The sequence below is a fragment of the Cervus elaphus genome, chromosome 5 (genome assembly GCF_910594005.1).
Source record: "Cervus elaphus chromosome 5, mCerEla1.1, whole genome shotgun sequence".
NCBI classification, from domain to species: domain Eukaryota; kingdom Metazoa; phylum Chordata; class Mammalia; order Artiodactyla; family Cervidae; genus Cervus; species Cervus elaphus.
Window position 1 is genome coordinate 120,697,758 of NC_057819.1, and position 121,896 is coordinate 120,819,653.

General features: G+C 41.7%; 4 protein-coding genes across 10 annotated transcripts; 2 read left to right on the plus strand and 2 right to left on the minus strand.

Moving 5' to 3' along the window:
• Positions 1-12,574: 12,574 nt before the first annotated feature.
• MILR1 (mast cell immunoglobulin like receptor 1) lies at positions 12,575-32,419 on the plus strand. Its single transcript, XM_043905052.1, has 9 exons — positions 12,575-12,829; positions 16,977-17,246; positions 23,205-23,489; positions 25,593-25,703; positions 30,608-30,697; positions 31,216-31,272; positions 31,399-31,467; positions 32,069-32,149; positions 32,284-32,419. Exons 1-8 carry the CDS (start codon positions 12,592-12,594, stop codon positions 32,119-32,121), a joined length of 1,173 nt encoding a protein of 390 aa, XP_043760987.1. The 5' UTR covers positions 12,575-12,591; the 3' UTR covers positions 32,122-32,149; positions 32,284-32,419.
• Positions 32,420-60,081: 27,662 nt separating this feature from the next.
• POLG2 (DNA polymerase gamma 2, accessory subunit) lies at positions 60,082-76,020 on the minus strand. 3 transcript variants are annotated; one of them, XM_043905053.1, is made up of 8 exons: positions 75,324-76,017; positions 70,771-70,897; positions 70,552-70,657; positions 69,576-69,749; positions 68,046-68,186; positions 65,717-65,797; positions 62,085-62,185; positions 60,082-60,285 (listed from the first exon to the last, which is right to left on the minus strand). In XM_043905053.1, the coding sequence occupies exons 1-8, from the start codon at positions 75,883-75,885 to the stop codon at positions 60,120-60,122; spliced, it is 1,458 nt and encodes a 485-aa protein (XP_043760988.1). In that variant the 5' UTR covers positions 75,886-76,017; the 3' UTR covers positions 60,082-60,119. The 3 variants fall into 3 exon arrangements, with proteins under 3 accessions (XP_043760988.1, XP_043760989.1, XP_043760990.1); XM_043905054.1 differs by lacking the exon at positions 68,046-68,186 and having other exon boundaries at positions 75,324-76,020; XM_043905055.1 differs by lacking the exons at positions 65,717-65,797; positions 68,046-68,186 and having other exon boundaries at positions 75,324-76,020.
• A 2,438-nt stretch (positions 76,021-78,458) lies between these two features.
• DDX5 (DEAD-box helicase 5) lies at positions 78,459-84,964 on the minus strand. 2 transcript variants are annotated; one of them, XM_043905060.1, is made up of 13 exons: positions 84,618-84,964; positions 83,268-83,433; positions 82,985-83,081; positions 82,767-82,900; positions 82,584-82,649; positions 82,212-82,353; positions 81,969-82,129; positions 81,694-81,866; positions 81,290-81,400; positions 80,989-81,050; positions 80,839-80,898; positions 79,363-79,587; positions 78,459-79,165 (listed from the first exon to the last, which is right to left on the minus strand). In XM_043905060.1, exons 1-13 carry the CDS (start codon positions 84,659-84,661, stop codon positions 78,762-78,764), a joined length of 1,845 nt encoding a protein of 614 aa, XP_043760995.1. In that variant the 5' UTR covers positions 84,662-84,964; the 3' UTR covers positions 78,459-78,761. The 2 variants fall into 2 exon arrangements, 1 of the variants encoding a protein (XP_043760995.1); XR_006341342.1 differs by lacking the exon at positions 78,459-79,165 and adding an exon at positions 80,085-80,198 and having other exon boundaries at positions 79,417-79,587.
• Positions 84,965-85,386: 422 nt separating this feature from the next.
• CEP95 (centrosomal protein 95) lies at positions 85,387-121,457 on the plus strand. 4 transcript variants are annotated; one of them, XM_043905056.1, is made up of 20 exons: positions 85,387-85,724; positions 87,446-87,574; positions 88,852-88,959; positions 91,423-91,533; positions 95,499-95,604; positions 96,971-97,086; positions 107,341-107,472; positions 108,170-108,363; positions 109,943-110,055; positions 110,242-110,371; positions 110,978-111,131; positions 113,750-113,889; positions 114,645-114,734; positions 115,547-115,676; positions 116,439-116,608; positions 116,722-116,796; positions 118,347-118,499; positions 120,397-120,543; positions 120,798-120,869; positions 121,126-121,457. In XM_043905056.1, the coding sequence occupies exons 1-20, from the start codon at positions 85,706-85,708 to the stop codon at positions 121,300-121,302; spliced, it is 2,466 nt and encodes an 821-aa protein (XP_043760991.1). In that variant the 5' UTR covers positions 85,387-85,705; the 3' UTR covers positions 121,303-121,457. The 4 variants fall into 4 exon arrangements, with proteins under 4 accessions (XP_043760991.1, XP_043760992.1, XP_043760994.1 ...); XM_043905057.1 differs by having other exon boundaries at positions 108,173-108,363; XM_043905059.1 differs by lacking the exons at positions 85,387-85,724; positions 87,446-87,574 and having other exon boundaries at positions 91,404-91,533; positions 95,499-95,620.
• Positions 121,458-121,896: the final 439 nt, after the last annotated feature.

Below are 121,896 nucleotides of genomic sequence, written 5' to 3' on the forward strand. Positions count from 1 at the left end.
AACTTTACACACACTGAAACACAATGAGTACCAGTAAAACTGGGAGATTAAATCCCATAGGTGGGTTGTATCAATGCCAGTCTCCTGTAACATTACACTGCAACATTAAGGTGTTACCACTTCAGAAACCTGGATAAAATATACACAGGCTCTCTGTATTATGTGTTACAAATGCACAAGAATCTAATATTATCTCAATAAAAACTGCTATTAAAGGACTTCCCTGGTGGTCCAGTGGTTAAGAACCCGCCTGCCAGGCTTCTCTGGCAGCTCAGTGGTAAAGAATCTGCCTGCCAGTGCAGGAGACACGGGTTCAATTCCCGGTCCGGGAAGATCCCACATGCAGCAGAGCAAATAAGCCCATGCATCACAACTATTGAGCATGTGCTCCAGAGCCCGCGAATGGCAACTACTGAGACCTCAAGCCACAATGACTGAAGCCCACGCGCTCTAGAGACCGCGCTCTGCAACAAGAGAAGCCACCGCGAGAGAAGCCCATGCACTGCAACTAGAGAGTAGCCCCTGCTCACTGCAACTAGAGAATAACCTGTGCAGCAACGAGGACCCAGCACCGCCAAAAACAAATAAATACATAAAAATTAAAAAAAAAAAAAAGTCTGCCTGCCAGTGCGGGGAACACACGTTCGGTCCCTGATTTGAGAAGATTCCACACGCTGCAGGGCAACTAAGCCCGCGCACCGCAATTACTCAGCCCACGTGCCTAGAGCCCAGTCTCCCCAGTAAGAGAAGCCACTGCAGTGAGAAGCCCGCACACCGCAACTAGAGAGGAGCCCCTGCTCGCTGCATCTAGAGAAAGCCCACATGCAGCAAGAAAGACCCAGAGCAGCCAAAAATAAATTAATTAATAAACATAGTTTTTAATTGCTATTTTTAAAAAATGGACTGGTTCCCTGTCCCAGAAGGATTCCAGTGCTGGTTGTATGTCCCCTGACGAAGGTGTTGTTGAGGGGTTTACTGCATGGGGCGGCCCCTCCAGTTCTCCTGCTGTCTTATGGGGAATGAGACCCTTCCAGGGCAGTGAGGAGGTAGCTGAGCATCGCCCAAGGGTCCTCCGTTTCTGCCAGTCCACAAATGTGCAGGGAGAATCAGAGAGAACTAGAATGTCCTCCTTACAGATTCTCGTTCTCTTATACCAAGAGGAAGAGGTGAGCTGAGCGGCTCTGAAGGTATTTGGCAGGGCTACCTCTGTCACCGTCTGCTTTTCCCTAAAGGCTGGGCTCCCCTGGGGTCTGGGGGTTCAGGCAGCTCCCCTGGCAAAAATAAAACATGAACTTTCACGTTGCTACTTAGAATCTGGAGGAAACTTGGAAATCCTCTCCCCAGTAAAAGAACCTTCTAGATGGAAAGAGAACAGGAATATTTTGAGACCTAGGAAAGACGTGGATGTTCAAGGAGGTAAAGGGGTTTTGAACATTGTCCTAGCTGAAATGCACCAGCTTCTCCTAAAGGAAGTGTTTCCTTCCTGGATAATTTCAAGGCCAGGTTCCTGTAGACGGTTATTCCTGATGGACCTCTTGAACAGTGAAATGGATAGATGTGGGGTGTCCTTAGACTTCTCTTCCCCCCTAGGTTGAGGCCAAGAGAGACATCCCTTAGGTAAACTGACAAACAAGGTCCCTGAGGCTGGCCACAACCTGCCCATGCAGCCCAGGTGGACCGGGCACTGTCTCAGGACTTCCTGGCCATCAAGCTTCCTTCATTGTCTCTGGGGTCCCCGTTCACCACATGCTCTGTGTCCTTATACCAGGACCTAGCCCAGTACATGTGATGTCAGACTCAGGGTACCAACCTTTTTATTTTTGCCACCGCACTATGTGGGATCTTATTTCCCCAACCAGGGGTCAAACCTTTGCTTCCTGCAGTGGAAGAGCAGAATCTTAACCACTGGACTGCCAGGGAAATCCCCCAGGCACCAGCCTTTAAGGAATGTCCCGAGTCCTATCCGACCCCAGCTAAGTCAGCTCTCACCAGGCCTCCAGCTGACGGCACCTGAAACTCATGGGAAAGTGGAAGTGATAGATGATAACACAGGTACGAAGTCTCCTCTGAATACCCTCTGCCTCGCATCTGCATCTCCCTGTATCCACATCCTCCTTCCGTGTGCCCTCACAGAAGGCCTGGCCCCGCAAAGGCGCTTTGCGTTTACTGCCACCTAACACAATGCGGACTACCTGCATCTGCCTGTAAATCCATTTTTAAAGTGCAGTGAGGAAAGCTGAAGGAAGGGGAAAAACAGGGCCCCAGTTCAGCCCCGGAGGCTGCATTGTTCTCACACCAGCATTGTTTCCCCCCACAACCCCTGGGGAATCAAATGGGATTGTTTTTCCCCAAGACTGAGCTCTTCAGGTGTGAGCTCGTTCCTGGACAACCGTGGTGACTGTGGCGTTACTGCAACAGGAAAGAGGAAGGAACTGTTGATCTGCGTAGCCAGGGCGCCAACAATGTGTGCCCCCCCAGACAGCCAGCAGCAAAGAGGAAAAGAGCTCAGTGTCCATAGTGATAAATCACTGGGAAGCCGGAGGGGGAGAGTCGGCAACAGGGTTTTTCCTTTCCTCTGGTTCCCCTGCAAACACCGTCCCAGCTCCAGAGTCTGGTAGCAGCCTGGCACCTCTCCAGGCTGAGACTCCAGAACCACAGGTAGAGGAAGAGGGAGGGGTCACAGCTAGATGGAAATTGACATGGAAAACCCTCCACTGCTGAGAGTAGAAGGGAAGGGGTTTGGGCTCCTCTTAGAGGTGAACATCGGGCCCAGCAGGACATTACACCTGAGTGGCCTCGTGCCAACTGTTAAGCTCCCCCATGTATGCCACTCACATTATTCCAGTTCACAGGTTTCCCAGGCGGCTTGAGTGGTAAAGGATCTGCCTGCCAAAGCAGGAGATGCAAGTTCGATCCCTGGGTCGGGAAGATCCCCTGGGGAAGGAAATGGCAACCCACTCTAGTATTCATGCTTGGGAAATCCCATAGACAGAGAAGGCTGGTGGGCTACAGTCCATGGGGTCACAAAGAGTCGGACACGCTTAGCACGAGCACCTATCTTACGTTAAGCCCTGCCCGATCCTGGATTCTATTATGGGAGCCACACACATGCGAGTAATACTGGCTTTTGCAACAGAACAGGCCTGTTGAGGGAGGGAGATGGGCCAGAGACAACTCACCAAGTTAAGACAGTTGCTGCAAGCTGCTCCTGAAAGTCTTCAGGGCTCGCGCCTGAGACTCTTTCCCGTGCTCAAGTTAGACTGTATTTCCCAAGGAAAATTCCAGTTTTTTGGAAACGCTCTGAAATGTTTGCTCCGAGCCTTGCTGGTTACTCTTCTTTGTGCCTTGTTTCTTCTCTTGCCTCTTACCTTGGCATATGCCATTCCCTCTGCTTGAAATGCTGTTCCCTCACTCTCTGGTCAGCTAACCTCTCATGCAAGATGCCTGGGAAGGTTTCCCCATGGTTCAGACACCTCGCTTTCTGGGCTCCCACAGAATTTATCCCGACACTATGTGAGTCAGCAGAGTAGTAGTAAGAAAATGCTCTTCCAGGGCCAGACGAGCTGGGTGATCTCGGGGGACTTGATCTCTCTGAGCCGCCACTTCCTCACAGGCAGGATGGAGAGAACAATATTACAGCAAGTCCCCTGCATACGAGCGAGTTCTGTTCTGAGATTGGATGCCTTTAGTCCGATTGTCCGTAAATCCAAAGAAGTTAGCCTAGGTACCTAAACAACACAATTGGCTATATAGTACTGTACTGTCTTCGGTGTATAATACTTTTCACACAAATAATACATACAAAAAACACAAAAAATAAAGGAAACATTTCTAATCTTACAGTACAGTACCTTGAAAAATACAGTAGTACCAGTTACATCACCACTGCTTTTACGCTTGCTTCCAGACATCCTGGGCTTAAAATGAAGATACTGTACTACTGTACGCTATACAGTACCGTAAAGTACCCAAATAGAGGATGAACACACGTGACAGTGTACGCCAGGCACGTGAGCTAAGTTACGTGATTGGACATGCGAACACGTGTTCGAGTGTCTGAAAGTTCGCAAGGTGAAGGGTTGCATGGCAGGGACTTCCTGTATCTGCCTTCCAGCGTTGGTGAGGATTAGATGTTAACACACACAGAGCACTTAGAAAATGCTGGCACACAGCGTTTTCGTGCTCAGTAAACAGGCTGCTAAAGGATCAGCTGTCTTAACGGGGAGGACTTCTCTGGTGCAAACCCTCAGACGGAACGGCTGTAGCCCTCGGGGGGATGTTCAGCAGTATATGTCAGGAGAACTCTGAATTCACGGAAGCCCGCTTTCAGCTACCATGTCCACACCAGGCACAGTGTGACTATATGAGCTTGACACACACTATCTCAATTAGTGGAGTCACTCCAAGACTGGGCCCAGGAGGCCAGGCATCAGCATTCACCCATTGAGGCGTGTGGGGTCCTTGATCCGCCCCTCAGATCGCCTGAGAACCCCTCCCATCCTCCTTGCCCACCCGCCCTGGTTGGGCCGGGAAAGGCTTTCCGCTCAGGGCCAGGCCAGGAGGCTCTTGGCCTTCACCAAAGCCGGGCTGCCCCGGCAGTCTGCAAACACTGAGAGAGACTGAAATAATCCACGTAACTGCATCCCAGAGGCCTGCTTTCTGGGTCCACAGAACTCACCCCACCGTGACTGTGAGGTGTGTGGTGGGACAATGTAATCCAAACTGCATATGGGGTGGCCGGTCCTCTCCGTGGTTTCAAATTCAGAAAAAAATGAAACCAAACTCTTCACGCACTTAAGTGGTTTAGTCGCTAAGTCGTGTCTGACCCTTGCAACCCCATGGACTGTAACCCGTCCATTGGATTTTCCAAGCAAGAATACTGGAGTGGGCTGCCATTTCCTTCTCCAAAATACTTAAGAGTTTAAACTAAGTCGTATAACAGCTGAACCCTTTCTGCAGCCAGCTTTTTAATTGCCCTGGAACTTTACAGAAAGCCCTGGACCAAATGGAAATAATAAACCTTTTTGGAGCAAAACAAAACCACGAAAACAACTCCCCACCCATACCCCAGCCTTGCTCAAGTCTATTCATCAGCCCAGAGGTGAACCCAGACCAACAGGGCTCAACCGGCATGATCAATGTCTGCCTGAAGATAAAGCCACACACGTTGAATGAGATGTTGATGATAGTAACTGGCGTTTATTGCAGGGGGACATGTGATTTACATGCATGTGGGACCTGGTCCCACCATAACTTGTCCACAGTGCCAGGCTGGTCGGGGCTGGCCCCAGCCAGGGTCCTTGCTCTTAACTGCCCAATTCAAGTTCCTCCAGCTTCTGGCAGGAATATCAACCCAGCAAGCTTGTCCCTTTGTCTATCAATAACTTCAACTGATCAAATACATACATACAGGAACAGAAAATAGAAAAACCTTTAGCTACTTAGTAAATGCTATTACCATATGGGTAAAATCATTCCAATAATGAGATTTAATTAAGAAATAATAGAGGAGTTGGTGGTGGAGAAAAGGTAGGAATCTCAGCCTGCTCAGAAGTCTGGAAATTTCAAAGTAACAGATAGCATTTTGCATTTCTGGTAATCAGGATATCAGTGGTGAACTTTTACAGGACTGAGAGAAAACAACTTGTCCCTAAGTGCCCGTTTTAAATGCGTTTGACAGTAGTTTTCATCTAATTTCTTGAAAAAGTATCTCATTTCATTTACTCCCATTAACTTGAAATGATAGGGTATTACTGAAGGGTGTTTTATTTATTTATTTTTTTTGAAGGGTGCTTTAAACTTTTTTTTTTCAAGTGACTTAAAAGCAAACAAAAATAATAATAAGTCTTCACAGACAAACAGTTAATGAGTGTGTCTGTTCCTTCCATGACTGATTTGAAGTTACAGAAAATTTTACAATGGTGCCATCTAATGGAATATCTAATGTAAAATTTTATCTAAAGGAATATCTAGTGTAAAATTTTTACAATGGCGCCATCTAATGGAAGGGGCTTCCCCGGTGGCTCAGATAAAGAATCTGCCTGCAATGCCAGAGACCTGGGTTTGATCCTGGGTTGGAAAGATCCCCTGGAGAAGGGAATGGCCAGAGAAAATAGCATTGAAACATGTATATTATCAATTGTGAAACAGATCGCCAGTCCAGGTTTGATGCATGAGACAAGTGCTCAGGGCTGGTGCATTATGATGACCCAGAGGGATGGGATGGGGAGGGAGGTGGGAGGGGGGGTTCAGGATGGGAAACACATGTAAATCCATGGCTGATTTATATCAATGTATGGCAAAAACCACTGCAATATTGTAAAGTAATTAGCCTCCAACTAATATAAATAAATGAAAAAAAAAAAAAAAAGAAGGGAATGGCAACCCACTCCAGTATTCTTGCCTGGAGAATTCTATGGACAGAGGAGCCTGGCAGGCTACAGTCCATGGGGTTGCAAAAAAGTAGGACATGACTGAGGTGACTTGGCACGCGTGCATGCATGACCATCTTAACGGATCAAATCTGCAAATGTCTGATTTTCAAATAAGCTCACATTCTAAGGTGCTGGGCGGGTATGAAGTCTAGGGGGCACCATTCAATCAAGGACAGAATCTATGGGAACAAATCAAAAACAGTGAGCTGCAGCCCAGAACATCTTCTGCTCAGATCAGAACAGCCCAGAATGTCTTTTTACACTGTACAAAAAGCAGTACAAAATAAAGCAAATGATCTCTATTTCTGGAATGAAAACCAATTTGATTATTCAAACAGAAAACATGAACAGGACTCAGAAGTTGTGCTGTGAATAAATGGGGCTCAGAAGTTATGATGCAAAAAATTGAAAATACTAAATATATTTCATCAGAATGGCAATCTTGTTCTGACAAAGCTCATTGCTCTAATAAATTCTACAATTCTAGTGAGCAAAATAATGAAAAAAAATCTTAAATCTGTATTTGAAATAATAAAAATTTCTGGAAGTTAAAACATCAAAATTATATCTATGAAACAAGTGACAATATTCAGAAACTGCTATCAGAATTTTAATGTGTAGTTTTAAATAATTAAGTATTTTTAGACAAGAAATGAATAGAATTTCAAAAAAGAATAAAAAAGCACCTGTGTATCATTGTGACCTAAATTAATGGCTCCATTTGTAATAAAATGTCACTATTGAAATAAGAAAACACATTTTGAAAATTTATAAATTAAGGCAATAAAATCTGCCTCATTTCCCCCCAGTTTCAACTACTTCCCTAACATGTATTTTTAAATTAAAATGTAATATTCAAGTCTTCAAAAATAGTTGCTTGTTTTTGCTCACCTCTTAAAGGGGAAGGAACATGTAAAATCCTATATCCAGATTTTTTTTTTTCCTATATCCAAATTTTACTGTCTGTGCTTGAGAAATATGGTTTCCATGATGTTTCATGAAAATCTTACTGGGTTTTGTGCATAGCAGGAGTACTAGAGCAGGGTAAAGAGGAAGTCTGGGAAATCTGGAGTGTCAGCCAAGATTTTAGAAACTGTTTCTGGACCCTTTAGTTTGGTGGTAGGCTAGTAGCCCAGTGCCCTTCCTCCATGACTGACTGGGCAGAGTGGTACATCCTTTCTGGAGGATAGCTCATCCAGAGATGCTTGGGTGGTTCCAGGCACATCCCCCCAAGCCCATGACCATGACTGAAAAATGGAGGGAAGGTGCAGGTGTCTTGCCACCAGATGGACCAAACTCTGTGGCACAACTCACACCCGACTCACCCCAAGGGAGCAGACAGTGGGTCAAGTTCAAAAGGACCCTATTTTTGCTTAGTCTCTTCCCACATCCTATTCTATGTGCCCACCCCCTTCCCTTCTCCTTCAAGCACGCCCTCAATAAACCACATACTCAAGAAGGCTGTCTCAGGCTGTATTGCTCAGGAATCTGTCCTCAGACAGATGGGGTCAAACCCTCCATAGTCACCAATGCGTGATGTAGTTAAAGATGTGAGGGACTTCCCTGGTGGTCCAGTAGTTAAGACTCTGTGCTCCAAGGCTGGAGGTCCAGTTTCAGTTACAAGTCAGGGAACTAGACCCCACATGCTGCAGCTAAAGATTCTACATGCCCCAATGAAGATGGAAGATCCTGAGTGCCATAACTGAGACCCAGCGCAGCCAAATAAATAAATTTAAAAAAAATAAATGTGAATCATGTCAATCTTAAAGTATTTTTCTGACAAACTTTTAACTTACCTTCTTTCATCAAACATCAGAGAGAATTACGTATTATATCTCAAGACTTGAGAATCAAGGTAATGAAAATTGGAAGGCTTCTGGACTTGATGGAGAATTTGTGGTGCAACAAACAGTTGCAGTTTGGAAATTTTGAACTCTTACGTGTTCATTTTAATGGAAGTGGTAAAATATTTGGAAAAGTAAATATTTGGGGGAGTTTTATGGTTGATTAGGGATGTGTTGTGCTGTGCTTAGTCACTCGGTCGGGTCCAACTCTTTGTGACCCCGTGGACTGTAGCCCGCCAGGCTCCTCTGTCCATGGGGATTCTCCAGGCAAGAATACTGGAGTGGGTTGCAACGCCCTCCTCCAGGGGATCTTCCCAACCCAGGGATCGAACCCAGGTCTCCCACATTGCAGGTGAATTCTTCACTGTCTGAGCCACCAGAGAAGCCCTAATTAGGGATATTCTAAGGTAAATTTTAATACTTCTATTTATTATATTTTATATTACATTATATTTATATTATATTACATAGATAGATACAATAAATGTTTATTAAATTTGAAGTACAATTGACTTATTATATTCCATAAGTTATTTCGCTTAGCATAACACCCTCAAGGTCCATCCAGGTTTTCGCAAACAGCAAGATTTCATTCTTTTGTGGGTGAGTAATATTTCATTGTGTGTGTATATATATATATGCTACATCTTCTTTATCCATTCATCTATTGACAGAGACAGGTTGTTTCCACAGCTTGGCTGTTGTAAATAATGCTTCAGTGAATATAAGAGTGCTTATATCTTTTCAAATTAGTGTTCTGTTTTCTTCAGAAAATGCCCCAGAAGTGGAGTTGCTGATCTCTATGATAGTTCTATTTTTAATTTTTTGAGGAACCACCATACTGTTTTCCATAGTGGCGGCAGCAATTTATATTCCCAGCAACAGTGCATGAGGGTTCCCTTTTCTTCACATCCTCACCAACGTCTGTTATTTATTGTCCTTTTGATGACAACCATTATGACAGGTGAGTTTCCCTGATGGCCCAAACAGTAAAGAATTTGCCTGCAATGCAGGAGACCCAGGTTCAATCCCTGGGTCCAATCCCACTCCAGTACTCTTGCCTGGAGAATCCCATGGACAGAGGAGCCTGGCAGGATACAGTCCATGGGGTCTCAAAGAGTCGTACACAACTGAGTGACTTTCACTTTCATTATGACAGGTGTGAGGTGATGTTTTACTGTGATTTTGATTTGCATTTCCCTGATGATTAGTGATGTTTAGCATCCTTTCATGTGGAGATTTTTTTTATTATAAATCTATAGTCTTATTATCAAGTAGAGATTTTAATACTGTTAGATTTATACTATTAATTCAATAAATGGAAGAGAAGTGAAAGATACTATACAAAAGAAGAACTATGGCATGATTTCTTCTAATAAAACAAAAATAAATATTAATTCCAAGAGAAAAATATAATATCTTAACATAAATTATTATATTAAAATGCATTTGTTATTTGAGGGCAAAATGAAAATAAATTAATTCTAAAGTCATTTAAATTTATAGAATCCTGACACTACTAAATGGTATTTGTAAAGATATATGGGAGCATATATACTTGGGCTTCCCTTGTGGCTCAGCTGGTAAAGAATCCGCCTGCAATACAGGAGACCTGGGTTCGATCCCTGGGTTGGGAAGATCCTCTGGAGAAGGGAAAGGCTACACACTCCCATATTCTGGCCTGGAGAATTCCATGCACTGCAGTCCATGGTGTTGCAAAGAGTTGAACACAACTGAGCAATTTTCGCTTTCACTTTCACTTTCATGGGAGCATAAATGAAATTAAACCAATGGACTAAATGATTTTTTTGTGATTTAGAAATGAAAAATAATAGAAATATTGGGTATAGGGCTTCCCAGGTGGTTCAGGGGTAAAGAATCTGCCTCTCAATGTAGGAGATGCAGGTTTGATTCCTGATTCAGGAAGATCCCACGTGCCTCAGGGCAACTAAGCCCACACACCACAACTATTGAGCCTGTGCTCTAGAGCTGGGGAGCCACGACTTCTGAGCCCACATGCCTCAGCTACTGAGGCCTGAGTGCCCTAGAGCCTGTGCACTGCCTCAAGAGAAGCCACTGAAAGGAGAAACCTCTGCACTGCAACTAGAAAGTAGCCCACACTCTCCACAACTTGAGAAAAGCTCTCGCAAAAATAATCAGCACAGCCACAGGCAAATGATTTTTTTTAAATATTGGATATAGAAAATATTGGATATAGAAAAACTCTAGCTGAGGCACTCGGGCTCAGAAGTTGCAATGCATCGGCTTAGCAGCCCCGTAGGATATGGAATCTCAGTTCCCCGATTAGAGATGGAAATCTCGTCCCCTGCATTGCAAGGCAAATTCTTAACCACAGGAGCACCAGGGAAGTCCCTGGGTTATATTTATTTTTATCAAGTTTATTGATACGATGAATTTCGGTGGACCCTGATAGTGCAGATTCGTCATGATTTGGGCCCTATGCAACATGTCAGGTCCATGAACTTTTTTCTTTTTCCACTTGAGACTTTATATCCAATTTGTTGTGTAATCTTTGACAAACTATGATCCTTTTTGGGGGGCCTTGATAAGGTACTCCTAGTAACGTTTACTAACAGCCCTAAGAAGAACTTCCTCCAGTTTTCTTTGCTATCTTTGCTGTCTTTGCTTTCCTTTGTTGCGGTCTGCAGGCTTCCTCCCTGAGCTGAAAGTTCCACATGCAGAAATGCCCCAGACACGTCAGCTTTTCTGAAAGAGCCCCCATCCTCCTGGGCATGACAGTTCTCAGGCCAGGATGCATAAGACACTGGTGGGAAACATCAAAACCGAAACCTCTGATTCCCTTTAGCAGAAATTCTGGCCTTGAGAGTTATGCCACCAGAGATTAAAGTGGTGGGGTGCTTTCCCCCCCTCTCCTTTAGTGAGAGAAATTGCCACCAATATCACCATATGATGTCACTGAGCGCTGTCTTTGTTGGAAGAGTGGGTGCCTGGGTAACTTTTACTGTTGGGAGGAAATAAAGGCCTTTTACAAACTGAGGGCTAAGATGATTTGCTTCCAGACAGTGGCAGCAGACAGAGAGGAAGTGGGGGTGATGGCAGCAAGCTCTGGGCTCTGTTCAGACCCCCAGTGGTGTGGGGTGGGGCATGACTGACCACAGCAGGCTGGGAACCTGGAGAGCCCAAGCAAGGAGCCCCTGGAGCAAGTTAAGACTGGAGATTGGATGATGTTTTGGAAGAACCTGCACGCAGGCAGGGATGTGTCTCCCCCACGGAGAGGGCGCCTGTCCACAAGAACACAAGAGACCTTCAGGGTCAACCCTGAGCGGCAACAAGAGCCAGTAACCTGGGAATTCCCTGGCCGTCCAGTGATTAGGACTCTGCACGTTCACTGCGGAGGATGCAGGTTAATTCTCTGGTCAGGGAACTAAGATCCCACAAGTTGTGCAGCTTAGCCAAAAAAATACAAATAAATTAAGAAAAGAAAAAAAGAACCAGTAACCCAAGTGGCCCAGCCCAATCACAACCCCCACCACTCAGGAACCCCTCACCCCCTTTCCACTCTCCACTTCATGCTGGTGACAGCAAAATATGCATCCACTTGGCAGAGTCAGGAGAATTCTCGATTGGGTAGAAGTGAATCACAAGCCACTTCAGGGTTGTAATCTAGACACACTGAGGCTGCTGGGGCCCTGGAGAAAATTCAGAGTCCCAGGTTTCATCCCCAGGAAGCCTGGAGCAGGGCCTAGAAGCCAGCGTTTAACACAGTCAGGCATTTCTACTGCCGTGTTTCTCTGTGACTCTCTCTAGACAGTCAATATTGCTCCCCAAGACTAAACCAAACCTTCCACTAACTTCCTTTTGACCCAGGGTGAATCCAAAAAGGGATGATCAGGTGGGTTTGCATAAAGACAGTGTTGCTGTTGTTTAGTTGCTAAGTAATGTCCGATCGTTTTGTGACCCCATGGACTATATAACCCACCAGGCTACTCTTTCCATGGATTTTCCAGGCAAAAATACTATAGTGGGTTGCCATTTCCTTCTCCAGGCAATCTTTCCCACCCAGGGATTGAACCCGGGTCTCCTGCATTGGCAGGCAGGTTCTTTACCACTGAGCCACCAGGGAAGCCCGTAGTGGCAACACTTTTTTTTCCCCACTGTCCGATTCCCTGCCAGCCTGAATTAGAAGCAACCTGCCACATCCCTCTCTGCCTACAGTGCTCACAGAGGCGCACAGGGTCACACCAACCAGTCATCTCACATCAGGCTAGTCCATACAACTCCGATTTCTTTAACTTGGTCGAAAAAGAGGAAGTTCTCTCTATGATTTACTGATGGGAGGCAGGGTGGCCATCAAGACTCCTTTGCCCTCCTCCCCGATTTCATTCAAGAGAATGTGGGGCTATTTAAACAAGCTCTTCTTTGGGGCATTTTTCTTTTTGTCACTTACCATTTCGAAGCTTGAATCTCCAAACCAAAACGCCATGTGGAAAAAGAGTTTTCTCGTGTTCCTTTTCTCTCTTTCAATTCAAAAGGTTGCACTGGATTGTGAAAGAATGAGAAAAACAAACGGTAAGTTTCATTTACTTCTCTGTTGTACTTAAGCCGCTTTCACTGAAACGATGAGACAGTCAGCTTTAATCGTGTGCCGTCATGAGCAGGTTTCTCTGTGCTTTTTGATGAACAACCAGAGGAGAGTTTTTCCACTTTGTATTGTTTGTTTAAAATGAAGTGATTTTAGGGAGGGAGTCAGAGAATCTTTCCTGAGACTAAGAAACAAAATGTTGAGATTGTTTTTTTTAAACAATTAAACGGTTTTTTCTTTCTCTGTTGTTTTTTCAATAGAAAATCAACACACAATCGTTGTAAAATAATTCAGGCATCACTAAAAACATATCCTGGGAGGCAGTTTATCATCATAGAGCCAGGCTGTTGTGGTCCTAACCTTGTTTCTACCCTTTTCCAGCTGGTAGTCTGGGCACATGATGAAAACGACTTTAAGCTTAATTTCTATCCTCTGTGAAGGGGGGAAAAATAAAGGCACCTCCCTGGGAGGGCTGTTGTGAAGACTGAGACAAGCCGTGTCCCTCAGCACAGAGCCGAGTGCATGGAGAGCCATCAGTAAATGCTAGCCCAGGTCGTGGTTGTTACTATACTGTAAAAGGTGAACGTTCTGCTATAAATAGATCCCCTCAGTCCCTCTCCCATCTCTGTGTCCAGGAGCAACCACTATTAACAGTCCTTTCTGCTCCAATATCAAAGCAAACAAACTCTTCTGTGACCTGTTCTTTTTAAAATTAACACGTCCCAGACATCTTCCTAAGAGGAAGTTGTAGATTTAACTCCCTTCTTTTCAACAGCTGCATGGCATTTCACCATAGGACTTAGTCATAATTCATTGAACCATCATTCCCTTATTGGCTGTTCCATTTTATTCCTTATCATAGAAACAGTACTGCAGTAAACATCCTTTGTGGACACATGAGCGTGTGAGAGTTCACGTAGGATAAAATCCTAGAAGTGAAACGGCTGGGTCGAAGGCCATGTCCATTTGAATTGTTACAGATAATGCTAAGTTGCCCTCCTAACACGCTGAACTGGTGCATGTTCACCAACGCTGACCACGGACATGGGTTAAGTGTGAGACTCTCACCCTCTCTCTCCCTCTCTCCGACAGTGGATACAATCAATTTTTTACATTTGTGTCAATCTGATGAGTACAAAAATAATATCTCAATGTTGTTTTAGTTCGTGGTTGCCTCATCACTCATAAAGCTGTGTTTCTTCTCATGTTTGTTGACTATGAAAGCTCCAGCATGCCCATATAAAGGACATTTAGGGATGGCAATCTGGCTGGAAAGAGAGGTGAGGTCTTATCTTGAATCTGAACTTACATAAGACTGAGAAAATACTAATTGTCCAGATCAAAGTGTAGATTGCTGGCGTTTTTGAGGGGTCTAAACCCCTCCTCCACCCAAGCCATTCCTCGAACACTATTTCTTCTTCTGGGAATTACCTATTCATATTATTTGACCATTTATTTGATTGCCTTTTCCTTATTAATTTGCTATTGGTTTATGTATATGAGGGCTTCCCTGGTAGTTCATATGGTAAAGAATCTGCCTGTAATGCAGGAGACCTGGGTTCCATCCCTGGGTTGCGAAGATCCTCTGGAGAAAGAAATGGCAACCCACTCCAGTATTCTTGCCTGGAGAATCCCATGGACAAGAGGAGCCTGGGCAGGCTACAGTCCATGGAGTCCCAAAGAGTCAGACATGGCTGAACGACTAACACGTTTATCTTATGTATATTAAAAGAATCCTATGCTTGTTTATGTTTTAAGTACTTTCTTCTAGGCTTTCACTTGTCTTAATTTTGCCATGGAGGAATTTAAAGTTTCAGAATAGTTATTTCTTTCAGTCTTTTCTTTATGGTTCCTATTTTGTGGGTCTTACTTGGAAGACCTTTTCCAACAGATGATATAAAAACATTTCTGTGTATTTCTCTTAATTCTTTTATAATCTTAAATTTTAACATTAGATTTTCTGATGAAGATTATTTCTTCCCTTGACATTTTAAATAATAAAATTCAAACATACAAGCTATCAGAGATGGACTAGGATTGTGGCAAAAAGATTCAGAAGGCCATTTAGAGAGGCTATAAGAATAAAATAAGTGTAATAGGTTGAGACACATCATATACGTTTACATCTATGAGTTCACAATGATTCTTAAACAAAAACAACGATAATAAAGGAAAAACATCTCACTGTTATAAGAGTTTCCTCACTCTTATATGAGGAAACCAACTCATTATTTTTTAAAATTGGTCAGTAACAGAAGAGAATCAAGCATTTATCCTCCCTTTTCTATACAAACCGAACTACAGTGTAACCAAAGAGTTGACAAGGGTATTTCTCTTCAGATAATTACGGGTTATAAATGAAAAAGAACTGGTATAACCCCATTTTGCAACCTCTAATGAAATTATCAGGGTGCACATGTGTTCTCAGGTGTGTGTCTGACTCCTTGGGACCCCACGGATTGTAGCCCTCTGTCCATGGAATTTCCCAAGCAAGAATGCTGGAGTGGGTTGCCATGCCCTCCTCTAGGGGCATCTTCTTCACCCAGAGATCGAATCTGCATCTCCTGCCTCAGCAGATGGATTCCTTTACCACTGTGCCACCTAAGAAGCTCAATGAAATAATGCTTCTGGGTAACCATTGTCAAAGCCTGCTAACAAACAAAAAAGAGAGATAATCAGACATTATGTGCCTCCTAATGGAAGTACATCTACCCCCTAAGTTGCATTCCTGCTAAATAAAAGCTAATCTGAACTTCATCGAGCCTCGGGACAGGAGATGAACATGGTAACGGAGCACCATGCGAATGTAATTAAAGAAATCCAGACCATGGAAAACACTTCAGAACAAACAACTTGCTATCTTCAACAGATAAAGTGCAGGGGGAATAAAAGAGACGGAAAGATCTATCGATGAAAAAAGACATAAGAAACATTTCAACTAATTACAACAGACCATAATGAATCCTAAAAGAAAAATCAGACAGTTGGGGGAATTTGAACAGTAACTAGATATCTGGTAATATTTTTTAAATATTGCTAATTTTCAGGTGGGATAATGGTATTGTTATTTTTACCAAAGAGTCCTTACTTTTTAGAGATAAAAACTATTAATACGAATGTCCTCCAACCAAAGATCACTGGAGACACATGTGTAGTTGAACAAAGGTGGTTTTGAGGGAAAATGTGTACCATGGGAACAAGCGAGAGGGCATCCTTGAGTAAGATTTGTTTTAGGTAACTTGGAGGAAGATTTAAGGCAGCAGGATTTACTCTGAATTGGATTCTCTCTCTCTTTTTTTCAATTTATCTAGTTTCCTGACCAGGTATCAAACCGGGGCCCCCTGCATTGGGAGCATGGAATCTTAGCCATTGAAATCCCTGAATTAGACTCTTTTAGGAAATGGAAACAGCGACACGGTTGGGCATCTTAGTAATTCTCATCTGATGACCAGTGTGAGACTGATGCATGAAGCAGAGCCCCCAAGGCCAAGGCTCTGGGACAACCTAGACGGATAGGGAGGGGAAGGGGGTGGTGGGGGGTTCAGGATAGGAGGATACATGTGTAAGCTTTGGCCAATTCTTGTTGATACAGGGCAAAAACCATAACAATATTGTAATTATCCTCCAAGTAAGATAAATTAATTAATTAAAAATAAAATAATCTTATCTGAAGGATAAGCAGTGCAGGCAAAAACCGTGACTGATAAAGAAGCAGCTGTCAACCATACTAGCCAGTTTAGAGGGGTATTTGGCCATTTTTGTGTCTTAGACAACGTCCATCTGTGTTCAGACAGGAGTCATCTGGTCTTTTTTGTCTCGATCTAATATGGTCATAGGGGGGCCTTGTCTGGTACACACATAGGGTGTACCAGTGGCCAGTAAGTTCCAAGCCAGAAGAAAAGAGCTTGGTGAGGTCACCCGTCTCTCACTGGAAGAGGCCTCTGGAGGTGCCGAGACTTCCTCACACACTGTCCAGCCTGGATGCGCGGGCAAGAAATGCCCCCCACCTCTGGGAAGTTCACCAGGAAAAGAGGGTCCCCACCACCTCGACCCACAAAATGTGGGTTGACAACCACGGGGTTATTATCATTGTATGGTAACAAGGACTTTCTCTTGTGTTATTTTGTTTTCCAGAATTCCCTTCTCCAAGTTTGCACTCACAAACGGACACAGTCATGCGGGGTCAGAATGTATCTCTATCGTGTTTCCAACAGAACAAATCACTAGAGATCACCTATTTTTTGTTTCGGGATGAGAAATGCCTGCAAACCCAGGATGGAAAAGGTGAACCCGTGACTTTTAACCTAACAATCTCAGAAGCCCAGGATCTGGGCCCCTACAAATGCAAAGTCCAAGTTGCTAACTGTGCAAAATACAGTCATCCATTCAACTTCACATTTGTCGGTAAGTGGAACGCTTGTTACTAGGGGCCCTGTGTTTCCTGTTCTAGGGTGGACTCTGTTCTGCTGGTTAACACTCTCTCAAGATCCTAGCATACATGTCATTGAGATCTTGTTTAAGAAACAAGATCACTTGTTTCTTCATAATTCCATTTCACTTTCTCTCCCAAAGACGTTTAGTCATTTCAGATGATAATAGGCTGATGGCCTAAGACTAAAAGTCTTACATCAACAGTTGAGAAAGTTGTTGAAATCCTTTCTAAATGCTTTACTCTGGATTCTTGTCATATAGGCACACACACAAAAAAGACTTTTTCTCTAAAGATTCAAGTAAGAAGTCTTAGAACCAGTGTTGAACCCCGTGGCAAGGGTCTTCAGAGCCCCAGACTTTCCCCAGCTCCTCTTTACGACGGCCATCGGCCAGCATTCTTCCTGCCCAGCCACCTCTTTCCCTCCCCTTCCCCCGCATTACCCACAGCTTGTGGGATCTCAGTTTCTTGACCAGGGCTTGAACCCAGGCCACAGCAGGAAAAGCCCATTAGGCCCCCAGGGAACTCCCCAAGCACATTTTCTCTCCCATCTTCCCACCCCAAGCCTCTCACAGCCTAGCATTAATGGCCTCATCCATGATAGTGACCTTGACATTGGACTGCTGGGCGAGGGAGAGAGGGTTTCCAGGTAATATGTGTACCTGGAGTCTTCCAAACAGAGGACCCCTGACTTACTGATCAAGTATTTGAATGATTCTCTGGTTCTGTGCTCTCCAGCATGGTAGCCACTAGCCACATGTTGTTATTTAAGTTTAAATTCGTTAGTTAAAATTAGGTGAAATTAAAAAACACAGTTCCTCCATCTCATTAGTCACACTTCAAGAGCCCAGAAGCCATAGGTGTGGTGTGGCTGTTGTATTAGACAACACAGACACAGAACACATCCGTCATCACAGAAAGCTCTATTGGATGCCTCTACTCTAGGTCAATGGTTCTTAGCTTTTTAGGTTATAACCATTTTAACAATGTAATGATAGTGATGGATACCTTCCCTGAGATGTTTTCATGAGACTACCGATGCAAACTTCTGCATAAGACTATAAGGGATGCCATGGACTCTGGGTTAGAGCCATCTCAGGGACTCCAGTGGCACTACAGTGGTTAAGACTACAGGCCTTCAGTACAGGGGGCACAGGTTCGTTCTCTGGTCCAGGAACTAAGAGCCCACAGCAGCCAAAATTTTTTTTTAATTAAATTAAAAAAAAAAAACAAGAACCAACCATCTTAGGATAAATTTGAACACAAACTCAATTGAAGCCGTAACTGTAAAAGAAATGTAAAAAGAAGACAACCATGTAAACAAGGTCTAGGATGTGGTACATAATGTGAGGGCAGTGCCGTAGCTGATAATATTCTCTGATGGTCAGATTCCTGCTGGACTGGGCAGTCTGGATTTGCAGAAAAAGCAATTCAAGGGGCATCAGGGTACCCATGTATACCTCTAGCTTCCTGTGCAAGGCTGAAGCCTTAAATCAATGGATTTGGAAAAAAAACAACCCAGTCTTCATTTCCTGAGCATCTGTCCCACAGATAGGTGTACAGTCTTCCCACATCCTGCCTTCAGAGTAAATGCACTCGTTTCCTGCAATGTGTTTCCAGCAGTAATTACACTGCCTGATAGAATTTTTTATAGATTATAAGCCTGTATCATCTTCATTTAAGTCAGACTAACATCTATTGAGTGCCTATCCCATGTGAATAACTGTCTTGCATGCTGCCAGAGTTTCGATGATACCTAAATCATGATCTTGTTCCCAACTCAGTAGGGATATGAGCCATGAATACAGATTCATTCATCTTTGATCCACTCATCGAATATTTAATGATATGCCCGATGTGCCAAGCCCTGGTTATACATTAGTTCCTGCCTTGGTGGAGCTTATAGTCTAATTGAGGTGGCATGAAACCCAAGTACCCAGTCAAATAAATTCATAATCACAAACTGTGTTGACGGTTATAAAGAAAAAGAAACTGGCACAGTGATGGAGAAAAGTTGGGGGGTGGATGGTGAATGGGGAGTGATTTCCTTAGAAAGGGTAGTTGTGTGCATTCTAAATCAATTCAGTCGTGTCCAATTTGACTATCGACTGTAGCCTGCCAGGCTCCTCTGTCCATGGGGATTCTTCAGGCAAGAATACTGGAGTGGGTTGCCATGACCTCCTCCAGGGGAATCTTCCCGACTCAGGGATCGAACCTACATCTCTTAACATTTCCTGCATTGGCAGACAGCTTCTATTTTTTGACTGCCCAGGAGTCTTAGCTGTGGCATATGGAGATCTAGCTCTCTGACCAGGGATTGGACCCGTAGAGTCTTAGCCACTGGACCACTAGGGAAGTCCCGCCAGATGGGTTCTTTACCCCTAGCACCACCTGGGAAGCCCAGATAAGATAGTTATGGAAGAAAAAAAAAGAAAAAAAGATAGTTATGGAAGGACTTTCTAAGGGGATGGCATTTCAGGGGACCCCTGAAGGATGAGAAATGATTTGCTACAGTGAGAGAAAGAAGGCTCTAGTCAAAGGACAATATCCTGTGCTGGGGGCTCCACCCTAAGGAAGAACTTGGCTGTTGGGAAGGGTGTCATATGCCACTGGTATGGCTGGAGGTCAGATGCGAGGACCGTGACCTCAAGTGAGACTGGAAAGGGGAGGGGAGAGCCAAGTCAGGCCTATGACCCCATTTATCCTCTTTGAAGTTAATTCTTCCTGGGTGGGGCAGGGCAAGGGTAGAGGCTGGGGATTGGCTGGGAGGCTTTTGCAGTCATCCAGGAGACAAACAGTGGGGAGATGGAGAAGAGTGGACAGGGTCAGAACAGACTTTGGAGGGAGAAACAACAGGGCTTGCTGAGTGATTAGGTTTGGAATCATAGGTAGTAAACATGAGGAAGGAGTCAAGAATGACTCTCAGGTGTCTACTGTGATCAGCTGATGAACAAGGAGTGGTGTCATTTACTGAGAGGGGCAAAAATAGAAGTTGTTCAGTGGGTATAAAATTTTGGTTATAGTTAACAATGCTGTACTATGCACTTAAAAATTTGTTAAGAAGGTAGATCTCTACAAATGACCCAGTTTCATTCATTTTTATGACTGAGCAATATCCCATTGTATATATGTGTACCACATCTTCTTTATCCATTCATCTGTCATTAGACCTATCAGTTGCTTCCATGTCCTGGCTATTGTAAACAGTGCTACAGTGAACATTGGGGTACATGTGTCTTTTTGAATTATGGTTTTCTCCAGAGAAGTCCAGTAGTGGGATTTTGGGGTCGTATGGCAATTCTATTCCTAGTTTTTTGAGCAAACTCCATACTGTTCTCCATAGTGGCTGTATTAATTTACATTCCTACCAACAGTGCAAGAGGGTTCCCTTTTCTCCACACCCTCTCCAGCATTTATCATTTGTAGACTTTTTAAAGAAAAATACTTATTTATTTATTTGGCGGCATCAGGTCTTAGTTGCAGCACATGGGATCCTTGTTGCATCGTGCAGGATCTTTCATTGTGGCGCACAGATTCCAGAGCCCTTGGGCTCAGTAGTTGGGCTCCTGGGCTTAGTAACCCGGTAGCACATGGAATCTTAGTTCTCCAACCAGGGATTGAATCTTAGTTCTCCAACCAGGGATTGAATCCACGTCCCCTGCATTGTAAGGTGGATTCCTAACCACTGGATCAGCAGGGAAGTCCCTATAGTTTGTAGAGTTGTTGATGATGGCCATTCTGACCAGTGTGATGGACCTAGAGTCTATCATACGGAGTAAAGTCAGAAAGAGGAAAAAAAAAATCATGTATTACTGCATATATGTGGAATCTAGAAAAACGGTACAAACGAACCTATTTTCAGGGCCGGAATAGAGACACAGAGGGAACAGATGTGTGAATGTGGCAGGGTGGGATGAATTGGGACATCGGGATCGATGGTGTGTGCTCTGCCACGTGTAAAACAGATAGTGGGAACCTGCTTCATGGCGCAGGGCGCTCCGCTCAGGGCTCACCCTAGAGGCGTGGGACCGGGGTGTGCTAGAAGGGAGGTCCAAGAGAGAGGGGCTGTGTGTATACATAGAGCTGATTCACTTCATTGTACAGCAGAAAATAACACGTGCTAAAGCAACTATACTCCAATTTATAGCACAGCGAACCCTACTCAATACTCTGTAGTGAGCTCTATGGCAACTGAGAGAGTGGATACATATATATATATAACTGATTCAGCTTGCTATAGAGCAGAAACTAACACACATTGTAAGTCAACTGTAATCCAATAAAAAATAATTAAAAAAAAATAAGGTAGATCTCATGTTCTTAGCACAAAAGAACGAAATGAATGACTGAATGAAAACATTTTTTAAAAGAATATAATTTTAATAATGTTTATCTACCTACCAATTGATTCATTAACTAGCAGATTAACTGGAGTTCAGTTTCAAGAGGTTATGCTTGAGGTGGCCAGGAGACATTCAAGTGGATCATGAAATAAGAGGCAGAAAAAGTAATATGAGGATGGGATCAAGTGCTGGAGGAGACAGAAGAGGGAGAACTTTCGACTGGAGGATTTATGAAAAGTTTTATGGGGAAGGTGGCATCTGAAAAAGCCCTAAAGGACTCCTTTAATTTAAAAAACAGAACTGATTTATGGAAGAGTTACAACTCCCTTCCCTTGATCACAGTGATGCTGTGATGCCCTTTACCAGTCCTTTTACAAACTCTGAGGGAAGTTTACATCTTTCCACTAAATTTAGATATCAACCCTTATTCTAGTTTGAGTCATCTTATCTCAGAGAGAAGTCCATGCTCTCTGCTTCATCATGAATACTTCAATTCCTGAAAATTGCAGGAAGTAGATTTCAGGAAGTAGTTTTTCTTAGGAAGAACAGTCTATTGATGCTATTCCCAAACAAAGTTGCTCTTTGAGGCTCCCATCCCTGGGTACCACTCTATCAAGGATGCTGCCACCGGGATTCCTGCTCAGGGGAGGGAGGGATGGAGCAAGAAGACTCTAATTTGTTAGTTTCTTTCCTTTGACTTAGACAATGAAACATGTTTCATTGTTTCTGCACCCAGTTGTCAAATTGGCACACTACTGTTAAAAACAAAAGTATCTGCTTGGGAGTTGGCCCTGGCTCTGCCATTTATTAGCTATGCGGTCTCTGAATTTCAATGGACTCATCTGTGGAATAAGCATAATGCTGTCCACCTTGTGTGCTGCTGTGAAGTGAACCAAGATAACGTGGGTAGTGACCCCAACACATGAAGGATACTCATTATCTTTCTTTCCCTATAATCCTGTTTCATTAAAGCACTATATAACAAATTACAGAGCTGGATTCTCCCATGAAGTATGGTATGATCTGACAGAGCCTACCAGACTCACTCGTTTCTGGTCAAGAATTTCCCTTAACCCTATTTATCAGGGTTACTTCCTGTTTCGGGGAGGAACTGGAAGATAACTGAACAGCTGAATTCTACAAATGACAGTACAGTGAGAAAAGATGGTATTTTTAGATTTCCTTGATTTAAAAAAAAAAAAACTGTTATCTTACAAGGATTAGGACTAAAAGCACCTCTCAACTACATACTTGAAGCTGGATCTTTGACAAAATTATACCATCAACCACAAACAAATGGTGAATTATGATAAAAGGCAAGCTTGCACTCCAGCTCCTCAAAGCAGAGAGGATGCTCTCCACTCTCTGGCTTTCTCAGAGCCTGGTTCATGCCAGGATACACGGGGTTAACCACATACCTATTGATCTTTCCCCATGGAGCTTCTTGTGAGCAGTTTGACTTCACAAGAAGGGTGTCTTTCATATTTGGGTGAACAGCCAGGAATAGAGTAGGGCTTCCATCCATGTTTGTGGACGGAGTGAGGAAACCCAATCCGCTTAGCCATTTAACGTGCACTTTCATTTTTCTAGACCCCGTGACTGCACCAGTGCTGAACATTAGCGTCATTCAAACAAAAACAGACCGATATATAGCGCTAAGCTGCATCTCATTCAACGGTTCTCTGCCCATCGATTATATTTTTTTTGAAAAAAACATCACCATATCACCAGTTATTTCCAAGAATGTAAGGAAGCCTGCTGAACTTAACATAACCGAGAGTAACACTGCAGAAGTGAAAGAGTACAGGTGTAAAGCTAAAAACAGATTGCCTGACCATGCAAAATACAGTCAACCTGTCAGCATACCCTCAACAGGTAAGGGCTACCTGAACTCGTTCAACAGGGTCTGGATTTACTTCCAGAAACTGCAGCCTCTCCTCTGCCCACCATTTCCCACTTTGCCTACCTGCTTCTAAGTGCTTTTCCTTCCGTAGGGTCCATATGCTCTGATGTGGCTGCTTTCTGCCATAAAGGAACCATAGAAAAGCCTAGAGAGTGGGGCAGGAAGCGACCTTGTAGTAAGACTTCCTGAACTGAGTCTGTTTCCTGCTCAGGTTCTAAGCAATCACATTCGAATTTGTAACTCTCTTTGTTTTCACTTTCTTTTTTTAGGCACTATTTTCATTTATTTATTTATTTGGACCATGCTGGGTCTTCATTGCTGCTCACGCGCTTTCTCTAGTGGCAGCAAGTGGGGGCTACTCTTCGTTGCAGTGCACGAGCTTCTCATTGCAGTGACTTCTCTTACTGCGGAGCACAGGCTCTACGCACGCGGGCTTCAGTGGCTGCAGCACGAAGGCTGAGGAGTTGCGCTGCTCTGGCCTTAGTTGCTCCTCGGCATGTGGAATCTTCCCGGACCAGGGATCGAACATGTGTCCCGTGCACTGGCAGGCGGATTCTTAGCCACTGCACCACCAGGGAAGTCCTGCATCTCTTGAAGCTGCTGGGGTCTCTTGATTTTCTTGTGCTTTTTAAAATCGTTAAAAAAAAAACAACTCACTTCTAACACCAGTACCTTCCTGCTTGGCTGTTGAATGCCCTGCTGCTAATGCTTGGTGAATCTAGATTTCTCTACTGGGGGCAAGAGCGGCTCCTGTCCCAGTCTTGTGTTTCAGAAGGCGCTGCCTGGATTCTTCTCAACCACACACTTTCCAATAAGCTTCCCATAAGCCATAGGGATGCCTGCCTGGACCTTGTATCTCTACTTTTCTGTACCTCACTCTAGGTTCCTAGACCTGAATTCCCTACCCCATCAGATCAGAACCCACCTCCCAGGGCCTATGCACATCTCTTTCCCAGCTCGTCCACCCAAGGGCAGGCCACCGTGAGGATGTGAGCACTCCTGGACTCAAGCCAAGCGAGCTGTTTGTGGGGGTCAGGGACGACATTTGGCCATGCAGGCAGGGGCTGTCTATATGTTTGTCAGGTTCCTTAGGGCGCGAATCAGAGCCTGGGTGGGATGGGACCAGGCCAGAGCTAGAGCCAGTTCTCTTTATAATGTCATGTTTCAGCACAGAACTCCGAGTCTGAGAATTCCAGATTTAAACCTACCCTTAGAGATGTCCCTGGCCGTCTAGTGGTTAAGAATCTGCATGGGTTTGATCCCTGGTCAGGGAACTGGGACCCCTCATGGTGCATGGCCACAAAATTTAAAAAACAAAAACCTGGCCTGATGAAGGGACACTGGTCAAGGCGGGAGGAGGAAAAGAAATTAGGTTAGCAAGGGTAATAGGCACACAAGGGCATTAAACACCTCATCCTCAGACGATCAGAGCCCACATCTGGGTGTTCAGTGAATTCTAACAAGTGAGGCAGCCTGTTGGAGTCAGGCCCCAGAGTCAGCCTTTTGCCTACAAATCACTGCCTTCCATTCACTAGCTGTGTGACCTTAGAAAAGTCACGTACTCTTATTTAATTGTAAAATGGGAACTTTACTTAATTGAATCTTATTCTACTTAATTGTAAAATGGGAATAATACCAATGAGATACATAAGGCAATGCACATAAAGTGCTTAACACAATGTCTGCATATAGTCAATAATAAGTGACAGTTGCTGGGTAACATAGATCGTGCCAACATGACTAAAGACTTTGCCTGACAAATGGCCAGGCTGTTCTCAGATTTATGACCCTAATTATGTAGACAACAATCTGTCTGTTAAATGCTGTGCTGATTTTTTTCCTTTGTAAATGACCCTTGGTGGAAGATGGACTTGGTATGACTTTTAGAACTTCATTGACAAGTTAATTCTCAGGTGCTGCAGGTGTCCACATAGGGCAGAGACCCAGGGTTCATGGTATCTTGACTAACTTGGCAGACAGTCATGATCGATCTTTCCAGAACATTCCACAATTCAGTATCATTGGAAAAGCAGGTTGTGCAGTGACCAGTGAATGCTGTCTTCTTCTTCTTTCAGGAGGAGACTGCGGTCCATTCTGCCTGCAGTTCCTGCTTCCGGGGTTATTACTGGTGCTAATAGTAATCATCCTAATTCTAGTATTTTGGATGCTACCAAAGTACAAAGCAAGTAAGTTCCTTAGGAGCTTTGCCATTGTTTTCCCTGGTGGCTCAGACAGTTAAGAATCTGCCTGCAATGCAGGAGACCCGGGGTTCAATCCCTGGGTGGGGAAGATCCCCTGAAGAGGGGAATGGCTACTCACTCCAGTATGCTAGCCTGGAGAATCCATGGACAGAGGAGCCTGGCAGGCTATAGTCCTTGGGGTCACAAAGAGTTGGACACAACTGAGCGACTAACACTTTCACTTTCCCTGGATTTTGGAGACAGACAGCAGGGGAGAGGGTAAGGAGGAAGGGAAAGGAGAATCAGAAATAGGACATGAAGAAAATGAAAAGAGAAGGAAAACATGCAAAATGAGAAGATAACGAAGAACTTCCTGAACTGTTCACATTTAGCACAGTTCTCTTTCCTCTGGTGAAGCCTTCCCTATTTAGATTGCTCGTGGGCGTGTTACCTGTGCGTCACATGGGGCCCCGTGCTAAGAAGACATTTTAATGCTCTGCTGTCATTGTCTTAAAATTTGTAATACCTTTTAACCTTTTTTTTTAATTTTTAAAAAATTCTTTTTCAAAATTGTAGTAAAATATGCGTAACAATAGAATTTACCACCTTGGCCATTGTTAAGTATACAGTTCGGTGGCATTAAGTACATTCACATTCCTGGGCTACCATCACCAGCCATCCACTTTTTCACTTTGCAAATATGACACTGTGTGCCTGTCAAACAGTGTAAGTCCCTATTAATTTCTCTCTCCTCCCAGCCCCTGGCAGACACCATTCCGATTCCTGTCTATGAATCTATTTTAGAAATCTCATGTAAGTGGAATCACACCATATTTGTCCTTTTGTAGGTGGCTTCTTTCATTTAGCACAATGTCCTCAAGGTTCATCCATGTTGTATACATGTCAGAATTTCCTTCCTTTGGGGGGACTTTCCTGGTGGCCCAGTGGTTAGGACTCTGTACTTCCACTGCAGGGGATGCGGCTTCAATCTGTGGTTGGGGAACTAAGATCCCACAAGCCTTGTGGTGCAAAAGATTTTTTTTCTCCTTCATTTCAAAAGCTGAATAATCAGTTATATATGTGTGTATATGTATTATACACACATAAGTATATATACATAACACAAACTTTGTTTATCCATTCATTCATCTGTCAATGGACTCTTTCTTCAGAAAAAATTCCCAGAAGTGGAATTGCTGGATTGTTTTTTTGTTGTTGTTTTTTTTGAGACTCTTCCATACAGTTTTCCATAGTGGCTGCAACAATTTACATTCCCACCAACAGTGCATGACAGTTTCCTTTAAGATGCATCCTTGTCAACACTTGTTACTTGTTACCTTTTTGATGGTAGCTATTCTGAGATGTGTGAGGTGGTATCTCTGTAGTTTCAATTTGCATTTCCCTGATGATTAGTGATTTCGAACATCTTTCCATGTGCCTGCTGGCCATCTGTATGTCCTCTTTAGAAAATGTCTATATAATTCCTCTGCCTGTTTTTAAATTGGGTTGTTTGGTTTTCTGATGCTGAGGTCTATGAGTTCTTTGTACATTTTGGATATTAACTCCTTATCAGACATGTCATTTGCAATATCTTCCTTCATTCAATAGGCTGCCTTTTTGCTTTGTTGATAATTTCCTTCACTGTTCAAGCTTAATGTAGTCCCGTTTGTTTATTTTTGCTTTTACTTCTCTTGCCTGAGGAGATAGGGCCAAAAAAAATATTGCTAAGACCAGTATCAAAGAGCATACTACCTATGTTTTCTTTTATGTGTTTTATGGTTTCTGATCTCACATTTAGGTTCTTAATCCACTTTATTTTTGTAGATGGTGTGAGACAGTAGTCCAGTTTTATTCTTTCACATATAGCTGTCCAGTTTTCCCAATACCATTTATTGAAAAGACTATCTTTTCCTGACTGTATATTCTTACCTCCCTTGTAAATTAATTGACCATATAAGTAGGGGTTCATTTCTGGGCTCTCCAGTCCGTTTCATTGATCTATGTGTCTGTTTCTGTGCCAGTCCCATACTGTTTGATTACTGTGCCTTCAAAGGACAGTTTGAAATTAGAGAATATGATACCTCCAGCTTTGTTCTTTCTCAGCATAGGTTGCTTTGTGTTTCCAAACAAATTTTAGAATTTTTTACCTAAGTCTGTGAAAAATCCCATTGTTAATTTGACAGGGATTTCATTAAACCTGTAGATTGCCTTGGGGAGTACAGCCATTTGCAATATTAATTCTTCCAATCCATAAGAATGGTATATCTTTTCATTTGTTTATGCTGTCTTCAGCACAAACAGCACTGATGAATTTCCTTCATCAGTGTCTTGTGGTTTCCCAAGTACAGGTCTTTTACCTTCTTGGTTATGTTATTCCTAGGTATTTTATTCTTTTTAGTACAGATAGGATTGTTTTCTTAATTTCTCTTTCAGATAGTTCATTGTTGGTGTATAGAAATGCAACTGATCTCTGTATATTATTAATAATTCCATATACTGCGGCTTTAGCTGAATTCATTTATTTGTCTCAATAATTCTAGTTCTTTGGTGGTGTCTTTAGGATTTTCTCTATATAGTGTCACGTCATCTGCAGTGACAGTTTTACTTTTATCTTTCCAATTTTGATTCCTTTTTTTCTTCTTGTCTGATTGCTGTGGCTGACTCCCAATACTATTGTGAATAAAGGTGGCAAGAGTGAGCATTCTTGTCTTCTTCCTTATCTTAGAGGAAATGCTTTTGGCTTTTCATCACTGAGTATAATGTTAGCCATGGGCTTGTTATATGTGGTCTTTATTATGTTGAGGTATGTGCCCTCTGTACTCACTTTGTTTAGTTTTTATCATAAATCGATACTGAATTTTGCCAAAAGCTATTTCTGCATCTATTTAAATAATCATATGGCTTTTATTCAATTTGTTAATGTGGTGTATCACACTGATTGATTTGTGGATATTGAAATACTGTGTGGTATATCACACTGATTGATTTGTGGATATTGAAATGTCCTTGTATCTCTGGGATAAATCTCAATTGATCATGGGGTCTAATTCTTTCAATGTATTGTTGAATTTGGTTTGCTAATATGTTGTTGAGGATTTTTGCATCTACATTCATCAGTGATATTGGCCTGTGGTTTTCTTTTTTTTCTGGTGTCTTTGTCTGTATTTGTTGTTTGGGGTTTTGTTGTTGTTGTTCATTTTGGCTACACCAGGTCTTAGGTGTGACACTTTGGATCATTTTTTTTTTTTTTTTTTCAGTTGCATCATGTGGGATCTTAGTTGCACCACGAACGATCTAGTTCCCTGACTAAGGACTAAACCCAGACCCCCTGCATTATGAGCTCAGAGTCTTAGCCACTGGACCACCAGAAAAGTCCCTGTCATTGTCTGGCTTTGAGATCAGGGTGATCCTGGCCTTGTAGAATGAGTTTGGAAGGGTTCCTTCCTCTTCAATGTTTTATACAGTTCACCTGTGAAACCATCTGGTCCAGGATTTTTATTTGTTGGGAGTCTTTTGATTATTGATTCCATTTCATATTGAGTGGTAATTGAGCTGTTCATATTATATATTTCTTTCCGAGTTAGCCTGAGGAGACTGTATATTTTAGGAATTTATCCATTTATTCTAGGTTATCTGTTTCATTGGTGTGCAATTGTTTATCATAATCTCTTACGACCCTTTGTATTTCTATGGTTATCAGCTGTAACTTCTTTCATTTTTTTTTTTAATTTCTTGGACAATATAATATGGAATTTACTTCCATGGAGAATTCTCAGTGAAGTTCTTTAAAAGCATTCCTTTTTTTTTTTTTAACTGAAGGATAATTGCTTTACAATGTTGTGTTGGTTTCTGTCACACAACAATGCAAATCAGTCATGACTATATGTACATCCCTCCTTCTGGAGCCTCCCGCCGATTCCCTACTTCTTCCATTTTTTATTTTATTTATTTGAGCCCTCTTTTTTCTTGATGAGTCTAGCTAAAGGTTTATCAATTTTGTTTGGCTTTTCATAGAACCAGGTCTTCATCAATCTTTTCTACCGTTTTCTTTTAGTTGTTATTTCACTTATTCCTGCTCTGATCTTTATTATTTCTTTCCTTCTAACTTTTCTTCTTTCCTTTGGGTGTAAAGTCAGGTTGTTTATGATTTCTCTTGTTTCCTGAGATAGACTTGTATTGCAATAAACTTCCCTCTTAGGGCTGCTTTTGCTCGGTCCCTTAGATTTTGGATGGTTGTGCTTCCATTTTCATTCATCTTTGGGTATGTTTTTTTATTTCCTCTTTAATTTCTTTAGTGACTCATTGTCTGTTTGGTAGTATATTATTTATCCTCCATGTGTTTGTGGGTTGTTGTTGTTGTTGTTTTGGGTAGTTTTTTTTTTCTTGTAGTTGATTTCTAGTCTCATATGTTGTGGTCAGAAAAGATGGCTGATATGACTTCAATCCTCTGAAATTTATTGCATCTCATGCATTTTTAAAACTGGTCTCCTCTTCCTACAAAAATCTGAGGATCTTATAAAAGTGGAATTAATATTCTTGAGTACTTGCCAGGGCTAAATGGAACTCAGTTGGGTAATTTAGTAGCTCTTGCAGATATTAAGACGCTTTTTACAGGTTATTCTTCTCAGTGAAGGAAAGAAAAGATATCTCTGACCATCTCAAGCACAATCTGATAGGCAAAGGGTGTTATTTGCAGATCTGAGAAAATAAATCAGAAGGACTCCTGGCTTGAAGAAGCAGATGCTATGGTCTCCTAGCTGAGCCCACGATTTCCCTTTAATAGACAACACTTTAGGCCATCTGAGGTTATTCTTCCAGAACTTTGGGGAATTCTGCTCCATAGAGGAGCAGGGGGAAAAAAATTGTGGCTGAATTGGTTTATTTTAATGATTCTGCACCAACTTACGTAGGAAAAGCGATGAAAGATAGTGCACCCAGAGTCTATGGAAATACACCCATGGAAGCTGGAATATATGCAAATATCTGTGAAAATCAAGCAGGTAAGAGAATTTTGTTTGAGAGTTTGGTTGGTTTGGGGTTTTTGTCTTTTAAATTTTTTTAAGGTCATACAGACACATGGGTAAAATACTGAAGAAGCTGAGTATAGTGTCTCCCTCCTGCCCCAACACTCAATCCCACTTTAAAAATCCTTCTACAGATATTTTATGTGTGTTTTAGCATCTAAGTAAATGGTAGCAATGGTAGCATGCCATAGATATACCATTCTACACCTGATTTTTTTAGTTAACAACGTATCTTGGAGTTTGGTTTTTTTAAATATCAGTTCAGAATGATCCACACTGCGTTCCAATCACTTTTACGATCACTTCTTAAAGCTGGCATCATTTACTGCTTTATGGTAAACAGACCCAGCGCCTTGGCCAACAGTGAGAACAACCCAGCCAATGCTGATGCTGACTGAGGGCCAGCCTGTTCCAGGCACAGTGCTAAGCGACTTATCTGCTCTGTCTGGTACAAACACCACTAACTCCCAAATGATATCATCCCCATTTTACAGATGAGAAGCCTGTTCCAGGCTTAGAACCAAAGCAATGTGTTTCCAGTGCCCAAGATGGTAAGTTTCTGTGCAAAGTCCAGAAGCAACATGCCATTGTAAGGGTAGCTGACTAAGCCGCTGCCCTCAGGAGATCAGATATTCGGACCATAGACCCAATAATTCTGTTTCTTGTCTTTTACCCAGGGGCTGAATACTCCCAGGAGATACATTATGCTGCCCCCATGTTCCAGCAGGTGGCACCAAGAGATCAGGGTGAGCCACAGTTTGGGATAGGAGACACTGTTGAAAGGGGTCAGTGGTTTCTGTGACGCCGTCATTAGCTTTAGGAACCCAAGGATGGGATGAACGGGGGCAACAGACACACCCTAGGAAACCAATAGCAACCAGCACCACAGCGCCTAATAAATTTCATCAGGACGTGGGTGGATGGGGAGGAGGAAAGGATATGGTAGGGAGTGTATCACATAAAAAGAAATCCAGAGAGAACAATGCAAGTGCACCTCTAAAATGCTTTCAAGAATAAATCACATAATGTAGTCCAGGAAAGAAAGACAGTTAATACTTGGTTTTATCAGGCCCCCCAGCTACCAAAATAGAATTTTAAAAGAGCTTCTATAGATATATATCCAAGATTGAAGGCAAAAGGAGAAGAGGGCTGCAGAGGATGAGATGGTTAGATAGCATCACCGACCTAATGGACACAAGCTTGAGGAAACTCTGGGAGATGGTGAAGGACATGGAAGCCTAGCATGCTGCAGTCCACTGGGTTGCAAAGAATCAGACATGACTTAGCAACTGAACATCAACAACAACATCCTAAGTTTACTGAATTATTTTCTCTTTTATGTTACAGAAGACAGTAATAATTCTAAAGGTGGATATGTCTATTCTGAACTTGTCTTCTGAGATTTAAAGATGTAGGCTACATCTCAGGGTAAGATGCTTTTTACAAAGCTGATTTCCATAAAGAAAAAGCAAACTTGATTGATACTTTAAAAAGTTTCACCTGGTTACCCAAAGTGACTCACTGTTTTTCATGCTTAAACACTATTCCTTTGGCTTTTGCAGGTACATACAATCCTGTCATCAGACAAGAGTTTTGTTAGGTGGGATCCTGACTGACAGTGTTTACATGCTTTTGCCATTTTTTGGCAAGGACTATTTCCCCCATTTTCACACCATTTAATAAAGAATAATTTTTTGACTACTGTGTTCTTCTTCTTTTTTGTTTTTATTAGTTGGAGGCTAATTACTTCACAACATTTCAGTGGGTTTTGTCATACATTGATATGAATCAGCCATAGATTTACACGAATTCCCCATCCCGATCCCCCCTCCCACCTCCCTCTCCACCCGATTCCTCTGGGTCTTCCCAGTGCACCAGGCCCGAGCACTTGTCTCATGCATCCCACCTGGGCTGGTGATCTGTTTCACCATAGATAATATACATACTGTTCTTTCGAACATCCCACCCTCACCTTCTCCCACAGAGTTCAAAAGTCTGCTCTGTACTTCTGTGTCTCTTTTTCTGTTTTGCATATAGGGTTATCATTACCATCTTTCTAAATTCCATGTATATGTGTTAGTATGCTATAATGTTCTTTATCTTTCTGGCTTACTTCACTCTGTATAATGGGCTCCGGTTTCATCCATCTCATTAGAACTGATTCAAATGAATTGTTTTTAACAGCTGAGAAATATTCCATGGTGTATATGTACCACAGCTTCCTTATCCATTCATCTGCTAATGGGCATCTAGGTTGCTTCCATGTCCTGGCTATTATAAACAGTGCTGCGAGGAACATTGGGGTGCACATGTCTCTTTCAGATCTGGTTTCCTCAGTGTGTATGCCCAGAAGTGGGATTGCTGGGTCATATGGCAGTTCTATTTCCAATTTTTTAAGAAATCTCCACACTGTTTTCCATAGTGGCTGTACTAGTTTGCATTCCCACCAACAGTGTAAGAGGGTTCCCTTTTCTCCACACCCTCTCCAGCGTTTATTGCTTGTAGACTTTTGGATAGCAGCCATCCTGACTGGCGTGTAATGGTACCTCATTGTGGTTTTGATTTGCATTTCTCTAATAATGAGTGATGTTGAGCATCTTTTCATGTGTTTGTTAGCCATCTGTATGTCTTCTTTGGAGAAATGTCTGTTTAGTTCTTTGGCCCATTTTTTGATGGAGTCATTTATTTTTCTGGAATTGAGCTTCAGGAGTTGCTTGTATATTTTTGAGATTAATCCTTTGTCTGTTTCTTCATTTTGCTATTATTTTGCCATTTTTTGGCAAGGACTATTTCCCCCATTTCCACACCATTTAATAAAGAATAATTTTTTGACTACTGTGTTCTTCTTAAGTGCATCCTGGAAGCTTACGACAATCATCTCCCCATCCCCATGTCCACTGAAGCTTCAGAAGCAAACACACAAACCAAAGACCATGCCTGAATTCCAAAACAAAACTCGGTGACCTTGAAAAGGTGTCTGAAGAAAACAGCCCCTGCAGTCACCTCTGGAGAAAGGCAAGATCACTCAACGAGTACACATTTATTATCCACGACCACTAACATCTGCTCTTCGCTTCCGGAAGCCTGCAAGTTCATTTCTATTGATTCCCATGGACTTTCTCAGTCCTCAAGATTTAGCTCATGTCAGAGGCGTGCCTTTGTGTGCTGCATTTCCGGTCAGCTCTCTGCCAAGAGGACAGCCCAGAGTTGAGTTGGGGGAGAAGAAAGAAATGGATTAGTTTCCCAGGATTGCTGTAACAGATTACCACAAACTGCTGACTTAAACCAACAGACATGTATTTTCTCACAGGGCTTCCCTGATAGCTCAGTTGGTAAAGAATCCACCTGCAATGCAGGAGACCCGGTTTGATTCCTGGATCAGGAAGATCCGCTGGAGAAGGGATAGGCTACCCACTCCAGTATTGGTGGGAGTGACTTAGCACACACACACAGTAGATTCAGGAACTACCGAGATGATCCAGGTTGGTCTTATCTTGAGATTCTTAACTTATTAATTATACCTTCAGAGACCTTTTTCTCAAGTAAGGTGATATTCACGGGTTCCAAGTGTTAGGACTTATGGGGGAGCCTCCGTTCAGTCCACTTGAGGGGCAAAAATATTTCTGGTTCGAATCTCTCATCCCAGGAGTTATAAGTGAAGTCCAATAAAGCCAAGAGGCATTTCTGGGGTTCTGGGCACAAAATAACTTGGCCAAAATTGCTCCACTCTGTTCTTCTTCTGGGGGAGTTGCCTGAACCTCAGTCTTAACTATTCTCAACAATGGACTTCTGACTAGAAAAATCATAGTTATCAGCTAATTAGACGCTAACTCTGTAACACCCTTGGGGCCGGTATTATTAACCTGATTTTACAGGTAAGGAAACTGAGGCTTAGTAGTTAGGGGTAAGTAATTTCACAGGGTCATCCCCAGCTTGGTAAGTGCTTGAACTGGGACTTAAATCCACTTAAATCCCGCACTGGCTGCGGGAATGCATATTCAAGGTGGGAAGGGCTATGCTGTGAACACAGGTCCAGACGAATCTGAGGGTTTTGTTGCCATAAAGCAGCATTCATGAGCTTAATTTCCCCTTCTTTCTGTGGATATTTTTATTGAGTTGGCCAGTAAGTTCATCTGGGTTCTTTCCATAAGATGTTATAGAAAACACCAAACGAACTTTTGACCAACCCTAAAGAAGGCTGAGCACCAAAGAAACTATGCTTTCGAATTGTGGTGCTGGAGAAGACTCTTGAGAATCTCTTGGACAGCAAGGAAATCAAAACAGTCAATCCTAAAGGAAATCAACTCAATATTCATTGGAAGGACTGATGCTGAAGCTAAAGCTCCAATCCTTTGGTCACTTGATGCAAAGAATTGACTCACTGGAAAAAAGCCTCCTGCTGGAAAGATTGAAGGCAGGAGAAGGCGGAGACAGAGGATAAGATGGTTGGATGGATTACTGACTCAATGGACATGAGTTTGAGCAATCTCTGGGAGATACTGAAGGACAGAGAAGCCTGGTGCGCTGCAGTCCATGGAATCACAAAGAGGAGGACACAGCTTCGTGACTGAACAATATTTGGGGGAACTCAGTGTATCACAGAGGCTGAGGGTGAGGATATCCAGACTCAGGGCTAATTGTGTGACTCTGGGTAAGTTACATAAAATCCTGGGGTTCAGTTCCCTCACTTGAGGGGGTGGGGGAAAGAAGAGAGGGACAGGGAGAAATATTACCTATATCATGGAGCTGCTGTGAGAATTAACTCAGGTAATGAATGTAAAAGGTTTGGAACAGGGCCGGGCACAGAGTAAGAACTGAAAAAAAAAAAAAAAAAAGGCTAGCTGTTCATAGTATGCTCATCCTTAGCACGTGTCATACTAATTGGCTGCTCCCCTTAGAAATCTTCAGTCTTTGAGGTCATAAACTTAGTTACTTGGCCACCATTAACCTCTTGATGTAGTAACCTGAGCTCCTTCCTGAAGCAGAGCCTGAGGCAAGGACTTGGTGCTCGTTGTTTATATGAGGGCCCAGGGAGAATGAAATAGAGAAGCCAACACAAGAGGTGGGGAGGGGCTGGCGAATCAGTGAGCACCCCAGTAACTGGATTTGATCCTATTTAAGACCACCTGAGGTCTCAAATTGCCTTGATTCATGGACCTAACATTCCAGGTTCCTATGCAATACTGCTCTTTACAGCATCGGACCTTGCTTCTATCACCAGTCACATCCATAACTGGGTATTGCTTTTGCCTTGGCTCCATCCCTTCATTCTTTCTGGAGTTATTTCTCCATTGATCTCCATTAGCATATTCGGCACCTACCGACCTGGGGAGTTCCTCTTTCAGTATCCTATCATTTTGCCTTTTCATACTGTTCATGGGGTTCTCAAGGCAAGAATACTGAAGTGGTTTGCCATTCCCTTCTCCAGTGGACCACATTCTGTCAGACCTCTCCACCATGACCCAACCATCTTGGGTGGCCCCACACGGCATGGCTTAGTTTCATTGAGTTAGACAGGACTGTGGTCCATGTGATCAGATTGGCTAGTTTTCTGTGATTATGGTTTCAGTGTGTCTGCCCTCTAATGCCCTCTGACAACACCTACCGTCTCACTTGGGTTTCTCTTACCTTGGACGTGGGGTATCTCTTCACGGCTGCTCCAGCAAAGTGCAGCCGCTGCTCCTTACCTTGGCAGAGGGGTATCTTCTCAGGGCCGCCCCTCCTGACCTTGAACGTGGAGTAGTTCCTCTCAGCCCTCCTGCGCCCGCAGCAGCCGCTCCTTGGAACTGGGGTTGCTCCTCTCGGCCGCAGCCCCTGAGCCGTCACAACCTGACACTCTCGGTCGCTACCCGACCCTGGGCGAGGGGTAGCTCCTCATGGCCAGGCTTCTGCGCGGTCCGTCACAGCCGGACCTGGAATGAAACCTGGGATGTTAGGTCCATGAATCAAGGCAAATTGGAAGTGGTCAAACAGGAGATGGCAAGAGTGAGTGTCAACATTCTAGGAATCAGCAAACTAAAATGGACTGGAATGGGTGAATTTAACTCAGACGACCATTATATCTACTACTGTGGGCAGGAATCCCTTAGAAGAAATGGAGTAGCCATCATGGTCAACAAAAGAGTCCGAAATGCAGTACTTGGGCGCAATCTCAAAAACGACAGCATGATCTCTGTTCGTTTCCAAGGCAAACCATTCAATATCACAGGAATCCAAGTCTATGCCCCAACCAGTAATGCTGAAGAAGCTGAAGTTGAACGGTTCTATAAAGACCTACAAGACTTTTTAGAACTAACACCCAAAAAAGATGTCCTTTTCATTATAGGGGACTGGAATGCAAAAGTAGGAAGTCAAGAAACACCTGGAGTAACAGGCAAATTTGGCCTGGAGTACAGAATGAAGCAGGGCAAAGGCTAATAGAGTTTTGCCAAGAGAATGCACTGGTCATAGCAAACACCCTCTTCCAACAACACAAGAGAAGACTCTACACATGGACATCACCAGATGGTCAACACCGAAATCAGATTGATTATATTCTTTGCAGCCAAAGATGGAGAAGCTCTATACAGTCAGCAAAAACAAAAACATCTGACTGTGGCTCAGATCATGAACTCCTTATTGCCAAATTCAGACTTAAATTGAAGAAAGTAGGGAAAACCACTAGACCATTCAGGTATGACCTAAATCAAATCCCTTATGACTACACAGTGGAAGTGAGAAATAGATTTAAGGGACTAGATCTGATAGACAGAGAGCCTGATGAACTATGGATGGAGGTTCCTGACATTGTACAGGAGACAGGGATCAAGACCATCCCCATGGAAAAGAAATGCAAAAAGGCAAAATGGTTGTCTGAGGCGGCCTTACAAATAGCTGTGAGAAGAGAAGAGAAAAGCAAAGGAGAAAAGGAAAGATATTCCCATTTGAATGCAGACTTCCAAAAAATAGCAAGGAGAGATAAGAAAGCGTTCCTCAGCAATCAATGCAAAGAAATAGAGGAAAACAACAGAATGGGAAAGAGTAGAGATCTCTTCAAGAAAATTAGAGATATCAAGGGAATATTTCAGGCAAAGATGGGTTCGATAAAGGACAGAAATGGTATTGTAGTTAGAATAGGGAAAAGGAATCCAGAATGGCGGTGGCCAAAAGACCTGGAAGGGAAAAGCCTACGAAAATAGAACAAAGGAAGGTCTCAGGACCTGAGTGAGAACCTCAGGTAAAACAAACAACACTCCTGCCTAAGCCCAATTTGCATAGGACAGGCCCAGGGGGAAGAAAAAAAACATAAAAAGAGGAGCCAAAGCCCTCTTCCCTCTCTTTCTCCGGCAGGATGGCGCACTCTTCTCTTCCTGTCTTTGGATCGATGTGCCCTCACACCTCGAAAATGGATTTTCCTGCTATCATCTAAATAAAATAGAGCTGTAAGACTGAGCTGTAACACTGATTAATTTAAGAGCTATAACACTGGTCTGTCCAAGGCCCAAGAGCTGTGACCCGCCGAGAGGGCTTCAATGTCCGTCACTCCAAATTTTTGTTGTGACGAGACGAAGAACCGAGGAGCATACACTTGCCTGACATCTATGGTGCCATGACTCAGATTTAACCTGGCTGAAACAACCTCCACGCGGAAGAGGCCAAGCGCAGCAGGAGCCCAACTCAGCGAAGCTCCCGGTATAGAGGCGGAACGCGAAGAAAACCCAGCGCAGGGGAAGGCCCATTGTGCTGGAAACCGCGACAGCAAAAAACGAACTCAGCGAAAGCCCACGTGGCTCAGCCTCAGATTCCAGAAGACCTCCGGTTAAGGTAGGAGGTCCTCGCTCCTATGGCTGGAGGGACATGCCTAACAATTACAATCTCTCGTTTCTTGTTTTCTCAAACCCCCCCGGGACCAGGCGGGCAGCAGTGGGTGCAACTGAGGGACTCTGGAGAGGCTACTCTTCAGTATGTCCCAAAGGCACTATCTGGGCCCCAGTAGCGGTTACCCAAGCCGGTGGGTTCTTCTGCCCTACTCTTCTCTGTGCTAAGAATCAAGCCAATGGAGACTGAGCACCAGTCAGATATCTAGCAAATTTTCCAGTAGGCTATGAAGGGGATTCCTTGGCACACATCTTTCCCACTGCTTTTTCCTCCTGTCCTTCAGCTCTCTATCCCGGGACTCTAGCCCGGCCAAATGGATTTGTTAGGATTCAGAGAGAAGCACGTGCTTCAGGGTGTGGGCCATTGCTGAGGGCAAGGGCTCAGGTCATGAAATGTGGCCTAAATTTTGTGAGAGCGTGGGGTTAATTCATATGCTAATGAGTGGGAGGATCATCCCAGCCACTGGGAACCACCCACTCCTCCCTCTGTTGACAGTGCCTTAGAGCTGTTCTGCCACCTCTGGGTGTGTCTTTTGGCTTACAGATTGGTGATTAAGGTTTACTTGAATTTGACTTGTCCTGTTGGATCCAGTTGACTTTAATCGTTATGCATTATGCCCATGTGCTATGTCATTCTTCCAAAGGTTGTGCTCTGCCCCCCCCCCCCTTCCTTCCTGTTTCACGCTCCTTTCCTCAGCCCCATCCCAGCCCACAATGTTGCCTCTACAATCTTCTAGAGGGACAACGAGAAAATAGCTGGCCTTGGGAGGGAAGTACTGTATAATATCCAACCCCTTAGTCCTACCTAGCACTGGTCACGCTGGAGACCTTGGGGACGCCCAAACTCCAGCCCGGGGGTCCCAAGAGGTCATCACGCCTTGACCTGCCTAGGGATCTGGTCCTCGAAATGTTCTCACACCTCAGCCTTTCGGGGATCTGCTAGTCCCAAGGGTCCCAGGAGGCTGTCACGCCTTGACCTGCCCGGGGATTCGAGCTCTAGGAGGCTGTCAGGCCTCAGCCTGCCTGGGGATCTGCATCCTAACCTGGGGACACCTGGCTCTCAGGTTGTGACAGTACTGGGTAGGATAAGCTTCAGAAAGCCTATTAGTTTTTTTTTTTTTCCTCTTCCTTTTCCTCCCTAACATGACTGTCTTTCAGATGGGAAATAACCAATCCACTTGCCAGCAGATGCCCTCGAGATGCATCCTTGATAACTGGAATTATAATGACCCTGAGCACATCTGGAAAAGGGATCATTTTCTAATCTGTAAAGGCAGGACTGAAAGAAGCCCAGCAAAAAGTAATCAGCTATGCCCGGGTCTCAGCAATAACTCAGGAGCCCAATGAGAACCCCGTTGCTTTTCTAGAAAGGCTAAAAGAGGCCCTCCAAAAGTTTACCGATTTGGACTTAGACTCTTACGAGGGGCAGGTGATTTTAAAGGACAAATTCCTGTCCCAACGTGCATCAGATATCAGAATTAAGTTACAACAGCTATAGCAGCAGGACCCTGCTGCCTCTGTAGATGAGATGATGCAGACAGCCACCAATACCTTTTGTAACAGAGAACAGGAGAAGGAGGCCAAGGCCCAGGAGAGGGAGAGAAGAAAAGAGACAAGGCATGCCCAGGTGCTGGCCGCCCTCCAGGGAAGCCCGATGGCACACCCCGAGCCCTTGAATGACAAGGCATCAGGCAAATGCCTAATCTGTAGACAGGCGGGGCATTGGGCCAAAGAGGGTCCTAACCTGACAAGTCTCCTAGAACAGCTTGCCACAAATGCCATCAACTGGGACATTGGGTGTCACTCTGCCCTCGGGACCCAAGAGCCTCAAGGTCAAGCCTTCCCTCATGATGGTTGAAGAGGGCTGAAGCGGGCCCGCTCCAGCCAGCCCGCCTGTCACAGATAACCATCACGGGGCTGGAGCCAAGGGTGCAACTGGTTGTTGCAGGTAGGTCCGAGAATTTCTTGGTCGACACAGGGGCTACCTACTCTGTCTTGATCTCCTACTCCGGAGCCTTCTCCTCCCAAACCTGTACCATTTTGGGTGCTACAGGAAAAGCAACTACTAGAAGATTCACCCAAGCACTTCTTTGTTGCTGGGATGGACAGATATTCTCCCACCAGTTTCTGGTGGTCCCTGAGTGTCCTGCTCCCTTAATGGGAAGAGACATACTCACTAAACTGGGGACCGCCCTTGTGATGGGAAGCTTTTCAGCCCCTAGGGCCCTACAGCTTCTGGTTACTACTGAGGAACCCATTACACCTCCAATAGAGAACAAAGACTGGGAGGACAAAATTAACCCCCAGGTGTGGGACCAGGGGATTCCTGGACGAGCCCACCAAGCTGAACCGGTCATCATTGTCCTCTGAGATCCCACTCGGTTTCCTAACCAGAAACAATATCCTCTCAAAAGAGAGGCTCAGGAGGGACTACAGCCTTTAATAAATAAATTCCTTGCTTGTGGGCTATTGGTCCCCACCAGTTCACCATGTAACACCCCAATCCTCTCAGTAAAGAAAAAGGATGGAACCTGGCGAATGGTTCAAGATCTCCGGATCATAAATGAAGCTGTAGTCCCACTCCATCCCACAGTACCCAATCCCTATGTAATCTTGGGGGAAATCCCACCCAGTGCCAAGTGGTTTACAGTCTTGGATCTCAAAGATGCATTTTTTTGCCTACCACTGGCTAAAGAATCCCAATATCTTTTTGCCTTTGAGTGGGAGGCCCCAGGAGAAAAACACCAACAGATGACTTGGACAGTATTACCTCAGGGGTTCAGAGATAGCCCCCACTTGTTTGGACAGGCCCTTAGCCGGGATCTCCTAGATCTGGACCTGGGACCTAATGGGAAAATATTACAATATGTAGATGACCTACTAATCTGCTCTCCAGATGAGAAAAGTGCCTAACAACATGCAAATCAGGTTCTAAATTTTTTGGCAGAAAGGGGATATAAAGTCTCCTGTGCTAAGGCACAGATGGTCGAGACAAAGGTCACTTACCTGGGAGTTCAGAGTACACATGGGTCCAGGAGGCTGTCCTCTGATCGGGTACAAGGAATCCTCCAGTTGCCCTCCCCCCCAACTCGAAAACAATTGTGAGCTTTCCTGGGGCTAACCGGGTACTGTAGAATCTGGATACCCAACTATGGTCTAATTGCCCAGCCCTTATATGAAAGCTTAAAGGGACGAGATGATTCAATCCCACTAATGTGGGGAACTCCTCAAAAGGAGGCAGAGGCTACACTAAAACAGGCCTTAACTCAGGCACCTGCCTTGAGGTTGCCAGATCCAAAAAAAGCATTCCAACTTTATGTCCATGAAAGAGAGGGAATAGCCTTGGGAGTGTTAACTCAAAGGTTGGGATCTGAGCCCCAGCCTGTAGCTTACTTATCCAAGAGACTTGATCCAACCGCCCAAGGCTGGCCCCTCTGCCTTCAAAATCTTGCAGCTATTGCAATCATGATAGAAGATGCTTTAAAACTCTCCTTTGGGGGCAAACTAACTATTTTTACCAGCCACCAAGTAAAACAACTCCTAAATGGGAGAGGCCATTTATGGATGTCTGATCAGAGAATCCTCAGATACCAAGTAATACTGATGGAAAATCCAGGCCTCACTATATTCCCTTGTGAGGTTCTTAACCCAGCCACCCTCCTGCCTATCCCCGAGGGCTCTCTCCCCTTTCACTCCTGTCTAGAAACCTTGGACCACTGGACAAAACCCCGAGAGGGATTGTCAGAAGATCCTCTGACCAATCCTGAGGAAATCTGGTACACTGACGGAAGCAGCTTTGTCTTGGATGGAAAAAGAAGAGCTGGATATGCAGTAGTCTCCAATTTTGAGATCATAGAGGCTAAGCCTCTGCCACCAGGTCAAGCTACGACATGCAGCGCCAGTTCAACAAAGATATAAAACTACAGCCAACCACGGAAAACATCAGTCACCCTTAGATGGACACCGCTATAAGGACTCTGAGGCCTGAGACTAGCAAGAGGGGAAGGCCCAATACCCTTTGCCATCCCAGTTCAGCAGGAAGTAGCCAGAGAGACCTCGACACCCCTATTCCCGAAGAATTGGGCCTCCCATCCCTTGAGGGGGGAATGTTTGGTAGTTAGAATAGGGAAAAGGAGTCCAGAATTGCAGTGGCCAAAAGACCTGGAAGGGAAAAGCCCACGAAAATAGAACAAAGGAAGGTCCGAGGACCTGAGTGAGAACCTCAGGTAAAACAAACAACACTCCTGCCTAAGCCCAATTTGCATAGCACAGGCCCAGGGAAGAAAAAAACATAAAAAGAGGAGCCAAAGCCCTCTTCGCTCGCTCTCTCCGGCACGATGGCACGCTCTTCTCTTCCTGTCTTTGGATCGACATGCCCTCACACCTCGAAAATGGATTTTCCTGCTATCATCTAAATAAAATAGGGCGGTAACACTGAGCTGTAATACTGATTTATTTAAGAGCTATAACACTGGTCTGTCCAAGGCCCAAGAGCTGTGACCCGCCGAGGGGGCTTCAATGTCCGTCACTCCAAATTTTTGTTGTGACGAGATGAACCAAGGAGCATACACTCACCTGACAGTATGGACCTAACAGAAGCAGAAGATATTAAGAAGATGTGGCAAGAATACACAGAAGAACTGTACAAAAAAGATCTTCATGACCCAGATAATCACGATGGTGTGATCACTCACCTAGAGCCAGACATCCTGGAATGTGAAGTCAAGTGGGCCTTAGAAAGCATCACTGCAAACAAAGCTAGTGGAGGTGATGGAATTCCAGTTGAGCTATTTCAAATCCTGAAAGATGATGCTGTGAAAGTGCTGCACTCAATATGCCAGCAAATTTGGAGAACTCAGCAGTGGCCACAGGACTGGAAAAGGTCAGTTTTCATTCCAATCCCTAAGAAAGGCAATGCCAAAGAATGCTCAAACTACCACACAACTGCACTCATCTCACATGCTAGTAAAGTAATGCTCAAAATTCTCCAAGCCAGGCTTCAGCAATACGTGAACCGAGAACTTCCAGATGTTCAAGCTGGTTTTAGAAAAGGCAGAGGAACCAGAGATCAAATTGCCAACGTCCATTGGATCATTGAAAAAGCAAGAGAGTTCCAGAGAAACATCTATTTCTGCTTTATTGACTACGCCAAAGCCTTCGATTGTGTGGATCACAATAAACTGTGGAAAATTCTTCAAGAGTGGGAATACCAGACCACCTGACCTGCCTCTTGAGAAACCTGTATGCAGGTCAGGAAACAACAATTAGAACTGGACATGGAACAACAGACTGGTTTCAAATAGGAAAAGGAGTACGTCAAGGTTGTATATTGTCACCCTGCTTATTTAACATATATGCAGAGTACATCACGAGAAATGCTGGACTGGAAGAAGCACAAGCTGGAATCAAGATTGCCGGGAGAAATATCAATAACCTCAGATATGCAGATGACACCCCCCTTATGGCAGAGAGTGAAGAGGAACTAAAAAGCCTCTTGATGAAAGTGAAAGAGGAGAGTGAAAAAATTGGCTTAAAGCTTAACATTCAGAAAACTAAGATCATGGTATCTGGTCCCATCACTTTATAGGAAATAGATGGGGAAACAGTGTCTGACTGGATTTTTGGGGGCTCCAAAATCACTGCAGATGGTGACTGCAGCCATAAAATTGAAAGACGCTTACTCCTTGGAAGGAAAGTTATGACCAACCTGGACAGCATATTAAAAAGCAGAGACATTACTTTGCCAACAAAGGTCCATCTAGTCAAGGCTATGGTTTTTCCGTGGTCATGTATGGATGTGAGTGTTGGACTGTGAAGAAAGCTGAGCACCGAAAAATTGATGCTTTTGAACTGTGGTGTTGGAGAAGACTCTTGAGAGTCCCTTGGACTGCAAGGAGATCCAACCAGTCCATCATAAAGGAGATCAGTCCTGGGTGTTCATTGGAAGGACTGATGCTGAAGCTGAAACTCCAGTACTTTGGCCACCTGATGCGAAGAGTTGACTCATTGGAAAAGACCCTGATGCTGGGAGGGACTGGGGGCAGGAGGAGGAGGGGACGACAGAAGATGAGATGGCTGGATGGCATCACCGACTCGCTGGGCATGGGCATGAGTTTGAGTCAACTCCGGGAGTTGGTGATGGACAGGGAGGCCTGGCGTGCTGCAATTCATGGGGTCACAAAGAGTTGGACACGACTGAGCGACTGAACTGAACTGACTGAGGTCTCAAAGTCCAGTTTGTCCCTGGGTTTCACAGCATGCCCTGAATCAGCAGCCTTTCATTTCCTCTTCGCAAGCTTCTAAAGCAGCTTGCAGAAGCCAACCAACCCACAATCCATATAATTACCACTGCTTCGTGCCTTTCAAGTGCTAGAACTATTGCATAAGCTCGAGCTTCATTATCTACCTCTGCCCTCTTCCCCATTGCAGGGGAAAGTCTTAGTAACTGTGAAGCCATAACATGTAAGGATTATCTCCACTCCCCTTACCACCAGCAACAAAGTCCTTGTTGCTATTCATCCTGGGAGCAAACCTGTTTATCAGGGCTGCTTTCTCCAGCCTTCTGATAGTCTGATAGCCCTGAAAACAGAGCCTGAGAAAAGGCCTTCAGTGGAACAGAAGGGACACCAGCTAACAGGCAAGAGGGACTGGAGGAAAAGCCAGAATGAGGTGTAAGGTTGAGCTGGGCATTGCTGCGGGGAACTGGGGCTTGATTCCACTGGAACTGTGGAGTGAAAAAATGCCTCTCAGAATTATCCCCTTGAGGACAGAGAGTGAGAAGCTCCTATCCATCGGCTCCTTTCCCCCGCTGGCTGAGGGCTGTCCCCAGGAGGTGATGCATGTGGGCGTTCCAGATGGGCTTCCATTGGCCTTTCACCCGAGGCACTGGAAAGTCCCGGGGTAGAAAAGGAGTAATATGTCTTGAACACTTAAAGCAAGAAAGCTGTCAACACAAAGTGCGTGAGGCTGCAGATGCAGCGGGAATCAGAGGATGTGACTGCGGGCTGCTCTGCCATCTCTCAACATCTCCTTTGTAATGACTATGTTGTTTAGTTGCTTGTGTCTGACTCTTTGCGACCCCATGGACTGCAGCACGCCAGGCTTTCCTGTTCTTCACCATTTCCCAGTGTAACGACTATAATAACGACAATAATAATAACTGCCATGGGCTGAGCATATAGCAGGTTCCGGGCACCGTTTAGTGTTTTGTGTACTTCTCACAACACCCTCCTCACACAACCCCAACTTTCTGTGGCCTCCACCTGCACCTATCTGCTGCACAGTCATTGATCCTCAGCCCATGGCTTTTGGACTGAATTGTTTAGGAGGGGAAGGGGAAGAAAAGGAAGAGGAAGAGGATCTATTGAGTTTTCATTCAATAGTTACATTTTTTTCATGTCTAGAAGTTTCCTTTTGGTCTTTTTGTTTGTTTGTTTGTTTGTTTGCTGAGCCGGGTCTTGGTTGCAGCACGTGGGCTGTTTAGTTGGGGCATGCGGGATCTAGTCCCCTGACCAGGGATGGAACCTAAGTCCCTTGCATTGGGAGTGCAGAGTCTTAGCCACTGAATCACCAGGGACATCCCTGGTTCTTTTTCAAACCCACATATTCTTTTTTGTTGTTGTTGTGAAATAGAGTATGCATTATATAAAAATGCGTAAAAATATATATCCACAGTTTAATAAGTTCTATTAAGTGGACACTAGCAACAGAATGTTGTCAGCAAACCAGAAGCCCTCTGCATAACTCTTTTCAATCACAATCCCAATTCCCCAACTTAACTACCCTGTTATGGGAATCACATTTTTGCTTTTCTTTGTAGTTTTACCACCTAAATATGCATTTCTAAGCACCATCTTTAGTTTTGCCTGCTTTTTCGAAATTGAATGTAAATGAAATCACATAGCATTTATTCTCATGTCTCATGTCTTTTGCTCAACATTGTGTTTGAGAGGTTTACCCAAGATGCTGCATGTAATTGTAATTCATTTATTCCTCTGGCTAAGTTCAGTTCAGTTCAGTCAATCAGTTGTGTCCAACTCTTTGTGATCCCATGGACTGCAGCACACCAGGCTTCCCTCTCCATCACCAACTCCTGGAGCTTGTTCACACTCATGTCCATCAAGTCAGTGATGCCATCCAACCATTTTATCCTCTGTCATCCCCTTCTCCTCCTGCTTTCAATCTTCCTCAGCATCAGAGTCTTTTCCAGTGAGTCAGTTCTTCACATCAGGTGGCCAAAGTATTGGAGCTTCAGCTTCAAAATCAGTCCTTCCAATGAATATTCAGAGTTGATTTCCTTTAGGATTGACTGGTTTGATTTCCTTGCTGTCCAAGGGACTCTCAAGAGTCTCTTCTGCAACACCACAGTTCAAAAGCATCAATTCTTCCATGCTCAGCTTTCTTTATGGTCCAACTCTCACATCCATACATGACTACTGGAAAAACCATAGCTTTGACTATACAGACCTTTGTAAGTAATGTTTCCACTTTTTAATATACTGTCTAGATTATTATTATCTTGCTAAGTAGTGTTCCCTTGTTTGAATACACTATAATTTATCTATTCTGGGCTTCCCTGGTGGTTCAGTGGTAAAGAATTTGCCTGCAATGCAGGAGCTACAGGAGATGCAGGTTCCATCCCTGGGTCAGGAAGATCCCCTAGAGGAGGGCATCCCTACCCCCTCCAGTATTCTTGCCTGGAGAATCCCATGGACAGAGGAGCCTGGTGGGCTACAGTCTATAGGGTCATGAAGAGTAGGATACAACTGAAGCGACTTAGCATGCACACACACAGCTTGGGACTGTTACAAACAATGCAGTTATGACCATTCTTACATGTCTTGCACATGTCTCCTAGTTCCCACGTGCATGCAATTATGTTGAACATACATAGGAATGGAATTACTGGCACACGGGGTATGTTTAGTTCGCTGATTCCTAAAATGTTGACGTTCACTCTTGCCATCTCCTGCTGGACAACTTCCAATTTGCCTTGATTCATGGACCTAACATTCCAGATTCCTATGCAATATTGCTCTTTACAACATCAGACTTTACTTCCATCACCAATCACATCCAAAACTGGGTGTTGTTTTTGCTTTGGCTCTCCATTCTTTCTGGAGTTATTTCTCCACTGATCTCCAGTAGCATATTAGGCACCACCGACCTGGGGAGTTCATCTTTCAGTGTCCTATCTTTTTGCCTTTTCATATTGTTCATGGGGTTCTCAAGGCAAGAATACTGAAGTGGTTTGCCATTCCCTTCTCTAGTGGACCACGTTTTGTCAGAACTCTCCACCATGACCCATCCATCTTGGGTGGCCCTACAGAGCATGGCTCATAGTTTCATTGAGTTAGATAAGGCTGTGGTCCATGTGATCAGATTGGTTAGTTTTCTGTGATTGTGGTTTTCAGTCTGTCTGCCCTCTGATGGAGAAGGATAAGAGACTTATGGAAGCTCCTTGATGGGAAAGACTGAGGGGGAAACTGGGCCTTGTTCTGATGGGCGGGGCAATGCTCAGTAAATCTTTAATCCAATTTTCATTTGATGGGTGGGGCTGTGTTCCCTTCCTCTTATTTAAGTAGGAAGTGAAGTCACTCAGTGTCCAACTCTTTGTGACCCAATGGACTGTAGCCTACCAGGCTCCTCCCTCCATGGGATTTTCCAGGCAAGAATACTGAGTGGGTTGCCATTTCCTTCTCCAGGAGATCTTCCCGACCCAGGGACTGAACCCAGGTCTCCCGCATTGTAGGCAGACACTTTATTGTCTGAGCCACCAGGGAATTTATTTACCTGGAGCCACACTATGGTGGAGGTAATGAAAATAATGGTGACCTCCTTCAAAAGGTCCCATGCACACACTGCTACACTCATTACCCCTAACCCTGCAGCAGGCCACTGCCGACCCATGCCTCCACCAGAGACTCCTAGACACTCACGGGCAATTCGGGGTCAGTCTCTTGTGGGGTCACTGCTCCATTTTCCTGGGTCCTGGTGCACACAAGTTTCTCTTTGTGCCCTCCAAGAGTCTATTTCCCCAGTCCTGTGTAACTTCTGACAGCTCCACGGTGGGGTTAATAGTGACCTCCTTCAAGAGGGTTTATGCCATACCCAGGTCTGCTGCACCCAGAGCCCACTACAGCAGTCCACTGCTGACCCACACCTCCTCAGGAGACCCTGGAATGGGTGAATTTAACTCAGACGACCATTATATCTACTACTGTGGCAGGAATCCCTTAGAAGAAATGGAGTAGCCATTGGGGTCAACAAAAGAGTCCAAAATGCAGTACTTGGGTGCAATCTCAAAAACAACAGAATGATCTCTGCTCGTTTCCAAGGCAAACCATTCAATATCACAGGAATCCAAGTCTATGCCCTGACCAGTAATGCTGAAGAAACTGAAGTTGAACGGTTCTATGAAGATCTACAAGACCTTCTAGAACCAACACCCCCAAAAGATGTCCTTTTCATTATAGGGGACTGGAATGCAAAAGTAGGAAGTCAAGAGATACCTGGAGTAACAGGCAAATTTGGCCTTGGAGTACAGAATGAAGCAGGGCAAAGGCTAATAGAGTTTTGTCAGGCAAATACACTGGTCATAGCAAACACCCTCTTCCAACAACACAAGAGACGGCTCTACACATGGACATCACCAGATGGTCAACACCGAAATCAGATTGATTATATTCTTTGCAGCCAAAGATGGAGAAGCTCTATACAGTCAGCAAAAACAAGACCAGGAGCTGACTGTGGCTCAGATCATGAACTCCTTATTGCCAAATTCAGACTTAAATTGAAGAAAGTAGGGAAAACCACTAGACCATTCAGGTATGACCTAAATCAAATCCCTTATAATTATACAGCGGAAGTGAGAAATAGATTCAGGGGACTAGATCTGATAGACAGAGTGCCTGAAGAACTATGGACAGAGGTTCGTGACATTGTACAGAGGGCAGGGATCAAGACCATCCCCAAGAAAAAGAAATGCAAAAAAGCAAAATGGCTGTCTGAGGAGGCCTTACAGATAGCTGTGAATAGAAGAGAAGCGAAAGGCAAAGGAAAAAAGGAAAGATATTCCCATTCGAATGCTGAGTTCCAAAGAATAGCCAGGAGAGATAAGAAAGCATTCCTCAGTGATCAGTGCAAAGAAATAGAGGAAAACAATAGAATGGGAAAGACTAGAGATCTCTTCAAGAAAATTAGAGATACCAAGAGAACATTTCATACAAAGATGGGCACAATAAAGGACAGAAATGGTATGGACCTAATAGAAGCAGAAGATATTTAAGAAGAGCTGGCAAGAATACACAGAAGAACTATTCAAAAAAGATCTTCATGACCCAGATAACCATCATGGTATGATCACTCACCTAGAGCCAGACATCCTGGAATGCGAAGTCAAGTGGGCCTTAGGAAACATCACTACAAACAAAGCTAGTGGAGGTGATGGAATTCCAGTTGAGCTATTTCAAATCCTGAAAGATGATGCTGTGAAAGTGCTGCACTCAATATGCCAGCAAATTTGGAAAACTCAGCAGTGGCCACAGGACTGGAAAAGGTCAGTTTTCATTCCAATCCCTAAGAAAGGCAATGCCAAAGAATGCTCAAACTATCACACAATTGCACTCATCTCACATGCTTGCAAAGTAATCCTCAAAATTCTCCAAGCCAGTCTTCAACAGTATGTGAACCGTGACCTTCCAGATGCTCAAGCTGGATTTAGAAAAGGCAGAGGAACCAGAGATCAAATTGCCAACGTCCGTTGGATCATCAAAAAAGCAAGAGTTCCAGAAAAACATCTATTTCTGTTTTATTGGTGATGCCAAAGCCTTTGACCGTGTGGATCATCATAAACTGTGGAAAATTCTTCAAGAGATGGGAATACCAGACCACCTGACCTGCCTCTTGAGAAACCTGTATGCAGGTCAGGAAGCAACAGTTAGAACTGGGCATGGAACAACAGACTGGTTCCAAATTGGAAAGGAGTACGTCAAGGCTGTATATTGTCACCCTGCTTATTTAACATATATTCAGAGTACATCATGAGAAACACTGGGCTGGATGAAGCACAAGCTAGAATCAAGATTGCTGGGAGAAATATCAATAACCTCAGATATGCAGATGATACCACTCTTATGGCAGAAAGTGAAGAAGAACTAAAGAGCCTCTTGATGAAAGTGAAAGAGGAGAGTGAAAAAAAAATGGCTTAAAACTCAACATTCAGAAAACTAAGATCAGGGCATCTGGTCCCATCACTTCAAGGCAAATAGATGGGGAAACAGTGTAAACAGTGGGTGACTTTATCTTTTTGGGCTCCAAAATCACCGCAGATGGTGACTGCAGCCATGAAATTAAAAGACGCTTGCTCCTTGGAAGAAAGTTATGACCAACCTAGACAGCATATTAAAAAGCAGAGACATTACTTTGCCAACAAAGGTCCATCTAGTCAAAGCTATGGTTTTTCCAGTAGTCATGTATGGATGTGAGAATTGAAAGCTGAGCACCAAAGAATTGATGCTTTTGAACTGTGGTGTTGGAGAATACTCTTGACAGTTCCTTGGACTGCAAGGAGATCCAACCAGTCCATCTTAAAGGAAATCAGTACTGAATATTCATTGGAAGGACTGATGCCGAAGCTGAAATTCCAGTACTTCGGCCACCTGATGGGAAGAACGGACTCATCTGAAAAGACTCTGATGCTGGGAAAGATTGAAGGCAGGAGGAGAAAGGGACGAGAGAGGATGAGATGGTTGGATGGCATCACCGACTCAATAGACATGAGTTTGAGTAAACTCTGGGAGTTGGTGATGTCCAGGGAGGCCTGGAGTGCTACAGTCCATGGGGTCACAAAGAGTCGGGCATGACTGAGTGACTGAACTGAACTGAACTGGGGTATGTTTATCTCCAGTCCAAGCAGATAATGCCATACTTTCTACCAAAGTAGTTCTACCACCTTTGCATTCCCATGAGTAGTATGATCTTCCCCATTTCCCTATATCTTCACCAACACTGGTGATATCTTTGTTTTGGTTTAACCACTCTTGTGGATATATACTGGCATTTCGTTGTGATTTTAATTTACATTTTCCCTGATGACTAATAAGGTCAAGCACTTTTACATATATTCACAGGCCATTTGGATTTCATTTATAAGGTGCTTGTTTGTGGTACTTGGCCTACTTTTCTACTGAAGTGTTTTGACTTTTTCTTATTTTTTAGTAGTTGTTCTCCTACTCTGTAGCTTGATTTTTCACCATCTTAATGGTACTTTTTGATGAAGTTTTTTTCCTCTGTTTTAGCTTACAGTTTTTATTATAACCAAGTAGATTTACCAAACACAGAATTCAGTAGACTTAAAATTCTATTGCATTATATCATGCAAAACTGATTTCTGGCTTGTAATGATTGGTGACTGCAGATCCACTTTTATTATTTCTACTGAATATTATTTCCCATATAGGCTTTCATACATTTACATATTCTTTTAACTTTTTCAGGACATATCATCTTTTTTAAAAAATCTATTTATTCATTTATTTTTGGTTGTGATGGGTCTTCACTGCTGTGTGAGGGCTTTCTCTAGTTGTGTCGAGCAGGAGCTACTCTTCCTTGGGGTGCACAGGCTTCTCATTCAGCACATATCATCTTATTTAATTCTTGCATTGTTGGTTGGTTGGTTGGTGTAGTTGCTAAGTCATGTCCAACTCTTTTGTGACCCCATGGACTATATAGCCTGCCAGGCTCCTGTGTCGATGGCATTTCCCAGGCAAGAATCCCGGAGTGGGTTGCCATTTCCTTTTCCAGGTTGATGAAGTTTTAAGAACTTGTTGTGCCTGCTGTGTCTTTATGGTGGGTTTTTTTTTTTGTGAATGTTTGTCCAGATGAATAGTTTTTCATCTTGAGGTCATACAAGCATTATCCTATACTACTATCTACTAAAGGCTTTTCTTTTAACTAAAGGCTTTTTTAGTTACTTTCATACTTCAGTTTGTATCAGCCTGCAATTGTTTCTGTGATGTGAAATTGGCATCACATTTTTTTTAATGTTATTATTTATTTCCGGCTGTGCCAGGTCTTCGTTGCTTTGCACGGGCTTTCCTCTAGTTGTGGTGAGCAGGGGCTACTCTTCGTTGTGGGGCACAGGTCTCTCAGTGCAGAGACTTCTCTTGTTGCAGAGCGCAGGCTCTCGGTGTGGAGGCTTTAGTAGCTGCAGCATGCAGGCTGTACAGTGCAGGCTCAGTGGCCGTGGCACATGGGGTTAGTCGCTCCAAGGCACGTGGAGTCTTCCCAGACCAAGGATCAAGCCTGGGTCCCCTGCTTTGGCAGGCAGATTCTTATCCACTGCACTACCAGGGACATCCTGGCGTCTCATTTCCCCTGCATGGACATGCCCCGTTGCTGCAGCACTGTCTACTGAAAAGGTCGTCCTTTTCCCCACTAAACTGCAATGTCATCTTTGTCACTAATCAAATGTTCATATACCTGTGGGTTTCCTTCTGGGCTGTGGGTTCTGTTTCACTCTTCTATACTTATCTCTCCTGTGTCAATGCCATACTCAGCTTTTAAATAGATCACAATAGCTGGAAGAGCAGTTTCCCCACCTTGTTCTTTTTAGTCATGTCTTAGCTTTTCTTGACCTTTTACATTTCTGTACTTGGCGAGGCTTGTGGGATCTTAGTTTCCCAACCAGGGATGGAATCCATGCCCCCTGTAGTGGAAACACAGAGCCTTAACCACAAGACCGCCAGGGAAGTCCCTGCACTTCCATACAGATTTTAGTCAGCTTACTAGTTCCTTACAGAAAAAACTAAACATAGTACGGATTTCTATTGATGTTGCATTGAACTTTTAGATCAGCTTGGGGAGAATTAACATTTTTATAACACTGAGTTTTCTGAACTGCAAGTATTTCGTCATTTGTTTGTCTTCCTCACCTCTCTCAGTAGTGGTTTATCATTTTCTATGTAAACAATCTTGCATACTTTTTGTTAGATTTAGTCCTAGGTTGTCAATATTTTGAGGCTATGTTAAGTTGTATTTTTATTTCGTGTGGTGGCTATATAGAAACATAATCACTTTTCTTGGTCAACTCTGTATCCAGCAACCTTGCTAAACTCCTTCTTCAATTTTTTTTTTTTTTTGGAGTTCCAGTGGGCTTTTATTGAGATAAATTAACAAATCAAGATTTTATCCACCATCTTTTCTTTCAAATTCAGCAGAGACTCTGGTCAACATATGTGCCCTCTTCAATTTTAATAATTTGCCTAAAGGTCTTCTAATTTATCTGTAGGTTTTCTTACAATCTGGAGACCAGACAACTACTGATGTTACTGTTAGGGTTGTTGCCTTCAGGACAACTGCCTCACCCAGAAACTGGAGACCAGTGGAGTGTGGAGTTCTGCCATTAGAGACACTTGCTTTTCAGCTGAAATCATTATCTCCCTTCTCCTTTCCAGGTCCCATGGACATGCGTCTAATTGGTGGAAGATATTCACAGTCATACCCTGGCAGCAAGGGAATTGCAATTTTTCAGGTTTCAGACCCCACCAAATAGAAGGAAGGTTATGATGTGGCTTAAGAGAACCAACCAAAATAACTACCACTTTAGCCAAAATACCAATCAAGACTGAGGGGAAAATAAACACATTTTAAGACAAAGGAGGTTTCTCAATTGCATTCACACTGAAAGAAGCACACAAGGCACTACATGAAAAAGGAAACTGAATACAGATTCAAGAAGCGTGTGGGGGTGGGGGGTGAGGAGTGAGAGAGAGAGAGAGGTATATAAGGTTTGAAAGCATTATAAAATCAGCAGGGTTTTGAAGGTGTGTTATGGGTATATGGCTAAACAAGTAGAAAATGTAAATATAACATGAAAGAAAGTCCAAACATAAATCTAAATACAGATGAGAGTTTAGTATGTGAAAAATATGGCATTTTAAATCAATGGGGGAAAGAAGGAACATTCAATACAGTGTACAAATTGAAAACCGCATTTAAAAAGTTAGAACTCAACTTCATTTTCTTTTCCACTTCATTCTTTACAACAAAATCCATTCAGCTAGCTCAAATATTAGAATACCTAAAAATCAAGCCACAGAAGTGGAGGAATTTTATAATAATCTTTAAGAGGGAAAGGCTTTTCTAGGTATGACTCGTGATCCAGAACACATAAATGAGTATTAAATTTAGTTAGATGAAACATTTTTAAATTTTCAACTAAATCAAAAGAATGGGGAGGGGAAATAATTTTAATCCATGTCTCTGATAAAGTATGATGTTCTACAATATATGATGAACTCTCAGAAATCATTAAGAAAAAGGCCAGCAGCCCAATGGAAAACTGGGAGAAGGCAGTATATGTATGGTGACACCAGGGCAGCATGAAAACCCTGCTGGGATGAGGAGCTGCAAATAGGTGTGCTCTGACCAGTTCCCTTCAAGCATCTGTCCCTTCTGCTCCTGCCGGTCCCAGAGCTGGGGATTTCAACCTAAGGAGACAGCCTTCTAAGTGCTGCTTCTCCTAAAGGAGATAAAGGGGAGAGCTAACCACAGGAATGATCAGCAGTGAGTGCTTCAGTGATGTCTGAAGATCCTGCATTCTTATTTCTCCTTTATTGCCCTGGAGAGACATGCACTAGTCATTGCCTTTGACCTTCCCCATTACACGCTATCAGAAACAGTAACTAAGATCTCGGATAGTGTATCAACTCATAGGTTAGGACAATTAGACACCTAAGGATTACAATGATCTCCAAGCACATCTCCCTGGCCCCTCACACATACTGTGGAGGAAGGCACAGAGGGGAAGGGCCAGAGCAGGACCCTCTAAACGACAGGACTAAGGAGGCATTGCTACCTCTTGCCAGGTCTAAGGAGAGTATTGTTACCTCTCTTGTCCTGGCCACCATCACCTGGGTACTGTCAGAGCTCCTAATTGGCCTTTCCACTGCCCTTTTACTCCTTTAACATTCCACTCTCCACAGTGAGCTTTTCAAAATAACAGAATGTCCCTCTTCTGCTTAAACTGTGCCCCCTCCTGTCCCAGTGGCTTCCAGGCTCCTTACTGTGAAGTAAGCACCCTGCCCACCTCTCTGACCTCAGCTTCTCCCCTCGGCTCTGCCCCGCTTTATGCTCCTTGCTAGTCCATGCTGCTTCCCTCCTAAGGGCCTTGCCACTTGCTACTCCCTTTTGCTCAATGCACTGTCCCAGATCTTCACACAGCTGGCTGCTTCGCATCATTCAGTTTCAGTTGAAGGTCACGTCCTCAGAAACTTCCCTGATCACCCATGTAAAGCACATCACCCTAGGCGTGATCAAACACACCATCCTGTCCTATTTTACAAGACCATCGCTACCCAGAGTTACCTGAAATTGCCCATGCACCTCCTGGCTTACTGTCTGACCCCACCTGCCCATCCCCAGAAGGGCTCTGTCTGTTTTGCTCACCATTGCATCCCAGCACCTCAAGTTCCTGATACTTGGGTGCTCAAAAAGCTTTTGCGAATAAACAAAATGAACAGATACATAACACATGTAACAGGCTAGTCTTCAGGAAAAGCACAACTGTCCCTGGCATTTAAATCTGAAATTTCTCCCATGCTTTCTCACAGGAAGATATGATGTAACACAGCAACCATCAAGAACTTTTTTATGGTGGCATGAAAGATGAATTTCATAAAGCTCTTTATTTTTTTTTAACCTGTCCCGTGGCATGTGGGGTCTTAGTTCCCCACCCAGGGATCAAACCTGTGCCCCCTGTAGTGGAAGCACAGAGTCTTATTAATCACTGGATTGCCAAGGAAATCCCATAGAGCTGTTTCTAATAACATCTTTTAATATATATTGGTGTGGTATAATACCTAAGAAGGGTATTTGGTAAAAAAAATTTTATTAAATGCAATTGGGTTGGAGGGAAGTTCTGTCAAAACCATACCATCCAGATATGGAGCTCTCTGATAATTATTTTAAGATCTTTTTTTTTCTAATGTGCACCATTTTTAAAGTCTGCTGAACTCGTAACAATATTATTTGTTGTTTTTTTTGTCCAGAAGGCATATGGAATCTTAGCACTTCCTGCACATGGGCTTCACTATTAAGAGAAATAGTATGTCTGTCTGGGACAGGGCTTGAATATATTTATTTTTAAAAAGTTCCATAGGAGATTCTGATGCATAACCTCAGTCGGACACCTCTGATCTGGATAATCCTCCATAAATATTACTTACCCCGACTGCTGTTTAGATATTCCACGTTGCCAGTTAGTGCAGTCAGCTGACCTGAGACCAGGAATGCAATCCTCCGGTGAAGGCTGAGGCCCCAAGAAGACAATGTACCTAAATAAAGGTACCTGTGGGTTGGACTGAGATTTCTTTAGAAAAATAATTCTTAAAGCTTTTTAGATTTTTACAGTTATACCAAAATCAAAAATTGGACCCCAAACTACAAAAATGAAATTAAAACTTTTCAGGCAGACCTATGGTGGGAAGATTGGTGTTGCAGTTTCTGAGAGTGCTGTGGTTAGGATAAGGCAGGTGAGCAGTTGTATGGCATGACATTCTAATTTTATCTCTCAGTATTCTTGAGAATTGGAGTTCTTGGGGGTGAGATACAGATGTGTGATAGAAGAAGTTCAAGTCAAAACCCTAAAGTCCTAAAGGGGCATGAGGGGACTTTTGGGGGGTAATGGAATGTTCTATATTGTCACATGGTGGTGGTTATTATACACATGTCAGAACTCATAACGTGTACATTTAAAACAAATAAATTTACTGCATGTAAATCATATCTCAGTAAAGCTAAGTCACACACACACACACACACACACACACACACACACACACTTGCCAGCTCTGAACACTGAAAAGGTCTAGAAAGAAAGACCACCTTCTACTAATGAGCACCCCTGGCACCTAGGGTATAATCTCCAGTTTTCCAACAAAAGGAACCAGGGCTCCTCGGAGAAACTCTAAACTATACGATCTCTCTATTAGATATTAGATACTAAGGAAGCTCTCGAGCACTACTGCAATTGTGTCAAAAGGACTTGAGACAAAAGATAGGACAACTGTGTGTGAAAAAGAATTAAAGAGGGTGAACCCAGCATTTCTCCCACCTTTCCCATACCCCTAAGCAAACAGTAGATGAGATATTTTCCTTCATACAAGTATTCTAGCTAATAAATAAAGAAGGATGATAGAATCAGAGTACCAGCATTTTGATACCTCTTAAAAACTGGCTGATCTGGGCATTGGTCAATGATTGCTGGTATTCCCCCAAGAGAAAAAAACAGACATTTACTGCCTATAATCTTGCCCACCTGCCGCCCCACACCAAAGTGATCAAGCCTCTGGAGTCAATTTCCAATCTATAGGAGATATAGAGGAATAGGCTAAACTAAACCAAGGTGATACAACTTGCAAAATCCAAACAGTAGAAAACACTGTAATAAACGTTTCATAAAAAAGTACAAATGAGCAGGAGAGTGCTCAAATCTATAAGGATAACAACCAACTTGAATAAAGTAGACCTTATTTGGATTCTGATCCAATTATGAGACAGTTTTTAATAGAAACTAAGTGGATATGTGTTTAGTAGTTCAGTCGTGTCTCTTTGCAATTCCACGGGTGATCCTACCAGGCTCCTCTGGTCCATGGGACTCTCCAGGCAAGAATACTGGAGTGGATTGCCATTTCCTTCTCCAGGGGATGCTCCTAACTCAGGGATCAAACCCGGGTCTCCTGCATTGCAGGCAGATTCTTTACCATTTGAGCCACCAGGGAAGCCCATAACTGGATATCTGATATTACAGATATGATTTTTTAAAACTTTTTATTACTACAACCCTCAAACATACACAAAAAGCAGTACAATGAACCCATGTACCCATAACTCAACAACTCAGGACTATCCCTATTTTTCACCTATATTCTACTACGTTTTTAAAACTAAATTTTAAAACAAGTCTCAGATATCATAATTTTTACTCAAAAATATTTAAGTACATGTCTTTCAGATAAGGATTTTTTTTTCTTTTTTTTTTCCATTTATTTTTATTAGTTGGAGGCTAATTACTTTATGATATTGTAGTGGTTTTTGTCATACATTGACATGAATCAGCCATGGATTTACATGTATTCCCCATCCCTACCCCCCTCCCACCTCCCTCTCTACCTGATCCCTCTGGGTCTTTCCATTGCACCAGGCCCAAGCACTTGTCTCATGCATCCAACCTGGGCTGGTGATCTGTTTCATAGACAATATACATGTTTTGATGCTGTTCTCTCGAACAGATAAGGATTTTTAAAAAGAAAAATAAAGCCATAATATCATGATCACACCCAAGAAAATTCTCAATAATTCCTTAGTATCATCTAGTGCTAATTTTTTCAGGCATGAAAATGGTTAACAAAAGATCCTGAACTAAAATGTTTACAAACGAAATGATAGCTGTGACCTGCTTTGTATAATATGGAAGGGTGGTGTTGGGTGGATGAGGTAAGACTGGTCATAGGTTAATGGCTGTTGGTACTGGGTGATATGTACATGGAGTTAATTATACTACCTTGGAGATGTCTTTGTGTTTGAAATTCTTCCCAAGAGCAAAAAATAAAAACCTGCTAGGTAAGGTCAACTCAGACAAGTTAGTCCACCTTTCAAGACATTGTACACAAATTATCAGTTGGGATATCTGCCAAGTTGGCAACGACAACACAGTCAACACAAACATAACCAGCACACAAAAGTTTATAGAATCAGATACTAATATTAGATTATGCCATTTAACATTTATTTTAGCTTGCTTTTCAAAAATCAATAAATGTTCTAATTTCGTTTTAGGTTAATCTTTGATATCTGAGAGTGTGCATAAAGACCTTTTCTTTCCTGATAACAAAACCCATTTCAGAGACTAAAAGACAGTACTATAGCACCAAAGGATAAAGTATCTTTGATCCAAATTAATCATGATATCCTCATGCCCTTGGACAGTGACTGGCCTAGTAATGATCGTGTGATTCAGTTCTGACGAATACAAGTAAACAAGCCTTCTGATTAGGATGTTTGGGAAAGCGTTTACTTTCCTAATTAAAAAGGGAGAGTCGTGGCTCGATAGCTCTTATCTCTTTGACTTTCTCTCTAACTAGAATGTAGCTGAGGTTAGAAACAGAGCAGCCACTTTGTGAGCAAGAAGCAACAAGTAGAAAGATAAAAACCATATACTAAAGATGATGGAAAGACAGCAAGAGCCTTGGTCCCTAACTACTATAGAGGAAAAAATTACACCAGCTCTGGATAGTTGAACCCCTCGATTGCTTGTTATCAGAAAAACAAACCCCAATTTGCTTAATCTAGTATAGTAGTATTTTTCTTACAGTTGAAAATATTCCTGATACCATGAAATACATCAAGAAGTAGTAAAAACAATGAAAAAACAAAGCACCAAAGACATCCACTTCTTAAGTGCAAAAGGGTTCAACAACAACAAAGTTAAATGAGACAACCAACTTAGGAAAGGTGAATATTTATTATACAAATATTGAAATCTATACATTCTTAGCTGATGATATATATTTAGTTAGAAAGTCTTTTACTTTGGATATATGCATCATTTCCTTCATTGTGGTGTCTCTACTTCTCAAATGTATTAATCCATTCTCCAAAGTAGCTTCAGTAATCAACACTGTGAAGAGGATACTCATTTCATCATATCTAAGAAAAAAAAGTAGTTAACCAAAACATATGAGCACAAATATAAATTGGAAATTCACTACATTACCAGCATTAATTACTCTGGAATCAATGTCACTTTCCAGAGCCACAAAACTCAAAGGCAGTGCTTGAGAACTAAACCCAAAAACAGTTTTCTCAAGTTTCTGAATCATTTTCAAAGTAAAATCTTCAGAAAATTTCTGACTTATTGTAATAGCTTGGAAGCCATAAAAGAAAATAAAACATAAGAAATAAACAGTCATTAAAAGAAAAAGAAGAAAGAAATATTGGCATCTCAACACATCATTTGGTATGATATTATGTATGAACCTCAGAATAACCTCGGCTTTTGGTATGTGGCTACAATCCAAGAAAATTATTTTAGACCCAACTCTCTTACACGACTACTATAATATTAAGATCCAGTGCACAACAAATGATACCAAAACCCGTGTTTAATATACAACTTAGTATGCTAACTTACAGTTTCTAGTTTAGCAATAACTGAATATATTCCACACTGGCCTTCTTTTTGCTTACCCAGTCACACACTAGGTCATTAATATTTCTCTTCTTTGTAGGACTCCACCAGAAATTATTTATTTATCTACTTACTTGCCTATTGTCTACTCTAGCCCACTACAATGTAAGCATCACAAGAACAGGAAACTTTGCTCTCTTCTTTGCTGCTGTATCAAAGTACATAAAATATAGTAGGTGCTTAATATATATCTGGATGGACATATTCTGGGACAAAGAAATAAATATCCTGAGACATAAAGCCTTTGCTATGTAAAGAACAAATGTAACTTGATAGTGTCCTTAAGACTCAAAGGGTAAGATTTTAGATCTGAGAACACTGCAAGGTTTAAGTACTACTACTTCATTTTATGTATGATAAAACCATCAGTTGTTCTATCTATAGAAACCTGTTTTACTTCTGACAACACCTGAAAGGTATATTTAACAAGTTACTAGAGAACTGAGGAATAAGACACTAAGCTTCACAACTTATCACCTAAAAGATATGTATTTGTCACAAAAAGCTAAAAAAATAACAAAATAAACCCAAAGTAAGGGGAATGAACTGTTTTATTGAAAAATAGAAGTCACTGGAAATAGCAAAGCTAAGACTAGAGACAGGGAGATCGATTAGGAGATTAGTTCAATAATTCAGCCAAGAGATACTAGTAACCTTAACTTGAGTAGGGGCAGTGAAGATGGGGAGATGTGGATGTGAGACACATTTAGGAGGAAGACAAGAGTCAGGGATGGACTGGGCGCGGACAGTAAGAAGAGGGATGCGTGAAGGACAATATCCAGGTTTCAGTCTTAAGTAATCAGGTAAACAGAGGCACCGATCAACTGAGAAAACCAGTTCTCTGTTCTCTGGAATGAAATTACCTTCCACTCAGCCTGAGAATGAACCGTAAGAACCAGCAAGAAAAAGGCACTCCACTCAGGTTCCCACAGTCCTCATTCAACAACTGCCATCTATTAGGAGTAATTCCATTCCTGATAAACTGAAAACCTCAGGGACACATAGTCCTCCTTCATGGTAGGAGTCTTAAGGTTTCATGTAGCACATGGTTAAATATACCTGATGAGTATTGTTTCCTGCTGTAGCAATTAACTAAGGGTATGTGGTTCTGTAAACGGAACAGTTAGGAATAATTTTAAATTACATTATATATACATATTCAGAAGAGGTTTGTTACTCATAAAGTAAAGAAACATCAGATAATCAAAAACTCTGAATAAATACAATTTTTTTTAGCAACCAAAAAGATAATTCTCACTTTGAATAAAGTTGTTCCAGTGAAGACTGCACGGTTTCCAAATAACCAGGCCACACAGAAATTCCATTCTCTAGTAATTCATTAAATAGCCCTTGACAAACCTGAGGAAAAATACAAAAACTTTGAATATGAAACAGAGAAAAGTAGCTAGAAGTATTACTCTAATTTTATGAAACCACCAACCATCTTTTTCAATCTTTAAAATGGGCATAAATCCCTTTAATTACACAATATTGTTGTACTTATAAACTGTATATTTCTTAAGAACTTATACACTGCAAAGCGTGTTAGTTGTTTAGTCGTGTCTGACTCTTTGAGACGGCACAGACCATAGCCGGCCAGGCTTCTCTGTCTATGGAGTTCTCTAGGCAAGAATACTGGAGGGAGTGGCCATTCCCTTCCCCAGGGATCTTCCCAACCCAGGGATCGAACCCAGGTCTCCTGCATTGCAGGTAGACTCTTTACAGTCTGAGCCATGAATACTAAATGCAAATCTCCAACATTTTTATATTAAATAAAAGAATTTTTATTATTATCATCACTCAAAACACAAAAGCAATACAGATTCTATCAGAAAAAAAGCAGTTAAGTCCATAGGGTTATGTTAACTCATCTGAGACTTGAAGACTGAAGAGAAGAGACATCAAAGAAAAGTAAGAAGAAGCCAGAAAAGTATGAAGAAAACTAGGAAAGTGGTATTCCTGAAACCAACTAAAGAAAATGTTTCAGGAACAGAGAATGATTGATTAGCATCAGTGGAATGCTGGAGACAAAAGTCTGATGGAAAATACAGAAATAATAATGAGTAAATGATAGTTTACTGTTTTCTTAAAAATAGTGATGCAAAAAAAAAAAAAAGAAAGAAAGAAAGAAAAATTTTAAATGCTCGTAACAATCCAGAACTAAAAACCCTAAATCGAGATTTTCCTCACTGGTGCTGCTGACACAGGATGTTTACCAGTATCCCTGGCTTTCATCAGATGCCTGGAGCACTCTTCCTCACCTTGTGACAACCGAAACTGTCCCCAAACTTTACCAAATGTCCCTGGTGGGGAGGGGAGGGTAATGGTGAGTGGAAGGGTCACGTGAGAGCATGTGCTTGCGCTAGCATCAGTAACACCTGGAGGGCTTGCAAAACACAGATGGCTCAGCCTCACCCCAGAGTTTCTGATTCAGCAGGTTTGGCAAGAATTTGCATTTCTAGCAAGCTCCCAGGGAAAAGACCAGAGCAAAATGGGTGTTAAGGTACACAGTATTTTGGGGACAAATGAAAATATAGATATTAATAAATCTTGGAAAGTAACAGGAAAAAGGCTAATATGAATTTTAGTAAGTTAGTGGTTGCCAGCAGAAAATGACCTCTTCATAACAGAAGGTGGAAAAGGAAAGAAAAAGCTCTCAGCATGATTAAGCCCAGGTGCAGACATGAGGAAATGAGAGTCCTCACGCCACAGACGAGTCCACAAACAGGCGCAGCCAGTTTGGAAAGCAATCTAACTGATATAGTGAAATCAAGGCTACATGTTCATTTTATCCCAGAATCTGATCCCTGTAAAAATAACCCACAAAACCTCTTCCATAGTCCAGAAAGTTACAGGCATGAGGATTATCTCTGTCATAAAGCTGAGGAAAAAAATTAAAAACAGAACATGATACTATTCCTTTGGTAAAACACCTGAGGCACAAAGTAATACTATTATTCTTAAAAACAAAACAGAAAAGGGCCTGCAATGGTCCTTCAAGCAAAAAAAAAAAAAAACTCCCTAAGAACTCAGTACCTTCTGGGGTGTTTGGGAAGTCTTCCTCAATCCTGGGGACAAATGTGGAAATCAAGCCATTCTCTTTCCCTTTCCCTGAGGTCATTATCACCACCTTTCCAGACCCTCCCCAAGAGCTCGAGAAAGCCCGTTAATCTTTCAAGAGTCCTCACTCCGTCCTGGATGGTCTGAGTCACCCAGACAGAAATGACTGCTGAAGGGGCCCTGGCTTTTTTAAAGAGTATTTAATTTGACCAGATATATTAGAAAAATAAAATAAGATTGCAAATCTAGAGCTTGTGCTGATACCAACAAGTATCAAAATGTTAAGTTGGCCAATAAACACATGAGAAGATGCTTAACATCATTCAGTATTAGGGAAATGCAAATCAAAACTACAATGAGATATCACCTCACTCCCGTCAGAATGGCCATATTCAAAAAGATCTACAAACAATAAAGGCTGGAGAGGACAGGGAGAAAAGGCAACCCTCTAGTACTGTTGCTGAGACTGTAAACTGATACAGCCACTTTGGAGAAGAGTACGGAGATTCCTTATAAAACTACCACAAGACCCAGCAGTCCCACTACGGGGGGTATACCCTGAGAAAACCACAATTCAAAGACACATGTAACTCAGTGTTCACTGCAGCACTATTTACAAAAGCTAGGGCATGGAAGCAACCTAGATGTCCACTGACAGATGAATGGATGGAGAAGATGTGGTACATATACACAACGGAATATTATTCAGCCGTAAAAAGGAATGGATTTGAGTCAGTTCTAGTGAGGTGGATGAACCTAGAGCCTGTTACACAGAGTGAAGTCAGAAAAACAAATATTGTGTATTAATGCATATATATGGAATCTAGGAAAACTGCACTGATGAACCTATTTGCAGGGAAGGAACGGAGATGCAGATACAGAGAACAGACTTGTGGACACAGTGAGGGAAGGCAAGAGTAGGACCAACTGAGAAAGTAGCATTGACATATAGGACACTGTGCTGTGCTGAGTCGCTCAGTCGTGTCTGACTCTTTGGGACCCCATGGACTGTAGCCCGCCAGGCTCCTCTGTCCACAGGAGTTCTCCAGGCAAGAATACTGGAGTGGGTTGCCATGCCCTCCTCCAGGCATCTCCCCAACCCAGGGATCGAACCCAGGTCTCCCACATTGCAGGTAAATTCTTTACCATCTGAGTCACCAGGGAAGCCTAAGAATACTGGAGTGGGTAGCCTATCCCTTCTCCAGGGGATCTTCCCAACCCAGAAATCGAACCAGGGTCTCTTGTATTACAGGTGGAGTCTTTACCAGCTGAGCTACCAGGGAAGCCCATATACAACACTATCCTGTGTAAAATAGCTAGCTAGTGGGAAGCTGCTATATACCACAAGAGCCCAACCCGGGGCTCTGTGATGGGCTAGAGGGGGGATGGGAAAGTGGAGCGAGGTTCAAGAGCAGGGGGCTATGCATATAATTATGGCTGATTCGAGCTGTTGTATGGCAGAATCCAACACAACACTGTAAAGCAATTATCCTCCAATTTTAAAAAAAAGTGTTAGAAAGAGAAGAGGTAAGAAATTATTCACTAGACTTCTGTACAAATATTTTGATCACCAAAATTATGCATACTCATTAAAAAAAATGCAATTATGACTAAGCATGACATTAACAGCAAAATCCACACAAGTGTATTCAGTTTCTTTAGTATGCTATATTTCAAATTGCATTAATTAATCACAGTATTTACCCACAGTTCATTATTTAGTTTAAAAAAAATTTTAATGAATAAAATAAAACTTAGATGGCAAACGACTCACTTACTTGGAATAAAGGTTATAGTTGAAATCAAGACATTAAAGCTTATTTAACCCACCTGTCTTAGTTCCACTGTTGGGCCTCGTCCCACATCCAAAGCAACTTTAATAGGGGCCAAACAAGGGTGAAGTTTAAGCACCTAAAACAATTTAAAGAGCAGGGATAAAAAGGACAAGCACTAATAAACATGAAGCTTCTTAAACAGTTGAAATTTTCTGTGTGAAAATGGAAGCCTGCTGAGGTCATAACAAGTCATGTAAAGATGCATCAGTTATCTGCATTCAGATGCCATAGATTTCTCCACTTAGGCATTAAGCAGAAACACATTCACTTGATACTCTCCCTTCTCCTGACAACTCCATCTTCCCTCAGTCAAAACGCCCTTTCCTGGAATCACTGCCTTCACTACCCAGCCTGTGCCATGTACCTTATCACTTGCACTTTCTCCTGCCAAAACCCATCACTCTACACATTCATTCAGCCATTCAACACTTGGCTCGAGAAACAGTCCTAGGTGGTGGGGACAAAAATCCCTGTCCCTCACAATGGGAGAAGATAACAAAATAAGAAAGTAAGATATTTGAAGGTAGGAAAGGAAAAGAAAGTGAAGTCGCTCAGTCGTGTCTGACTCTTTGTGACCCCATGGACTGCATGCAGCCTACCAGGCTCCCCTGTCCATGGGATTTTCCAGGCAAGTGTACTGGAGTGGGCTGCCATTTCCTTCTCCAGGGGACCTTCCCGACCCAGGTATCGAACCCGGGTCTCTCGCATGCAGGCAGACACTTTACCGTTTGAGCTACCAGGGAAACTCTATATTTGAAGGTAGTAAGTGCTTGAAAAAAAAAAAAGAAAGAAAGAAGACATGTGTTGGCAAGGGGTGGGCTAGGGGAGGGCTGTTTGCAATTTTAAATAAGGTGATAAGACAAAGTTTCCTCTCTGAGGTGACAATTGAGCAAAGGTTTGAAAGTGGATTGAGGGGCAAGACTTGTGTGTTTGGAGGAAGAGCACTCAGACAAAGGGAAGAACTAATGACATGGCTCTGGGGGACACCTAGCATGTTCTAGAAACAACAATGATGTCTGCGTTGCTCGAGCAGACTGAGTAACGTAGAGATGAGTTCGAGGGCAAAAAGAAAAACGTTTTGTAAAACATTTTAAGGGGCTTGAGCTTTTCCCCTGAGTAAGAGGAGCTTACTGGAGGGTTTAAAGCAGAAGAACTGAGTAACATGTACTGTTCAAAAGGGCCACTTGGTGCAGAGAGGTGGGGATGAGGGTGGCTTAGATCAGAATTCAAGCAGGGGAGGTGGTAAGAAAAGGTCAGATTCAGGATATATGTTGGAGACAGAGTCAGAGAGGTTTTGCTGATGGTTTGGAAGTGGGGTATAAGAGAAAGAAGGGATCGCCCTTGTTTGTTTGCCACACATGCCCCATAAATCCCAACTCCCAGAAGGGCCACATCAGACTAAATGAACACTGCATAATAAATCACTAACTGTGCAGAGTGGAGCTACAAGCTCGTGGTGTCTGATGCCAGGTGAGCACTCAACATGTTAAAACTTTTGATTTGGAGCAGCTCCCTGTCACAGTTGAGGGGAACAGGACTATTCTAAACTCTTGCCACTTAAACCCCTACTCCTCCACATTTTAAGCTAACAATCTTGCTTCTGAATTCCCCAAGAAAACAAAGGATGTGAGTAAAGCTTCCTTCAAGGGCCAAACAGTCCCGGCTGCCTATTTATACTATTGTTTTTCCTCCCTGCTGTTTAAAGTAACCCTTTCAAGACAACCCCCTCCCCAACATGTATTCTTGATTCTGTCTTAATCCTTCTTGTTTCTTCCAAAATTTTGCTCCATTAGGCATTTCATTCTCTCCTACAACTGCAACCCCTCCTGTCTCTCTTGACTTTGAGCCCGTAAGAATGCTAAAACTGCACATCCTAAAATAAGCCGTTCCCTTGACCCAAACCCATGGCTTGCTCCTGTGATCCAGTGACCAGCCACTTGGGGTCAGACCAGAAGCTGAGAGGTCAACACCACAAGTTTGGCTGGTCTGTCTTACTCCTATTTAACATTCTGCTTCTGATGTAAGTGGAAGCCATCAGTGAAAAGGCTCAGGGGCTGAGAGTCAGAGAGCTGTCTAGCTGCCCAAGATCAAACAGAAACACCTTTGGGGTTACCCAGTAGGGATTCCTGGCTCTAATTCTGCAAGAACCTGCTTATTATTCCTGTGGCCACATTCTCAAAGAAACCTGAAAAATATTTCAAATACTTGCACTAAAAAAATAATTATTCAGAGTTTATGTTAGAAACCAAGTGCGCTAACATAAAAAAGAGGGGAGAAACCTGTATTTTTAACTTCCCAAGGCTGTCTCTGAAATATCAAAGTACCTTTCTATGAAGATCTTTCTTTCTTGTAAAGGAGTTCTCTGTTAGCTGGAAAGAATCATAGAGGTAGGCCAGCATGCCTCGGTCTAGATCTCCATTTATAGATAAAACAGAAGGAACCACGTTTTTCCGCCCGTCTCGGCCCTCAATAGAAAAGTACAACAAAAATAAAGCATTATTCAGCAGAATAACACCTCCTAAAATCATATTTTAGACTTACAGAATCATAATACAAACTGATCAATCAACCTAGACAGACTGATGAAAAAAATTTAAAAGTTATCATTTTGGCAACCCTCACAGTAATCACTGATTTGGGCAAGAATGATGCTGTAACACCAGCAGGTCAAAATTTGGTGAGAAACAGGTTATTTTCACATAAATTATCTGCCCACAAAAGACTTAATTACTTGTCAATGAATAACCTCAAAATACTTATCAGCTTTACAATGGAGAAACCTGGTAGGATCATCTTAGTCAAGTGATAAAAGTTACTATCACCAGTAACAAACTGCTATCACATGCCTCCTGACATGATGCGCTGAGGAGAGGGTAGCACCATTGCTGTGGCATGCCTAGCAAAAAAACACATGAAGGAAACTTCAACCAGGGGACGTTCTACAGAGCAACTGGCCTGTACTCTTCAAAAATGTCAAGGTCATGAAAGACAAGGAAAGACAAAAGAAACTGTTCATCTGAAGGGGACTAAGAACACATGACCGGAGAAGGCAATGGCACCCCACTCCAGTGCTCTTGCCTGGAAAATCCCATGGACGGAGGAGCCTGGTAGGCTGCAGTCCATGGCGTCTCGAAGAGTCGGACACGACTGAGCGACTTCACTTTCACTTTTCACTTTCATGCACTGGAGAAGGAAATGGCAACCCACTCCAGTGTTCTTGCCTAGAGAATCCCAGGGACGGCGGAGCCTGGTGGGCTGCCGTCTATGGGGTCACACAGAGTCAGACACGACTGAAGCGACTTAGCAGCAGTAGCAGCAGCAAGAACACATGACAACTACTTGAAATACAAGATCCTAGATTGGATCCTGGACCTATAAAGGGCAGATTGGAATAACTGGTCACATTTGAAGGGTTCTGTGGATTTGGCAGTAATAGCAGATTACTGTTACTTTCCTGATCATAATGACTGCACGGCAGTTACATAGGTGAGTCCTTGTAATACTTGAGAAATGTATACTAACATATTAAGAAGTCTTGGGCCAGCCACCATGCCTACAGTTAATTCTCAAATGGTTCAGAAATGATCACAGGGTAGTCCAGTGGTTAAGAATCTGCCTTCTAATGCAGGGGACCAGGGTTCGACCCCCGTCTGGGGACTAAGATGCCACACACCGTGGGGCAACTAAGTCTGTGCACCACAACTAAGACCTGTCACAGCCGAAAATTAATAAATAAGATTAAAAAAAATAATAAAATGTACAAGTCAGCGGTTTTTTTACAAAGTACATCTTCAAAATGTTCATGGTGAGAGAATCTGGGTAAAGGAGACACAGGAGCACAAGGGAAAACATACGTGCAATTGAGCCACACTTCCAGGATACGTGTGTAAAAGTTCATGATCTCCTAGATTCCACAGGGTTTCTATTGGCTCCTTTCCCCAGGGAAAATTGTAGTAAAGTTTGTTTCCTTTTCGGCCTGCTTCATCCTGACAATCTCCACTGCTGAAGTTAGATGGACTCACAGCAAACTGGAAAGCAAAGTTTGTCTTATTAACTTATTAAAATAAACATTAAAAGTAAAGTTGCCTACAGAAACTGAATGAAATGGGTCAAGTTCCATATAAGAACTGTTAAGTTTAATTAAATATGAGTGTATATACTGCTAAAAATACTGTTTTTTAATCTGAAAGAATTACAGAGAATAACTGTGGATGCTATCTAGCCTTTCTGTGGTCAATTAAAAAGAAGGGAAGGAACCATGAACTTAGATACAGAAAAAAGTATCACATACCATTCTCATCCTTCCACAAACAGCCTGAGTATTTGTGATCATTTCATTTAGTTTAGGTGAGTATTTGGAGATTCTGAGAGTTAGAGTAATAAGACAACGGCAAGACAAAAATGCTTACTTCAGCTTTTCTCTCTTAGGCTTACATTGAAACCTGACTGTAAATTATAGGACCATTTGACTAATATGGAGAGTTCTTGGAGGTTGGGAGGAAAAGCTAAAGCTATAAGAGTGGGCAAGGGTCAAACTCTCTACCAGTCAGGAATGCCAGGTAAGAGAAGTTGAGCTTTGTTTTGTTAAAGTCTTACGAACAAAAGTTTCTGACCAAAACATCAACAAATACTTTACCAAAGTAACTTTGTCTTACAGAATAATGAAAATCACTACAAAGAGTTTTTTTATATGTACTTGTTAATTTTTATAGCTGTCTCATAAATATAACATAGCTACATCAAATAAAATTTCATTTATTATAGAGTATTACTTCTTACTTAGACAATTTGTCTATTCATTATTAAATTAAAGGTTAATTATTGTAGTACCTTTCTCCACCATAGGAGTCGATGACGTAACCAGAAATCAAGCCACTGGCTTGCAGTTCTTGCTGAAGTAAACCATACCAGAGAAGCTTCAGTCTTTTCACCGATTCTTTGGATATCAGAAATATAAGATAATCATTTATTTGAAAATCATATAATCTATCCCAAAGTGAAAGTGACTGTTTAAACACAAGGCCAAGTTATTTGCCATTTTCTGTGTACCTTTTAACACCATCAGGTGTCTGCTTAGTATCAGAAACAGGGTGAAAACACACTCCAATCTGAGCAAGGCCAAAAGGCAGCCTCTTGTTTATCAGATCCAGGTAACTAACATAGTGCTCCAAGGCACCTGTTAAAAAATAAATCAATCATTGTATAAACCCAATCATTTCAGTCAATTTATAGACAAATTAATAATATAATGCTAACACAGCAGTAAGTATAGTAACATGGAGCTAAAGTAGATCTTAGTTGATTACCACTTAATTTCAAGTAGTGCTCTCCAACTTTTTAGTTTGAAGATTTTCTTTCTTTTTTTTTAGCCCCACCCCTCCACCCCCTTTTTTTTTTTTTTTTTTTTAGCCCCACCCCTAGTTTGAAGATTTTCAAATCTACAAGAAAGTTGAAAGAATAGTACAATAAACATCTGTAAATCCTTCACCTAGATTCACCAACTGCAAACATTTTGCCACATTTCTTTTTTTTGTTCACCACAAAACATTTCAGCAGGCACCTCCTAAAATTAAAAATATTCACTGTACACCTTTATCACACCATTAATCATGTCATGATTTCATCTAACATATGATCAATATTTTATTTTCTGTCACCCCAAATGCCATTTATTACTGTCTTTTTCTCCCTAATTAAGGTTAATGCTCTGCATTTTGATTAGATTTCTTAAATCACTCTAAATCTAGACTATTTCTCTGACTTCTCCAACTTTGCTTTTAATAACAATGACTTTTGATTTGAGTACAGGCCAGTCACAGATTAATCTCAAATTAGACTTGTCTGAATATTCCCTTATGATTTAATTTGGTTAATCATTTTTAGCAATAATTCTACATAGTTGATATGTTATGTCTTATGGAATTCTAATAGGAGGAACCTAGTATCAAATGACCCCATTTCTAATGAAACCAGATTTAGATTAACTAGTTAAGACAGTGAATATCCATTACCCACTATCTTCCCCAAAAATCTTCCACCCAATCTTTTAGAATTCACTGATGACCCCTGCTTGAATTATTACATCAAGGATTACAAAGGTAGTTTTTCTATTCTAGCATTCCTTCTATACTTATTGCACAGCTCCTATTAAAACAAACTCTCTTCAACTCCTCTTTCTACCAAGAGCCTTATTTTTTCATTAACTGTGGATTAGATTTTTATTTAATGTGTTCTCATCCATTACCATCAATATTTATTTTAATATTCAATTTGTCCCAAACTTAGCCAGTGGGAATCTCCTTCAAGCCAGCATCTATGTCCTTTTAACATAAACCCACTCCTGCTCCTTGGAAGGAAAGCTATGACATACCTAGACAGTGAATTAAAAAGCAGAGACATCACTTTGCCAACAAAGTTCTGTATAGTATAGTCAAAGCTATGGTTTTTCCAGTAGTCATGTATGCATGTCAGAGTTGGACCATAAAGAAGGCTGAGTGCCAAAGAATTGATGCTTTTGGATTGTGGTGCTGGAGAAGACTCTTGAGAGCCCCTTCGACTGCAAGGAGATCAAAGCAGTCAATCCTAAAGGAAATCAACCCTAAATATTCATTGGAAGGACTGATGCTGAAGCTCCAATACTTTGGCCACCTGATGGGAAGAGCCAACTCAATAAAAAAGACCCTGATGCTGGAAAAGAAGAAGGGGATGGTGAGAGAGTGGGATGGCATCACTGACTCAATGGACATGAATCTGAGCAAATTCTGGGAGACAGAGAAGGACAGGGAAGCCTGGTGCACTGCAATCCATGAGGTTGCAAAGAGTCAGACACAACTTAGCGACTGAACAACAACACTTAGTCTTCTAGTAATTTTTTGCTTTCTAGCACCATAAACTGTCCCAAAGTCACCTTATATTGTCCCTGCCCCAGACCTGGAATGAGCCATTTCTCCAAGTACTGGTTCCATTTAGAAACTTGATTCTAGGTGTGCTCATTGCTATTGTCATTGTTTCTAGGCCTTTTCAATGAAGAAAGCTAGGAAATATGTATTTTTAAAATAAGTTCATACTGATAGTCAATTCAAATTACAAAGTTTATCCTTATCTGCTTTGTATCTTTTTTCTTACAGTGAAAATCTTGGTTCCTAATATATCTATCCATGGGTCTATTTGCTCAGAGTTGGACACAACTGAGCAGGCATGCACAAAATACATGTAAAATAGTTGCAGAACTATAATTCCAACATTTCTAATTAGAATAAATCAAAGTTCAAGATTTCTTACACTTAGATTATATCCCACTAAACGGTAACACTGTACTCAACAGTTACTTGAGATTTCCACTTCCTGTAATAACTGGCAAGCTTGTTGACAAGAAAAGCTTGGCAAAGAAACTTTAAAAAATGACACAAGAGAGCTATCAAGGCAGTAAGGACTGAGGGTCCAAGATCTGGAAAAAAAGGAACAGCAGAGAGGTGAATGCAACATTTAGTGTTGCTTTTCCAATCTGAAGTAGCAGAGCTGAGAAGCTGAAACACTGACATCGTATGGGGCTGGTAAGTATAAAAATTGTAGTCCAAAGGTCATAAGAAAGAGAGGCCCTGGCAACACCCCAGCCTTTCACTAGGGGCACCTAAAGGGTTGCCTTCCAGGGGTAAAGTGAAAACGAAGCTGTCAATGAACTTTCTGGATAAATATGCCCTAACTGCCTGCCCAAAGCAAAAGTAATCCCCACCTGCTAGCCCACAGATAGAAGAAAACATCACCCAGAGCCTCAATTTATCTCTATAATTAACACACAAATTACTTAGAAAATCAAGAGAAAAGTCCAAATGAACAAAAGTCCAGAGTAACACAGATACTAGAAACAGACATAACTGAGTTATCAGACCAGACTTTAAAATGTGATCAGTGTGTTCAAGAAAGTTGTTAACAAGATGGGGGAAGTCTAACATATGTGTAATTAATCACAGGACAGAAGAGAATAGGGCAGTAGCGCTCTTTGGAGATATAATGGCTGAGAATTTTTAAAAACCATTCATACTTAGATCAATTCAGTTCAGTCCCTCAGTCGCGTCCGACTCTTTGCGACCTCATGGACTGCAGCACGCCAGGCCTCCCTGTCCATCACCAACTCCCGCAGTTTACTCAAACTCATGTCCATTGAGTCGGTGATGCCATCCAACCATCTTATCCTCTGTCGTCCCATTCTCCTCTCTCCTTCAATCTTTCCCAGCATCAGGGTCTTTTCAAATGAGTCAGCTCTTCGCATCAGGTGGCCAAAGTATTCATACGCAGAGGCTACCACAATAGTTCAGACATGAAATAAAGAAGGCAAGGGCATGGGGCATAGAAAGAAATGGCAAACTGGTACTTGAAAGCTAGAAGCACTAAACAACCAAAAGATTAGGCAAGTGCATGGATTTAAGTTTCTTAAAGAGAATGTCTGGCTCATCAATAAACACTTTGATGAATCTAAGACAGCTACGTTTCATTTTCTCAGGGGAAAGAAAAAATTGATTTGTTTTGGGACATGGTAATGAAAAGTGATTTAACTTCCCCAAAGTAAAACCATCATGAATAATTAAAGTAGTTCAAATCAAAATTGTCAGATTTACTCAACAGTTTAAGTTTGCCTTATTTTATTAAGGAAATCTTTAAAAGGTTATAATATAGGTACTAATTTTCAAAGACCATGGACATTGGTTATTTCAAATTACTTCCTAGTACCGCTTAATAAAAAAAAATGGCAAGGATAACATGTTGCAAAGATGAGATGCTGTGGCAGCCAAGTCTGTCCTATTAAAAAAAAAAAAAATCTGATTTCCCCCCCCCCCCCTCCTCCCGCCCCCGCCCCGGATCTCTACTATCAGGTACTATTTAACTTTAAAGGTATACCATGCCCTACTAAGTTCTGTGTATTCACTAAAGAATCACTTAAAAACTTGATCAGTCCTATTATTCTGCCAATTCAAAAACTACCTTAACGGCTCTTCAAACAACATATTATGCACATAAGTTTTCGTAAGAAAAACTGAGGGCATTTTCTTGTTACTCTGGAAAAACGAGCTCTTTTTTTTAAAAATTTGGCTATGAGGCATATGGGATCTTAGTTCCCTGACCCGGGATCAAAGCCACACCCTTGCACTAGAAGCTTGGAGTCTTAACCACTGGACCACCAGGGGAAATCCCAAAACGAGCTCTTAGTAAGTCTTTTGTGTGTTTAAAAGAAAGAAAGAAAGAAGAGTAACTGTGGAAATACTTGTTAGTATTTTAGTAACAATGAACCAATGATTCAAACACGCGATTTAACTTAGGTCCTAATTCTAGGACTACTCAATTGAACCCCAAAATACTAGGGTTGCCTTGGGAAACTGACAGCTTTACTAGATCCTTGAACCAGATTCTTTAAGAACCAATAACGATCCCATGAACCAGTTGTCTCCAAGGTAGCAAGACTATCAATAAACCCAACTACGTCAAGAAGACAGATTCAGGTAATTTCCTTTCCACGTGACTAAAGGGCCAGTTGCAATTCGTGAAATCGAGCGAGATTGCCTTTCCACCCCGACACCTATTTTGAAGCATGAAATCGTGAAGCATACCGTGAAGAAGGTTCTCCCGTAGTTTCCCAGAAGTGTTTAGTAAGTTCTCAAGAAATGCTACTAGCTGTTCCTTACTCAGCTCTTTGTCTTGCAAGATTTCGCGCAGCGTTTCTGCAGAAACTAACCTGAAGCCATTGTCCACGGGCAGCGAAGGACCTGGTTCACGATGGAGGGCGTCTACCGGGAAGACCTGCTCCCTGAACACCACCACCGAGGACCACCATTCGGCCGCCAGGTTCTTCCGCAACTCTATGCCCAAGGGGCCAAGGCCGGGGTGGCATCCGTTCAGAAGAGAATCTCGGCTAAGCTGCTGCTTGGTGCCACTGAGGAAACGTCTCTTCTGACAGATCGCTACCAGCTCCTCACTCCCCTCACCACCAGACTCGGGGGCTTCTCTCGGCTCGTTTCGGGGTAGCTCCGCTTGCGACCTCACGGGCCCTACGAAGGAGCCGGTCCCTTCCGACAACTGCTCCGGCTGCCTCCCATCTACTTGACCCCGAAACCCAGACAAGAGGCACCGGCAGACTCTCTGGCAGGCTCTGATGGCTGGAGCAGAGCGCATCGCCCTCGGGTGTTAAAGAGCAGAGTTTCCTAGTAACTAGCAGATCCCAAAAAACCGCCACAACAGTGCGAGCCCGGGGGTCCAACTGGGCAGGTGCGACGGAAGTGAGCGTGAGCTGGGACCCGTCCCTCCCACGGAAGTACGTCACTACGTTCCGGCCGCCGCCGCCCCGTCCCTTTCGTCCAGGCGAATACAGGATTCCTTTTTCCTCAAGGTCTAGATCCTACAGACTGCTGTTCTTTTTTCATTCTTTTTTTTTTTTTTAATTAGTTGGAGGCTAATTACTTCACATTTCAGTGGGTTTTGTCATACTTTGACATGAATCAGCCATGGAGTTACATGTATTCCCCATCCCGATCCCCCCTCCCACCTCCCTCTCCACCCGATTCCTCTGGGTTATCCCAATGCACCAGGCCCGAGCACTTGTCTCATGCATCCCACCTGGCAGACTGCTGTTTTTAATCCGTCCTCAGCACCGAAAGATCAGTTATCTTTTTACTATCCCGCTGTTGCCAGTAGAATCAGCTTTATTTGCTTTTGCCAAAATACCTAGGTGTTCTGCAAATTTCCGTTTAAACACCTTCTCACTTAAATGGTAATTTGTATTCTCAACGTAGTGTTACCAAAAACATTTTTAAGGTTGTAGTCGTAAATGTTGAGAGACCCAGGCCTCTCGTGCATCTCTACTAAAAATGCTGTCGCCATCCTCCCTGCCCTCTCCCGGATAGAAGCCCTTGGCCACTTGTACCCATCACCCGGAAACATTTAAAAACCGACAGTGGCCCAGTAATATTAAAAACTCTCCAGATTAATGCGCAGGTGCTAGACAACCAAGCACTGGTGTACACTTAGGTTGTTCTACAGCGGGCCCTTCTTAAGGCCCTTCCAAAACATACTTGTGACTTAACATTCCCCTTTAAAAAATACGACCCCTTAAAAAACTGCCAAAATAGTGGGAAAGTGGTACAGCCCAGATGAAAGAAAACGGTCGATTTCAAAAAGCATGATAGTCCTACTTCCGACTTTGCTATAAGTGGCTAAGACGACTAACCCAAGTGGAAGAACAAACTACTGTATTCTACTAGAATACCAGGAAAAGGCAGTTTGAGTACAGTCTAGCAAATGAATTGAGAACACAGAACAGTGAAAATTCATCACATTAAGTTAACCTGTAACAGGTTCAGAAAACTGTTCCATACAAGAACATGTCTGTTAAGAGGTCAGTGAAACAGTATATATGAAAAGCAATTATATTAACAGCAAAGTTGGGCAATATTAACATGTGTTTTCCACTCCCAGAAAACACACACGAGGCCTACAACGCGAATAAATAAAAGAGAGAATGGGGAGAAAAATCACATTTATTAAGACAACCACAGGCTGGACACAACACACATGCTAAAAAGTGGACTGTCTTTTAAAACTTACTTCAAAGGTAAATAGTTTGTTTTCCACAGCCCCACAATCATTCCCGTGTTTACAAATTAAAAGGCCCACGTTAGACATTAAACAGTAATAAGTACTCCAACCTACCCCCAAAAGCTCCTTTTAAGAGTCATTATGAATGACTTATCATGCTATTGAAAACTATTACTAGAGGGTCAATCAGTTTTCAATGTCAGTCCTAAAAATACCATTCCTTCTCTTGTCCCTGGAAAATTCGTGTTTTACATTTTAGAGGTAAGGCATTAACACCAATTAAAGCCTCAATAACTAATTTAAATGAAGTCTCATAAAAACCTATCCTTTCCTTGATGAGAAGACATTCAAGTGAAGTATTAAAGTTGGTCAGTTAAACCTAAAGCTACCCACCAGATCTTTTTAGCAATGAACCCATGTTGACCCTAACAAAAGGACCTGTATCATAGTCACTGTGCTTTGGGTAATGTGGCTTCCTCTAGCTTAACCATTATATTCGAGGATTTCTTTCATGCTATTTAACATTTTGCAGTCCTCCAGAACTCCCTGAATTATTGGACATTCATGACTCCTAGTTTGACTAGTTAAAAGCCCCAGGAGGGCTATGAAGACTAGCCTTTCTGTACTACACCTCGTAAGAGAACACAGAAAATAATTCAATCTTAGCTTGTGGCCAACCATCTTTTAAGGGTGTAGTCTCTCAGCCTCAGTAATTAATAATATAGCCAGGAGCACAAATATCATCTATCAAAAAGTTATTTGAAGACTTTTTCCAAATTAAAAATTTGCAAAAGGAACAGTCCTCCATGTTCTCACTAAGCAGTCTAAGTTAAGCATGGGGCTATACACGTGTTTCCTGTTTTAGTATCTCCTTTCACCATTCTAAGACTATTTAAATGACTCACCTGATTTGGGGAGGCACCAAAAGCCTTTATGCAATTTAGCCTATAACTGCTAATCAATCTAAATCAATTGCATTTTAATCCTTGCAATAGGAATAGATCACTAAGAAGGGCCTTCTGATCTCCCCACTTCCCAAAACGAAATTATAGAAAGGAGCAATTTTAGTTTTATGATTAAAAAAAAAAAACGACCATCTAAGCAAAGTTTTACATGACATTATATATGTAAAATAAAGTACCATTTCCACTTAATTCAGTCTTCAAATATTTTTTATTGGAAGGCCATGCATTGCCTTCATTTATTGTATTTCAAATCACTGTACATTTACTTTTGTGAAAACACTGCCTGCATTTTCTAGTACAAAAAAAACCTAAAAATTGTTTCAGGAATGTAGAGAAATATCCAACTTAAATAGCGAAAAAGTGCACCATAATTACTGCTGCACTGCAGTCATTTCTGCATTTCCCATGTTTCTTAAATAACTATCTTGTCTGATAACACACAATATAAAGAGCAATTATGAAAAACAGACATTTACATATACTTCTAAAGTCTTACTGAGAATATCCTGTTGGCATTGGATAACCAATCATAGGCGCAGCTGCAGTAGCAGGATATGCATATGCCTGTTGGTTCATACCATTGTGCATATTTGGAACGTTACTTCCATATTGCTGAGTGCTATCATAACCGTTCTGGTAAGTCCCTGTTGGATTACCAGTCCTAAAACTGGTCTGTATACCAGCAGACACAAAATTACTTCCAAAGCTCCCATTGGTGTAATTCGCAGCACTGTAAACACCATTCTGAGTTTTTGCCCCAAAATCTCTCTTAAGCAGACTAGAGTAACCGCGGTCATAATTTTCCCTGTCTCTAAATGTATTAAATCCACCCCTTTTGCCCGCAGAGTATCTGTCCCGCCGGTCATCCTTCATGCCTCCTCTACCCCTGGAACGACCTGTCAAGAAAAAAATTGCCAAACTGTTATTTCCATGGAATCAATCGTTAGTAACAGAAAAGAATGTGGTAGCTGTATTTGAGAAGTATTTTCTCAACTTCTTTTTGCACTCACCCACCAATCCCATCTAAATGGATTTGTCGACTATCATGTGACCCCCACACCCACCAACACTTCTTACCAAAGGTTGGTCTTACCTGAACCTCTGTCTTCGACCAACTGAAGCAACTTAGGATTAATTGCTTGATTAGCTTCACGAAGCACAGAGATAAGGTCGCTCACTTGCTTTATGTTATTAGGTGTAAAGAAAGTGTATGCTGTGCCTGTTTTGGTACTGCGAGCAGTTCTTCCAATTCGATGAATATAATCCTCTGAGGAGTTAGGGTAGTCATAATTGATGACAAATTTCACATCTTCCACATCTGTAAGGTGTTGCAGTGTGGCAAAATAGCAATGTACAGGGTTTTGCACACCACAACAGCCAGACCAAAAATAAAAAGTTAGACAATTGTATTCCCAAGAAGGTATGGGCTGCAAAAAATAGTTAAAATGGTTATCCATTCCCTGTAGGAATACCATTGAGGTTGAAAGGGGGGAAGAAAAAAAAAACAAAAAGCACACGTCATCTGTATACCTTATCACCCACCCAATGATGGAGCGTGTCAAAAGGACGTGTGTATTTCCTAACAGTCCCAAATTAGCAAGTCCCCTTACAGATCATCAAGTGACATCTGAATGCTTCTGCGCAGTAGGGCCACTTAAAAGTTCACAGCAACCTCCTCGTGTGCTTTCATTTTGAGGACCTTTCAACAAAAATGTACATGGTCCTTTGTGTTACACACTTATCAGAAGTTCAAAATTCTGGCCACACTGCTTGTCTTGCCAAGACCTTACAACCGCAGCTGCAAGAAAAACATACCTGTCCCCCAAAAGTTGTTTTTATGCACTGTGTCTCGTCTAGGCAAGCGCTTCCAAGAAGCCAGGATTCACTTGAGAATGTGTCTCTCTCTGGCAGGTCTCGACATGACGACTACTGTGTAGGTGAGGGAGGAACTTTCAAAGCACTGCTTTTTTTCCCACTGACTATGTGTGAGAAGTTGCGCCTGCTCTAGATCTTATGTGCCAGTACTCACCAATTTGTAAAAGGCTTTTAGTACCTTTTAAAGCTGCTCTCTCCATTTCAAACTTGAACAAAAATTTCATTGAACATTGAAGTTTGGAAATATTTCTTCGACATTTCAGCAAACTCACTGAAACTCAAAGACCCACAGATCACAGTCAACAGTTTGAAACAATGCTGTACCATGGCAGTCATGCAAAGCATGGGACAGAAGAAATACCACGGCAGTGAACTGTGAGGATAACTTCCATTTTTTTCCCCCGGAGAGAACAGTTTACGGGGCAGAGGTGGTATGTTCTGCCTTTTGAAGATTACTGGCACACTTTCAGCTTTTCACCTCTCTAATCGACTGGAAGCAGCCAGCCGATCACTAGTCCTCCATCCCCCTCGAGTCCTCCGATTGTCATGCCTAGGCCTTGCCACAAAGACTGCACCTTTATATGAAAAAAACTTAGAAAAAATGCAGAGGTTAAAGAAAGCAATAAACTTTCTTTAAAAAAATTATATGGGTATCTTCTGGGAAACCAAGCCATGAATGCGAGTTTGTACTAACCTAGCCCTCTGGAGGCCACATCTGTAGCAATCAGAATAGGAGCCTTTCCATGTTTGAATTCTGCAAAAGAAGGCACATATACCGCCCATCAGTATGAACGGTATTCCAAGTGTATGGGGTGGGCATGGGACCCCGCACTTAAATACTTACCATTTAGAACCCAGTCACGTTCCTGTTGACTCTTGTCACCATGGATACCCATGGCAGGCCACCTAAAGTAAAGAAAAGTTACATTAAGAGACTGGCATTTAAAACCTTGTAGATTTTAACCATCTGCTTTAACTGTTTTGGTCACCTGAAACAAGGTATACACAGTCTTTCCCATACATGTATACTACCAGATCATTTCCATCTTTGAAACTCAGATCTATCAACCCTGATTAAACTTTGCCCCTTCTCCTGAACTCAGCTCTAATAAATACCTGCTTTAGTGGAGAACAACCACACATACCCATCTCTCCTCATTTTTCTAGTGAGTTCATCACATCTTCTTTTGGTTTCAACAAAAACAATGGTTTTATTCTCCTTTTCACTCATGATCTCTTCCATTAGACGAATAAGCCTTGAAAGAAAAAATATTCTGAATCTTAAAAAAAGTTCATGGTTAAGAGCGAAACACCAACTTTTACTCACAGGGCTACAAGTTAAAAAGAAAACATCTGCTTAACCTTTTTAACTGTTTACCCTTTATCCTTAAACCATAAAACAATACTCTTTCTGTTAAGGAAGCAAAACAATTTTCAGCATGACAGATTTCAAATTAGCATTTAGATTCCACCCAACTGAAAGTCACTTTTAAGATGACTTGTGAAAGTGACTCAACTTGTAAAATTGTTTTCAGAGTCAGTCACTTACTTTTCATCCTTTTCTACGTCATGACACACATCCACAATCTGAAGAATGTTGTGATTTGCACTGAGTTCTAGTGCACCAATGTTTATATGAATATAATCTTTCAGGAAATCTTCAGCAAGCTGTCTTACTTCTTTTGGCCAAGTAGCACTCCACATTAGGGTTTGCCTATCAGGCTACAGATTTTTAGATTTAAAAAAAAAAAGAAAAGGCGTTGTATTGTAAGCACAAATTTACAGCTTAGCTTGAAGACATGACAACATTTAAAGGGCACTCACTCTGATCTGGTCCACAATCTTCCTTATTTGGGGTTCAAATCCCATATCAAGCATTCTATCTGCTTCATCAAGGACAAGGTAGGTGGTTCTTCTTAGATTGGTTTTCCCACATTCTAAAAAGTCTATCAGTCTTCCAGGTGTTGCAATACAGATTTCCACACCTTCAATTAAACACAAATGTTACCATGACATCCAGAACTTTCTGCATAATCAGTGACAAATAAAACCTTTTTTCTTACATACCTCTCTCCAAATCACGTATTTGTGGTCCCTTGGGAGCACCGCCATAAATGCAAGTAGACTTCAAGCGACATGCTCTACAGTATTCAGCAGCTACTTGCTGTACCTGTTGGGCCAGTTCCCGAGTAGGTGCCAGCACCAAGCACTAAAAAAAGAGAAAGTGGAACACCTTTAGCAGAATCCTGAATTCTACTTTTAAAGTGCTAATTTACTATTGCTACACTGGCAGATGATTTACATTGTCAATACCCAAAGCAGCTTTGTCCCTTCCTACACTGAAAACTATATATATAAAACCACAAATTTTCTTTTGCTGTATAGTCTACAAATCTTTATACTTTTAACCAAGTTAAGAGAATACATATGTACACTTACAATAGGCCCATCACCTCTCTCTAGGAATGGCTGATGATTGATGTGGACAATGGCAGGCAGCAAATACTAAACAAGGGAAAAGAAAACGAAGTCATATTAAATATTAAAAACACTTCTGGTTTAATTCCCAACCCATTTTCTTCAGGACCTGTCACATAACTCAAAAAGGTCCCCCAAACTTACAGACAAAGTCTTTCCAGATCCAGTTTGTGCTACCCCAACCATATCCAATCCACTTAGAGCAACTGGCCATCCCTGAGCTTGAATAGCTGTGGGTTCAGTGAAGTTCTGCCTTGCAATCACGTCCATGACATTTGCTGTAATATTAAGAATTAAATAAACATCAATAATGCCAAGAGAAAAGAATTTTTTTTAAAAAGGTGGGGAAAACTAGTACTTACCAGGAAAGTTTGCCTCATAAAAATTCAGGACTGGCTTTGGGCAGTTATGACCTCTAACTGTAATTTCCTTGCTTCTTCTGTACGTCTCTACCTCTTGCTACAAAACAAATTATAAAAACTCAGTTATATCTCATGAGGACTCCCCCTAACTAAACACACGACCAGTACACCCCTAAAATAATCATTATCTACATTAACATTCCTTTTAAGTTTGTAAGACATTTCTAGTCAAACTTAAAAGTCACTGAGTTACAGGCTGAAGAAACCACATCAAATTACTCACTGCTGTACGCCTAGCCAAATCGGGGTGTTCTTGATAAAAATTCTTCTCAAATTTGGGCAGCTCATCAAGATTCCACTTCTTTTTAACCAGTTTCTCTCCAGGGTTTCCAAACTTCTTTCCAGATAAGGGCCCTGCCCTACTTCCTCCAAATCGAGGAGCACCAAACCTAAAATTAAAGGAAAAAAAAAATTACATTTTCAAACATGTACAGACTTATTTTTTACCATTCCTGCGCACATGCTAAAAATCAATGAAAGACTCTGGAGGTGGAAGTGCTGTCCTCAGTGATGGTCATTCTTTCAAAAGCCACAGTTAATACCATATCTCCCTCATTTCCCGTTATACGAAGTACACATCATTGAAAACAAATCAACAGCCCGGGATTTACTGGGTCGGAAACTGGTCGGCCAAGCTCTATAAGTTCAGATACAAGGACAGACAACAGCTGGTGGCTACTACTCTTTCCCACGAGCAAAAAATTAAACGCCTAAAAAAGCCAATAAAGTAGAAGCTTAACACCGATGTTATTAGTAGCTGTCCTGAACCAAAGAGCTCTGGTTTTAATAGGTAGCGGAACAACACAGGCAGTGAGAGCAGAACACGGAGGGTGGTCTCGGGGACAGTTAGGCAAGCCAATCGAACTGGGGGATCCCTCAAAACGGCTTCCTACCAAGGTAGCAAAATTATATAACGAAAGGAAAACGAGGAGGAGGAGCCGGAGACTACCGGGGGAGGAGTCCCGGCCCGGGCGGAGTCCTCCGGGCGGCGTTCCCGCTGGGGCGGCGCTTCCCCCTTTGTCTCGCATTTCTCTCTGCGCCACATTTTCTCGACGCTGCCATTTTGAGCTCCTCCGCCGGGCGGGGTAACAAAGGCGCCGCCGCCATGTCCGCCGCCGGCATTTTGTACCCACGGCTCGGCCACATGGCCGACTCCCGCGGCGCCGGCCACCCTCCAACCCTCGCCGCATTAACGGCTTCGGAGGCGGCCCCCTCGTCACCCACAGAATCCCCAGATTCCGTAAAACTCCTGTAAGCGTACACCTAATAGCAGCGACTTCGCCTCGAAGCGCTGCGCTTTCCTTTCCTCGAGAAATGTGCTCGAAATTCTCCCAACAGTTGCCAAATCATCAAGGCCCCGATACCTCTTCCCAAACAAAAAAGAATCTTGAAGGCCGTTAACAAGAAAATTCCAGTTTTGGACAAATATCAAAATGGCGCAAGCCCCTTTCGGTGGCGGAGGCCCAAAAATAGTCTTTAGAAGCCGAGTTCCCCCCGCCACCCCACCCCCGCAACCTTCATCGGTCTCCCATCCCCCACCCACCGGGCCTGACAGGTCGGTTCCCACACTCACCCTCGATCCCGGCCACGGTCTCGGTCACTCGAATAACCCGACATGGCGTCAATGGTTGCGGTTGGCGGGAAGCGAAGCGGAGAGAATCGGGTGCGACGAGTCGCTGGAGGTGGCTCCGGCGACGGCAAAGCCTTGCGGGGGCGGCAGCGGCGGAGGAACGACGATGACAGAACCCAAGGCTGCCCAACAAGAGACCGGTGGAAATGAATGAGGTGCCGGCCGCGTCCCGGCAGCCGGTTTTATAGCCTGGCCCGCCTCCTCCGCCGCAGAGAATGCTGGGAGCCGCTCTATGACCTAATCACTCCGCCCCTGCGCAGAGGTATTAACGCCTGCCGGCGTTCCGGGATTCGCCATTTTCTCGCCCCTCCCCCCCGGGCCCTTAGCCGATTTTTCGCCCCTTTCAAGGATGGGACCTGCCCTACCCCCACCTCGCCGTCCCACTGGGATGCCTCAGCCTGCACTCTCTTGACTTCACCGTTTTCTGGTCTTTCACACTTCAGGGAAACCACTGCGTCCTTTTCCAGGTCTAGCCCAGACAATAAAACGCCCAGCCCTGGTCAACCCACTCGGTCCCCTTGGAGATGTTTACGTCTCCAAAGAGCTTTTACGCCCATTACTAGGGGCAACAGGAAGGCGGAGCCTGCCATTGTCACGTGGCTGCCCCCGCCCACCGAGTGAGCGGGACGCACTACTTCCCCATTTGGCGTCGGCGGAGGAGTACAAGACGAAATAGCTCACCGGAAGTGCCGTGCTAATGCCCCCGGGAAATCTGCCGGGGCTGCTGGGTGACACGGGTTGTCAAGCCCACCCACCCCAGGACCCCTGAGCGCGGTCTGGCTGGTGAAAAATGGTATCTAGAGCTCGCAAACCGCCACCTCGGCACGTGCTGCCAGAGGAAGTGCTCCCGCCGTGACCAATCAGCAGCGAGAAGCCGTTTTAACGTCCCTCCCTCTTTCACCGCACCCCTTCCCGGCACTTTTGTTTGCTTCCCTTCCTGTCAGCGCTGGGTCTGCGCCTTGCGGCCCATTCAGGACGCCGTCCCGCGCGCGCGCCCGGCTAGGAGTCCGGCGGCGACTTGCCTCCGCGACATGGCCGGCTCAGAGGCTGGTGAGTCTCTGCCTGGAGCCCCGTTTGTGTGTGCGCTCAAGTCCCTTTTCAGTCCAAGTCCTGAACGCTCCTCCCCAGCTTATCTGAGGCTTCGGGTGGGTCTGGGTTGCCGGCGGGGCTCGTGAGACAACCCGGTCGTAGTTGGCGGGTTCTCTGGCTGGGGCTTCTCAGCCCCGCTCCCTGGCGCATTCGAAGTTGTCGAGCTTGATTTGGGGCGGGGAGACAAGGGCCCTGTGGTGAGGCCTGCAGCACGCGGGCATGTTGGCTGTAAATGATCAGAAAATGTCTTTCCCTAGACTGTTATTTTCTAGGGAATGTGCCCTCTGCTCCTGCATTGCGGGGCCTGAGACTGAGTATTAGCGCTCTAAAAATCTTGTTGTCATCCCAAAGCAGAATAGTGGTGGATTTTCCCGCTTCAGTGCTTTCTACGGTTACTGGCTTTGTGTAGAGCCGTTTTTGGAAAAGCGAGCTGATTGGGTTGTCTAGGACGCTTTCATCTTTTTTTCCAAGACAGCGTTCAAACCAGTTGTCATGGTTTGGTCTGCTGTAGGTAATGGGCACTGGGAGAGGGGGATAACGTGCCTTGACACTCCCACACATACACGTTTATTTCTAGAACATGCTGAAGATAACGTGCACAGTAAAAGAACTTGCCCCTTAATCGCCAGTTATTTCAGGGAACAAGTGTTTCAGGTTTGCTAAATTACCTTTGGTTGAGAAGCCCTTGAAATAATTTGGCTAATCCCAACGGAGGGGTGATACACAGGAAACTTCGATAGGGTTAGTAATGTGCTAGCTCTGAATTTAAAGGCGTTTTTATGAATTTCCCATATCTCTTTTCATATACGTCAAGTATAATTAAAAATAGAACTAACAAATGCAATAGTGTTGGTGCCATTACTCTAGTTTTTCACAGCCTAGGCTAATCACCTATTTGGGCAGCAGAGAAATTCCAACTTGCACAAGATAATTGGGTTAAAAACATGACTAATGCTATGGGGAATTTGAAGCAACATCCATTAATTAGTTTCTAGTAGCCTGAGATTATCATTAACAAACTGTCTTGTTTGTAACGTCCTGTTTACTTGTAAATGTGTTGAAAAAACATCTACCTATGGTTAGTAAAATGAGATCTGTGGTAAGTAACTTAAGATTTTAGGTTGCAGCAGTGAAAATTGAATTTGCATCATCAGTTCAGTTCAGTCGCTCAGTCGTGTCCGACTCTTGGCGACCCCATGAATTACAGCACGCCAGGCCTCCCTGTCCATCACCAACTCCCGGAGTCCCCTCAAACCCTTGTCCATTGGATCGGTGATGACATCCAGCCATCTCATCCTCTGTCGTCCCCTTCTCCTCCTGCCCCCAGTCCCTAGTTTTGACTAAATTGAAATTACAGCTTTTTGGAAGTCATCCCAAGAAATTAAATACAGCTTTTCAAAAATCACGCCTAGACCAGTGGTTAGGGCTCCACCTTCCAGCGTAGAGGATGCAGGTTTGATCCTTGTTCAGGGATTTAAGATCCCTTATACTGTAGGGTGTAGCCAACAAAACTTTTTTTTAATTGGAAAAAAATCACTTTGGAGGGTCTTCGAAATTCTTTAACAATCAAATTCCTTATCTTCTGTTGAATTTGGTGTCTGTGTTTGTGGAGGTTATTTTTTAAAGAAATGTGTTTGACTTTTTCTAGTATTGGACTAATCTTTTCCTTCCTTTCCCAAAAGAGTGGATAACTGTTGCCAATGATCTTCTTTTGAAATGTCACATACACCTGAGGATTCGAGAACTAGAAGACTGTGATGCTAATGTTTTTATTGCTCTTTATCAATCCATTTTGGGAGAAAAGGTACCAGGTAAGGATACTTAAAAGCAGAAGTAATAGTGTCTATATCTTAGGCCAGACATTTCTAGTGCCTTTTTTTTTTTCCTAGTTTTTTTTAGTTAGATCTTACATGTAAAATCTTGAGATTTCTCTTTGTATCTTCTTTTTATCTAAATAATAGCATTCATTGTCTTAATGAATGTCTTAGGAGACCCACCTATAGTAACTGCCTTGGTCATCAACTGTTTAATCATTCATAATGTCGTGTGAAAGTCACACCTTCTCTGTAAATGTACCTTCATGGGTTCTAAAATTGAGTGGAATTTGAAGACTTGTTGAGTCTTGGTATTTAACCAGTGTTATGGATAAGAATTGTTTGTACTGTGTTCCTGGTTAAGTCTCTCAGAGTCCTTATCCACAGATTGCTCTGCTACCTCTGTATCTTTATATTGTTTACAACCATTAAGCACTAAAGCTCTGTACAGTCCCTCTTCCCTCCATTGTTATGAGTCAGTGCCCTCATCACTTCCTGGAATAATGGGATAGCCTCCAGCTGGTATCTTTGATGCTAGTCTCTTTAGAGTACAGAGGCATGTAGTTATTGAATCAGTCTTTTAAAATACTCATTTCATCCTTCCCCAAGACACTTATCTTCCTCAATACAAGAGGAGAAACTCCAAATTTAAGTTGTTGTTAAAATCTTTCTGCTCTGATCTATACTGATCTTAAAAGCCTTTATGCCAGTAATTCCCAATAGCTTGCTTCAACAGCACATATATGAATCCTCCTTTCACACCTGTTACGGGTTTTTTCCCTCTCACGGAAAACAGCCTAGGGTTATGGGTTAAAGTCCCACCTCACAGGTTCTCTCTCTCGTTAGAGTATTAGCAGCTCCTGGAGTTTATGGATCTCTTTAGCTTTCTTCAGCGTGGCCCTTATTACGGAGCATGTTCATACGGAGCATGTGCTGTGTACGTGTGTGTGTCAGTCACCCAGTCGTGTCCGACTCTCTGCGACCCCATGGACTAGCCCACCAGGCTCCTCTGCCCATGGATACTTCAGGCAAGAATACTGGAGTTGGTTGCCATTTCCTTCTCCATATATATGTTGATTGACTATATATTCAACCAATAAAGATTCTACTTTGAAAAAAAAAAAAAAAGATTCTACTTTGTGGAATTCAGACTATGTTTATCCGTATGTTATGGCCCACTCTGTTTGGGCATAGCTCAGAGGCCTGGTCAGAGACAGCTAGATGAAAACTTGGACTTGCACAGGATGCAGAGTTACATAGTTTTTTCCCCACAGATCTCGTAGCTATTCCCAGGAATCAAGAGGATGAAGCTCACAATGTGCAAGCAGTGATTGATTCGCTAGCTTTGGATTACCTACAGGTCAGCCTGTCTCACATAACAGGTTGGTATGTACTTAATCATCAGATAATTTTGCATTTTACTAAAATATTTTTTTGGCTAGAACTCAGCCTTGTTTTACCAAATGAGTAAGGTTGTGAAATAGACCAAACAGCAAGACTGAACCAAGACAATTCACTGGTATAGTTAAGACAGCATCCATAAAAGCTTTTCCAGGAGAGTCATACATTGAGTTTGGGATAGGTCTCAGAATCCTAGCTGGTAATTTGAATTGTGTTTTGTTGTTACTATATAGCTACCATTGTTTGTTTATAGTAGCTAAAAATTAGAAACACCTGAGTGTCCATTAATAGGGACAGGTTAAATAAATTACTATAGTTTCTTATAGGGAACTACTCTGCAGCTATAAAAGATAATTGATGATGCTCTTTATATGTCAATACAGTGTTCCATATTCATGAAATGATCTGTAATATATATTGAACGAGAAAAATATGATGTAGTTATAATGCTGATTTGCAGAATATGCTATTTGTAAAAAATTCAGAAGTTATATTCAGAAGTTGATTGAATGAAGAAGGACTCTGTAGAAGTACATGTAAGAAATTTAACTCCAATGAGATGAACTGGACAAGGGTGGGATGAGATTTTTCATCTTATACCTTTTGCACTTCTAAAATTTTGAACCATATGAATGTATTACCTGTTCAGAATAAATAAAACTGTAAATTGTTTTTCAGCCTTTTTCCAAAACAGTATCCATGCTTACATTCAAAAGCCAAACATAACAATTTCATTTGTAAATCTCTGTTTTGGTAGATAGAAAATGAGGGTTATTTCAGGCTAGTGAACAGAGGAAATTCTGGAGACTTGAAACTATACCTGAATCACTAAGAGAAAGTGTATACTGTTTCATTCTTTGACAGTCGTTAAAAGAGATACATCTTAGTCAGGATAGGACATTTATATCTTATTTTGGTAGTAATAGCAACATTTTACAGAAATACTGTCTTTAAGTTTTTTAGTGTAGTTCAAGGTGAGTAAATGTGGTAAATTAGTTTGGAGAAAATTCATTTTGAGAGAGAGTGCTGGGACTTCCCTGTTCTTTGGAAATGGCTTTCTCTCCCAATTGGGCAATTTTTGGTATTTATGTTTACTATATAAACATACTACATACCAAGACTGTGTCTGCGTATAGAACTTCTGGTGTGTGGTGTTGCCTCTGACAACTCATACCCACCCCACAGAAAGTTGCAAAACTGCTTACCTCCTCCAGTAGACTGCAAAGCAGCTTTTTAGTCCTCGTGTGCTGTTTAAAGCAGTGTCTCCTACACTCTGAAGCACTGCATTCTCGCGGGCAGTCTTGTTGCTGGGTTGGCAGAGTATGCTCCCCGTCCTGGAAACCAGAAGTCTTGGATATGTCCTTGGGGTATGCTTGTGTATCTTGTTAAGCCAGAAATCATAGGGCTTAAAAAAAAAAAACAACAGGGCTTAAGATTTCTGTTCAGTTGTTTTAAACAAAAAAAACTATCAAACATTGTCTTTACTGGAGTGTTGTAAAACATCATATTTCTGGTTTAGTTTTTTTGGGTTTTTTTTTTTTTGCATCATGACTGAGGTTATGAATGACTGATCTCAAATAGCAAATTTCCACTCCACCTCTCCCATACTTGTTAGAATTCATGCCAAATCTAATCTCCCAAAGGACAGCCCAAGTGTCTCAGGAGTTTTAAGTTCCATCCATACCTCAGGTTGCTCAGAGTCCATTTTAGGTGATATTAAACATGTCAAATTTTCATGATTTTGCAGCCCATTTCTTGTCAACATTTCAGCTTAACATTTATTAAAAATCTATTTGAGCCAGGTACTGTGCTGGAGACTGTTTAAAGGTTAGTTTCTAGGTATTAAGTTGGTATAATGGAAGGTAAGGCTGGAGAGTTGGGGGTAAGGTGAGATTAAAAGGAGCTTTATGTGCAGGGAACTGGCTCAGTTTTTAATTAAAAAATGGTATAACCTGTAGTAAGTGAATAGGAGTTAACAAATTTTAAAAATTAGGAATTCCTGATGAAGGTATCTGAAGTTTGTTTTTGTTTTATATTCTCTACTGCTGTTGTCTTCAGACAAGTCACACCACCATCATTCCATATTCACCAGGCTAATAAAATTCGGCTTAGTTGTTTTATACTTTTGTTTGTTTGTTTTTATACTTTAGCATAAATCTTATAGGATGAAGTTCACTTACTTTGCTTCTTCATAAATGAAGGACTATACCAATGAATTATCACCCATAATGTTCAGGACTACCATTTTTCTGGTAGTCCTGAAATTGATTTTTTTTTTTTTTAGGAAATTGATATTTTTAATGTTTATACTGTCATTTTTTCTTGAGTTAATTTATAATCCTGTGTCCTGAACACTATTTTTACACTAGTATATCCATTTCAAACTCATGAGGCTTTCAATTTCTTGGTCAATTTTTTTTAATAGCTCTGTATTCTGTGTTCAGGAGAAAATATAGTGAAAGGAGATAAAGAATCTATTAAGAATCTTCTAGAAATATTTGATGGGTTGCTGGAGTATCTTACAGAACACATCAGTGAAACATCTCACGAGAAAAGTAAGTTTAAGAATAAAATTTGGCTTGATTTATATTCTGTTATCTCCCTTTTCATCTTTTTGCCTATTTTTTTCCTTAGGAATTAGAATCACTAATACACTGTATGTGACAAATTTAATTGTAAATTAAATTTCAGTTCTCACTGTTGAAGTGGTTGAAAACTCTTATCCAATCATCACATCCTTTGTCAACTTGGGTATTGCTTATAAATTACTTCAAAGCTAGTATATAATAAGAAGCTAAATCTAGTTAAAATTGCTTATGGTCCTGTTATTACATGAAATTCCTTACTCAGTAATTCCCATGTCAGAACTGCCATTTTTGTACAAATTTGGATATTGCCAAGGCATCAACAGAAAGAGTTGTTATGTTTCTGTCTTTGGCCTACACCTAGGTTTGTGACAGCTTGAATATTTATTTTACTCTTCAGGTAATTCAGTTCCCCAAATTGTAACAGTTTGTTGTGTGAAATCTTGATTTTATGTTTTTTTATTGGTGAATTATTAATATTTTCCAAAAGTGTTCTGGTTATATTTAAACTGGATCACTAGTGTATAGGAGTTATTCATAATCTTTGACTCCATAAATCCCATTTCTAGGGATTTATCCTGAAGAAATAGTACAGAAGAAAGTTAGGGACTTCCTTGATAGTTAAGTGGCTAAGACTCTGTACTCCCAATACAGGGGCCTGGGTTTGATCCCTGGTCAGGGAACTAGGTCCCACAGGCTGCATTGAAGATTGAAAATCCCAGGTGCCGCAACTAAGACCTAATGCAGCCAGATAATATAAAATAAATTTTTAAAAAAAGAGGTGCTTAGAGGTTTTCATGCACTGTTACCTATCATTGGAAAAAAAAAAAAAAGAAGGACCTCTATGTCTTACCAGTTTGGATTGATCAATAGTACAAAATGCATACAGGTTTCTCCTGCCTTCTGAGAAACCTATATGCAGGTCAAGAAGCAACAGTTAGAACTGGACATGGAACAATGGACTGGTTCCAGATTGAAAAAGGAGTACGTCAGGGCTGTATGTTGTCACCCTGCTTATTTAACTTATATGCAGAGTACATCATGTGAAATGCTGGGCTGGATGAAGCACAAGCTGGAATCAAGATTGCCAGGAGAAATATCAATAACCTCAGATATGCAGATGACACCACCCTTATGGCAGAAAGCAAAGAGGAACTAAAGAGCCTCTTGATGAAAGTGAAAGAGGAGAGTGAAAAAGCTGGCTTAAAGCTCAACGCTCAAAAAAATCAAGATCATGGCATCCCGTCCCATCACTTTATGGCAGATAGATGGGGAAACAATGGAAACATTGACAGACTTTATTTTCTTGGGCTCCAGAATCACTGCAGATGATGACTATAGCCATAAAATTAAAAGACCCTTGCCTTGGAAGAAAAGCTATGACCAACATAGACAGCATGTTAAAAAGCTGAGACATTACTTTGCCAACAAAGGTCCATGTCAAAGCCATGGTTTTTCCAGCAGTCATGTATAGATGTGGGAGTTGGACCATAAAGAAGGCTGAGTGCTAAAGGATTGATGCTTTTGAACTGTGGTGTTAGAGACTCCAACACCACAGAGTGGTGAGAGTGGTAGAGTCCCGTGGACTGCAAGGAGATCAAACCGGTCAATCCTAAAGGAAATCAGTCCTGAATGTTCATTGGAAGGACAGATGCTGAAGCTGAAGCTCCAGTACTTTGGCCACCTGATACGAAGAGCCGGCTCATTTGAAAAGCCCCTGATGCTGGGAAAGATTGAAGGCAGGAGGAGAAGAGGATGACAGAGGATGAGGTGGTTGGATGGCATCACTGACTCAATGGACATGAGTTTGAACCAGCTGCAGGAGATGGTGAAGGACAGGCAAGCCTGGTGTGCTGTAGTCCATGGGGTCACAAAGAGTCAGACACAACTGAGTGACTGAACAACACCAACATTGATATACAGTGAATAATATATGACTCAGAATAGGTTTACTATTGTGAAGTTATCCAAAACAAGTTTTTAGCTGCCATAGCAATTTATATAAATTCTAGTACAAATGAAGACAAAAAATGGGGGCAGGCTCATGATTTCTAATTCTCACATTGTTGATGCTGATACCTATGACATGATTATAACATCTGAAATTAAGTTCTTTAGAGATAGTTTTCTTTTATCTTTGTTGCTGAAAAGATTTAAAAGCATATAGAGATAAGGCATAGAAGGAAAGTTTGAAGGATGCCCCATACTGTATATTTCTTTTAATTTCAGAAAACTTCAGAGTGTGTAATATATTAATATGTTAAATATCAACCTAGGAACACTGGGAAGAGTCAAAGCTGCATGCCATATTTATTGCTCTCAAATAAACCTATACTCAAGTTAGGGAGACTACCATAAGTACATACAATAAAAAGCATTGTAAGAGAACTGGAAGGGAGTGAATGACATGCAAAAAAAACCTGACCTAATTCAAGGCTGCCACAGGTATTCGATGCTCTATGGTTTCCTAGTCATTTTAGCAGCAAAAATAAGAGGAAGAAGACTACCTGTAGTAGATTGATTGATTTGAAACCTCCTAGAGACAGCAGTTTTTATGACATAGTACTTGATTACAGGTAGTGGGGGATGATAATGGGGATGGAGAGGAGGACAGAACTGAGAGATACCTATATGTGAGGCTGGTAAAAGATGACATGCTGATTGGGGAATCTCCAGGGGAGGGCAGGAGGCTGTGGTGAGCTTACTGCTGCTAGGAGGGAGTTGCTCAGATGGAGTTGGAGGATGTTTTCTGAAGTCTGGTTCTCAACTTTGCGGGTCCAGATTTATACAGCAGGACTACCTGGAGCTGATCAGAATCTCAAAATGCCAATTAATAGCAGGAAATATTTATTACTAGTCAAGTCAGGTATAGGGCAGTTTCTTCTGAGCTGGCATTATCCTTTACCACTGCAGAACAAGGAAATTAAAGGCAAACTGTGGACTCAGTGCTGCTGCCCACTGTATGACTAAATCTCCACCCTCACTGTATGACTGAACCTTTCTAAGCTTCAGTTTTCTCCATCGGAAATTCTTTCACGGTTGTAGGAAAGGTTAATAGATACACATAAATGGTTTAGTACTGAGCCTAGCCCAGAGTTACTACACAATGAATATTGACTAACTCTGTACTAACTTGTTGAACAAGTTAATTGTACTAACTTGTTAAAATGTTGTTTGGTGAATATAGAAATAGAAAAAAGTGAGAAGTGGGATGAGAATATGCAGACGGGTAGATCTGAAGTAGGAGATTTCACCCACATACCTCTTGAAATCACTCGCTCAGTTACTGCCACTGTGAAAATGTATTTCTCTAGTATGTTGGGGTAGAAAAAAGTTTGATAGTCTTCTCTTTTTTTGGCCACTCAGTATGGCATGTGGGATCCTAGTTTCCCGACCAGGGATGAACCCCTACAGAAGGGCAGAGTCTTAACCACTGGATCACCAGGGAATTTCCAAGGTTGATAGTCTTAGGGAAAATTTCATCCACACCTTAATGTGGTCTCTCTCTCCGGCTAGGGCATTATTGTCTTGGAGCTTGAGTTAGGCTGACACGGCCATGTTTTTCTGAAGCTACACCCTAGACATTCTGCCTCAGACATCCCTTACAGACAGGTATAAAGAATACATGAACCTACCACCTAGCTTAAAGAAGAAAACACTGCTAGTACAAGTGTAGACTCTTCTTAGAAAGCAGCACGTGTGTTGCTTCTTTGTTACCCAGGTAATGCATGCTCATTGCAAGTAATGATTTGGTTCTTACTTCACTTTCACAGGAGCCTAGTTGACCAGTAAGGGGTTGAGGGTATTTTGCTGTCCTTACTTCTGTGCCTGCCCTGTAGAGAAATAATTGCATTAACTTGTTTTTTCTTTTTTTAACTTGAGGTGGTTTTTTTTTTCTTTTTTTTTTTGGTATTGTTTTTATCTGTTCCAAACAGGTGAAACTGGACAGGGTTCTAAAGAATCCCATCGAGGAGACCCTTTGGAAGATCGAGAAAATACTAAAGAATCCAGATCATCATGGAAAAGAGTTTCTTTTGAGAGGTAGCTCTCAATGTCTGTGAGTTTAATCAAAACAAGTTATGCTTTTCCTTCTTCTAAGAATTAAAATTGGCACACAGTATACCAGAATGGCAGCAAAAAACAAAGCTAACGTGAATTTTACTAACTTCTCATGTTTTAAACCTCCCTGAGAGAGTTTTAAGCACCTTGAGCTATGTATAATCTCAGCATTAACTGCCTACTTAATTTAAAACATTTCCTTGATCACCAAAACAATTTATGTTCCTTGCAGAATACTTGGAAAGTACTTGGAGTAAAAAAGAAGCAAAAAACAAAGAATAAGATGAACTATATCATTCAGAACTGAGTAACTGCTTATTAACATTTTGTTGTAATTTAGTCTTTTTTTTTTTTTTAACTATATTTTTCTTTTGGGATTTAGTCATATTGTGTGTATAATTTTGTTTGCTAAATTTTAAAGTTTTAACACATCAAGTCTTTTCCTAACTTGATAAACTCTTTATAATCATTTTTAATCACTGTATAACATACTATGCAAATAGGTGCATCATAATTTACTAAACCATTCCTCTTCAGTAGAGGTAGTTTTTTAATATATATTTACATTTTAAGGTGATACATGCTTTAATTTTTCTTCTCATATATTTAAGCTGTATTCAAAGTCAAAGACTATGAATGATATAGGGTGATTCAAAGTTGCCAAATTACTTTCCAAAAAGGCTGTGAATGTTTATATACCCACCAGCAGTATAAAAGTGCTGGGTGACTGCCCAGTAGTCACCAACCAGTATTGTTGCCTATTAAATACCAGAGTTTTTAAATTTGTGCTGTTTTCCTAGGCAAAATGTAATGTTGTTACAGGCTTGATTATACTTCTGCTAAGTAGAGATTGAATATGATACTAAGATTTTCTTTCAAATATCTGATTATCATTTATTTTGTGGAGTTTGTCGTGGTTTGAAAAGCACAAGCAAAGCTTTCTTATTTAAATATAGCACACTGTGAAAAATGTGTCTAAAGAAGACTATCAGAAAATAAATTTCTTGACTTAATTTTTCATTATTAAAAAAAGTGCAAAACAATAGAAGGATGTTTAGTACAAAATTAATATCCTACCCAGATTCCCTTCACACCCCTAAAGTAACCAATATTTATTGTTCTCTGTGTGTCTTCTCTTATACATTTAATCCTTGACACTTTATACACTGCTTTTCCAACCATACATATATCAGATAAGCAGCAAAAGGGAGAGTCTCCCTTTTTCCTCACATAGTGATGACCAGTCTGAGCATTCATAGGCAGGCCACTTGAAGCAGTCCTTGGGATCCTCACTGGAAGGGCCCCTGTGGTCAGGCCAGGCCATGAGTAAGTGAAGACACTCTTCCAGGTGTTCCTTGTCGTCTGGGGCCTTGGGCTCCTCCTGGGATGGTGATGAAGCAGAATCCACTGGTGAAATAATTAGACTTGGAGACACAGCACACACCTTTTCTCTAAGAAGTAATGGTGAGTAATTAAACTTTAAATATCAGTTATTATTCAGCACACAACTATGAAAATTTAAATAGTTATACCTAGGAGTTTTTAAAAGTTGAGTAGAGAGCCCTAACTGGACATCAGAATTGAAATTCCAGAATGCTACCATTACCCACGAAATATGAACAGTGGTCCAAAATGAGTTAAGTGGGAGTCCCAGGTGCATGGGCAAATAGGTGCCTGCAAGTTTGTCATGTAATATGTGGGGCTTCCCAGGTGGTACTAGTGGTGAAGAAGCCGCCTGCCAATGCAGGAGACACAGGAGATGTGGGTTCGATCCCTGGGTCGGAAAGATCCCCTGGAGGATGGCATGGCAACCCTCTCCAGTATTCTTGCCTGGAGACCATGGACAGAGGAGCCTGGTGGGCTATAGTCGCTAGGGTTGCAAAGAGTCGGACATGACTAAAGAGACTTAACATGTATGAATGCACGTGTGGGACTTGATACCCTAGGAAGAAAATTCTGGATGCAGCTTAACAGTCACATTCAGAATACCCACTAAGTGTAGTTTTCCAAGCTGGGTGACTCATTTCTTTCATAGTTTCAACCAAGTCCATACATCCAGTAGCAGTTTTTCTCCCAGGCTTCAGGCTGTAATTCCAACAGTCTACTGCTTATATACAGGCCCATTGAGCCTCTCACCTTGCCGTCCTCCAGCCATCCCACTTCTGTTCTGCTCATCTTGGCTGTCTTGCTCTTTTCTTGTCATCGTATATTGAGTTGGCCAAAAAGTTCATTTGGGTTTTTACATAAGATGGTACAGAAAAACTCGAACAGATTGTTGGCCAAACAATAGTTTTTTTTTTTTTTTTTTTGACTGTGCTCCACAGCTTGGGGGATCTCAGTTCCCTGACCAGGGACTGAACCTGGGCCACAGCAGTGAAAACCCAGAATCCTAACCGTTAGGCCACCAGGCAGCACCATATAGTTTCTTTTGTTGGAATACTCTTCCTCTTTGTCCCTGGCAGACTCGCTCTGTATTCCTACAGTGGGGTCTTCTTGCCTTATTTCACTAACACCATTCTCAACATTGCACAGTAACTTTAGAGTTTGACATTATGTAAACTGAGTTGCAGGGACAGCAGCCACCTCATATACCTTCAGCCAGTATTTGTTCAGTGCCTTCCCTGTGCCAGGCAGTGGTGATACGGTGCTAAACAAAAACAGACACAGACGCAACTCCCTTCCCTCGCGGCACATATATTCTACTGGGGTGGGGGGGGGGGGAAGTCAGTAAATAAGACAAATAAGTGAAATGTGTAGTAAAATCTTTCATATTTGTCTTAGTATCCCCCAAATTAGGAAAACATCAGGCCCACAGTAAGTATTTTTTGGAGTTGAAGAGGAATGGTAGAGTTGAATGAAGTACATTAAATTATGGCAGTCAAGTGGCCCACATTCTCTTCCAGACGCTGTACTGGCTGTGTGACTGAGGACAAGCCCCTTCTGTTTTCTGAGCCCGTTTCTTCCAGTGTGAAGTTAGAGAATTCAACTAAACCATCTTTGAAATCCTTCTCCGCTTCAGTACTCTTAATTCCAAAGAACAGACTCTCCTTTCCAAGGAATTGTGTTCAAAGAGCCTGAGCCTGGGAGGTCAGACAGTAGGCCATAGATATCTACTTGCCACTAAGGTGGGCAAAGGAGCAGAATACCAGAGTCACGTGTAGGTAATGCAAGAAGGTTTCTTCAAAGCAGAGTGTCAGATGAAAGGGATGGTAGTTTTAGAAATGGTATTCTGTGATAGCCAGTGCATGTAGAAAGGTTGTATCTATAAAAAGTGAATTACTTGTTTTCAGATTTTAGCTATTCAGATGAAACACAATTCAAGGGAAAAAGAAAAGGTTGAGAGAAAAGCCAGGCTGAGGTGTTTGGGTTTGATATCATATGGTAGCTTCCTTTTATATTTGGATTTAAGTCATCAGATAAATGTCGTCATACACATTCTTAGGCATCTAATTCAGACTTTAATTCCAGGATTATAAATCTTTATTGCAGTATAATTGACATATATTATTATACAGGTATACAATATGATTCTTTGTGTATATTGCAAAAGGAATATCACAGTATATCTTGTTCAGTCACTCAGTCATGTCCAGCTCGTTGTGACCCCATAGACTGCGGCATGCCTGGCTTCCCAGTCCTTCACTCTCTCCCCGAGTCGGCTCACACTCATGTCCATTGATGAATGATCCCATTCAACCATCTTGTCCTCTGTCGCCCCCTTCTTTTCCTGCCCTCAGTCTTTCCCAGCGTTAGGGTCTTTTCCAGTGCATCGAGTGCATCACTTTGCATCAAGTGGCCAAATTTATTGGAGCTTCAGCATCAGTCCTTCCAATAAATATTCAGGGTTGGTTTCCTTTAGGTTTTACTGGTTTGATCTCCTTGCTGTCCAAGGGACTCTCAAGAAGAGTCTTCTCCAGCACCACAATTGGAAAGCATCGATTTTCTGCACGCAGCCTTATTTATGGATATGGACCAATTCTCACATCCATACATGAATCCTGGAAACCATAGCTTTGACTAGACGAACCTTTGTCAGCAAAATAATGTCTCTGTTTTTTAATACACTGTCTAGGTTTGTCATAACTTTTCTTCCAAGGAACAAGCGTTTTTTTAATTTTATGGCTGCAATCACCGTCCACAGTGATTTTGTAACCTAAGAAAATAAAGTCTGTCACTGTTCCCATTTTTGCCGCATCTATTTGCCATGAGGTGATGGGACCAAATGCCATGATCTTAGTTTTCTGAATGTTGAGTTTTAAGCCAGCTTTTTCACTCTCCTCTTTCACCTTCATCAAAAGGCTCTTTGTTCCTCTTTGCTTTCTGCCATTAGGGTGGTGTCATTTGCATATCTGAGGTTGTTGCTGTTTCTCCTGGCAATCTTGATTCCAGCTTGAGCTTCATCCAGCCTGACATTTCACATGATGTACACTGCATGTAAGTTAAATAAGCAGGGTGACAATATACAGCCTTGACGTATGACGTACTCCAGTCTTGAACCAGTTTGTTGTTGCATGTCCGGTTCTAACTGTTGCTTCTTGACCTGCATACAGGTTTCTCAGAAGGCAGGTAAGGTGGTCTGGTATTCCCATTTCATTAAGAATTTTCCACAGTTTGTTGTGATCCACATAGTCAAAGACTTTAGCTTAGTCAGTGAAGCAGAAGTAGCTATTTTTCTGGAATTCCCTTTTTCTATGATCCAACAGATGTTGGCAGTTTGATCTCTGGTTCTTCTGCCTTTTCTAAATCCAACTTGGACATCTGGAAGTTCTTGGTTCACATACTGAGAAAAAGTATTTTTAAACCTTTTCTAAAATTGAGCCTAGCTTGAAGGATTTTAAGCATTACTTTGCTAAGGTGTGAAATGAGTGCAATTGTGTGGTAGTCTGAACATTCCTTTGCATTGCCCTTCTTTGGAATGGTCATAAAAACTGACCTTTTCCAATCCTGTGCCTGTTGCTGAGTTTTCCAAATTTGCTGGCATATCGAGTGCAGCACTTTTACAACATCATCTTTTAAAATTTGAAGTAGTTCAGCTGGAATTCCATCACCTCCACTTTGTTGTAGTAATTCTTCCTAAGGCCCACTTGACTTCACACTCCAGGATGTCTGGCTCTAGGTGAGTGATCACATCATCATGGTTATCTGGGTAATTAAGACCTTTTTTGTACAGTTCTGTGTATTCTTGTCACCTCTTCTTAAATCTCTTCTGCTTCTGTTAGGTCCATACTGTTTCTGTCTTTATTGTGCCCGTCTTTGCATGAAATGTTTGGTATCTCTAATCTTCTTGAGATCTCTAGTCTTTCCCATTCTATTGTTTTTGTCTATTTCTCTGCATTGTTCACCTAAGGCTTTCTTATCTCTCCTAGCTGTTCTTTGGAACTCTGCATTCAGATGGATATATCTTTCCTTTTCTCCTTTGCCTTTCACTTCTCTTCTCTTCTCAGCTATTTGTAAGGCCTCCTCAAACAACCATTTTGCCTTTTTGCATTTCTTTCTCTTGGGGATGGTTTTGATCACTGCCTCCTGTACAGTGTTATGAACCTTCATCCATAGTTCTTCAGGCACTCTTGTTTATCGGATCTAATCCCTTGAATCTGCTTGTCACTTCCACTGTATAATCATAACGGATTTGATTTAGGTCATACCTGAATGGTCTAGTGGTTTTCCCTGCTTTCTTCAATTTAAGTCTGTATGTCTAGTTAACATTCATTACTGAAAACTTACCCATTTTTTCTTGTAATGAGAACTTTTATGATTCACTCTATTAGCAACTTTCAAGTATACAACAGTATTTTTTCTTAAACCTTTTTTAAATTGAGATACAGTTAATGTACAATATTATATAAGTTACAGGTGTACAACATGGTGATTCACAATTTTTAAATTTTATACTCCATTTATAGTTTTTATAGGTCTTCCCTAGTAGCTCAGATGGTAAAGAATCCACCTGCAACGTGGGAGACCCGGGCTTGATCCCTGGGCCGGGAAGATCCCCTGGAGGAGGGCATGGCAATCAACTCCAGTATTCTTGCCTGGAGAATCCCACGGACAGAGGAGCCTGGAGGGCTACAGTCCATGGGGTCACAAAGTCAGGACATGACTGAGTGACTGAACACGTAGTTATAAAATATTGGCTGTATTCCCTGTGTTGTATGCTATATCCTTGTAGCTTTATTTTATACATAATAGTTTGTACTTAACCCCCATCCCTGTCTTGTCCCTCTCTCCACTAGTAACCATTAGTTTATTCTCTGTATCTGTGAATTTATTTCCCTTCTGTTACATTCACTACTTTTATTTTGTAGATTCCACATATAAGTGATATTATATATAGTGTTTGTCTTTCTCTAACTTATTTCACTAGCATAATACCCTCAAAGTCCATTCATGTTGTTGTGAATGGCAAAATTTTCATTCTTTTTAATGACTGAGTAGTATCCCAGCGTGTGTGTACATAAACCATGTTTTTTCTATCCATCCGTTAATGGACACAGTTTGCTTCCTTATCTTGGCGATTAAAAATAATGCTGCTATGAACATTGGGGTGCACGTGTCTTTTCAAATTAGTGTTCTCTTTTATTTTGAATATATAGCAAAAGTGGAAGTGCTGGGTCATATGGTAGTTCTGTTTTTAGCTTTTTGAAAAGCTGCTGCATTGTTCTCCACAGTAGCTGCACCAATTTACATTCCCACCAGCAGTGTACCAGGGTTCCCTTTTCTCCACATCTCCACCTACATTTGTTAATCTGTGATATTTTTGATAAGCCATTCTGACAAGTGTGAGGTGATAATCTCATTGTGGTTTTAATTTGCATTTCTCTGATTAGCAGTATTGAGAGTCTCTACATGTACCGGTGGCTATCTCTGTGTCTTCTTTGGGAAAATGTCTGTTCAGGTTTTCTGCCCATTTTTAAATTGGGGTTTGGTTTTTGATGTTGAGTTTTATGAGCTATTTATATACTTTGGATATTAACCCCTTATAAGTCATCTCATTAGCAGATGTTTTCTAATTTTAAAGGTTGTCTTTTTGTGATGGTTTTCTTTGCTGTGCAGAACTTTTAAGTCTAACAAGGTCTCATTTGTTTCACTTTCATTTGTTTATTTTTGCTTTTATTTCCTTTGCTTTAGGAGATAGATCCAAAAAGGTATTGGTACGATTGTTTCAAAAAGTGTTCTGCCAGTATTTCCTTCTAGGAGTTTTATGGTTTTGGTCTTAAATTGAGACCTATAATCCATTTTGAGTTTATTTTTGTATATGGTGTGGGAAAATGTTCTAGTTTCATTTATTAATATGTAACTGTCCAGTTTTCCCAGCACCACTTATTGAAGAGACAGTCTTTTCTCTATTGTATTTTTTGTCTTGTCATAGATTAATTGCAATTTGTATATATACATGATTGTTTTAAGTTGCTAATCTCTCCCTTTCAAGTCCTTTTTAACAGCCCTGCATTTGTACTCTCCTCCCCTCACAATTTTTGCTTTTGATGTTATATTTTATATCTAATTATTTTGTGGATCCCTTAACTGGGCTTTCCTAGTGGCTAAGTGGTAAAGAATCTGCCTGCCAGTGCAGGAGATACAGGTTCGACCCTTGGGTTAGGAAGATTCCCTGGAGAAAGAAATAGCAACCCAGTCCAATATTCTTACCTGGGAAATCCCATGTACAGAGGAGCCTGGCAGGCTACAGTCCATGGGGTCGCAAAAGAGTCGGAGACGACTCGGCATCTAAACGACAGTTCCTTATTGTGAATATTCATGATTTTGCTACTTTTGTCTTCTAACCTTACTAGCTTTGTGTGTGGATGATTTCCTACCTTTTCTGTATGGTTGCCTGTACCAATGAACTTTTTCATTTCATAATTTTCATGCTTATAGCCTTTTTTTTTTTAATTTCAGAGAAGTTCCTTTAACATTTGTTGTAAAACTGGTTTGGTGATGCTGAACTCTTAGTTTTTGTTTGTCTGTAAGGCTTTTGATCTCTCCATCAAATCTGAATGAGAGTCTTTCTGGCTAGAGTATTCCTGGTTGTAGGTTTTTCCCTTTTATCACTTTAAATATAGCCTGTCACTCCCTTCTGGCCTGCGGAGTTTCTCCTGAGAAGTCAGCACATAGCCTTGAGGGAATTCCCTTGTTTCTTCTCCCTTGTTGCTTTTAGTAACAAGAGCAGTTTTTAATTTTTACCCTTAGAAACTAGAGTTGTCTTGTAGGACTTCCTGCACTTCCTGGACTTGGATATCTGTTCCTTTCCCAGGTGAGGGAAGTTTTCAGTTATTGTGTCCTAAAATATGTTATCAGCTCCTCTCTCTCTCTCTCCTCCTGGCACCTGTACAGTGGGAGTATTAGTGCACATGATACTGTCCTAACAATTTATTAAAGTGTTGTCATTTCTTATCATTTTTTAAAAATTCATTCAGTGTCACTGATTTCTGCTACTCTCTTCTAGCTGGCTGATCCATTCCTCTATATCCTTTAGTCTACTTTAATTCCTTTTAGTGTATTTTTCATTTCAGTTATTCTTCATTTCTGTTTTGCTCTTTATTTTCTCTTTGTTAAAAACTTCTAGCTTCTCATTCTGTGCAGCCATTGTTCTCGCGAGTTCTTTGATCATCTTATACAATCACTACCCTGAACTCCTTCTCTGGTAGATTGCCTGTCTCCACTTCACTTAGTCCTGCGGTTTTACCTTGTTGCTCTGTCTGGAACATGTTCTTCTGTCACCACATTTTGCCTAAGTTGCTGTTTTTATTTTTATGTGTCTGGTACATTGATTATGTTTCCCTACTGGAGAAATGGCTTTTTGTTGGAAAAGCCCTGTGCATCCCAGCAGTATGTCCCCCGCTGGTCCCCGAGCTGTGTGCTCCAGCGGTTGCCCCTCTGAGGGCTGCATGGGGCCTTCGGTTGTGGTGGGCTATTCGCTCCGCTTGGTTGGCCCCTGGTCCCGTTGGTTGCCAGGCCCTGCCTTGTGCTGAGGCTGCCAGCTGCTGGTTGGCTGGTCACAAGGTGGCTGACTGCGTAACCTGAGACCCCCGGGACTAGTGCTGGCTCAGTGGTGGGTGGAGTCAGACTGAAGGCCTCAGAGCTGTTTCCTGCCGGTTGGTGGGTGAAGCCAGATCCTGGCTTAGTGCTGTCTTACACACGGGCAGAGCAGGTCTTGGAGTCTGGTTGCAGAGCCCAGGGGTCCCGGAGCTGGTGTCTGACTGCTGGGTGTGGACAGTTCCTGGCACAGTTGGGTACAGGGTCTGGGGTGCCCTGAAGCTTGTGTTGGCCTGCTAGTGGCCAGGGCTGGGGCCCAGCTGTCCCAGTGAGGGGTCTGGCCTACTGATCCGTATGTTGCAGAACTAGTTTTCTTGTGTCTGATGTCTGCCCCCTGGTGGGAGAAACTGGTCCAGAGGCTAGAGCAGGCTCCCTTGAGGTCAGGGCCAGGGCCAGCGGATCTAGATCTTGGAACTGCTGCATGCTCACTGGTGGATGAAGTTCAGGGGTCTTAAGGCAGCCTGTCGGTTGATGGGTGGGACTGTGTCCCTGCTCAGTTGCTTGGCCTGAGGTGTCCCAGCACTGGTACCTATAGGCTTTGGGTAGGGCCAGGTCTTGGTGCTAATAAGCTAGAGGTTGGATTCCACAGTAATGCTTGCCAGCACCAAGGTCCATGTGGTAGAAGGAGTTCCTCACAATGGCTGCCACCAGGGTCTGTGTACCCGGGGTGAGCTGCAGCTGCCACCTGTCTCACCAGGAGACTCTGAGTTCAGGAAGTGGGTCTGGCCTAGGCTCCTCTCCAATTACTGCTTCTGTCCCCAGTCCCAGAATAGAGACTTTGTGTGTGCCCTTTAAGAATGAAATTTCTTTCCTTCAGCCTTTTGGGACTCCTAAAAGTAATCACCACTTGCCTTCAAAGCCAGATGTTCTGAGGGCTCATCTTCCCAGTGCAGGACCCTCAGGCCAGGGAGCTCACTCCTTTGGGAGAACCTCTGCAATGTAATTATTCTCCAGTTTGTGGGTCATGGGACTTGACTATATTGCAAGTCTGCGCCTCCTACCATCTCGCTGTGGTTCCTTCTTGATGTCTTTAGTTATAGAAGATCTTTTTTGGTAGGTTCCTATCTTTTTCATCAACTGTTGTTCAGCAGATGGTTGTGGTTTTGGTGTGCCTATGAGAAGAAGTGAGTTCAGGGTCTTTGTACTCTGGCATCTTGGCCATCCTCCCTTCCTTATACCTTTTCCGTGAGTAAGGAGAAATCCCTTCTTAAGCGCCTTGTAATAAGATACACAGCAGGATCTCATCATGATGCAAACCTGGCCAAGGCTTGCTGCTCTGTGACTTGAGTTGAGGAGGCGGTAGTGAGGCCTCTGTAAGAGCTGGGTTTGTTTTACAGAGGGCGTGAACTAGACTCCTGATAGAGGAGGCGACTTCTGGTGCCCAGAGCACTGCCCCCGTCAACACAGTATTAATTGTAGTCACCGTACTGTACACTGGGGCTTCCCTGGTGGCTCAGACGGTAAAGAATCTGCCTGCAGTGCTGGAGACCCAGGTTCGATCCCTGGGTTGGGGAGATCCCCTGGAGGAGGGAGTGGCTACCCACTCCTGTATTCTTTCCTGGAGAATTCCAAGGACAGAGGAGCCTGGTGGGCTACAGTCTGTGGGGTGGCAAAGAGTCGGACACGACTAAGCAACTAACACTTTTACTTACTGTACATTAAATCCCCTGATTTATTTACTGTATAACAGGAAGTTTGTACTTCTATCTTTATTATATAAATACATAATTTTTTTTTGTCTGTGCCATGTAGCTTGCCGGATCTCAGTTCCCTGACCAGGGGTTGAACCCAGGCCGCCACAGCAGTAAAAGTCCAGAATCTTTAACTGTTAAGCCACCAGGGAAATCCCTAATTGAAATATTATTAATGTTTACAATAGAGAAGTTCACAATCTCTGCAGTGATAAAACAGTAGGTTCTAAAACAATCTGAAGTTGAGAGATAATTAAATGTGTAGCTTTCACTCTGACAAAAGTTCTTGGTGATAACGAACCATGAGTTTTTAGGAGAAATTCCATCAAAAAAAGGGGAAATCCATTTTGTTTATGGGGAGTTTGTGTATTATAGATTTCCAAGGCAGCAAAGTAGTATTTCCTCAATTTCAGAGCTATTTTAATACAGCTTTCTATGTAATATCATAATATTATAGAGCTGATTCAAAATATTAGCCATTCAAAAATTAGACAAAACTTGTGATTTCCCTGGTGGTCCGATGACTAAGACTCTGCACTCCCAATGGAGGGAGCCAGGATTCATTCCTTGGTCAGGGAACTGGATCCCACATGCCCCGACTAAGACCTGGGGCATCCAAATAAATAAAAATAAATATTTTTTTAAAAGAAAATAATCAGAACATTTGTTTGACCTATAAATCTTTGATTATGGTTCCAACCAAGACTTCTAGCTCAGAGATACACCTATGCAACAGTCGGAGTTTCTACAACTCTGCCCCCTACTTTTCTAAAGCAGAGGAATGAAACATTGTGTAAAACTGCTTTTAAGTTACATAAATGATTCTGGGCTACAAAACTACATATTGCTATTAGTTATGAAAAAGTATTTGGTATTTCAAGCAATCAGACCAACATAGTTCTATGATTTATGTCATTTCTGATATTTTTATCCTCAAGGTACTAAACTTTTAGTCTAACAGCAATAAAAAAATTTTACCTTCAATATTTTCTAGGTGCCCAAGGTCCTAATGAGATGCAGTCTAAAAAATCCTCAACCCTACCATGTTCTAGCTCACAAGAAGAAGAAGTATTGAACCTTCCCTCTAGTTTTCTGTCCAAGAGGAGGACATCCTTTGTTGAAGACAGTGAGTAGTAACACTGAGCTCTTGAGACTGTGGCTGGGAGCTGGAGATCATAGATCGTGAGCAGTTGCTATTAGCCTTTTTACTTTTGTTGCTCTACAGTAAATGCGATTCTTTTTGGTTTTACATGACCTCATTTGTAAATGTTTACTATTAATTATGAACTTGGATGTCTTCTTAAGATGGTCTTTGGTCATATGTTTTGCATCCACTATTTTATTATCTAAATCCTCTCAAAGACTTTAGGACAGTAAGAGTCTCTGATACATTAGTTTATCAGTTGGTGGTCTTCAAATTATATTAACTTGAAAAATATTCTCATTTCATATTATCTCTGGGATTTTCATACAGTTAGCCATTAACTATGACTTTATATAATACTAACTATTTTTATAACATATAGATTAACCATAATTTATATAGCTATTCTTCAAACCATTTAGGTTTTTAGTAATTTTTCATTATTTTTAAATAAATTTTTAGGAAAATATTATAATAAAAATTACATTCTTCCTAATTTAATTAGGTCCCTACTTGTTCATTGAGAATGAGTCCCTATTTCCATTGTCTTTTTGGTGTGCTTTTCTTAAAATCAAGTTTAAAATATATTTCTAAGTAGTGTGTGTGTACATTTGTTTGTATAGGGTATATGTATATGTGAAAGGATTTATGTCTTATCCACTTTAATTTGTCCAACTAGCAGGAATTTCTTCTGTGGATGTGATTCCAAGTGCTAGGAAGTTAGGGGAGCCTATCCGGTCAGCTGTTCCTTTGCATCCACCTTACCACCCTTCAGAGCCTCGCGCTCCCTGCCCCATAGGAAGAGAATACTTGCGTTCAAGCCACTGCTCCCCTCCCATGAATTCTACTGGAGAAGGCACAGCATTTTCTGTGGTAAGTGGAAAAGCTTGCTTTCAGCTGGACCATAGTCTATAGATTTATTTAAAAGGTCTCTGCTACAATAGTAGTCAAGAATACTGCACTAACCAGAGAGCACTGTATTTCTTAAAATTCACCTCTGCATACACCTGCACATTCTTACAAGGAAGATAGGGACAGGATGACTGTAAAAGGGGAAATAGGATGAGCCAACACATACTGAGTGCTTATTTTGTGTTAGGCACAGTTTTGCATACTTTACAAATATTGGATAAATCACTTCTTACAACACAGCTCTGAAGTAGATACTGTTTTTATTTCTTATGGAGAAACTGAAATACAGGGTTTAAGAATCTTGTCTGAGGTCACACAGCAGTTGTAGAATTAGGATTAGAATTCAGGCATTCTAGCTTCAGAATCCATATTGTATGTATCTAATTTAATAATTGAAATTATTTAACATAAAAGAAAGTATAAAAAATAATCTTTCAGCCATATTCCTGTTAATCCAGCATGAACTACTATTAACATTCTGGCCTTTTCACGTCTACTCTTTTCTTTGAAAATAAAAGCCTTTTTTATACAGTCATCACGTTCCTATTTTCCCAGCAACAGGTATATGCCAAGGTATATGTATATGCCAAGGGTAAATGTATTTTAAAAATGATACACTGTCATTGTTAAAAATTGAAACAATACCAAAAAAGTAAATTAGCATTAGGTGACCGTCATTCTAAACATTCTGAGCATCAGTTTAGATCGGAGGGTGAACGGATAAAGAGAGAAAGGGATCATAGGTTAGTGATTACTTTGAGGGGGCTTGCAGGAGTAGTGGAAAGGCTTCTGAGTTGTTGGTAATACTCTTTCTTTACTGGGTGGCAGTTAAATGGGAATAATTATTTTGAACCTGTTCTTGAGAGGGACACTAACTTCAGTTTTAAAAAGGTTTTTTTTAAATGTGATTATAATATAGGTTTTACTTAAAGGTATTAAGTTTAATTTTCCTTTAATAGAAGAAAAAGGTACTGAAGTGAAATTAAAGAGATAATTAAACATCAGATGTTTCTTAACTACAAGAAATATTTTCCATAAGATTCCCTCCAAAGTTAAGATATAATTAGCCTCCAACTAATAAAAATAAATGAAAAAAAAACAAGATATAAATTGTTTAAATATTGAATTTATATTCATATTTTAGAGGTTTTGCCTGTTTGTTTTGAACAGTTTCTGTTGACTTCTTCATATGAAAGATGATTTTAATACTTTCCAGTTGTGATTTGATCATTTTTTCACTGTCCAGGTATAGCCATAATCAAGTTTTCATATTTGAGACCACCTCACTTGCCTTTATATTTGAATGACATCCTGAGCCATGCTTTTTCTTTGAGGACAAGTTTACAGACATTGCTCCATTCCTTTGGCATTGGTGATCAGTAGAGTGTTTTGACAAATGGGGTTTTTAAAAAAGCAAAACATGAAGAATAAAGGGAGCTAGCTTTCTATCACAGGTCCTCCCTTCCCATCACACACAATATGTTGTTTTTTATGTCTTCCCTATATCTTTTTCAAATCAACTCTCCTTTGTTTTTAATAGGAACCAGACAATAGAGTTTCCTTAACTTCCAAGTTGTCTGAAGATAGCAAACAGGAAGTGTATTCAGCTCGGCACCAAGGCCCTGGGATAAGGAAACTTCCCAGAGGAAAAAGGTAACAGCACTGCAGGCTTCAGTGTTGACAGGTTGTCCGCAAAGGGATTCGAAGAGTTAAGGGTATACGCTCCAGATTTAGCTGTGAAGGCCAGTATGGAATATTTGGCAAAGCATGTATTACAGTTGTTCTGAACTAAGTAATGTATGCTTGTCTATTTAAATGTCATATCACTTTTTATTACAGATATGAAAACAGAGCTGCAGTCTCATCCTGGGGTTCACCTTTCTCCCAGAGGGCAGGAAAAAGGTTCACAGAACAAGAATTACATGCAGTATCAGAGAAACTGTCTCAGCGCCTCTCTGAACTAGATTCGGCAAGTCTTATTTTTTTCTTATCTGTATTGAGATTGCCATAGTTGGTGAACATTTAAGTGATTTTCCAACTAAGGTGAGAGCTAAGCTTAATGAACTAGAAAGTTAATTTTATCTTAGTTACTGTGAAAATCTTCTGTAAGTCAAGCAGATGGGACATAGGCTGAGAAATTATCTCCTAGCCTTTTATGATATAACCAGATATGGTACATATTCATCTAAATTTTATCAAATTCTGATTAAATAACATGATTACATTAAACCATATATACTTAGTTGCATATGTATTGTTTCTGTTTGTCACTAAAGACATTTTGGTATAAAATTGGATGAGCTCTGATTTTCAAAAAATAAAATACTGTAGTTTGGGGATATCATTGATTAAATATATTAAGTCCCTATGTGACTTACTCTTAAGGTTATTGAAACTGATAGTCTGTGGCACTGATAAATATCCTTTAGAAACTCTGCATAAGCGTCTGAAAACTTGTGTCTGAACCTGTGCCTAATTATCAGAGAAAGCTTTTAGAAGGTTATGTCTGTCTAATCCTTGCAACTTGCATTCTGCTGAAATCAGTAACAGATGTTAAAAAGGATTTTCTTGATAGATGTTAAAAAGTGCCCTGGGTGATCGAATGAAAGAAAAGACTGGCTCCAAAGAGGAGAATATTGGAAATGAAGAGGTGGAAAGTGGAAATGATGAGACACTGTCTCAGCACAGTGATGGCATCGTGGAGTATGGACCGAAGAAGCCAAGGCCAGGTAACGCCTGTATGCATTTCATCAGGATCTGTTTGAATTTTATCTTGTTCTTTTGTTTGGAACATGTTCTACTGCTTCTTCCGTTTCCTGCCTTTGTGTTGGTTTCTGAGCAGTGTGTAGGACAGCCGCGCTCTCAGTCCTGCAGGAGCAGTCTTGCTCAGGAGAGGACTCTTCGCCTTCAGCCCATCCCTCACTCCTGGTTGGTTCTCAGACCTGTGGTTGTCCAAGCCACTCTCTTCATTCCTATGGCTCCTGGCAGTTGAGGGTGCTCTCTGACCCTTTTTGATGTGGGTTTTTTGTCATTTCAGTCACTCAGCTACTGTCTAGATTCTTTTCAGAGGAAATTATTCCATATGTAGTATATGTTAGTGTCTATGGAGGAAATGAATTCAGGAGCCTGTATATTACCATCTTGAACTGGAACCCTCTCACTCCTGTCTTTTTACTTAAAAAAATTTTTTTTAATGTTTTAATTGAAGGATAATTGCTTTATAGTATGTTGGTTTCTCCCAAATATCAACATGAATCAGCCATAGGTATACATGTCCCCTCCCTCTTGAACTTCCCTCCCACCTCCCTCCCGTCCCACCCCTCTAGGTTGTTCCAGAGCCCCAGTTTAAGTTCCCTGAGTCACACAACCAGTTCCCATTTCACCTGTCTTGTCTTTAACAGCATTGTGTTACCTGTCTAAATATGCAATTTTTTTAATTTACATAGATACTATATATGTTATTCTGCAACTTTTTTTTTTTCCTGTTAACATTGTTTTAGAAATCTGTTCCTACTTCTGGTTCACTCATTGTAACTACCGTGTAACCGAGTTCATTCTTCCTTGGTGACTAAGACGGTAAAGAATCTGCCTGCAATGCAGAAGAGACCTAGGCTCGATCCCTGGGTTGGGAAGATCCCCTGGAGAAGGGAATGGCTACCCACTCCAGTATTCTCAGGGCTTCCCTAGTGGCTCAGAGAGTAAAGGATCTTGCCTGCAGTGTGGGAGACCTGGGTTCAATCCCTGGGTTGGGAAGATCCCTTGGAGAAGAGAAAGGCTACCCGCTCCAGCATTCTTACATGGAGAATTCCATGGACGGAGGATCCTGGTGGGCTACAGTCTGTAGGGTCACGAAGAGTTGGACATGACTGAGTGACTGACACTTTTCACTGATTTCATACAGTGTATCTCATTTATATGTGTGTATTTTTATTTAGGTGTATGTGGATTTTTTTTGCTTCCCGATTTCATAACTACAAATACTTCTGCAGTGAACAACTTCAATATGTGCAGAAGTTTCTCTGGGATCCACATCTACTAGAATTGGTAGATCAGAGGTTTGCACTTTCTTACCATTGCCAAATTCCCCTCCAAAGTGATCGCACACATTTGTACTTACATGAGCAATGCATGACAGTTTCCAGTTTGCCACATCCTTGCAGATGCTTCCTACTGTTTGTTCAAATAATTATCCCATTTTCCAGCAACTAAAATTCTACATGTTTTGCATTCATTTTTATCTACTTTGGTCATCCCTTGTTTCTCTAGAAATAGTCCATTTCTCATCCAGAACTTCCTTAACTTTTCAGTTTTTTTTTTTTAACTTTAAGAATACTTTTTCCTTGTCTTGATTATTTCCTCCCTTCCCTGAAATTTGGCTACGGTAATCCCTAGGAAGCCTCATCCTGTAACGTGCGTGTTTCCCTTGGGGTACATGTACATCATATACCATTTTGAAAACACATTGTAAGTTAAAATGTTATGTTTATTGGATCTTCAGTTTCTAAAGAAGAATACATTGTTGGACATAGTAAAAATGTTAAAACACCATTTAAAATAGATTGTGCAAGTTAGTAACTTGAAAGATTTAAATTAAGAGAGTAAAGAGACAAAAGCTCAAGGACACGTCTCTGGAAAATTTTATTTAGAAAGTTATCAAACCTTTCAAATTTCCTTGATGTCAGAGCTGTATTGAATTACTTGCTTTTCCTAAAAGGCACAGACCCCCCCCCCCTTCACAACTAGCAGATTCCTAAGTCTATCTATAAACAATGGACATAAAAAAGTATGTGGAGGGAAGTAATTTGTTAGATCTCGCAGGCAGTGTGGAATATGAGGGCTGGATCACTAGGGAAGAACAGGACTGCTTAAAAATGCTAAATAACTTCTGTGTATAAGGTGTTGCTTTATAAGGGTAAGGGGTGTGTGTGTGTGTGTGTGTGTGTGTGTATATATACATACATACACACTTAGATCTCCCTTCTCAGGGCCTACATAGGCAAAAGGGTAGCAGACACACCGCTAGGATGGTTTAACTTTTTTTTTTCTCTCTCCACCACCAAGAGTACTAAGTATAGGCCTTTGTGTGCAGCAGGCATTCCACATGTTGCTCCATTTTCAACCCAAAAGTGAATATAGAAATTTAGTACTTCTTTGAAACATTTTGAGTACATATTTCTGTGCATTTGTCTGTTTGCTTGGTATGATTAAACATACAAATAGAAATTAGAGGAGAGTACATTTAGTACATTCACAGTCTCTTTGGATTCAGTGAGAATCAACCATTTGGTGCCAGCTTGACATTTCTAGCTCTCAGAAACTCACGGTACGTGTCTCTCTTGTGCTGCAGGACTTGCCATGCATAGAAGGGCACCCTCCAGATCTCATTCACTCTCTCCATCACCAGTTAACAAAAACAAACAATTCCAGGTGGAGAGAAAAAGGCAGCGAAAACCAAAAGAAACAGATGTCCGCCGATTTCAAGCAAAGGTATATCCTATCTCTTGACTGTTACTAGGCAGCAGGTATTACCATTATTTACCCTCAGCCAGATGCTACAGTGAACATGCTGTTGATTAAAGGCATAAAATGCATTTAAGATTCTTGAGCTGAGTGGATGACAAAATCATGTGACATGGCTTTTATGTCCCCCATTATAAAACTTGTACTCCTGAAACTCTAAGAAAACTAACCTTATATAACTCCAGTGGACTAAGAAAGTGTATCAGTGTAGACTGATATTTTAAGGGAGAGGTTTAGAAATAAAGAGAACTTGAGGTGGATTAAATGTGACAGACCATTTGAGTTACAGATAGGATGAAAATGCCCAAGACAGGAATGAAAGGAAGTGGTTAGGGTTCAACAGGAGAATGTATGATTACTGAGGAAGACTTTCTGCTGTGAATAGTGATTTTGACATGTAGCATAAACTTAGAGCACTTAAGTTTATTGCTATAGTATGTTTTATCATGGTGAAAACTAATTCAGTATGTAATTCAACATGTAACTTCCATCCAAGGATGTATCAAAACAATTATAAACTGTGGGAACAAAAAAATAACGTTAGGTAAAGTTTTATGTCTCAGTTAGGTATCTGTTAAATAATATATATTTATTGATCAGTAGCCTGAAAGGAACTTTTAAGAAAAGTGATTTGAATGGCAGTCTTAGGTAGATTTTTTTTTCTTCATTTTCATTTGTATGTTTTTAATAACTATAATATCACATGGCCTTTTCCCCTGTAGGCAATAACAGAGGCATTTGAAAAGGAACTAAGAAGAAATAAAGTTCAAGAGAATATTGGACCTCTAGGAATAAATGACGAGGAGGAAACAGTGGGTAAAAGTCTCTACTGTAATAAATGCCATTTGATCAAATCAGTGGAAAGTACAGAGATGATCTTTTTAAAAGGAAAAAAGAATCAACAGAACCTTAATCATTAGCCTCTTAGAAAAAAGCAGAATTTTACTTCATGGATGTGGATTTTCTTTTATTCATAGGGTAACCAAGCTGCTAAAATGTGGTACCAGAAACACTAGTATTTTTTCCTGCCTGCCTGAAACTTCAATCAGTTTTAAGGGCTTCTATTGTTTTATCAGTTCACCAAGGCTTTGAAGACAGTCTGGGCTGACAAGTTAAAGAGGGAGAGTAAGAGAAGACAGAAAATCCCAGTTCTGAGCTTGGTTGGAACAAACCCAAAGCATAAGTTTTCATTGCCTTTCAAAAGAATAGTTACAGAAGCTAAATGAAAGCAGGGAAGAAAATGCTTACGCTAAAATGTTCACAAACCAGGATATAGAATATAGTATGGTTATAACTAAACATTGTTTTAGAACTTTTGTAATCTACGTGGAAGAGACTGTCGAAGAAGCAAGCACATCAGAACATGGTCAGTTGTTGTATTTAGGGGGTAGGACTGTGGCAACTACGAAACTTGAATAAGAGTCAGTGCTTTTTCAAACTCCAAGGGCTGCCAGAAACTAAAGAGGTATTTAACTTAAAGTAGGTAAATACTAACCAAATTTTAGAAGTCTGAAGTAAGGTAGTTTGGTTGGAAATTATCTTGACTATTTTTGCTAATATGTAATATTTAAGATGATATATGAAAGAGCTATTAGACTTCTCATTCTATTGTTTTATGTCTAAGGAAAAAATATACAGAGAAGCTGTTCATAAAGGAACGCCAAAACGAAGTCAACCCTGGAAGATTTACTCTAGAAAAACCACAACTCCAAGTCCAAGAGGTGGCTTGCCAAAGCCAAATAAAGCAGTTCCAAGTAAGAACCACAAAATTGTACTTTATGGAAAACTGGCATCCTTTGAAAGTGCACGCTGCCTGCCAAGGACACAGCACTGAAAACTTAACATCTACCAGTGAGCTGGACAGAGTGCCCTCTTCTGCTGCTGCCGTATGCTAAATTTTTGTAGAGAGAGATAAAACTCTTAAATGAGCCATTTCTTTAAAACACTTAAGTATATACCAATACATTGGCACAAAGGAATGCACTGGCTATGACCTGCTGTTCCAACCTCAGCTTCTCTCTCTGTTCACTAAGTGCTGGCTGCCTTTTCTTTGTTTCTGGGAAGTTGGTAGAACCAAGGGGATGCTCCAAAGTAAGCAGAGGGCCTATCCAGCTCCTGTATATTTAGAGTTGGCACTGAGGTGCATTTTCAAAGACCACTGACCTTCTAACTACATCCTAGTAGACACAGACTTTCCTTCCTGGGAGGGTTGGAGAGTCTGTTTGACCACACACAGAGCATCCACCCCAGGCACTGAATCAGCTGAGCAGTTAGGATGGACTTCATAAGACCAGCATTTCCTCAGTCAGAAATGTTCAGCTTATTTTCATCCTTACTAGTAGTTGGCTTGTCCCAATCAGAAAAGGAATGCAAAAGTAATAACATACTTTTAGACTTGTTCTTTTCAGGCTCAGAGCCATATCACTTAGATAAGCTTTGACTGAAGGTTGAATGAGATTTCTTCTTAAAAGCTGTCAGCAAGTTTCTCAGATTAAAAAATTTTTTTTACCTTGCAGTGAAAGTGAATGAACACAGTCTCCTGCCCCTGATGCTGGAGCAGTTTCCATTTCTCTATGTTTCTGGCCAAACACTAAGCAAAATGTGGAAACAGCAAATCGCACAGGTTGAACAACTCAAAAAAGATGCATACAGAGAAAATCGATCAAAGAAGAAACTCCAGGATGAAGTAAGATAGCTGTCAATTAAGCATAGAAATATAAAGCAAAAAGATGCAGGGCTTATCCTTGATAATCTAGTGAACAGAATTATTAACCCCCTTCCCTTCCATCCCACTTAAAGATAGAAGAAGCCTTGAGAAGGCATGACCTCCTTACTGCGCTTATCAAGAAAGAATATGAACATAACAAGAGACTGGTATGTCAAGAGCAAACTGGGTATTATATCTTTGAATTTGTAAGTTAATTAATTACTTTTATTTGTACTAGCTGAGCAGTATCCCTACTGACTCATACCTCCAGCGCTTGCCTGTGGAAGCATTTAGGTCTTTAACCAACATTGATATGAGGGTAAGGTACTAGCTGCTTCATAAACACAGTTTTATTTTTTCTAATTTATTTTTTAATTGGAGGGTAATTGCTTGACAGAATTTTGCTCTTTTCTGCCAAATATCAACATGAATTAGCTATAGGTATACGTATGTCCCCTCCGTCTTGAACCTCCCTCCCTATACAGTGTCTTTATAGTAACACATTAGAGATGTTTTCTGTGAAATGAAAAACCTGAAGTTTTGAAATGTTAACTTGCCCTCAGTCCCGCCGTAGTCAGCAAGGGCAAGTTTAGATTTTAATCCAGGTCTGTCCCTGTGAGCCCCGTCAGGTTCCAGGTGGTTAACTCAAGTGTTTATTTTGTCCTCCCCCTTCTTTCTCAGGTCCCAAATAGAAAGTTGAGGTTATTTATGCCTCCATTTTAATTTGGGCTAAGAATCGTATACAGTATAATGTTATCCTCTTAAGTATCGTGAAGGGAGAGGCCAGAGATCAAAGACGGTAAAAAGCCAGAGGAAGAGACTGAGGATAGAGACAAGCTGCCACTAAGTCACGTCAGGCTTTGCGACCCCGTAGACGGCAGCCCACCAGGCTCCCGTCCCTGGGAGTCTCCAGGCAGGAACACTGGAGTGGGTCGCCATTTCCTTCTCCAGTGCGTGAAAGAGCAAAGTGAAAATAAAGTCCCTCAGTCGGGTCCGACTCTTCGAGACCCCATGGACTGTAGCTTGTCAGGCTCCTCTGTCCATGGGGATTTTCCAGGCAAAAATACTGGAGTAGGTCACCATTTCCTTCTCCAGTAGAGACAAGCAGCGAGAACTGAAACTGAACAGTTCCTGAGAAGGAAGGGGAAGCATCAGGAATTGCATGTGGGACTCTGGCACTGGGGAGAAGAAAACATGTGTCTGGACAGGTAGTTTGAAGGCTTTTCCTTCATGACTTCATTTCATCCTAACCACTTTGCTAAGATATCACCCAATTTCCTTAGTTTTGCATCTTTTGTGAATGCCAGTTTACTACTCCTTTTAAGTGGGCATCTGGGTATTACTTAGGTGACCTCCTGGAGGAACAGGGAGATGAGATGCTTGTTTGAGAGGGGCTCAGTGGAGATGGCTCTTCTTTTTTCCCACACAAATGGCATGCAGGATCCTACTTCCCCTACCAGAGGTGGAGCCCATGCCCCCTGCAGTGGGAGCACAGACTCTTAACCACTGGACTCTGGGGCACCTCTTCTGACTCTGATGATGAACCTACCAAAAAGACTGGAAGGCTTCTGGGGGCCACACTCTCTGCCCAGCCAGCAGACCATGGGCCCTCCATAGCTAGCTTGCTGCCTGAAGACATGGTGACGGGGAGCAGGGTGGATGAGAACATCAGAGTCTGTCTTCCTCTTGTTCTTACCTCTTTTTCCCTTTCCCTTAGCAAGACTTCAAGGACCGAATTCGTAAGCAGAAATTAACCCAATCAAAGATAAAAGAAAATCGACAGCAGATTGTTCGTGCCCGAAAATATTATGATGATTATAGAGTTCAGTTGCGTTCAAAAATGATGAGAATGAGGAGCCGGGAAGAAATGGTAACTATGGCTTTTCTGTCTGATCCATTTAAAAAGATAAATTTTGTCTGTTACTTTTTTGAACCACCTTCATTTTGACTCTTGTCCTAATTTGAATGCAAGTCTGAGATGCTGGCTAGAGTCCAGGCTTGTTCACACCTCATTTTATCACCGCCATAGTGCGCCCCGGTCTATTCTCAGTCTCTACTGCTTGTTTAAAATCAAAGTATAGTTGATTTATAATTGAGTATAGTTGTGTTAATTACCGCTTTACAGCAGTGACTCAGTTATACATTCTTCTCCATTACGGTTTGTCAAAGGATATTGACAAATATCCTATACAGTGGGACCTTGCTGTTTATCCATTCTGTGTATAAAAGCTTACATCTGCTAACCCCAGTTTAACCACTCCATCCTCCCCCTCAACCCTCTCTTCTTTGGTAACCCCCAGTCTGTTTTCTCCGTCCGTAATTGTTTCTCTTTGGTAGATAGGTTCACTTGTCATATTTTAGATTCCACGTATAAGTGATATTATATGGTATTTGTCTTTGTACAGATATGGTATTTGTTTGCACAGATACATGCCCAGGAACAGGACTGCTGGATCATATGGTAATTCTGTTTTTAGTTTTCTGAGGAACCCTCCATATTGTTTTCCATAGTGGCTTCACCAGCTTGTATTCCCACCAGCAGTGTAGGAGGATTCCCTTTTCTCCACACCCTCTCCAGCATTTGTAGACTTTAATGATGGCCATTCTGACTGGCATGAAGTGCTACTTCATTGTAGTTTTGATTTGCATTTCTCTAATAATTAGTGAGGTCGAGCATCTTTTCATGTGCCTGTGGGTCATCTGAATCTCTACTGCACTTACCTTAATGTGAAGTCTTAATTCCCTCTGACCTCCTGTGTGTCGGTATTTCTCCAGGATAACTGCTTTAGGGGGCTGGTCGCATGTTCTGAGACAGGAACTTAAAGTGTGATTACATGACCTCAGGTTCTACTCAAAATCAGGAAAGTAATGGATAGGTATGCTGTGAAATCTTTCTACAGGGTACTTGCTATTTCATCCTTATCAAGCTTGTGATTCCAAACTAGCAATAAATTTCATCTCTAGAGTAAAACATTAGGGTAATTCTACTTCATGGGACTAAAGACTCTGAAGGGAGTCATACTATTATCCTCATTTCTAGAAGATACTTAATTTGAGAGGTTTAATAACTTCACACTAAGGTAATACCACTGACTAATGAATGCATGGCTGTACTTTGGTCAAGAACTCCTACCTAATCAGTGGAGGACAAGTGGGCATATCCAGATCCTTTGAACAATTGTTATCTGTGGCCTCGTTAGATAATAACAACATGGCTCTCAACTATGCACATGTAACATTTACTTATGCTTTAGGGTTATTCTCCTATATATATGGCTGCAGCAAAGAACCTTCGGGACACAGGAAAAGATATCATTAGTCATTGAAGGAATACAAATCAGAACAACAGTGACATAAACTCTCACCCATAAAGATGGCTAAAATAAAGTATTGGCAAGGATGTAGAAGTTGGAACACAGATGCAGGGCTGGTGGGGTTATAAAACGGTGCAACCACTTTGGAATACAGTCTGGCAGCTCTTCATAAGGTTAAACATGATCCAGCACTTTCACCCCAGGTAACCATACACAGATGTTCATACTATAACCACCCTATTTGTAACAGAAAGAGGAAACACTACCAATGTCCATCAGTTGGTAAATTAATAAAATGTGATATCCATATAGTAGAATATTAAAGTATTATTTGCTATTATTTCCCAAAAAAAACTTTGTGAAATACAGTCAGTATGCATACCTGTAGTTGGGCAAAATTTTATTCCACCATGAAAATTCTGCATAACTTTTTCTGACTTAAATAATTAACAGATATTTAAGAAACTGTTTGAAGAAGGTTTACAAATTCAAAAGCAAAGGTTACAAGACCTAAGAAATTATGCCAAAGAAAAGCGAGATGAACAAAAGAGACAGCACCAGAATGAACTGGACTCAATGGAGAACTACTATAAAGACCAGGTGGGCTCACCGCTGCTAGTTTACATTCTGATGTAATCTTGACCAGAGTCTATATTAATTTGGAACTTGTCACTACACAGGTTAGACTGACTGAAACTTAAGATTAAAATTAGCTAGTGCTTGACCACAGTATAGAAGCGTATTGCTGATTTTCAGCCTGTGATTTTAAGGTTTTTAAGATTTTAAGCCTGTGAATATATTGTTATATTTGAACTACAAATATAAGGTTTGTTTTTTTTCTTCCCTGTAAACAGTTTTCATTGCTGGCAGAAGCCATATCACAGGAACGTCAAGAGCTCAAAGCCAGAGAGAAATCACAGGCCCAGGTAATAATAAGATAGAAATCATTTATTTACATTTTTGAGAAATAGAAGTGGAGAGGATACTAATAAGATCTACCAACAATTCAAAACCTATATTCTGTGATTTTAACTTTAACTGTTCAGATCTCTGTTAGAGCTGCTGCTAAATTATTAAAATTACTGCAGAAGCTTGATGATTAGGAAAGTAGAGAGGGAATAAAAATAGATGAGGGCCTAGATCGGTGTTGTGACTAGCAAGATGACATGAATTCTCTTTTAGATGTTATATAAGGTGAAGAGGGAGCTGAGATCTAAGATGGAGAAGGAAATTCAACAACTGCAGTACATGATAACACAGAACGACGACGATGCTTTTTTCCGGGAATTGGAAGCTGAGCGCTTCAAATGTCGGCTTCATTTGGCTTCCTTTCAGTACAGTAAAAATCCCTTCCTATGATGCCAGACTTCCTCCGTGTGGACTTCACCAGGGCAGAGCTAGAACTGAGCCAGTAAAACAATCTAAACCAGAAGAATCATTTCAGAATGACTTATCTATATACTGACTAGTACTTTTTATGAAATAACTTTTAAAATAAATACTGTTTTCTTCAAGTTTACTGCTTTGAATTTGACCTAAAAACTAAGAGGTGCATGAAAGCAATTAACAAGCCTCAATTGAGTAGCCAGCTCCTGAAGCCTGCTGCTTTAGGTGAACAAAACAGCACTTGAGGACCAAAAAAAAAAGATCTCTAATTCAGAAAAGAGCTAAAGTGTGGGCTTGTCATTAGAGGTGGGTCTTAGGGTTAAACCTTAAAAATGCGATGGTTAAGTCTGTGTAACTTGGTCACATGGAGGCTGGAAGATGAGAATTATGCATTATGGCCTCTGTCATTTGGGAGGGGTGACAGGTGTAAGATCATCCATCTGTGCTCAGCAGAGCACTCGTGGTTGCAGGTGGGAAGGAGCACACCAGCTCTGTTTCTGGTGAGCAGAGGAGGAGGAAGGAAAACTCGCTCGGGGTGATGTCCTTCCTGAATAGGAGGGCTTCTGA

What these genes read in the sequence shown, in the direction of transcription:
- MILR1 (XM_043905052.1), top strand. Translation starts at nt 12,592, where the DNA reads ATGGGAGGCAGGGTGGCCATCAAGACTCCTTTGCCCTCCTCCCCGATT. An exon ending in ATTCAACTTCACATTTGTCG is followed by an intron (nt 17,247 to 23,204) that starts GTAAGTGGAACG and finishes TCATTTTTCTAG; the next exon opens with ACCCCGTGACTGCACCAGTG. An exon ending in GGTGGCACCAAGAGATCAGG is followed by an intron (nt 31,468 to 32,068) that starts GTGAGCCACAGT and finishes TTTATGTTACAG; the next exon opens with AAGACAGTAATAATTCTAAA.
- POLG2 (XM_043905053.1), bottom strand. Translation starts at nt 75,885, where the DNA reads ATGCGCTCTGCTCCAGCCATCAGAGCCTGCCAGAGAGTCTGCCGGTGC. An exon ending in CAACAGTGGAACTAAGACAG is followed by an intron (nt 62,186 to 65,716) that starts GTGGGTTAAATA and finishes ATTTTTCCTCAG; the next exon opens with GTTTGTCAAGGGCTATTTAA. An exon ending in CTGGAACAACTTTATTCAAA is followed by an intron (nt 60,286 to 62,084) that starts GTGAGAATTATC and finishes TTTTTTTCTTAG; the next exon opens with ATATGATGAAATGAGTATCC.
- DDX5 (XM_043905060.1), bottom strand. Translation starts at nt 84,661, where the DNA reads ATGTCGGGTTATTCGAGTGACCGAGACCGTGGCCGGGATCGAGG. An exon ending in AATACGTGATTTGGAGAGAG is followed by an intron (nt 82,130 to 82,211) that starts GTATGTAAGAAA and finishes GTTTAATTGAAG; the next exon opens with GTGTGGAAATCTGTATTGCA. An exon ending in TGTGGCCTCCAGAGGGCTAG is followed by an intron (nt 79,588 to 80,838) that starts GTTAGTACAAAC and finishes AACACCTTACAG; the next exon opens with ATGTGGAAGATGTGAAATTT.
- CEP95 (XM_043905056.1), top strand. An exon ending in CAGCCTGTCTCACATAACAG is followed by an intron (nt 88,960 to 91,422) that starts GTTGGTATGTAC and finishes TTCTGTGTTCAG; the next exon opens with GAGAAAATATAGTGAAAGGA. An exon ending in TGAAACATCTCACGAGAAAA is followed by an intron (nt 91,534 to 95,498) that starts GTAAGTTTAAGA and finishes TGTTCCAAACAG; the next exon opens with GTGAAACTGGACAGGGTTCT.